Below are 144,179 nucleotides of genomic sequence, written 5' to 3' on the forward strand. Positions count from 1 at the left end.
GTAGTTGATCCGTGCATGCTATGCTATTGTTCTCGCCATGTCTAGCTTGTGTTTTGTGCCTTCTTTATGGGTGTATGCTTGTCTTGCCATGACTTGCACCGTGGTGAGTGCATCGAGCTCGTAAACATGCCTTTGTGAGTTATGTTTCTGCATGTCCCAGTTTTCACTAAGTCTGAAAACTGATTATGTTTTTGCTATGTTCGTGTGCTCGTTAGTATATTTTGTGATCCCTTTTGGCCCCAGGTCACTTAGGGTCTTTTGTTAAGCTTGTTGAGTAGCTCCATGCCATGTTCTTCTTTGCCATAATCAGGTCCTGTAGCATGTTGTTTTGTTGCTCCAAAGAGGGCTTCATGATCTGAAATTTCAGACAAGTGTTAATTTCACTAAGTCTGAAATTTGTTTTGCATTTGCGTTTTTGCCATGCTTGTTTGAACCTCGTAATGGATGAATTGGCCGTGGCTCAGTGCTAGTCTTTTGTTAAGCATCTTGAATGCTTCCTTGCCATGTATTTTTTTGCCATGTTTGGATGCTGTGGCATGTTCATTTCATTGCATTTAGATGCCTACTTGCTGTAAATCGCAGACCGGTGTCATATTTGAATCGCTTGCCATTTCCAAACCGTAACTCCGATTCCGGCGTTCTTTATATCGTTTTCAAGCGATTTCATCTCATCTTTCCAGTGGCACACTTGGATTCCAAGTTGAGGCCAGGATCATACATTTCTTGTCATATCTTGCATTTTGCATCCCGCATCGCATCCCGCATAGCATATCATCTTTGCATCTTGTTGTTTGAGTTTGCACGTGGTTGATTGTATCCTTGTTGCTTGTTTGTCTTGTTTGGGTAGAGCCGGGAGATGAGTTCGCTAACGAGGAGCCCGTTGAGTTTGCTCTTGAGGATCCAGTCAACTCCGACAACTATGCAGGCAAGATGATCATACCCTCGAAATCACTACTATCTTTGCTATGCTAGTTTGCTCGCTCTTTTGCTATGCCATTTATACGATGCCTACCACTTGCTTGCAAGCCTCCCAAATTTCCTTATCAAACCTCTAACCCACCCTTGTCCTAGCAAACCGTTGATTGGCTATGTTACCGCTTTGCTCAGCCCCTCTTATAGCGTTGCTAGTTGCAGGTGAAGATCGGAGGCCGTTCCTTGTTGGAACATCTTTTATTTACTTGTTGGGATATCATTATATTATCTCGCTATCTTAATGCATCTATATACTTGGTAAAGGGTGGAAGGCTCGGCCTCTCGCCTAGTGTTTTGTTCCACTCTTGCCGCCCTAGTTTCCGTCATATCGGTGTTATGTTCCCGGATTTTGTGTTCCTTACGCGGTTGGGTTATAATGGGAAACCCTTGATAGTTCGCCTTGATTAAAGCTTTTCCAGCAATGCCCAACCTTGGTCTTACCATTTGCCACCTAGCCTCTTTTTCCCTCGGGTTTCCGGAGCCCGCGGGTCATCTTATTTAAACCCCCCCGGGCCAGTGCTCCTCTGAGTGTTGGTCCAAACTAGAGTCCTATGCAGCGCCCCCTCGGGGAAACTCGAGGTTTGGTTTTAGTTGTATGGAGCGCTCATCTGAGTGTGCCCTGAGAAAGAGATATGTGCAGCTCCTATCGGGATTTGTCGGCACATTCAGGCGGTGTTGCTGGTCTTGTTTTAACCTGTCGAAGTGTCTTGAGTTATCGAGATACCGAGTCTGATCGGAACGTCTTGGGAGGAGGTCTATTCCTTCGTTGACCGTGAGAGCTTGTCATGGGCTAAGTTGGGACTCCCCTGTAGGGATTGAACTTTCGAAAGTCGTGCCCGCGGTTATGGGCAGATGGGAATTTTTTAATGTCCGGTTGTAGACAACTTGAACCTTAATTAATTAAAATGAATCAACTGAGTGTGTTACCGTGATGGCCACTTCTCGGCGGAGTCCGGGAGGTGGACGTGGTGTTGGAGTAATGTTTGCGCAGGTTGTTCTCTAGCCTCTCGCTCGTGCTTTGCCTCCTCTTCTCGCTCTCCTTTGCGAATAAGTTAGCCACCATACTTGCTAGTCGCTTGCTGCAGCTCCACTCATATTTTACCTTGCCATACCTATAAGCTTGAATAGTCTTGATCGCGAGGGTGCGAGATTGCTGAGTCCCTGTGGCTCACAGATTACTATTACACCAGATGCAGGGCCTGATGATTCCGCTCCAGGAGACGCGTATGAGCTCAAGTGGGAGTTTGACGAAGACTCTCAATGATACTATGTTTCCTTTCCCGATGATCAGTAGTGGTGCCCAGTTGGGGGTGAACGGGACAATGTCGCATGTTGGGTTCTCTTTTATTTTGGCGCCATAGTCGGGCCATGAGTGTTTGGATGATGTAATGTTATTATGTACTTGATTGACGTGGCGAGTGTAAGCCAACTATGTTATCTCCCTTTTATTATCATATTACATGGGATGTTGTGAAGATTGCCTAACTTGCGACATATGCCTTCAATGCGATTATGTCTCTAAGTCGTGCCTCGACACGTGGGAGCTATAGTCGCATCGAGGGTGTTACAAGTTGGTAATCAGAGCCTTCCCCGACCTTAGGAGCCCCATTGCTTGATCGTTTTTAGCGGCCGAGTTGTGTCTAGAAAAATGTTTTGAGTCATTTAGGAATTATGTATCGTTTTTTACTTCCCAGTCTCCTCATCGCTCTGGTAAGGCATCCTGACGTAGAGTTTTGACTCTTCTCTTCTCAAATTTCACTAAAAAAAATTTTAGGATCACGCGGGTATCTTGGAATCATTCCGATGGTTTTATGATGAGAACATTGTCTTGGTGCCTCCTGTCAGGGGTTTAGTGGAAGTGTCCCGGGGAGTTGAGCTCTGAGGTCTTGTCATCATAATTTTATCGTTGCAGTTCTGGAATACCTGAGTCTAGTACGCCGACATCGAAAATCTCTTTTATGCAGTTCGTTGGTGAGATAACCTCGACGCCACCCAGTACTGGGGCGGGAGTTCGGGAGTATCGCCATAACTTGTATAACATATGCTTTTCGAAGGTTGAGGTAGATGGTTTCCGAAGTTTTCTTGGTTATGTGTTGAAGGATGGATACAGCTGGATGTAGGATTTGCTAGTTTGGGTGAGATATTATGCTTCCCCTGTATCCCCAACACCTGATTGCATAACCGGAAAGGTTCGGGAGTTTCATAGGTGGGAATTCTAGTAGCTCTAGTGTTTCTTCCACAAATATTGGTTTGAGATTGGGATTTCTTACCGATTATTCGTTCTTGATCCATACCTTGTTGATTTATTTCTCTACCTTAATTCTATGTGGCTTCTCAATTTATGGATATGTGACCACTTCAAGAGGAATGCATACGTTCATTTTGTTCGGATGTGAAGACTATATGTTGCAATTTTCATTCCGTTGGATTCAGCTTCAATATTTTATCTGTCAATGTGCTAATGGTGGTCACCCTCTTCAGGATGGCTCCTCCAACGCGCACAACTCCGAATCCTGATCCGCCACCTCCTCCACCTCCTCCAGAGGCATGGCAAGTTGTGATGGCCGCAACCAATGCAAACACACAGCTGATCATGCAAATTCTTCAAGAGTGCAATCAAGGCAGTCAAGGGAATCAAGGCAGCAATCAGAGTCACTTTGCTACACTCAACCAGTTCCTTGCTAACTGGCCAAAGACTTTCAGCAATTGTGTTGAGGCAACCGATGCTGACGATTGGCTTGTGGATCTGTGTAAGCATTTTGAGTGCAGTAACGTCAGGCCTGAGGACTTTGTTAAGTTCGCTTCCTTCCAACTCAAAGATCAAGCTGCAGAATGGTTCCAGCAGTACAAGGACTCCAGAGGTGGACGTGTTATCACTTGGGATGATTTCCGTCGAGATTTCCGAGCTCATCATATTCCCTAGAGCGTGGTTGAAAGCAAGCGTGAGGAATTCCGCAATCTGAAGTAAGGCTCTTTGTCTGTCTATGACTACAACAAGTTGTTCCAGAAGCTTGCCCGCTTTGCCAAGCAGGACGTCCCTGATGAGAAGAGCATGATATATCAGTTCAGGGGTGGTCTCAGAGAAGAAATTCAGCTCGCTCTTGTCCTCTTTGAGCCCTTGAGATACGATGAGTTCTACAACATGGCACTGAAGCAAGAGGCTGCTCAGTTGAGGTGTGATGCTTCCAAGAAGCGAGTCAGAGATGTTACTCCTTCTTCCTCTACTCAAGTGGCCAAGCAGCAGAAGTTTTGGCTTCCTCCTCCTCCGTTCCGTCAGCCGTTTCAACAGAAGAGCAAAGGTGGCAGTGGTTCTTCCCACCCACCCAACCCTGGCTTTCAGAACAAGACTTCGTCTCAAGCTCCAAGATCGAGTGCTCCGTATCACCGTCCGCTTTCAGAGGTCACGTGCAACAAGTGCCAACAGAAGGGTCACTATGCCAACAAGTGTTTCAACTAGAGGCGTCTTCCTCCTCCTCCTGTGAGATCGGCAAGTACAGCTGTGGTCAAGCATAACCCCAAGTTCGCCAAGGTCAATATGGTGAATGCAGCTCAGGCAGAGGACTCGTCAGATGTCATCATGGGTAACCCTCCTGTTAATGATATTCCTGCAAAAGTTCTTTTTGACACGGGTGCATCACATTGCTTCATTTCCAAACCTTTTGCATCAAAGTATGAGTGTGATTATTAGTATCTGCAAAGTTCCTTGCAAATTGTGTCACCGGGCAAGCAGATGACAGCTAACACCTGCGTCCCTGAGGTTACTATCACATTGGGTGACTACAAGTTCCTTTCTTCCCCAATTGTTCTTGGTAACTCGGATATTGATCTTATTCTCGGAATGGATTGGCTTTCTAAGCACAAGGCACATCTTGATTGTGCAGCCAGGAAGATTCAATTGACTCATTCGTTTGAGGATGTAATTGTCTTTGCCGCTCGGGATAATACTATCCATCTGTTTTCTCTCAATGAGAAGGGTGAATTGGATGCCATCTCTCAAATTCCAGTCGTTTGCGAATATCAAGACGTCTTTCCAGAAGAGCTCCCAGGAATGCCTCTGCACCGGCCAGTTGAATTCGTTATTGAACTTGAGCCTGGCACGGAACCTGTGTGCAAACGTCCTTACAAGCTCGGACCTGAAGAGTTGAAGGAGCTGAAGAAGCAACTCGATATGCAAGAGAAAATGGGTCTTATCCGGCCTAGTTCTTCTCCGTGGGGTTGTGGTGTTCTTTTTGTGAAGAAGAAGGATGGAACGAACCGACTTTGTGTTGATTACCGTCCAGTGAACAAGAAGACCATCAAGAACAAATACCCACTTCCCAACATCAATGAGCTGTTCGAACAACTCAAAGGTGCCCAAGTATTCTCCAAGCTTGATCTCCGTATGGGTTATCACCAGATTCGCATTCGTGAAGAAGATATTCCCAAGACAGCATTTAGAACAAGCTTTGGTTCATATGAATACACTGTCATGTCTTTTGGCCTCGCCAACGCTCCTCCGACGTTCTCTCGCATGATGAACTTCATCTTCAACGCCTACACCAATGACTTTGTTTTGGTCTATCTTGACGACATTCTGGTTTTCTCCAAGAACAAGGAAGATCATGCCAAGCACTTGCGTTTGGTTCTTGATAAGCTCAGGGAACATCAGTTCTACGCCAAGTTCTCCAAGTGTGAATTTTGGCTTGATGAGGTTCTTTATCTTGGTCATATCATCTCTGCCAAGGGCATTGCCGTGAATCCCGAGAAGGTGTCTGCAATTGTGAATTGGGAACCTCCTCAGAACGTGTAGCAACTCCGCAGTTTTCTCGGTCTCACAAGCTATTGCCGAAAATTCGTTGAAAACTTCTCCAAGATTGCGAAGCCTCTCTCTAATATTCTCCAGAAGCACGTCAAGTACGTTTGGTCTCCGGAGTGTGATATTGCTTTCAACACTTTGAAAGAGAAGTTATCACTGCTCCAGTTCTGACTCCACCTGATGAATCCAAGCCGTACGAGGTCTTTTGTGATGCCTCTCTCCAAGGTCTTGGCGTAGTATTGATGCAAGAGAAGAAAGTTGTTGCTTATACATCTCGCTAGTTGAAGCCTAATGAGAAGAACTTCCCCACTCATGATCTCGAGTTGGCGGCAGTTGTGCATGCTCTTTTGACTTGGAGACATCTTCTATTGGGAAGAAAAGTGGACATTTTCACTGATCACAAGAGTCTCAAGTACATCTTCACTCAGCCTAATCTCAACCTCAGGCAAACTCGATGGGTCGAAATGATTCAAGAGTATAATCCGAGTATCGAGTATACTCCAGGCAAGGCCAATGTGATTGCTGACGCTTTGAGCAGGAAGGCTTACTGCAACAGTCTGATTCTCAAGCCATATCAACCCGAGCTTTGTGAAGCTTTCCGCAAACTTAATCTGCAAGTTGTTCCTCAAGGTTTCCTCGCTAACCTTCAAGTCTCTCCTACCTTAGAAGACCAGATTCGCCAAGCCCAGCTTCTTGATGCTATGGTGAAAAAGGTGAAGATTGGGATTGCCAAGAGTCAGTCCAAGTACAAGTGCTACCGCCTTGATGACAAGGACACTCTCTTCTTCGAGGATCGAATTGTTGTACCCAAAGGTGACCTCCGTAAAGTGATCATGAACGAGGCTCACAATTCTCTCCTCTCCATCCACCCTGGGAGCACGAAGATGTATCAGGACCTTAAGCAAGCTTATTGGTGGACTCGAATGAAGCGCGAGATCGCTCAATTCGTGAATGAATGTGATGTCTGCAGAAGAGTGAAGGCAGAACACCAAAGGCCACCAGGTCTCCTCCAACCTCTTGCCATTCCAGAATGGAAGTTTGACCACATTGAAATGGACTTCGTGACTGGGTTTCCAAAGTCCAAGCGTGGCAATGATGCTATATTCGTTGTCATCGACAAACTCACCAAAGTGGCTCATTTCTGCCTATCAAAGAGTCGATCACTGCAGCTCAATTGGCGGAACTCTATACCTCTCGAATTGTCTCTCTGCACGGTATCCCTCAAGTGATCTCTTCAGACCGTGGCAGCATCTTTACCTCCAAGTTTTGGGATTCTTTTCAGAAGGCCATGGGCACTAACATCCGCTTCAGCACAACTTTCCATCCTCAAACAAGCGGTCAAGTCGAGCGTGTCAACCAGATTCTTGAAGATATGCTCAGGGCTTGTGTGATCTCCTTCGGCATGAAGTGGGAGGATTGTCTTCCTTATGCTGAATTCTCCTACAACAACAGTTTTCAAGCAAGTTCGGGCAAGGCCCCTTTTGAAATTCTGTATGGCAGGAAGTGCCGTACCCCTCTCAACTGGTCTGAAACCGGTGAACGTCAGCTGCTGGGTAATGACTTAATCACAGAAGCAGAAGAAATGTGCAAAGTCATTCGTGATAACCTCAAAGCAGCCCAATCCCGCCAGAAGAGCTACTATGATAGTAAGCACCGTGATTTGGCTTTCGAGATCGGAGATCATGTTTACCTCCGCGTCTCTCCTATGAAAGGTACTCGTCGCTTCGGTATCAAAGGGAAGCTTGCCCCTAGATACGTGGGACCTTTCAAGATTGTCAGCAAGAGAGGCGACCTCGCCTATCAACTCGAGCTTCCTTCAAACTTTGCAAATGTTCATGACGTGTTCCATGTCTCTCAGCTTCGAAAGTGCTTCAAGACTCCTGACCGCACCGTTAACTTCGAGGACATTGAGCTCCAAGAAGATCTCTCTTATCGTGAGCACCCAGTTGCTATTCTTGAAGAGACTGAACGCAAGACTCGCAACAAGTTGATCAAATTTCTCAAAGTCAAGTGGTCACACCATTCCGACCGTGAAGCTACCTGGGAACGCGAGGATCACCTCCGTTCTGAGTACCCAGCGTTCTTTCAGTCCTAGATCTCGGGACGAGATCCTTTCGTAGTGGTGGAGTGTTGTAACACCCCGGATATAACTTTCCCAATTTGTACTCCAACTCTTGCCGTTTCCGGCGTTAAGTTATATTTATTTCTCGGGTTCGGGTCTTTGTCTCCGTGTGTTGTTTTTCGTTGTCATGCATCTCATATCATGTCATCATGTGCATTGCATTTGCATACGTGTTCATCTCATGCATTCGAGCATTTTCCCCGTTGTCCGTTTTGCATTCCGGCGCTTCGTTCTCCTCCGGTGGTCAATTCTAGCTTTCTTTCGTGTGTGGGGATTAAACATTTCCGGATTGGACCGAGATTTGTCATGCGGCCTTGGTTTACTACTGGTAGACCGCCTGTCAAGTTTCGTATCATTTGGACTTCGTTTGATACTCCAACGGTTAACCGAGGGACCGAAAAGGCCTCGTGTGTGTTGCAGTCCAACACCCCTCCAATTTGGCCCAAAACCCACCAAACTCTGCTCCATCTCCTAGAGCGTTCGATCACGATCGCGTGGCCGAAAACCGCACCTCATTTGGACTCTCCTAGCTCCACTTATGCCTATAAATAGACCCCCCCCGAAATTCGGATCTCTCCCCCTCTCCGAAACCCTAGATCCATTCCCCACGCCGCCGCCGGACAAAATTTGCCGGGCCGGACGTGTCCGACCCGACCTCCGCCGCCGCCCGCAGCCAGTGGCGAGCCGCCACGTGGCCGCCGCGTCCCTCACCCGCCGCCGGCCCGGGAGGCCCAGGAGGGGCCCCCGCGAGCCCATCCACGCGCCGCCGCCCGAGGCTGCCATCCCCGCCGCCTCTTCCAACTCCGGCGGCCGGAGCCGCCATCGCCGCCATCGCCGCCGCCTGCCGCCGCCGCCTTGCCGGCCGCCGCGGCCCGCTGCCACCGCGCCACCGCGGGCGACCACGCCGCCCCGCCGCCTCCACGCCGCTCCTCTCCGGCGACCGGTGCCGGATCCGGCCGCCTCTTCCTTGCATCTCCGGCGAGCGCTCTGACTCCGGTGAACAGGGACCCCGGCGATCCTCGTAAAGCGTGCAGATCTGAGATCTGTTTTTTTCGGTTGACTTTTGTCTCTTTAACCCTAATTTTTTGTGCATACTTTGACCTGCCATTTCTCCGCATCCGTATTTCCGATTTGGACATATATTATATCAAAATGTTCGTCTCGACGAGTACATCATTTCATTCCATTGCATCATTTTCATTTGAGTTCATCTTGATGCCCGAAATGCTGCTAGAAGGAGGCTTCGTGAGTTAATTGTCAGATCTGCTAGTTCATCTTAGACTTTTGTCGTTTTTGCCATGATTATTGTGTGCATGATATGCCTGTGAGTCCTTCATATGTTTTGTTAAGCATCTTGTTATCTTTCCAGAGGTGCAACCCATGCATTTTTAGGATGTGTGTGGTGACTTGTGCAAGCTTGCAAAGTGAGGCACCCGGTAAATCTGTTTTCAGGGACTTAGTAGTTTTCACTAAGTCTGGGATTATTTAGTTCATGATGCCATATGTTCATGCTATTTCCTAGTGATCCGTACCTCTCTTGAGGATGATCAGTAAGGGAGTTTCGTTAATCTTGTAGTGCTATATCCATCCATGTCTTTGTTTGCAATTATGGAGCACCCTAGCTTGAGTCAATCGAGCTCTACTTTTGCTTCATTGCGAATCTGGGCAGATCGTCAACTCGTTTGCGATTTTGCCGATGTTATTGTAGTTGATCCGTGCATGATATGCCATTGTTCTTGCCATGTCTAGCTTGCATTTTGTGCCTTCTTAACGGATATATGCTTGCCTTGCCATGACTTGCACCGTAGTGAGTGCATCGAGCTTGTTTACATGCCTTCGTGAGTTATATTTCAGCATGTCTCAGTTTTCACTAAGTCTGAAAACTGATTATGTTTTTGCTATGTTCGTGTGCTCGTTAGTATATTTTGTGATCCCTTTTGGCCCCAGGTCACTTAGGGTCTTTTGTTAAGCTTGTTGAGTAGCTCCATGCCATGTTCTTCTTTGCCATAATCAGGTCCTGTAGCATGTTGTTTTGTTGCTCCGAAGAGGGCTTCATGATCTGAAATTTCAGACAAGTGTTAATTTCACTAAGTCTGAAATCTGTTTTGCATTTGCGTTTTTGCCATGCTTGTTTGAACCTCGTAATGGATGAATTGGCCGTGGCTCAGTGCTAGTCTTTTGTTAAGCATCTTGAATGCTTCCCTGCCATGTATTTTGTTGCCATGTTTGGATGCTGTGGCATGTTCATTTCATTGCATTTAGATGCCTACTTGCTGTAAATCGCAGACCAGTGTCATATTTGAATCGCTTGCCATTTCCAAACCGTAACTCCGATTCCGGCGTTCTTTATATCGTTTTCAAGCGATTTCATCTCATCTTTCTAGTGGCACACTTGGATTCCAAGTTGAGTCCAGGATCATGCAGTTCCTGTCATATCTTGCATTTTGCATCCCGCATCGCATCCCGCATAGCATACCATCATTGTATCTTATTGCTTGAGTTTTGCACGTGGTTGATTGTGTCTTTGTTGCTTGTTTGTCTTGTTTGGGTAGAGCCGGGAGACGAGTTCGCTAACGAGGAGCCCGTTGAGTTTGCTTTGAGGATCCAGTCAACTCTGACAACTGTGCAGGCAAGATGATCATACCCTCGAAATCACTACTATCTTTGCTATGCTAGTTTGCTCGCTCTTTTGCTATGCCATTGCTACGATGCCTACCACTTGCTTGCAAGCCTCCCAAATTTCCATGTCAAACCTCTAACCCACCATTGTCCTAGCAAACCGTTGATTGGCTATGTTACCGCTTTGCTCAGCCCCTCTTATAGCGTTGCTAGTTGCAGGTGAAGATCGGAGGCCGTTCCTTGTTGGAACATCTTTTATTTACTTGTTGGGATATCATTATATTATCTGGCTATCTTAATGCATCTATATACTTGGTAAAGGGTGGAAGGCTCGGCCTCTCGCCTCGTGTTTTGTTCCACTCTTGCCGCCCTAGTTTCCGTCATATCGGTGTTATGTTCCTGGATTTTGCGTTCCTTACGCGGTTGGGTAATAATGGGAACCCCTTGATAGTTCGCCTTGATTAAAGCTTTTCCAGCAATGCCCAACCTTGGTCTTACCATTTGCCACCTAGGCTCTTTTTCCCTCGGGTTTCCGGAGCCCGCGGGTCATCTTATTTAAACCCCCCCGGGCCAGTGCTCCTCTGAGTGTTGGTCCAAACTAGAGTCCTATGCAGCGCCCCCTCAGGGAAACTCGAGGTTTGGTTTTAGTTGTATGGAGCGCTCATCTGAGTGTGCCCTGAGAAAGAGATATGTGCAGCTCCTATCGGGATTTGTCGGCACATTCGGGCGGTGTTGCTGGTCTTGTTTTAACCTGTCGAAGTGTCTTGAGTTACCGAGATACCGAGTCTGATCGGAACATCTTGGGAGGAGGTCTATTCCTTCGTTGACCGTGAGAGCTTGTCATGGGCTAAGTTGGGATTCCCCTGTAGGGATTGAACTTTGAAAGCCGTGCCCGCGGTTATGGGCAGATGGGAATTTGTTAATGTCCGGTTGTAGACAACTTGAACCTTAATTAATTAAAATGAATCAACTGAGTGTGTTACCGTGATGGCCTCTTCTCGGCGGAGTCCGGGAGGTGGACACGGTGTTGGAGTAATGTTTGCGCAGGTTGTTCTATAGCCTCTCGCTCGTGCTTTGCCTCCTCTTCTTGCTCTCCTTTGCGAATAAGTTAGCCACCATACTTGCTAGTCGCTTGCTGGAGCTCCACTCATATTTTACCTTGCCATACCTATAAGCTTGAATAGTCTTGATTGCGAGGGTGCGAGATTGCTGAGTCCCTGTGGCTCACAGATTACTATTACACCAGATGCAGGGCCTGATGATTCCGCTCTAGGAGACGCGTATGAGCTCAAGTGGGAGTTCGACGAAGACTCTCAACGATACTATGTTTCCTTTCCCGATGATCAGTAGTGGTGCCCAGTTGGGGGTGAACGGGACCATGTCGCATGTTGGGTTCTCTTTTATTTTGGCGCCGTAGTCGGGCCATGAGTGTTTGGATGATGTAATGTTATTATGTACTTGATTGACGTGGCGAGTGTAAGCCAACTATGTTATCTCTCTTTTATTATCATATTACATGGGATGTTGTGAAGATTGCCTAACTTGCGACATATGCCTTCAATGCGATTATGTCTCTAAGTCGTGCCTCGACACGTGGGAGCTGTAGTCGCATCGAGGGTGTTACACTTTCAAGCTCAAGGGGTCGTTGGGCTACTTCGTCGGCTCATCGCCCGCCTACCTCTGGTCCTCCCAGAGCCTCTATCATTGTCGCGCAACTCATGGTGGCACTCATTTGCAGGTGGGCACCGCTAGCTAGGAGACATCTTTGAGTTAATCGAGCCCTACTTGAAAATCAATTGTGTCCTTGGCCTAAGCTCCACCACTACTAGAAGAAAACTCATGCAGAGGAGGTCGATGAGAGGCATCATCGTGCTCCCTACATTGGTCGTTTGATTCATAGGATAATTCTATAAGATTTTTTCCCTATGTAATCATGTGTTAATTGGCAATCTAGCATCCACCCAATTTTTTTTCACTTCCTTTGTTTTTCCTGTGTCAAACACTCTGGGTTTTTTAGGGGAACACTGTGTTAATGCTATGGGATTCAAGTGGACATGTCACTCTAATCCTTTATTTTTCGTTACGAAGAGAGTACTTGCTGCCGCAAGAGCACTGTGTTAATGATGTGCCGCTGCAAGAGCCGCCTATATTAATTAACCATGCTCTAAAAAGGTGGACCAGCTTTGGCTATACTAGTATACTAGTAGTACTAGGTTAGTAGGTGACCTTGTGCTTGGCTCTTCTCCTCTTCCGGAAGTCGAACAGTAATGATGGTACTACTGTAGTACTTCTGGCAATCTGACACCAAATAAACTGTTGCACATCCACCGCTTGTAAGCAAAAGTTTCTCCTCATGTTGCGAGCCACCGTGAACGCGTTGGCGAGGGAGAAGGCGTAGTAAGCAAGCTTTTCATTGTTCTGCGAGTTGACGGGACACATCAAAGTTATTTAGTACTCTCTCTAAAAAGGACTGACTATGTCCATGGCTACTATCCCGTGCTCCGTCATTGAGTACATGCACTATTCACGTGCCACTGAGGAGAAAAATATTGCGTAGTACTAGGTGCCATCGAAGTGCACGACTCACTTACGCACTGCTCATCTCCATTTTCTTGCATGACACGTGCACCTTGATGCTAGATGTCCCGCGTGTTGGCAAAAGGATGAACAAAGCTCATCTAAAAAAGAGTGGAAGAACATAGGGCCTTTTTGGTTCCCAGGCTAAGGTTGCCACGTCTAACCTTAGTCATGACACAACATCTTAGACATGTGTTTGGTTCATTGCCACACTTGTGGCTTGCCATACTTCTCTAATTATATGGTCTGCATGTCATAGGCTCATTTTTTTGCCAAATCTTGCCACACTTGTGGTGGCCATAGACAAACTTTTTATGGCAGCCACACTTTGCCTAAGGTTAGTTGTGGTAAAGGGGCTGTTTGGTTCTAGGCCTAGCATTGCCACACTTTGCCACACATTTTTGCCAAGCTTGCCTAAGGTTAGTTCATCAAAATGAGAGACACAAGTTGGCAAGTGTCGGTGTCAAAACCGGCGGATCTTGGGTAGGGGGTCCCGAACTGTGTGTCTAGGATTGATGGCAACAGGAGACGGGGGACACAATGTTTACCCAGGTTCGGGCCCTCTCTATGGAGGTAATGCCCTACTTCCTGCTTGATTGATCTTGATGAATATGAGTATTACAAGAGTTGATCTACCATGAGATCGTAATGACTAAACCCTAAAAGTCTATCTGGCTATGATATAAGGATTCGGCCTATCTATGGACCTAGCTCTCCGGTTTATATAGACAAGGGAGGGATCTAGGGTTATACAAGGTCAGTTACAGAGAATGGAATCTTCATAGTTGGTCGCCAAGCTTGCCTTCCACGCCAAGGAGAGTCCTATCCGGACACGGGTAGAGTCTTCGGTCTTTGTATCCTTACGGCCCATCAGTCCGACCCATATCCAATAGATCGAACACCCGAGGACCCCTTAGTCCAGGACTCCCTCAGTAGCCCCTGAACTAGGCTTCAATGATGATGTGTCCGGCGCGCAGATTGTCTTCGGCATTGCAAGGCGGGTACCACTTCCCGAATACTCCAAGATAGTCTTCGGATAAAACAAAGGTGTCCAGATCTGCAACACTAGTACCAGACACAATCGCAGGGAATATAATATTTCACGAGTCCCATCTGCTGACAACTTTTTGCAAGATGACATCACGCCCATCTAGTCACTATATCAAACTGTTTTTGTCCGCCGTTCCGCGCTTCGAGATGCGTTTTCCATTGGCACGTCTTGCAAAGCAGAGATCGTGTCCACTTATTGCGGGATTTTCATCAAGACGGGCGTGGGTAACCCAACCGTGTCATTTACACAGACCTTGGGAATAGGCGAGTTTTAGGGAGAGTTGGGAGGCGTTCGATATTCACTGCCTTTATAAGGGGATAAGGATTCCACCTTCTTCTCCCACGCCTTCTCTCTTCCTCTGCCCTTCCACTCTTGAGCTCCAGCGCCCAAGTTCTCATCTTCTTCCCACTCAAGCAAGCACTCAACCATGTCCGGATCCGGAGGTCAAGGCAAGTGGATGGCCTCCTCCGTCAAGGAAAGGGACATTACTGAGCTTCGGGTGGCCGGGTACCTGGCAAAGGAAATCGCCCACCGTCTTCCAGCCTAGGGGCAAGTCGTCCCCACACCGAAGCCCAACGAGAGGGTGGTATTCATCCCGCATTTCCTCCGCGTGCTAGGGTTTCCACTCCACCCATTCGTCCACGGGCTGATGTACTATTATGGGCGGGCTAATGTACTATTATGAGATAGACTTCCATGGTCTATCCCCGAACTCTTTCCTCAACATGTCGGAGTTCATCGTCGTGTGTGAGGCCTTCCTCCGCATCCAACCCCACTTCGGGCTGTGGCTCAAGGTCTTCAACATGAAGCCGAAGGTGGTGGATGGCCAGCACATGGAGTGCAGAGGTGCCATGGTGAGTAAGCTGACCAATGTCTCCTGGCCGAAAGGCACTTTCATGGAGACTGTCAAGGAATGGCAGAAACAGTGATTCTACATCACTGAACCCTGCGACGCCAACTGGGCCGTAGCTGCCGAATTCAACTCCGGCGCTCCAACGAGGCTCACCTCCTTGGTTGAGAAGAGCCCGAATTGGTCTTCGTCAGACGAGCTGATAGCGCTGCAGACGCACGTTCAGAGCATGGTGGATAAATATATCAAGCTCGTTGACGTAATCCAGGTGACGCTAGTTCGCTGGATTCTTCCGTGCCAAAGCCGAAGTCGCCCTTTATGGAGTTCAGTACGAAGAAGCACCACGCCCTGAAGAGGCTCTTTGAAAACACCCACGAAGATGCCTAGAAGTTGCTATTCAAGGGCAACGAGACACCGCTGGCCATAGATTCGGACCGTGGGCACGACATTACCCACCCTGCCAACGAGGTAAGCCTTTAACACACCCTCTACTTGCTTACTTCAAGGAGGATATCTGAACTTTTATTGTTTCAGGTATGGACGGAGAGAGCGGAGCGGATTCAGCGTTCGGCTCCGCTGCCCAAGGAACCAGTCATCCCGCGCCTGGCGAAGATGCTGGTACCGGCGCCCTATATGGTGCCGGAGAAGAAGGCAAAGAAGAAGGTCAAGGGGGTCCGGAGTGGCCTCCGCCACAAGGTCACTTCGGACGTGACGTCTGAAGACAAGACCCGCTCCTCCGCCGCCGAAGACGACAACAAGGAGGAGGAGGAGGGAAACTCTCCCCCTGATGGGGGGAGGAAGAAGAGGGTGGCCTCCACAAATCTGGAGGCGGAGGCGCCCAAGAAGGGGAAAGGCCCTCTCGCGGACAACTCCGCATGGGATGTTGACAGCAGTCCAGAGCGGCGCCCCCGGAACAAGCCCGTGGCTGCATCATGAGTACTGGGAACCCGCACACATCCATTTATCCAGCCTCTCCACCTTATGGTATTTTATATGACTGATCATGTTATTGTAGTCCGGCCCACGACAGCTCCCAGCGATCCTCATCAAGAGGCTCGTTGGATTCGAAAGCAATGGCCAGCGAATCACCGCCGGTCGCTTACTCTCCCAAGGCCAAGGGAGACGACGAGGTGCTATCCCAAAGGACCTTCCCGGGCCAGGGAGAGGTTCAGGAGGCCGTCATGGTGGCGCCGGGGGGCAACACATCGGCCGCCAGACACATGGGGGAACATACCCCCATGGAGACTGGCGATGGGGGCCATGCTCAGTTCGGCCCTCATCCGAGCATGGATCCGGAGATCCATGCGGCTCCGGAATCCGACAGGCAGCCTCCTTCCAGAGAGGGGGGCATCCCTGTCCCACCGGTGACCTCTGTCCATTCAGAGGTGTCGGATAATCTACTGGAAGCACTACGAGGCGCTTCCATTGTGGAAGAACACCATATCCTCATGGGTACGGTGATTGAGAAGGTTTAGTCCGTCAAGAGCGGACTGACCGAAGCCTGCAGTGGCCTGCTGATAGGTTTTGAGGTAAGCGACGCCAAAGGGAAAATCCCTATATATATAGACAGTAGCCCCTGAGACACTGTCCGGTGTTCAGAAAGAAAAGCAGGACAAAGGATCACTACTAGGAAAAGGGCTATAGATGGAAATGACACTAATGGCGCACCAGACATGTGGTGCGCCATTACTATATACTAATGGCGCACCATCTGTTGGTGCGCCATTAGTGTGGAAGACACTAATGGCGCACCAGGCACACGGTGCGCCACTAGTAACAAAATGTTTTTTTTCATTTTTTCAAACATACTAATGGCGCATCCGGGCAGAGTGCACCACTACTGTATTTTTTTTACTTTTTTGCAAAACTACTAATGGCGCACCGTTGCATAGTGCGCCATTACTAATTTAAACTAGTAATGGCGCACTGTGCCACGGTGCGCCATTAGTATAATTATTTTTTTTACTTTTTTGCAAAACTACTAAAGGCGCATGTCTGTTTGGTGCGCCATTAGTATGTTGGGTTACTAATGGCGCATGTCTCTGTGGTGCGCCATTAGTAACCTGGGACCAGCTAGATATTTTTGGACAGCCACACCTATGCACTCACTTTCCCCACTTCATTCCCCCACCTCCTTCTCTAAGCTTGTCGGCTGCCTCCTCCTCCTCACCTCATTTGCACCATAGATTCATCAAAATTAAGTGTTGAAATTATGTTTTTTGATAGGTAAGTAAGGGGAAAGCTATCTTCATGTTGTAGATCTACTTTTTTTCTCCCTAGCTCTCTCCAACAACGTGCACATGCACTTTTTGTGGCCTAGCTAGATCTATGTATGTTTGTGGTGTTGCATATGTTTGTGGTGTTGCATATATGTTTGTGTTTGCAGGTACCGGTATTTGAAATGCGATAGTTGCCAATATTTTGCCGGAATGTTGATTCATTTCCGTTTCGGCGAGAATTTTGGCACTATACATTCTTTTTGGTCCTATTTTTAGGGAAAGTCATGCCAAATTTTTTCTTGGTTCTAAAATATCGTTTTGCTCTACCCCACAGGCGACCATGGTTCGCACGATGATCGAAGGCATCGTGAATAGGTTTTTGAGCTCCGCAAAGGCCGAGATGCTTCAAAAGAATGAGACGGAGATAAGATGTCCGTGTCGAAGATGCAAGCTGAAGAGCCTTATTGCGGACCCGGATTCCGGGCAGGTGCGGGACCACCTGCTCTTGCGCGGTTTCATGGATGGCTATCGGTGGCAAGGTGGTGAAGATGACTATGAAGTCGTCCATGGGGGCCGGGCAAGAAATGAGGAAGGGCAGCAAGACAACCACCGCGACTCGGGAGGGCGAGAAGACAAAGAATCTCCAGGACATGATCATGACGGTGATGCTGTACACAGTCATCATGTAGAAGATACCGGACATGATGATGAGGAAGATGCCGGAGCAGACGAAGGGCATGATCATGAAGATCTAGATGCCGGAGGAGCAGACAACGATGGACCATCGATGGGCTGGGTGCAGGACCCTCATATTCAAGAGCTGCTTGTCAAGCAGATGGATAACGCAAGAGCTGCCGCCTGAGAGAAAGCCAAGCTGGATCAACTGGAGATAGACGCGGTTACTCCATCGTATGAAGGATGCAGACCCGAGGATACCCGCTTGAAAGTAACGCTCATGGCTTTGGAGATGAAGGTAAAACACAAAATGACCGACGCATGCTTCGACAAGAACATGTCATTCTGGCACGAACATCTTCCCAAGGGGAACAAGTGCCCGACCAGTTTCGAGGAGGCGAAGAAAGTCGTGTGTCCTCTAGATTTAATGCACGTGAAATACCATGTGTGCATGAACAATTGCATCATTTATCGGGGCGAGCACGCGGAGTCTACCATATGTCCGGTGTGCAGCGTCACTCGATACAAGAAGAGGAAGAAAGCTCCTCGAAAAGTGGTGTGGTACTTTCTGACACTCCTCGTCTGTAGCGGTATTTTGTGGACCCTAAGGTAGCAAAGCTCATGCGTTGGCACGCGGATAGGGAGGAGAAGAAGCGAGAAGATGACGCAAATGATCCAGAGATAAATAAAAAAGACAAGATGCCGAGTCACCCTAAGGATGGGAGCCGGTGGCAAGCGTTGAACTTTGAACACCCAGAATTTGGGAAGGATCCAAGGAACATCGTGCTGGGCGCGAGCACCGATGGAGTCAATCCGTTTGGCAGCCAGAGAAGCACACATAGCACCTGGTCTGTGTTTGTGTGGATGTACAACCTTCCCCCCTGGTTGTGCATGAAGAGGAAGTACATTCACATGAGTATGCTAATTGAAGGGCCGAAACAACCAGGGAACGACATCAATCTGTATCTGGGGCTGCTGAAAGAGGAGCTAGACACGTTGTGGAAAACGCCAGCCAATACGTGGGACGCCGCAGAGAAAGAATATTTCCCTACGAGAGACGCACTGCTCACGACGGTGCACGACTATCTCGGTTACGGATATCTCGCGGGGCAGGTGGTCCACGGATTTTCTGGATGCGTCAGGTGCATGGATGACACAACGTATCGCCAGCTAGATAGAGATCCCGGGTCTTCGAAAAGCGTGTTCATGGGACATCGAAGGTGGCTTTGCGACGATGACCCGTGGAGGAAACGCAAGGATCTGTTCGATGGTGAAACCAAACTCCGAAGACGCCCGCGTACGAGGAGCGGCGAGGAAATAGACGGGCTATTGAAAATTTGGAAAGATTGCCCACTGCCGGGAAAGAAGCAAAAGGCGCCAGAGCCGGGAAAGAAGCGAAAGGCGCCAGAGCCGCTGCTGAAGGTATGGAAAACGAGGTCTGTTTTCTGGGACTTGCCATACTGGAAGATCCACCGTGTGCCTCACAGCCTTGATGCCATGCATATCACGAAGAACGTGTGCGAGAGTATGCTTGGTACCCTGCTCAACATGCCAGAGAGGACCAAAGATGGGCCGAAAGCAAGGTCAGACTTGAAATCAATGGGCATCAGGCAGGAGCTTCACACTAATGATGATGATGATGAGGCGAAGCAGGACACAGAAAGTCGTCGCAAAGGCATAAAGGCCAAGAAGACCGGAAATGACTACCCTCCCGCGTGCTTCACTCTAAGTCAGGAGAAGATCGAGCAGTTTTTCACCTACCTCGTAGGAGTAAAACTTCCTTACTGTCGTGGAATTGTCACGGCAGATGTCCTAGTGTAAGGACTTAGTCGTGAGGCCAACGCATCTATGTGGTAGCTTGAAGGGGTTGAGCGGAATCGAGAGATGCAACACACAAGACGAGGATTTAGACAGCTTCGGGCCCCGGGAAACATCATCCGGTAATAACCCTACGTGTTGTTTGTGGTTAGGTCTCATTATGATCATGAGGGAGTCGCCGTAAGCCGGTTCTCCTCTTTGTGTCTAGCCCTAGATATTGTTTCTTGTTGCTTGTCCCTCTTTGGGGAGCCCTGCCCCTCCTTATATAAGTTGAAGGGGCGGCTTACATGTAGAGTCCTATTAGGATTAGAACTAACTTATTCTCTATTACAATTTGGATACAAGTACGGGTCTTGCTTCCTTGTAAAGGAAATATTCCTCATGCCTTCTGTCTTAAGCCGGCCCACCATAATATGAGCCAGCCTACTGGGCCTTGGGCCTAGTCTTCTATGTGACCCGCCGTCGGGGTCATCTGTGAGTCGTCTGACCAGTGAGCCGCCAGACCCATGAGTCGCCAGTCCTCCGGCGGGTCATCGGTGAAGCGCCAAGTCCGGCCGAGTCATACTTCCGGCCTGGTCATACCGCGGGTACATCCCCGACATTAGCCCCCAGTTTAATTTGGATTTATCCATGTTAAACTGATCCTGTAAAACAAACACAAGAACAAATTTGACAGATTGTGTTCCGGGTTAAAAATTCTTGTACGCCGACACCTGATCATCCTTAATTCCTTGTGCTCCGGATTAAATATTCTCCTGAGACGGGACCTGATTATCCTTAAGTCCAATTGTCATTTCCTTCATCTAGAAAATGTGGGTCAAATAAGCTAGCTTCATACTCAATCTGCTAATGTTGGTTTCTCACAGAAAAATATTGTGAAGAATAATCCACTTGAGTCAGCTTCCAAGGCACCGGGTCAAATAATTTTGGTCTTCAAATACTTTTCTGATATTCAGCCGGCTTGAAGATGTAAAACTTGCCGATTTATCATTACCAAAAAACTTCCGGATTATAGAACAGACGATGTCGGGTCATAATTGTTGTTGACACCGGTTTATGTAATTGATCCTCCTGATTTGCTCAAAACTAATAATTTGAAGATTTTTCTCCCTTATATCCATATTACCTGTAGCCCCCAAGTCTTGAGCAGAACAAAGTGATGGTTTAAGACTTGCTCCAATAAATGTTGCAACCTTGAATATTCCACACATGTAGCCCCCAAGTGCCGGGTTGTCATGCTTGCAGCAACCTGGGACTTGTAATTGCTTTATGCTCATGAAAACTTCAACCAGTGTAGCCCCCAAGGGCCGGGTCATTATGCAATAATGAGCAGGGACTTTGTAGACATAAGCATGTAAATTTGAACAACAATGTGTAGCCCCCAAGGGCCGGCTTAATAAGATAATACTGAGTTGGGACTTTGTATATAATTGATAATAACATCATATAATATAGTATCCACCATGGGGCTTGAACCCACGTCCACAAGGTTAAGAGCTTTGTACTCCACCAACTGAATAGTGGACCGTTCAATATAATGGATTAATGCTTGTGTACCTTGATATTTTGACAGGAGCAATTGGTAGCCCCCAAGGGCCAACTCATTTAGAATGTGATGAGTCGGGTCTTCAATAAATTGAGCAAAGATGACTTTGCATTAGCCCCCAAGTGCCATGGTGCATGCTGGCAGTGACATGGGACTTGCATATTTGATATAATCCCAATCTGAATAATGTAGCCCCCAAGTGCCAGGTCGCAAGCTTGCAGCGACTTGGGACTATTCCTTCCATTGTAGAATAAATCATATCCATTGATAAAAATAATAGCCGTTGCGCTAAAGCGACTTTGAAAACCTCAATCATAACACTGGTTATTGATAATCACAATAGAAATCCAGCCATGTTGTCTATTCAAGATTTGAATAATATAACCCGATATGAAAACCTCAATCATTCAATGTCATCATGAAAATCCAGCCAGTTTTGGCTATTTAAAGATTTGAATACCTCATCGGTTGACAAGTAAATCCGGAGTTTAAATACCTGGCGGCTCTTGGCCGATGACGACTTAATGCGCATTCATTGTAATCCGGAATTTTTGTAACCCGGTGGCCTATAGCCCTTGAGAAAAATCAATAATTGATAACCCTTTTGAGACACCAATTTCAATGATGAGCTTGGAGTGAAGCATTTATATAAGTCATAATTCTGCAAATCCTGCACAGAGTTTAAACAACATATGCCCTGGCGACTTAACGTCAAGAGCCAGGGCGGGTAACGACCCAAATGTAGTCTTACCCTGCACACAAGTAGATCACAAGAACCCTTGGCGGTTTGTCGCAGGGCGGGTCATAATACCTCACATATAACCACTGTGATATTGAATTTGTACTGTCGGTTTACATGACCTGTGCGGTAAGGGTGATAACCCAATCCTTAGAAGCCAATGCTTCCACATAGATGATGATTGTTATAAGCTGGCGACTTATAGTCAAAAGTCAAGCCGGGTTAAGCATAAAACACTTATATATATTTGAGATATAATCCCAAAAAGGTCTCAAGTTAAGTAATTGTGGCTGCAATAAACGTTACCAAAGATAGAATAAAACTTTTTGAGGCTTCTGATTCGGATACGATCAGTAAACCGTTCCAAAGGGGTTAAGCTAAGATTCGAATACGATCATATAGCCCCCAGTGGCTTTGGCGATGTCGATCAAGAGGGTATCGACAGCTATGTTCTCTTTGGTTTGAATACGACCTATGTTTGAACAGGAAGCCCCCAAATGACCTTGAGAGTTGTTTAACGATGCTGATTCGAATATGATCCACGTCGATTCCCAAAGGGGTTGAGCTATGATTCGGATACGATCAAGAAGCCCCCAAGTAGGTTCGGCAGTTTGCCAATCAAAAGGGTATCGACAGCTATGTTCTCTTTGGTTCGAATACGACCTATGTTTGAACAGGAAGCCCCCAAGTGACCATATAAATTTTGGCATTGCGCCGATCAAGAGGGTATTGATAGCTATGCTCGATGAGCGGGAAGCCCCCAAGTGATCATAATAAGATAAGCCGTAAGGCAGGATATCCAAGTTTGAACCGCGCATCATGGTAGCAAGTTCTTTTGGCAACCTTTAATTTTTCCGAGAACTCGAACTTGCGAGAGATTTAAATCTTTTTGAACCGGAACTTTAAACCGGATTTAAAAGCTTCAGAACTTTGTGAGAGACAAATTTACCTTGAGCCGGATTTTGAACCGGATTTGATAGCTTCAAAGCTTTGCGGGAGAGAGATGTCTCTTGAGCTATATTTTAAACCGGAATCTTCATTTTGAGCCGGAATTTTTTCTGACGGCCTTTAAATATTCGCCAATAAAGAGTAGCCTCTGGGGCCGGGTTATCTTCCCTTCAATGACCCAGAGTTCTTGAATTCATTGAAGCCGGCTAATTTTGCCGAGCCATACCATTGTAGCCCTCGAGTCTCAAGATGACTCAAAGAGTTGGCTTGAGATTCTCCATGTTTGACCATAGAAGAAGGTGTATATCATTAGCGTTGATAACGCGATGTGAATCCATAGAAGGTTGAGGTGACTGCGGCGGGTTATAAATGATCCCGTATGAGCCGCGTCAGCAACTCGGCCAATGGTTCCTTCCAACTAGTTGTTTTGAAGCTTAACCAAACTGTAGTGGCGGCGATTGGTGCGCCTGCCCATTGAGCCATCCAGTGCAAACGGCGGCTGATAATACATGATAATTTGCCTCCAATTTGTTGGAAGAAAACCGGCTTCCCAAGTAGTGACTTGCTCATACTCAATAAACAGCTCATGCAGACAGGTGCGGCCCGGTGTGTTGATGTAGACCAGGCCGCGAGAGACGGACGGTAAAGACGACCGTAACATCAGAGGCGGCATAGACAGATGAACCGACCGTGCCGTTCTAAGCCGGTGCAGACGGACAAGTTGTCCTCCTTGTTGTAAGCCGGCGTGGTCGTGAGAGACGGCCACGACATTGTAAGCCGGTGCGAGAGTCCGTTGAGTAACGACGACCACCTGTGCCAAAAGATGTTGGCGTGCCTCCATCTCCGCGGTATAATATCACTTTTTGTCATAAATAATTGCCCTGCATAAACAATATTGCAGACCAAGGCAAAGATAAACTTGTTTTTTTAACAAAAACAACATGTGCTAATAAAATAAACTTAGATGGATATCACCTATTTTGTTCGGATGATGGATGATCCATTCAACGTGACAGGGGTGGCTCAGGCAGACTAGCGACTCATAGTTCCGACGGCTCAGGTAGACCGGTGACTTAATATAACCCCAGCGGCTCAAAGCGGCAAGGGTGGCTCAACGCGGCTCCGGCGGGTTGATGTAGATTAAACTACACGGGCGACGACTTGCGCACACATGTTCCATCAGTAATCGAGCACAGACGCCGGTGCATGATGGTGCTGACGTACACTTCATAGACACAACATGGCACCACCTTTGCTGCACATAAAAATATATAGACCAAAGTAATTGTTCTTTGATGAAAACAATATGTTTAATAAAATAAACTTGAACGGATAGATATCACCTGGTTTATCCGCATAATGGATGATCCGGATGAAGCGCCGGGTAGCTCGATAGGGCGGCTCTTCAGCGGCGATTCTCCGCGAGTCGGCCACGGACGGCAACTTAGGCGGACGTAGGGGCTGTGGCAACCGAGCGAGTGAGGTCGGGGCACAACGGCCTTTAGCAGGAGCAAAACTGGCAAGGCGCGGTGCGGCCCGAGGAAGAAACGAGTCAACCCGAAGGCAAACGGCGGCTCGCAGGAGAAACAGTCTGCAGCTTGCAGCAAGTCGGGGGTCCATGCTGGTGGTTTAGAGACGGAAATCGGCGGGAGTGGCAACTCGCAGCGAGGCAGCACTGCAGCCAGGACAGCTTGAGGCGGCGGTAGCGAATCAAGGCAGCACGCGGAGTAAAGCAGAGGCGTGAGCCGGGGCAGTTGCGTGCGGAGTGGAGAAGAGGCGGCAAAGCGCGGCTGAGGCCTCAGCGAGTTGGAGAGGTGCCGGTTCAGCGGGGCCACTTGGACGGGCGGCCGTCAGAGACGCGCCCAGCTATGGCGGCTCAGAGATGAAAACGGAAGCCGAGCCTAAGTCCGCGGCCTCGTCCAAGCTTGGCGTTGACTTGTCAAATCAATCAGGCGTTGGAATCTGTATGTTTATGTAAGGCAAATCATGCTATTTTCCTTACGCGACTAGCACTTGGATTCGTTGAAGCCAGCTGGGTTCAGATTGTTGTATATGTTGAAGGAAATAACACGTAGATGCTCTGAATAGTACGCCTAATTAGATTTCAACAGAAACTGACGGTTTCAGCGACTTGGTGATTGGACGGCTTGATGGATTGCTGCTGGCTCACGCTCAAAACTTTTATTGATCGGATTTCCTCGAATCGTACGAAGACTGGTGTCGGCGGCTCAGGGTCAACCCTATTTTTCTTCTTCGACTTCAATCTCGTGGATTATAAAATCTTTATCTAAAAAAAATTGCAAAACTCCTCTTGATGTTTTTGTCAGTATACACAGCCAATAATCCACCATGGAATCTCTTGGTTTTAGATAAAACAGTACTTGGCGAATCCCTGATCTTTAAGCGAGTCGGCAGATTCATCGAGCCGCTCTCTTAGTAAGTCACTGCAAAAACTTGATCCCTGTTGGTTTCAGCGGCTCAAAAAACTTCTTCAGATGAACCTCAAGAAGATGGTGGCAGGCGGCTTGCAACTCTAATTTCTCTTTCACATATCATAAATCTTGAGGCTGATCTTTTCAAACCGGTTCTTCTTCATCCGGAAAATTGCAAACTTCTCGAAACCCTAGAAAAGATCCCTCCAAGAACTCAACACCACCGTGCGCAGGCCCCACGGTGGGCGCCAACTGTCGTGGAATTGTCACGGCAGATGTCCTAGTGTAAGGACTTAGTCGCGAGGCCAATGCATCTATGTGGTAGCTTGAAGGGGTTGAGCGGAATCGAGAGACATAACACACAAGACGAGGATTTAGACAGCTTCGGGCCCCGGGAAACATCATCCGGTAATAACCCTACGTGTTGTTTGTGGTTAGGTCTCATTATGATCATGAGGGAGTCGCCGTAAGCCGGTTCTCCTCTTTGTGTCTAGCCCTAGATACTGTTTCTTGTTGCTTGTCCCTCTTTGGGGAGCCCTGCCCCTCCTTATATAAGTTGAAGGGGCGGCTTACATGTAGAGTCCTACTAGGATTAGAACTAACTTATTCTCTATTAGAAGTCGGATACAAGTACGGGTCTTGCTTCCTTGTAAAGGAAATATTCCTCATGCCTTCTGTCTTAAGCTGACCCACCATAATATGAGCCGGCCTACTGGCCTTGGGCCTAGTCTTCTATGTGACCCGCCGTCGGGGTCATCTGTGAGTCATCTGACCAGTGAGCCGCCAGACCCGTGAGTCGCCAGTTCTCCGGCGGGTCATCGGTGAAGAGCCAAGTCCGGCCGGGTCATACTTCCGGCCTGGTCATACCGTGGGGTACATCCCCGACACTTACGGTTACGCGGGGAAGATAAGCAGATACCTAGACCCAGCGAAGCAGAAGTTCAGCGGGATGACGTCTCATGACTGTCACGTGCTGATGACGCAGATACTTCCAGTTGCAATCCGTGGGATCATGGACACGCACGTCCGTGAAACGCTATTTGGCCTATGCAACTTTTTCGACGTCATCTCTCGGAAGTCGGTTGGCGTGAGGCAACTCAGAAGGCTACAGGAAGAGATCGTGCTGATGCGAGCTTGAGATGTACTTCCCGCCCGCATTCTTCGATGTTATGGTGCATCTGATGGTCCATATCATGGAGGATATCATCCAACTCGGGTCGACGTTCCTGCACAGCATGATGCCATTCGAAAGGATGAATGGTGTCATCAAAGGATACGTTCGCAACATGTCACGTCCAGAGGGAAGTATAGCCAGGGGCTTTCTGACCGAAGAGTGCATCTCCTACTGCATGAATTATCTAGGCATCGAGAACCCCGTTGGTCTGCCCGTCAAAAGGCACCTCGGCAGGCTCGCTAGATGGGGTCACCGTGAGGGTCTCCGTGAAATGCATGTCGACTTCGAGTGTCGACTCGCCGACTTTGAAAGAGCAAACCTAGTCGCGCTACAACACATAGACGTGATCGATCCTTGGGTGGTAGAGCACAAAACCTTTATTGAGAAGACGTATAATGACCGAGGCCAACAGAGGACGGACGGAGATATAATCAAAGAGCACAACTCATGTTTCACGCGTTGGTTCAAGCAGAAGCTTCTGTCGTACCCTTTACATGAGGATTCTTCAGCGGAAGAACAACTCATATTCGCCTTGTCACAGGGCGCCGAGCACAACCTGATGACCTATGAGGCGTACGATATCAACGGCTACACATTCTACACCAAGGACAAGGACATGAAGAGCGATGGTTATCAGAACTCCGAGGTAACGATGGAATCCTACACTGGTAACGACAAGGACAGATACTACGAAAGGATCGAGGAGATCTGGGAGCTGAGCTACGCTGGAGAGAAGGTCCCGATGTTCCGTGTCAGATGGGCCAAGATCGTCCTAAAATAAGACTGGTATTTCACCACCATGGTTATACCCGAAGCCAAATCCAAGACCGCGGGCGCAAACGTCACTGCGAAAAATGAGCCATTGGTACTGGCTTCCCAAGTGGACCAATGCTTCTTCATTACCGACCCGTCAAAGCCCAGTCGTGTTATCGTGAGGAGAGGCAAAAGGAAGATCATCAGAATGGATGGAGTAGCCAATGAGCAAGACTTCGACAAGTACGGCGACCCGAAGATCGAACATGACAACAACGATGAAGTAGCAACATACACCACAAGAAGAAGCAGGACCACCCTACCTAAAGGACGTCTATTCCACAGAAGAACTCCATTTGCGAAAAAGAAGGGCAAGAAGATTATGAACAGATAGCTAGCTAAGATCGACTGTATTTAAATCGTATTCTTCATTTCTCGGTTGTATTTCATGGGCCCTTTTTGATATCATGAATATTTTTAAATTTCATAGGCCCTTTTTGAATTCATGAATATTTTTTCAAATTTGATGATATTTTTTTCATATTCAATATGATAAAATATTGAATATTCATGAGGACACTCGATCTCGATCCCCCTCCATCTCGATCTCGATTCCCCCTCCATCTCGATATTGATCCCACCCGCACCCTCCCCCACTAGCTCCACCCCCGCCGACGACCCACCGCACCCTCCCCCGCTCCACCACCGCCGCCGACGACCCCCCGCACCCTCCCCCGCCCCACCACCGCTGACGAGCACCCCCTGCACCCTCCCTCGCTCCACCACCGCCAACGAGCACCCCCCCGCACCCTCCCCCGCTCCCCGGTGAGCTCCGGCGCCTCCTCTCCCCTCTTCATTTAAAAAAAATAATAATAATAAGTGTAGACTGCAATTGTTTATAAACAACAATTATTACTTTTTTTATAAAAAATATTACTGTTTCATATTCATATTCATTTTCTAAAAAATTATTACATGCAACAAAAAAATTACTTATGGCGCACATCTGGCTGGTGCGCCATTGCTATATATAAAAAAAGATTACTAATGGCGCACCTCTGCCTGGTGCGCCATTGCTATGTAAAAAAAAGATTACTAATGGCGCACCTCTGCCTGGTGCGCCATTGCTATGTAAAAAAAGATTACTAATGGCACACCGACCGCAGGTGCGCCATTAGTAAGATTCCCCCTAGCTAATTCCCTCCCTCTCGCCAGATCCCCTTCGTCCCTCTCCCTCGCCCCCTAGCTAATTCCCCCGCTGCCCCGACCCACGCCACCGCCGCCCCCGCGCCTCCGTCTCCATCATCGCCCCCACGCCGCCGCCGCCCCCACGCCTCCGTCTCCGTCACCGCCCCCGCGCCTCCTCGAGCCGAGTGCCGCCTCCCTCGCCGTCCCCCCTCTGCCCGCGCCCGCGCCCTTGACGTCCTCCCGCCCAAGCGCCCCCTCCCCCCGTGGCCCCGCCTGTGTCAACCTCGCTCTTGCCATCCAACACCGCGCGGCCTGCCCAGGAGGACCGCCGTTGTCTTCCTCTTCGACTACGAGGACCCGGACGAGCTCGGACGCCCTTCGACGCCCGCGGATTTCCTCCGCCTCAGCCACCATCGCCACCGCTCGACACTGAATTCGCGCCGCCTCGACTAGGTCCGGCTACCCCGAGTCGCCCTCGACCTCCCCAGTGAGCACCCGAGACGCTTCCCCCTCTTCCCCCTCTTGATTTCCTTCTGATGTGTTCTAGGGTTAGGGGTTGGAGAATTTTGGACAAGAAAAGGGGTTGGAGAATTAAGTAGCTAGGGTTGGGGAGTTAAGTAGCTAAGGAGATTATGTTTAGAGCATCAATGATGGGTGTTGATATACCTATGGATAATTTTGATTTTATTCATGTTCTCAAGGAATTGGAATTATCCAGGGAACAAATTAGTAAGAAATTTGTACAGTAGCAACCAGGGGAGGTCGAGGGCAGCAACCAGGGGAGGAGAGGAGGAGCAGACCAACAGCAGCAGCAACCATGGGATGAGGGGAGGAGCGGACCAGTAGCAGCAACCAGAGGAGGAGGGGAGGAGCAGACCAGCAACATCAGCAACCAGGGGAGGAGCAGCAAGCCAGCAACCATGGGCGGCGGCGGCGGCTGCCTAGGAGAGGGTTGGGTCGGGGGGAGGGGAACATGTTCGATCTAGGTTTCCAGGGGGTGGTTTGATACAGTAAAAAACATATGATAGATGGGGCCCAAAAAATTGAGTTGCTCAACCCAGAAAACACGACTAGTCGTGACTAGTCGAGACTAGTCACTCGACAGTCGCCAGGCTGAGTCGACCCTGCCAGTGCAACTCGATGACTAGTTGCAACTAGTCGAGCAACTCGAAAATAGAGGCGAACATAGAATCCTGCATGCGCATTTTGAAGCAAGACTCCTGTGATGATTTATACTGAACTTTATTTGTGTTTTATCTTGAAATTCAAACTTACTGTATCCTGAAATTCAAGCTTACTATACCCTGATTTAATTGGAGTACAATGTTGTAGCTTCACTTGTCTTCGAGTGAAATACTCCTGAATAATCATAATCAATTGTTGCATATGGCGCTATATTAGTTCTACCAAGTTGAGGGTTTCGTTAAGTAGACCTAACTTGATCATAATCAATTTTTAAGGGCCTATATTAGTTCTACCAAGTTGGGGGTTTCGTTAAGTTGCATGTACCCTGAATTCAAGTAAATTAAGTTGCCTGTACCAAGTTGAGTACTCCAGTTTTCTGTTTTCTGTTTTTTTTAAGTTGGAGTAACAGTTTTATTGCCTGTTACTGCACCTGTACTGCACATTACAAAGTCTCCTAGTACTTAAACCACCCAAGCTATGAGGCAAAAATTTCATTTAACTGTTATGGACAATTGTCAATTTTCTGTAATGATGATGGAACATTATAAAGCATTGTGCTCCAGTGTATATGAAGGATACAAAAAATTTAACAACTTCTTTGATTTTATAAAGTTGTTCTTATATGGGTGAAACTTCACTTGTTTTTAGGCTAGCGCAGGGTGTTGCTTTATTCTGTCATCATTTGTAACTATGTCACAAATAAATTGTTCCTTCTTCTGTATTTGAAATAATGACTGTTCATAAGCTGAGGCATGGATTAAGCTGTTTCTTTGCTGTACCATTATATCTGGATGATTTTTTGTTTGGTGACCTATTATATCTGGAATGGAAGCTCACATAAGTTGAGCTGATTTTTTTCCATATGAAAGCAGAGGACCATATGGTCTGTGGCTGGGTTTTGTCTCCGACCATTGTGTCATGATGAATTTGCAGGTATCCCGAGAGGCCCTTGAGTTTGCCAGAATGTTGATTAACTTCCGTTCCGGCAAATTCCGGTACTCCATATGTCCTATTTTCAGCAAAGGTCATGCTGAAATTTTCCGTGAATTTTGGCATGACTTTGCTAAAAATAGGACATATGGGGTACTTGCGACTAATGCATTGGCCGGGGTATCTTAGTACTTAGTTAAGTAGGATCAACTGTCCCGCCATTCTTGCTGCATTAAACCATAGGTGGCAATAGAGCCAAGTGATTAGGCCCAACTTAGAATTCTCGTTAGCATCGATAAACCCTAGATGATAAACCCAACATAGGTGGCAATAGAGCCAAGTGATTAGTGCCAAGTGGTTAGGCCCAACCTAGGGTGCCTCGGCATCGATAAACCCTAAATGATGAAAACTTAACTTGGCTTCTATAGGGTGCCTCAGTGTCGATGAGAACCTAAATGATGTACGCTTAGGCTTTTAGGGTGCCTCGGCGTCGACAAACCCTAAATGATGAAAGCTTAGGCTTTTAGGGTGCCTCGACGTCGACAAACCCTAAATGATAAAACCTTGGCTTTTAGGGTGCCTCAGTGTCGATAAGAACCTAAATGATGAAAGCTTAGGCTTTTAGGGTGCCTCAGCATCGACAAACCCTAAATGATAAAAGCTTAGCTTTTAGGATGCCTCGGTGTCGACAAACCCTAAATGATGTAGTTTTGAATTATGAACGTAGGATATGTCGTCATCATCATCGGACGACGAAAGTCTCCCGGCGGAGTGCGACTGGTGCCATGACGATCGAGGTCTATGCGACATGCCTCACCTGGACGATGATCGGCGCTTCAGCATTAAGCTCGAGGAGACCTTCGAAGTTGAAATGGTACACAACGATGACAAGTGTTATTTTAATAATTAATCATGACTTCAACTATTTCAACATGTAATTTTCATCTTTTACAATTCGAGTATAGCTTATCCCATGCCATGCAAGACGCTATGTCTTGGAGAGGATGGATTTTGAAGACCATGAAATTTCTGAAACAAAGAAAATTCACCCAAGGACTCATCACGATGTGGACTTTGAAGTAAATCTATATAATTCTGAGAGCGTAACCCATTTTGGTTGCAAAAATTGGGAAGCATTTTGCAAGATGTATGGTTTTGATGAGGGTATGCTTATCACCATGGATCTTGGTAATCCTGACATCAACCAAGACAATATGGACATTTGGGTCCTTGTTGATACGCCTCCAGTTCTACCGCTATGTGAGTTTCTCAAACATAGTTATTAGCTAATTTATATTGTTTATTTCAAAATAGTTGACAGCTTATTTCCATTGACAGCTTATTTTTATTGTTCAAAGAATGTGCGGGAGATGGTAGACAAGACCCACTACACCGATGGCTCCGAATTAAAAACTTACAAGGAGAAAAATCATCTGGTCGGATTTTGTACTGACATTGAGAATTACATTATCCACAATCAAACTCCTCAACATTATGGTAAATACGTGCCACTAGTGCATGTGTTCAACTACGGTAACTACCATGGAGATACCCTGGTAAGATTTTTACTATTACGACATCCGTGCATCTTTTGCATACATCTAAAACTAGTACATCATTGCTAACTATGAAATTATTACTATGTTTTTCAACAGATAATCCCAGAGAATTGTGTGCCTCATATGATTTATCAGAAAGGTAGTCTTAATGTTTTGAACATACAGCTAGGTCGTCCTACGAATCTCAATTGTCCATACGAGATTTCTAAAAGAAGAGGAGACATGAAAATCAAAGGATGGAAAAAATGTATGGACCGTCGTAAGGAGCTTCTTGCAAGCAAAAGGAAGCAAAGCGCAAGAATTGGAGACAGGATGTTCTCCATTCTCCATAATGGAGAGTCAGGGTATATATTGTTTTATGCAATTTTAGCTTAAATAGGGTATTTAGGTCCTGCCTAATACTGATGATCATGTGCTAAGAACAATTAAGTAGGGTTGGTTCGATGACTATCAAGATGATGATCGTATGACTTGTTATGAATGACGAGTAGAAGTTGTATGATGATGATTAGTAGGACTTGTTAGGATTAGTATTACTTCCGACAAACTCGATACTCGTGGTCTCGAGACTTGTAATGTTTATCTTTGTTCGGTCTTTTGAATTCGGAGACTAATATGATGAATTGTATTCGGAGACTAATCTTCTATTGTATTCGATGAATCTGCTGTTGCTGTGTGCTACTGTCTATATTCTGTCAAATAATATATTTTGTAACCTGTGCAAAAATCAGAAAAGTAAAAAAGACCTAATATTCATACTAATGGCGCATCACTACAGAGTGCGCCATTAGTATGCCAAGTATACTGATGGCGCATCCATCCGCAGTGCGCCATTAGTGTGCCAAAGCACATGGTTAAATATGGCCCTGGGAGGCATACTAATGGCGCATGGTGTTATATACTAATGGCGCACTGGGTGGTGCGCCATTAGTATACCAGATACTAATGGCGCACCAGTGGTGTGCCATTAGTAAAAAATACTAGCGGCGTGATACTAATGGCGCACCATTGATGCGCCATTAGTAGGCAAAACTGGTGCGCCATTAGTAGGCCTTTTCCTAGTAGTGGATCACTTAAATTTTGTAGGGAACTAACTAAATGCGTCTCATGTGAATAAGCAGGTGTCGTTGCTGGCCGTGACCTCACACACTACCGAAGTCTCCAGACTAAAGCAGAGACTGGAGCGGGCTGAAGAGGAGCTCGGTAAAGCGAGGAAGCAGCTGGAAGACCAGCAAGGTATGTAGTGACTCGCTATATATTCAGAAAGAATAAATGATGTATACTGATCGTAATGTCATGATATGTGTAGGGGCGACGACCGAGGTCGAGGCCCTGAAGAAGGCCCTGGCCGAAGCCAAGGGAAAAGCTATCAAGGAGCAGACTGCTCGTAAAAAGCTTAAGGCCGGGCTGAACGAGGTCCAGCAGGAGCTCCAAGATGCTTTCAAGAAGTATGAGGCCTTGGAGGGAGATGTTTTGGCTCGAGAGGCCGAACTCTCAAAGGCTCGCCAAAATGCGGAAGCGGCCCGGGTTGAAGCCCAGGGTGCCCTCCAGGAGATCCAGGAGGTCAAGAAGATCGCAGCGGGTAAGGCATTTAATATGCAAAGCAAGCATGTGAAGAAGAAATATTTCCTACTAACCCGGATTGGGAGTTATCTAGGGGCATTTGTAGATCTGTCACGCAGTGTGTCCGACGAGTGGGGAGTTCTTCCGAGCCGAAGAAGGGAGCTCAACGGAGAAACTATTCTGGTCGCAATACCTTGCGCCAGAACATCCAGTGCCCTTCACCGATCAACTAAAACAGCTGGTCGAGCTGCATAGGGTGGCCGAATTGGCCATGAAGGATTTGATAATCCGGCTGTGGCCTGCCGAAGTTATATGTAGCGACCCGACCCAAAATGGATCGAAGTCTCTGTGCTTAAGTGTCATACCTGGATCGGTATGCTGACACACACAGTACTCGAGGAATTATAACAGAGTTCAATCACACTTTATTACATCGAGGTTCTCAAAAGAGTATTTATTACTATAATATGGCCAAGGAGCATCTAAATAAAAATAACTGCAGAAGCTTCAAAGGTAAATGAGTCCATCCAACTCCACGGCAAACTGAGTGTAGAACAACGACCTATCGCACCTTTAATCTTCGTCGGAAAAGTCTGCAACATGAGACGTTGCTGCCATGTAGGTCAGCACATGGAATATGCTGGCAATTTCACACTGTAGAATAATAATGAAAAAAAACTATCTCTATATGCAAATTTAGCTGGTGGAGGCTCTAAGTTTAATTTTTGCATAAAGCAAATTTTACCCTACAACAATGGAATAATTTTTTTATTTCTACTAAGTTAAAATGCCATTACTGAGAAGGTTCCTCCAACTCAAACCCAAAATTCCCAAGTTATTAGTAACCCAATAATTTCATTAAATAGAGTGATGAGATCAACCAATAATTCACTTCTAGATACTCAAATTGTCCATAACCGGGGACACAACTGATCATGATTAGTTTGTACACTCTGCAGAGGTTTGCACACTTTTCCCCACAAGACTCGACTTCCTCCATGATCGGAAGATCGAGACATAGCCTTTCAGAAGTGTTTCTCCTTAACCCTGGGTAGACCGGTACACCTACTTTCCCCTACATCAGCTAGTCTACCACGGAAAGAGGTCACACAACTTACTCAACTATGCCAGAGCCCATAATGGCTTGTGGCTGCACACGGAAGTTTCTAGGCATGAAATATCTTATGATCCCTTTGAGCCTAGGTGGCAGACCTAGGGTAATCACACGGGTACTTCGGGATTCCCCTTGGGCAAGCACTGATTTCTCCAGGTGCCCCAAACAATCCACCCAGATGTGTATTAAAGTTGCCACCTTAGGTTATCCCAAAATTATTAACTCTCGCAGCTTGCATGGATCACACATACCAATCCCCATCTACGAGCATGGCTAAGCAATATATGATATAATGAATATTCCCGGGGTGATCAAAAGTCATAGGTTCCTACCACATGAACTACAAAGCATAACCACATGTTCCCAATCCTACTCATGCAATCTTTGAGGGTGAAACTAATGCATAGTAAAAACTGGGTATTGAAAAATATGATCAAAGTGTGAACTTGCCTTGCTAACATTCGCTGAACTGTAAAGATTCGTGGTAGCAAGCTTCGCACTCCGGAAGATCTAACGTAAGCAAGCAATAACATACATAAGCATACAAGCAAAGATCCAAAAAGAAAACAAATGAGAGACTTCAAAAAACTCCAAAACAACCAAATAAAGTTTCTGTACATAACATAATTTTACAGTAGCAAAAATATGTGTGTTTGGGTCTAACAGAAAGTACACGTTACGAGCTTCGATTTGCAAAAAGAATCACCTAAAACAGAGTTACGAAACTCAATTTATGGCCTAACGAAGTTTGAATTCAAATTTTAAAATTTTCAAAAAATATTTTTCGTTTGGTTCTCTGGATAGATGGGATTTCTATGAACTAGTAGGAAAAAGAATCAACTAAATCGGATCTATAGACTAAAAGATATACAAGAAAGAATATTTGGTAAAGAATCTGAATTTGTGAAAATTCCTGAAAAAGGAAAAAAATTCGGCCAGAGACAAGTGGCGCTCTATGATTCGCTGGCTGGGTGCTCACCGGACTTGTCGCTGGAGACGAAGAAGAAGGTGGCTCCGGTGTGCTTCGGCAAAGGACGCGTGCGGAACGATGTAGAGGAGGATGAGGTGAACCAGTTGAACAAGTTGTTGTTGGAAATATGCCCTAGAGGCAATAATAAAATGGTTATTATTGTATTTCCTTGTTCATGATAATTGTCTATTGTTCATGCTATAATTGTGTTATCCGGAAATCGTAATACATGTGTGAATACATAGACCACAACATGTCCCTAGTGAGCCTCTAGTTGACTAGCTCGTTGATCAATAGATGGTTACGGTTTACTGACCATGGACATTGGATGTCATTGATAACATGATCACATCATTAGGAGAATGATGTGATGGATAAGACCCAATCCTAAGCATAGCACAAGATCGTGTAGTTCGTCTGCTAGAGCTTTTCTAAGTGTCAAGTATCATTTCCTTAGACCATGAGATTGTGCAACTCCCGGATACCGTAGGAGTGCTTTGGGTGTACCAAACATCACAACGTAACTAGGTGGCTATAAAGGTACACTACAGGTATCTCCGAAAGTGTCTGTTGGGTTGGCATGAATCGAGACTGGGATTTGTCACTCCGTATGATGGAGAGGTATCTCTGGGCCCACTCGGTAATGCATCATCATAATGAGCTCAGTGTGACTAAGTAGTTGGTCACGGGATCATGCATTACGGAATGAGTAAAGTGACTTGCCGATAACGAGATTGAACGAGGTATTGGGATACCGACGATCGAATCTCGGGCAAGTAACATACTGATTGACAAAGGGAATTGTATACGGGGTTGCTTGAATCCTCGACATCGTGGTTCATCCGATGAGATCTTCGTGGAACATGTTGAACGCGGAGGTGCCGTCCGTTCGGTGCTATGATCACTACTAGGAAAAGGCCTACTAATGGCGCACCAGTTTTGCCTACTAATGGCGCATCACTGGTGCGCCATTAGTATCACGCCACTAGTATTTATTACTAATGGCGCACCACCTAGTGCGCCATTAGTATATAACACCATGCGCCATTAGTATGCCTCCCAGGGCCATATTTAACCATGTGCTTTGGCACACTAATGGCGCACTGCGGATGGATGCGCCATTAGTATACTTGGCATACTAATGGCGCACTCTGTAGTGATGCGCCATTAGTATGAATATTAGGTTTTTTTACTTTTCTGATTTTTGCACAGGTTACAAAATATATTATTTGACAGAATATAGATAGTAGCACACAGCAACAGCAGATTCATCGAATACAATAGAAGATTAGTATTCGAATACAATTCATTATATTAGTCTCCGAATTCAAAAGACCAAACAAAGATAAAACATTACAAGTCTCGAGACTGCGAGTATCAAGTTTGTCGGAAGTAATACTAATCCTAACAAGTCCTACTAATCATCATCATACAACTTCTACTCGTTATTCATAACAATTCATTGTTGGGGAACGTAGCAGAAATTCAAAAAATTTCCTACGAATCACCAAGATCTATCTATGGAGAGACCAGCAACGAGTAGAAAGAGAGTGCATCTACATACCCTTGTAGATCGCTAAGCGGAAGCGTTCAAGTGAACGGGGTTGATGGAGTCGTACTCGTCGTGATTCAGATCACCGATGATCCTAGTGCCGAACGGACGGCACCTCCGCGTTCAACACACGTACAGCTCGACGATGTCTCCCACGCCTTGATCCAGCAAGGAGAGAGGGAGAGGTTGAGGAAGACTCCATCCAGCAGCAGCACAACGGCGTGGTGGTGATGGAGGAGCGTGGCAATCCTGCAGGGCTTCGCCAAGCACCTACGGGAGAGGAGGAGGTGTCACGGGAGGGAGGGAGGCGCCAAGGGCTCAGGTATGGATGCCCTCCCTCCCCTCCACTATATATAGGGGCAGGGGAGAGGGGGGAGGCGCAGCCTTGCCCCCTCCTCCAAGGAAGGGGTGCGGCTAAGGAGGGGGGAGGAGTCCATCCTCCCCAAGGCACCTCGGAGGTGCCTTCCCCCTTTAGGACTCTCCCATTTTTCCTATATCTTGGCGCATGGGCCTCTAGGGGCTGGTTCCCTTGGCCCATGTAGGCCAAGGCGCACCCCCTACAGCCCATGTGGCCCCCGGGGCAGGTGGCCCCACCCGGTGGGCCCCCGGGACCCTTCCGGTGGTCCCGGTACAATACCGATGACCCCGAAACTTGTCCCGATGGCCGAAACAGGACTTCCTATATATAAATCTTTACCTCCGGACCATTCCGGAACTCCTCGTGACGTCCGGGATCTCATCCGGGACTCCGAACAACATTCGGTAACCACATACAAACTTCCTTTATAACCCTAGCGTCATCGAACCTTAAGTGTGTAGACCCTACGGGTTCGGGAGACATGCAGACATGACCGAGATGTTCTCCGGTCAATAACCAACAGCGGGATCTGGATACCCATGTTGGCTCCCACATGTTCCACGATGATCTCATCGGATGAACCACGATGTCAAGGACTCAATCGATCCCGTATACAATTCCCTTTGTCTAGCGGTATGGTACTTGCCCGAGATTCGATCGTCGGTATACCGATACCTTGTTCAATCTCATTACCGGCAAGTCTCTTTACTCGTTCCGTAACACATCATCCCGTGATCAACCCCTTGGTCACATTGTGCACATTATGATGATGTCCTACCGAGTGGGCCCAGAGATACCTCTCCGTTTACACGGAGTGACAAATCCCAATCTCGATTCGTGCCAACCCAACAGACACTTTCAGAGATACCCGTAGTGTACCTTTATAGCCACCCAGTTACGTTGTGACGTTTGGCACACCCAAAGCACTCCTACGGTATCCGGGAGTTGCACAATCTCATGGTCTAAGGAAATGATACTTGACATTAGAAAAGCTTTAGCATACGAACTACATGATCTTGTGCTAGGCTTAGGATTGGGTCTTGTCCATCACATCATTCTCCTAATGATGTGATCCCGTTATCAACGACATCCAATGTCCATGGTCAGGAAACCGTAACCATCTATTGATTAACGAGCTAGTCAACTAGAGGCTTACTAGGGACATGGTGTTGTCTATGTATCCACACATGTATCTGAGTTTCCTATCAATACAATTCTAGCATGGATAACAAACGATTATCATGAACAAGGAAATATAATAATAATCAATTTATTATTGCCTCTAGGGCATATTTCCAACAGTCTCCCACTTGCACTAGAGTCAATAATCTAGTTCACATCGATATGTGATTAACACTCAAGGTCACATCCCCATGTGACTAACACCCAAAGAGTTTACTAGAGTCAATAATCTAGTTCACATTACCATGTGATTAACACTCGATGAGTTCTGGGTTTGATCATGTTATGCTTGTGAGAGAGGTTATAGTCAACGGGTCTGAACATTTCAGATCCGTGTGTGCTTTACAAATCTCTATGTCATCTCCTAGATGCAACTACCACGTTCTATTTGGAGCTATTCCAAATAACTGTTCTACTTGGAGCTATTCTAAATTGTTGCTCCATTATACGTATCCGGTATCTCTACTCAGAGCTATCCGGATAGGTGTTAAGCTTGCATCGATGTAACCCTTTACGACGAACTCTTTTACCACCTCCATAATCGAGAAAATTCCTTAGTCCACTAGTTACTAAGGATAACTTTGACCGCTGTCCCGTGATCCATTCTTGGATCACTCTTGTACCCCTTGACTGACTCATGGCAAGGCACACTTCAGGTGCGGTACACAGCATAGCATACTGTAGAGCCTACGTCTTAAGCATAGGGGACGACCTTCGTCCTTTCTCTCTATTCTGCCGTGGTCGAGCTTTAAGTCTTAACTTCATACCTTACAACTCAGGCAAGAACTCCTTCTTTGACTGATCCATCTTGAACACCTTCAAGATCATGTCAAGGTATGTGCTCATTTGAAAGTACCATTAAGCGTTTTGATCTATCCTTATAGATCTTGATGCTCAATGTTCAAGTAGCTTAATCCAGGCTTTCCATTGAAAAACACCTTTCAAATAACCCTAAATGCTTTCCAGAAATTCTACATCATTTCTGATCAACAATATGTCAACAACATGTACTTATCAGAAATTCTATAGTGCTCCCACTCACTTCTTTGGAAATACAAGTTTCTCATAAACTTTGTATACACCCAAAATCTTTGATCATCATCAAAGCATACATTCCAACTCCGAGATGCTCACTCCAGTCCTCAGAAGGATTGCTGGAGGTTTGCATACTTATTAGCATATTTCAGGATAGACAAAACCTTCCGGTTGTATCACATACAACCTTTCCTCAAGAATCATCGAGGAAACAATGTTTTGACATCCTATCTGCAAGATTTCATAAATAATGCAGTAATCGCTAATATAATTCCAACAGACTCTTAGCATCGCTACGAGTGAGAAAGTCTCATCGTAGTCAACTCCTTGAACTTGTCGAAAAACATCTTAACGACAAGTCGAGCTTTCTCAATGGTGACACTTACCATCATTGTATGTCTTCCTTTCAAAATCCATATGTACCTAACAGCCTTATGACCATCAAGTAGTTCTTCCAAAGTCTACACTTTGTTTTCATACATGGATCCTCTCTCGGGTTTTATGGCCTTGAGCCATTTATCGGAATCCGGGCCCACCATCGCTTCTCCATAGCTCGTAGGTTCATTGTTGTCTAGCAACATGACTTCCAAGACAGGATTACTGTACCACTCTGAAGTAGTACGTATCCTTGTCACCCTACGAGGTTCGGTAGTGACTTGATCCGAAACTTCATGATCACTATCATAAGCTTCCACTTCAATTGGTGTAGGTGCCACAGGAACAACTTCCTGTGCCCTGCTACACACTTGTTGAAGTGACGGTTCAATAACCTCATCAAGTCTCCACCATCCTCCCACTCAATTCTTTCGAGAGAAACTTTTCCTCGAGAAAGGACCCGATTCTAGAAACAATCCATTATTGCTTTCGAATCTGAGATAGGAGGTATACCCAACTGTTTTGGGTGTCCTATGAAGATGCATTTATCCGCTTTGGGTTCGAGCTTATCATCCTGAAACCTTTCCACATAAGCATCGCAGCCCCAAACTTCTAAGAAATGACAGCTTAGGTTTCTCTAAACCATAATTGATACGATGTCATCTCAACGGAATTACGTGGTGCCCTATTTAAAGTGAATGTGGTTGTCTCTAATGCCTAACCCATAAACTATAGTTGTACTTCGATAAGAGACATCGTGGTATGCATCATATCCAATAGGGTGCAGTTATGATGTTCGGACACACCATCACACCATGGTGTTCCAGGCTGTATTAGTTGTGAAACTATTTCCACAATGTCTTAATTCTGTGCCAAACTCGTAATTCAGATATTCATCTCTATGATCATATCATAGATATTTTATCCTCTTGTCACGACGATCTTTCAACTTCACCCTGAAATTACTTGAACCTTTCAATAATTCAGACTCATGATTCATCAAGTAAATGTACTCAACATCCACTCAAATTATCTGTGAAGTAAGAACATAACAATATCCACTACATGCCTCAGCACTCATTGGACTGTACACATCAAAATGTATTACTTCCAACAAGTTGCTATCTTGTTCCATCTTACTGAAAACGAGGCTTTTCAGTCATCTTGCCCATGTGGTATGATTTGCATGTCCCAAGTGATTCAAAATCAAGTGAGTCAAAACGGTCCATTTGCATGGAGTTTCTTCATGCATATACACCAATAGACATGGTTCGCATGTCTCAAACTTTTCAAAAACGAGTGAGCCCAAAGATCCATCAATATGGAGCTTCTTCATGCGCTTTACACCGATATGACTTACGTGGCAGTGCCACAAGTAGGTGGTACTATCATTACTATCTTTTGGCATGAACATGTGTATCACTACGATCGAGATTTAATAAACCATTCATTTTAGGTGTAAGACCATTGAAGGTATTATTCAAATAAACAGAGTAACCATTATTCTCCTTAAATGAATAACCGTATTGCGATAGACGTAATCCAATCATGTCTATGCTCAACGCAAACACCAAATAACAATTATTTAGGTTTAACACCAATCTCTTTGGTAGAGGGAGCGTGCGATGCTTGATCATATCAAGCTTGGAAAAACTTCCAACACATATCGTCAGCTCACCTTTAGCTAGTCTCCGTTTATTCCGTAGCCTTTTGTTTCGAGTTACTAACACTTAGCAACCGAACCGGTATCTAATACCCTGGTGCTACTAGGAGTACTAGCAAAGTACACATTAACACAATGTATATCCAATATACTTCTATCGACCTTGCCAGCCTTCTTATCTACCAAGTATCTAGGGTAATTCTGCTCTAGTGGTTGTTCCCCTTATTACAGAAGCACTTAGTCTCGGGTTTGGGTTTTACCTTGGGTTTCTTCACTAGAGCAGCAGCTGATTTGCCGTTTCATGAAGTATCCCTTCTTGCCCTTGCCCTTCTTGAAACTAGTGGTTTCACCAACCATCAACAATTGATGCTCCTTCTTGATTTCTACTTTCGCGGTGTCAAACATCGCGAATACCTCAAGGATCATCATATCTATCCCTGATATGTTATAGTTCATCACGAAGCTCTAACAGCTTGGTGGCAATGACTTTGGAGAACCATCACTGTCTTATCTGGAAGATCAACTCCCACTCGATTCAAATGATCGTTGTACTCAGACAATCTGAGCACAAGCTCAACAATTGAGCTTTTCTCCTTAGTTTGCAGGTTAAGAAAGTCATCGGAGGTCTTATACCTCTTGACATGGGCACGAGCCTGAAATCCCAATTTCAGCCCTCAAAACATCTCATATGTTTCGCGATGTTTCAAAAACATCTTTGGTGCCTCAACTCTAAACCATTTAACTGAACTATCACGTAGTTATCAAAACGTGTATGTCAGATGTTCGCAACAACCACAGACAACGTTCGAGGTTCAGCACACTGAGCGGTGCATTAAGGACATAAGCTTTCTACTGTCCGCATAATCGCTACTATCAACTTTCAACTATATTTTCTCTAGGAACATATCTAAACAGTAGAACTATAGCGTGAGCTACGACATAATTTGCAAAAACCTTTTGACTATGTTCAGGATAATTAAGTTCATCTTATGAACTCCCACTCAGATAGACATCCCTCTAGTCATCTAAGTGATTACATGATCCGAGTCAAACTAGGCCGTGTCCGATCATCACGTGAGACGGACTAGTCATCATCGATGAACATCTTCATGTTGATCGTATCTTCTATACGACTCATGCTCGACCTTTCGGTCTCCGTGTTCCGAGGCCATGTCTGTACATGCTAGGCTCGTCAAGTTAACCCTAAGTGTTTCGCGTGTGTTCCGAGGCCATGTCTGTACATGCTAGGCTCGTCAACACCCGTTGTATTTGAACGTCTGAATAAAACACCCGATCATCACGTGATGTTTTGAAACAGCGAACTGTCGTAACGGTGCACAGTTAGGGGAGAACACTTCTTGAAATTGTTGTAAGGGATCATCTTATTTACTACCGTCGTTCTAAGCAAATAAGATGTATAAACATGATAAACATCACATGCAATCAAATAGTGACATGATATGGCCATCATCACTTTGCTCCTTTTGATCTCCATCTTCGGGGCTCCATGATCATCATCGTCACCGGCATGACACCATGATCTCCATCATCATGATCTCCATCATCGTGTCTTCATGAAGTTGCCTCGCCAACTATTACTTCTACTACTATGGCTAACGGTTAGCAATAAAGTAAAGTAATTACATGACGTTTAAGTTGACACGCAGGTCACAAATAAATAAAGACAACTCCTATGGCTCCTGCCGGTTGTCATACTCATCGACATGCAAGTCGTGATTCCTATTACAAGAACATGATCAATCTCATACATCACATATATCATTCATCACATCCTTTTGGCCATATCACATCACATAGCATACCCTGCAAAAACAAGTTAGACGTCCTCTAATTGTTGTTTGCATGTTTTACGTGGCTGCTATGGGTTTCTAGCAAGAACGTTTCTTACCTACGCATGAACCACAACGTGATATGCCAATTGCTATTTACCCTTCATAAGGACCCTTTTCATCGAATCCGATCCGACTAAAGTGGGAGAGACAGACACCCGCCAGCCACCTTATGCAACTAGTGCATGTTTGTCGGTGGAACCGGTCTCACGTAAGCGTACGTGTAAGGTTGGTCCGGGCCGCTTCATCCCACGATGCCGCCGAATCAAGATAAGACTAGTAACGGCAAGCATATTGAACAATATCGACGCCCACAACTACTTTGTGTTCTACTCGTGCAAAGAATCTACGCAATAGACCTAGCTCATGATGCCACTGTTGGGGAACGTAGCAGAAATTCAAAAATTTTCCTACGAATCACCAAGATCTATCTATGGAGAGACCAGCAACGAGTAGAAAGAGAGTGCATCTACATACCCTTGTAGATCGCTAAGCGGAAGCGTTCAAGTGAACGGGGTTGATGGAGTCGTACTCGTCGTGATTCAGATCACCGATGATCCTAGTGCCGAACGGACGGCACCTCCGCGTTCAACACACGTACAGCTCGACGATGTCTCCCACGCCTTGATCCAGCAAGGAGAGAGGGAGAGGTTGAGGAAGACTCCATCCAGCAGCAGCACAACGACGTGGTGGTGATGGAGGAGCGTGGCAATCCTGCAGGGCTTCGCCAAGCACCTACGGGAGAGGAGGAGGTGTCACGGGAGGGAGGGAGGCGCCAAGGGCTCAGGTATGGATGCCCTCCCTCCCCTCCACTATATATAGGGACAGGGGAGAGGGGGGAGGCGCAGCCTTGCCCCCTCCTCCAAGGAAGGGGTGCAGCTAAGGAGGGGGGAGGAGTCCATCCTCCCCAAGGCACCTCGGAGGTGCCTTCCCCCTTTAGGACTCTCCCCTTTTTCCTATATCTTGGCGCATGGGCCTCTAGGGGCTGGTGCCCTTGGCCCATGTAGGCCAAGGCGCACCCCCTACAGCCCATGTGGCCCCCGGGGCAGGTGGCCCCACCCGGTGGGCCCCCGGGACCCTTCTGGTGGTCCCGGTACAATACCGATGACCCCGAAACTTGTCCCGATGGCCGAAACAGGACTTCCTATATATAAATCTTTACCTCCGGACCATTCCGGAACTCCTCGTGACGTCCGGGATCTCATCCGGGACTCCGAACAACATTCGGTAACCACATACAAACTTCCTTTATAACCCTAGCGTCATCGAACCTTAAGTGTGTAGACCCTACGGGTTCGGGAGACATGCAGACATGACCGAGATGTTCTCCGGTCAATAACCAACAGCGGGATCTGGATACCCATGTTGGCTCCCACATGTTCCACGATGATCTCATCGGATGAACCACAATGTCAAGGACTCAATCGATCCCGTATACAATTACCTTTGTCTAGCGGTATGGTACTTGCCCGAGATTCGATCGTCGGTATACCGATACCTTGTTCAATCTCGTTACCGGCAAGTCTCTTTACTCGTTCCGTAACACATCATCCCGTGATCAACCCCTTGGTCACATTGTGCACATTATGATGATGTCCTACCGAGTGGGCCCAGAGATACCTCTCCGTTTACACGGAGTGACAAATCCCAATCTCGATTCGTGCCAACCCAACAGACACTTTCAGAGATACCCGTAGTGTACCTTTATAGCCACCCAGTTACGTTGTGACGTTTGGCACACCCAAAGCACTCCTACGGTATCCAGGAGTTGCACAATCTCATGGTCTAAGGAAATGATACTTGACATTAGAAAAGCTTTAGCATACGAACTACATGATCTTGTGCTAGGCTTAGGATTGGGTCTTGTCCATCACATCATTCTCCTAATGATGTGATCCCGTTATCAACAACATCCAATGTCCATGGTCAGGAAACCGTAACCATCTATTGATTAACGAGCTAGTCAACTAGAGGCTTACTAGGCACATGGTGTTGTCTATGTATCCACACATGTATCTGAGTTTCCTATCAATACAATTCTAGCATGGATAACAAACGATTATCATGAACAAGGAAATATAATAATAATCAATTTATTATTGCCTCTAGGGCATATTTCCAACATTCATATGATCATCATCTTGATAGTCATCGAACCAACCCTACTTAATTGTTCTTAGCACATGATCATCAGTATTAGGCAGGACCTAAATACCCTATTTAAGCTAAAATAGCATAAAACAATATAGACCCTGACTCTCCATTATGGAGAATGGAGAACATCCTGTCTCCAATTCTTGCGCTTCGCTTCCTTTTGCTTCCAAGAAGCTCCTTACGACTGTCCATACATTTTTTCCTTCCTTTGATTTTCATGTCTTCACTTCTTTTAGAAATCTCGTATGGACAGTTGAGATTCGTAGGACGACCTGGCTGTATGTTCAAAACATTAAGACTACCTTTCTGATACATCATATGAGGCACACAATTCTCTGGGATTATCTGTTGAAAAACATAGTAATAACTTCATAGTTAGCAATGATGTACTAGTTTTAGAAGTATGCAAAAGATGCACGGATGTCGCAATAGTAAAAATGTTACCAGGGTATCTCCATGGTAGTTACCGTAGTTGAACACATGCACTAGTGGCACGTATTTACCATAATGTTGAGGAGTTTGATTGTGGATAATGTAATTCTCAATGTCAGTACAAAATCCGACCAGATAATTTTTCTCCTTGTAAGTTGTTAATTCGGAGCCATCGGTGTAGTGGGTTTTGTCTACCATCTCCCGCACATTCTTTGAACAATAAAAATAAGCTGTCAATGGAAAGAAGCTGTCAACTATTTTGAAATAAACAATATAAATTAGCTAATAACTATGTTTGAGAAACTCACATAGCGGTAGAACTGGAGGCGTATCAACAAGGACCCAAATGTCCATATTGTCTTGGTTGATGTCAGGATTACCAAGATCCATGGTGATAAGCATACCCTCATCAAAACCATACATCTTGCAAAATGCTTCCCAATTTTTGCAACCAAAATGGGTTACGCTCTCAGAATTATATAGATTTACTTCAAAGTCCACATCGTGATGAGTCCTTAGGTGAATTTTCTTTGTTTCAGAAATTTCATGGTCTTCAAAATCCATCCTCTCCAAGACATAGCGTCTTGCATGGCATGGGATAAGCTATACTCGAATTGTAAAAGATGAAAATTACACGTTGAAATAGTTGAAGTCATGCTTAATTATTAAAATAACACTTGTCATCATTGTGTACCATTTCAACTTCGAAGGTCTCCTCGAGCTTAATGCTGAAGCGCCGATCATCGTCCAGGTGAGGCATGTCGCATAGACCTCGATCGTCATGGCACCAGTCGCACTCCGCCGGGAGACTTTCGTCGTCCGATGATGATGACGACATATCCTACGTTCATAATTCAAAACTACATCATTTAGGGTTTGTCGACACCGAGGCATCCTAAAAGCTAAGCTTTTATCATTTAGGGTTTGTCGATGCTGAGGCACCCTAAAAGCCTAAGCTTTCATCATTTAGGTTCTTATCGACACCGAGGCACCCTAAAAGCCAAGGTTTTATCATTTAGGGTTTGTCGACGTCGAGGCACCCTAAAAGCCTAAGCTTTCATCATTTAGGTTTTGTCGATGCCGAGGCACCCTAAAAGCCTAAGCATACATCATTTAGGTTCTCATCGACACCGAGGCACCCTATAGAAGCCAAGTTAAGTTTTCATCATTTAGGGTTTATCGATGCTGAGGCACCCTAGGTTGGGCCTAATCACTTGGCACTAATCACTTGGCTCTATTGCCACCTATGTTGGGTTTATCATCTAGGGTTTATCGATGCTAAGGAGAATTCTAAGTTGGGCCTAATCACTTGGCTCTATTGCCACCTATGGTTTAATGCAGCAAGAATGGCGGGGCAGTTGATCCTACTTAACTAAGTACAATGATACCCCGGCCCATGCATTAGTCGCAAGTACCCCATATGTCCTATTTTTAGCAAAGTCATGCTAAAATTCACGGAAAATTTCAGCATGACCTTTGCTGAAAATAGGACATATGGAGTGCCCGAATTTGCCGGAATGGAAGTTAATCGACATTCCGGTAGACTCAAGGGCCTCTCGGGGTACCTGCAAATTCATCATGACACAATGGTGGGAGACAAAACCCAGCCACAGACCATACGGTCCTCTGCTTTCATATGGAAAATAATCAGCTCAACTTATGTGAGCTTCCATTCCAGATATAATAGGTCACCAAACAAAAAATCATCCAGATATAATGGTACAGCAAAGAAACAACTTAATCCATGCCTCAGCTTATGAACAGTCATTACTTCAAATACAGAAGAAGGAACAATTTATTTGTGACATAGTTACAAATGATGACAGAATAAAGCAACACCCTGCACTAGCCTAAAAACAAGTGAAGTTTCACCCATATAAGAGCAACTTTATAAAATCAGAGAAGTTGCTAAATTTTTTGTATCCTTCATATACACTGGAGTACAATGCTTTATAATGTTCCATCATCATTACAGAAAATTGACAATTGTCCATAACAGTTAACTAAAATTTTGCCTCATAGCTTGGGTGGGTTAAGTACTAGGAGACTTTGTAATGTGCAGTACAGGTGCAGTAACAGGCTTCTGAGTTAAGAAAACATTTCTGTTTGATTTTCAAACCACACACTTACTTTCAACTATAAACAAAACTGACTTACTGTTAATGAAACTCATGGTGGAAGTAACTACTAGCAGCATGTCATTATCATGGCAGTCCACTATATATTTTTATGACAAAATACATCATTATCAGGACACATTATGGCCATTTTCTTACATGATGCTAACTGTACCTAACTGATTTTTGTGACAGCAGCTCAAGTTTTTGACAGTAGCTCCTAACTGTACCTAACTGAATTTTTTGACAGTAGCTCAAGTTTTTGACAGTAGCTCCTAACAGTAGCTCCTAACTGAATTTTCTGCTTAAAGGGAAGGCTGACTTAAGTGGCAAGATGATACAATTTGCATAACATAACAATATATGCATCTTAATATAACACCATCTCCTAATAGAAATAGTATCCAGATCTACTAGGGGGCAAAGTAGAACTGATATTCTTTTGCTGACCTCTAGTACAAGGTATAGAAGAGGAGGTAAGAGAAGAAATAGTGAAATTTCTCTTAGCAGGAGACTTTTTCTCTCTTCTAGAAACAACAGTAAATTTCTCCTCCTCTTCCACTACAGTATCATGCCAACTTAGACACAGGGAGGCGACATTTCCATTCGAGTCATGAATACCTAAACAGTGTTCAGTTTTCTTACTAATTTGTTCCCTGGATAATTCCAATTCCTTGAGAACATGAATAAAATCAAAATTATCCGGAGGTATATCAACACCCATCATTGATGCTCTAAACATAATCTCCTTAGCTACTTAATTCCCCAACCCTAGCTACTTAATTCTCCAACCCCTTTTCTTGTCCAAAATTCTCCAACCCCTAACCCTAGAACACATCAGAAGGAAATCAAGAGGGGGAAGAGGGCGAAGCGGCTCGGGTGCTCACTGGGGAGGTCGAGGGCGACTCGGGGTATCCCGAGCTAGTCGAGGCGGCACGAATTCGGCGTCGAGCGGTGGCGATGGTGGCCGAGGCGGAGGAAATCGGCGGGCGTCCGAGGGCGTCCGAGGAGGCACGGGGGCGGCGACGGAGACGGAGGCGCGGGGGCGGGGCGGCGGCGGCGATGGACAAGGAGGCGCGGGGGCGGCGGCGGCATGGGGGCGGCGACGGAGACGGAGGCGCGGGGGCGGTCGCGGCGTGGGGGCGGCGACGGAGACGGAGGCGCGGGGGCGGCGGCGGCGTGGGGGCGGCGACGGAGACGGAGGCGCGGGGGCGGCGACGGCGTGGGTCGGGGCAGTGGGGGGAGTTAGCTAGGGGGCGAGGGAGAGGGAGGAAGGGGATCTGGCGAGAGGGAGGGAATTAGCTAGGGGGAATCTTACTAATTGCGCACCCGCGGTCGGTGCGCCATTAGTAATCTTTTTTATATATATATAGCAATGGCGCACCAGCCAGATGTGCGCCATAAGTAATTTTTTTGTTGCATGTAATAATTTTTTAGAAAATGAATATGAATATGAAACAGTAATATTTTTTTATAAAACAGTAATAATTGTTGTTTAACAACAATTGTAATCTACACTTTTTATTATTATTTTTTTAAAATGAAGAGGGGAGAGGAGGCGGAGCTCACCGGGGAGCGGGGGAGGGTGCGGGGGGTGCTCGTCGGCGGTGGTGGAGCGGGGGAGGGTGCGGGGGGTGCTCATCGGCGGTGGTGGAGCGGGGAAGGGTGCGGGGGGTCGGCGGCGGCGGTGGTGGAGCGGGGGAGGGTGCGGTGGGTCGTCGGCGGCGGTGGAGCTAGCGGGGGAGGGTGCGGGTGGGATCGAGATCGAGATGGAGGGGGAATCGAGATCGAGATGGAGGGGGATCAAGATCGAGTGTCCTCATGAATATTCAATATTTTATCATATTGAATATGAAAAAATATCATCAAATTTGAAAAAGTATTCATGAATTCAAAAAGTGCCCATGAAATTTAAAAATATTCATGATGTCAAAAAGTGCCCATGAAATACAACCGAGAAATGAAGACTACGATTTAAATACAGTCGATCTTAGCTAGCTGTCTGTTCATAATCTTCTTGCCCTTCTTTTTCGCAAATGGAGTTCTTCTGTGGAATGGACGTCCTTTAGGTAGGGTGGTCCTGCTTCTTCTTGTGGTGTATGTTGCTACTTCATCATCGTCGTCTTGTTCGATCTTCGGGTCGCCGTACTTGTCGAAGTCTTGCTCATTGGCTACTCCATCCATTCTGATGATCTTCCTTCTGCCTCTCCTCACGACAACACGATTGGGCTTTGACGGGTTGGTAATGAAGAAGCATTGGTCCACTTGGGAAGCCAGTACCCATGGCTCATTTTTCGCGGTGACGTTTGCGCCCGTGGTCTTGGATTTGGCTTCGGGTATAACCATGATGGTGAAATACCGGTCTTCTTTTAGGACGATCTTGGCCCATCTGACACGGAACATCGGGACCTTCTCTCCAGCGTAGCTCAGCTTCCAGATCTCCTCGATCCTTCCGTAGTATCTGTCCTTGTCGTTACCGGTGTAGGATTCCATCGTTACCCTGGAGTTCTGATAACCATCGCTCTTCATGTCCTTGTCCTCGGTGTAGAATGTGTAGCCGTTGATATCGTACGCCTCATAGGTCATCAGGTTGTGCTCGGCGCCCTGTGACAAGGCAAATATGAGTTGTTCTTCCGCGGAAGAATCCTCATGTAAAGGGTACGACAGAAGCTTCTGCTTGAATTCGGATGTAACTTTTCGAGTAGATGATTTTTCATATAAAAAACTTTTTCATCCGAGTTCGTACGCAAAAGTTATGCCCATTTTACAAATTCTCGAGAGATTTCGCAAATAAAGTCGAAATTCATATTTGTAAATTTTCACAACAACTAGACCACATATCACATGGGAAACTTATTTTCTTTATTTTTTTGACATTTCCATCATTTTTGTTTATTTTTTTAAACTGAAAAGGCAGCCCACGGGGGGCGGGGGGGTGCATTCGGTGGAAGTGGTGGCCAAGTTACTAATGGCGCACCGTGGGAGTGGTGCGCCATTACTAGTTCAACTAGTAATGGCGCACCACTCCAACGGTGCGCCATTAGTAGTTTTGAAAAAAATTAAACTAGTAATGGCGCACCACTCCCACGGTGCGCCATTAGTAGTTTTGAATTTTTTTAAAAAAAGTTTTTTTACTAATGGCGCACCGTGGATGTGGTGCGCCATTAGTTTTTGGACACTAATGGCGCACCAACACATGGTGCGCCATTAGTATATAGTAATGGCGCACCACATGTCTGGTGCGCCATTAGTGTCAATTCCATCTATAGCCCTTTTCCTAGTAGTGGATCATCGGTGATTTGGATCACGACGAGTACGACTCCATCATCCCCGTTCTCTTGAACGCTTCCGCTCGCGATCTCCAAGGGTATGTAGATGCACTCCTCTTCCCCTCATTGCTAGACGACTCGATAGATTGATCTTGGTGATGCGTAGAAAATTTTAAATTTTTGCTACGATCCCCAACAGTGGCATCATGAGCTAGGTCTATGCGTAGTTTCTATGCACAAGTAGAACACAAGTTGTTGTGGGCGTCTACTTTGTCAATTTACTTGCTGTTACTAGTCTTATCTTGATTCGGCGGCATCATGGGATGAAGCGGCCCGGACCGACCTTACACGTACGCTTACGTGAGACTGGTTCCATTGACTGACATGCACTAGTTGCATAAGGTGGCTAGCGGGTGTCTGTCTCTCCCACTTTAGTCGGATCAGATTAGATGGAAAGGGTCCTTATGAAGGGTAAATAGAAATTTGCATATCACGTTGTGGCTTTGGCGTAGGTAAGAAATGTTCTTGCTAGAAACCTATAGCAGCCACGTAAAAACTTGCAACAACAATTAGAGGACGTCTAACTTGTTTTTGCAGCATATGCCGTGTGATGTGATATGGCCAAAAGGATGTGATGAATGATATATGTGATGTATGAGATTGATCATGTTCTTGTAATAGGAATCACGACTTGCATGTCGATGAGTATGACAATCGGCAGGAGCCATAGGAGTTGTCTTAATTTATTTATGGCCTGCGTGTCAACTTATACGTCATGTAATCACTTTACTTTATCGCTAACCGTTAGCCATGGTAGTAGAAGTAATAGTTGAAGAGACAACTTCATGAAGACACGATGATGGAGATCATGATGATGGAGATCATGGCGTCATGCCGGTGACGACGATGATCATGGCGCCTCGAAGACGGAGATCAAAAAGGAGCAAAATGATATTGGCCATATCATGTCACTATTTGATTGCATGTGATGTTTATCATGTTTTACATCTTATTTGCTTAGAATGATGGTAGCATAAATAAGATGATCCCTCACAATAATTTCAAGAAAGTGTTCTCCCTAACTGTGCACCGTTGCTAAGGTCCGTTGTTCCGAAGCACTACATGATGATCAGGTGTGATAGGTTCTAATGTTCGCATACAACGGGTGTAAGCCAGATTTACACACGCAAAACACTTAGGTTGACTTGACGAGCCTAGCATGTACAGACATGGCCTCGGAACACGGAAGACCGAAAGGTCGAACATGAGTCGTATAGAAGATACGATCAACATGAAGATGTTCACCGATGATGACTAGTCCGTCTCACGTGATGATCGGACATGGCCTAGTTGAATGGGTCATGTATCACTTAGATGACTAGAGGGATGTCTATCTGAGTGGGAGTTCATTAAATAATTTGATTAGATGAACTTAATTATCATGAACTTAGTCTAAAATCTTTACAATATGTCTTGTAGATCAAATGGCCCACGCTAATGTTGTCCTCAACTTCAACGCGTTCCTAGAGAAAACCAAGTTGAAAGACGATGGTAGCAACTATACGGATTGGGTCCGGAACTTGAGGATCATCCTCATAGCTGCCAAGAAAGCATATGTCCTTGAAGCACCGCTAGGTGAAGCACCAACCCTAGCAAACCAAGACATTATGAACGCTTGGTAGTCCTGTGCTGATGATTACTCCTTGGTTCAGTGTGGCATGGTTTACAGCTTAGAACCGGGGCTCCAGAAGCGTTTTGAGCAACACGGAGCATATGAGATGTTCCAAGAGCTGAAAATAGTTTTCCAAGATCATGCCCGGGTCGAGAGATATGAAGTCTCCGACAAGTTCTATAGTTGTAAGATGGAGGAGAATAGTTCTGTCAGTGAGCACATACTCAAAATGTCTAGGTTGCACAACCGCTTGTCTCAGCTGGGAGTTATTCTCCCGGATGATGCAGTCGTTGACAGAATCCTTCATCGCTCCCACCTAGCTACAAGAGCTTTGTGATGAACTTCAATATGGAGGGGATGGAAAAGATCATTCCTGAGGTATATTCAATGCTGAAATCAGCGGAGGTGGAAATCAAAAAGGAACATCAAGTGTTGATGGTGAATAAAACCACTAAGTTCAAGAAAGGCAAGGGTAAAAAGAACTTCAAGAAGGACGGCAAGGGAGTTGCCGCACCCGGTAAGCAAGCTGCCGGGAAGAAGCCAAAGAATGGACCCAAGCCCGAGACTGAGTGTTTTTATTGCAAGGGAAGTGGTCACTGGAAGCGGAACTGCCCCAAGTACTTAGCGGACAAGAAGGCCGGCAACACCAAAGGTATATGTGATATACATGTTATTGATGTGTACCTTACCAGTACTCGTAGTAGCTCCTGGGTATTTGATGCCGGTGCGGTTGCTCATATTTGTAACTCAAAACAGGAGCTACAGAATAAGCGGAGACTGGCGAAGGACGAGGTGACAATGCGCATCGGGAATGGTTCCAAGTTCGATGTGATCGCCGTCAGCACGCTACCTCTACATTTACCTACGGGATTAGTTTTAAACCTCAATAATTCTTATTTAGTGCCAGCTTTGAGCATGAACATTGTATCAGGATCTCGTTTAATACGAGATGGCTACTCATTTAAATCCGAGAATAATGTTTGTTCTATTTATATGAGAGATATGTTTTATGATCATGACCCGCTGGTCAATGGTTTATTCTTATTTAATCTCGAACATGATGTTACACATATTCATAGTGTGAATACCAAAAGATGTAAGGTTGATAATGATAGTCCCACATACTTGTGGCACTGCCGCCTTGGTCACATTGGTGTCAAACGCATGAAGAAACTCCATGCAAATGGACTTTTGGAGTCTCTTGATTATGAATCATTTGACACGTGCGAACCATGCCTCATGGGCAAAATGACCAAGACTCCGTTCTCCCGAACAATGGAGCGAGCAACCAACTTATTGGAAATCATACATACTGACGTGTGTGGTACAATGAGTGTTGAGGCTCCCGGTGTCTATCGTTGTGTTCTCACCCTCACTGATGACTTGCGTAGATATGGGTATGTCTACTTAATGAAACACAAGTCTGAGACCTTTGAAAAGTTCAAGGAATTTCAGAGTGAGGTTGAGAATCAACGTGACAGGAAAATCAAGTTCTTGCGATCAGATCGTGGGGGAGAATATTTGAGTCACGAATTTGGCACGCACTTAAGGAAATGTGGAATAATTTCACCACTCACGCCGCCTGGAACACCTCAGCGTAATGGTGTGTCCGAACATCGTAATCGAACTCTATTAGATATGGTGCGATCTATGATGTCTCTTACCGATCTACCGTTGTCATTTTGGGGCTATGCTTTAGAGACTGCCGCATTCACTTTAAATAGGGCTCCGTCGAAATCTGTTGAGACTACACCGTATGAATTATGGTTTGGGAAGAAACCTAAGCTGTCGTTTATAAAAGTTTGGGGATGCGATGCTTACGTGAAGAAACTTCAACCTGAAAAGCTCGAACCCAAATCGGAAAAATGCGTCTTCATAGGATACCCTAAAGAAACTATTGGGTATACCTTCTACCCCAGATACGAAGGCAAGATCTTTGTTGCCAAGAATGGATCCTTTCTAGAGAAAGAGTTTCTCTCGAAAGAAGTAAGTGGGAGGAAAGTAGAACTTGATGAAGTATTGCCTCTTGAACCAGAGAGTGGCGCATCTCAGGAAAATGTTCCTGAGGTGCCTGCACCGACTAGAGAGGAAGTTAATGATGATGATCATGAAACTTCAGATCAAGTTGCTACTTAACTTCGTAGGTCCACAAGGAGATATTCCGCACCAGGGTGGTATGGCAACCCTGTCCTGGAAATCATGTTGTTGGACAATGGTGAACCTTCAAACTATGAAGAAGCGATGGCGGGCCCAGATTCCGACAAATGGCTGGAAGCCATGAAATCCGAGATAGGATCCATGTATGAAAATGAAGTATGGACTTTGACTGACTTGCCCGATGATCGGCGAGCCATAGAAAATAAATGGATCTTTAAGAAGAAGACAGACACGGATGGTAATGTGACCATCTATAAGGCTCGGCTTGTCGCTAAGGGTTATCGACAAGTTCAAGGGGTTGACTATGATGAGACTTTCTCACCCATAGCGAAGTTGAAGTCCGTCCGAATCATGCTAGCAATTGCCGCATTCTATGATTATGAGATATGGCAAATGGACGTTAAAACTGCATTCCTTAATGGTTTCCTTAAGGAAGAATTGTATATGATGCAGTCAAAAGGTTTTGTCGATCCTAAGAATGCTGACAAGGTGTGCAAGCTCCAACGCTCAATCTATGGGCTGGTGCAAGCATCTCGGAGTTGGAACATTCAATTTGATGAGATGATCAAAGCGTTTGGGTTTACGCAGACTTATGGAGAAGCCTGTGTTTACAAGAAAGTGAGTGGGAGCTCTATACCATTTATCATATTATATGTGGATGACATACTATTGATGGGAAATGATATAGAATTCTTGGAAATCATAAAGGCCTACTTGAACAAGTGTTTTTCAATGAAGGATCTTGGAGAAGCTGCTTATATATTAGGCATCAAGATCTATAGAGATAGATCGAGATGCCTCATTGGTCTTTCACAGAGTACGTACCTTGACAAGTTATTGAAGAAGTTCAATATGGATCAGTCCAAGAAGGGGTTCTTGCCTGTGTTGCAAGGTACGAGGTTGAGCACGGCTCAATGCCCGACCACGGTAGAAGATAGAGAAAAGATGAGTGTCGTCCCCTATGCCTCGGCCATAGGGTCTATTATGTATGCCATGTTGTGTACCAGACCTGATGTAAACCTTGCCATAAGTTAGGTAGGAAGGTACCAAAGTAATCCCGGTATAGAACACTGGACAGCGGTCAAGAATATCCTGAAGTACCTGAAAAGGACTAAGGATATGTTTCTCGTTTATGGAGGTGACGAAGAGCTCGTCGTAAAGGGTTACATCGATGCTAGCTTCGACACAGGTCTAGATGACTCCAAGTCACAAACCGGATACGTGTATATTTTGAATGGTGGGGCAGTCAGCTGTTGCAGTTGCAAGCAAAGCGTCGTGGCAGGATCTACTTGTGAAGCGGAGTACATGGCAGCCTCGGAGGCAGCACGAGAAGCAATCTGGGTGAAGGAGTTCATTACCGACCTAGGAGTTATTCCCAATGCGTCGGGCCCGATGACTCTCTTCTGTGACAACACTGGAGCTATTGCCCTTGCCAAGGAGCCCAGGTTTCACAGGAAGACCAGGCATATCAAGCGTCGCTTCAACTCCATTCGTGAAAATGTTCAAAATGGAGACATAGATATTTGTAAAGTGCATACGAACCTGAATGTCGCAGATCCGTTGACTAAACCTCTTCCTCGAGCAAAACATGATCAACACCAGAACTCTATGGGTGTTCGATTCATCACAATGTAACTAGATTATTGACTCTAGTGCAAGTGGGATACTGTTGGAAATATGCCCTAGAGGCAATAATAAAATGGTTTTTATTATATTTCCTTGTTCATGATAATTGTCTATTGTTCATGCTATAATTGTGTTATCCGGAAATCGTAATACATGTGTGAATACATAGACCACAACATCTCCCTAGTGAGCCTCTAGTTGACTAGCTCGTTGATCAATAGATGGTTACGGTTTCCTGACCATGGACATTGGATGTCATTGATAACGGGATCACATCATTAGGAGAATGATGTGATGGATAAGACCCAATCCTAAGCATAGCACAAGATCGTGTAGTTCGTCTGCTAGAGCTTTTCTAAGTGTCAAGTATCATTTCCTTAGACCATGAGATTGTGCAACTCCTAGATACCGTAGGAGTGCTTTGGGTGTACCAAACGTCACAATGTAACCGGGTGGCTATAAAGGTACACTACAGGTATCTCCGAAAGTTTCTGTTGGGTTGGCATGAATCGATACTAGGATTTGTCACTCCGTATGACGGAGAGGTATCTCTGGGCCCACTCGGTAATGCATCATCATAATGAGCTCAGTGTGACTAAGTAGTTGGTCACGGGATCATGCATTACGGAACGAGTAAAGTGACTTGCCGATAACAAGATTGAACGAGGTATTGGGATACTGACGATCGAATCTCGGGCAAGTAACGTACCGATTGACAAAGGGAATTGTATACGGGGTTGCTTGAATCCTCGACGTCGTGGTTCATCCGATGAGATCTTCGTGGAACATATGAGAGCCAACATGGGTATCCAGATCCCGCTGTTGGTTATTGGCCGGAGAGTTGTCTCGGTCATGTCTGCATGGTTCCTGAACTCGTAGGGTCTACACACTTAAGGTTCGATGACGCTAGGGTTATTAGGAAGACTTGTATGTGATTATCGAATGTTGTTCAGAGTCCCGGATGAGATCCCAGACGTCACGAGGAGTTCTGGAATGGTCCGGAGGTGAAGATTTATATGTATGAAGTTGTCATACGGTCACCGGAAAGGTTTGGGGGCATATCGGTATTGTACCGGGGCCACCGGAGGGGTTCCGGGGGTACACCCGGAGGGGCCACCTCTCTCGGGAGGCCTAATGGGCCGTAGAGGAAAGGGAACCAGCCCTACATGGGCTGGGCGCATCCCCCTTTAGGCCCATGCGCCTAGGGTTGGGGGGAAATCCTAAGGGAGGCGCCCCCCTTGCTTGGGGGAAAGCCCCCTCCCCTTGGCCGCCGCCCCCCTCTAGATCTCATCTAGAGGGGCCGGCCCCCTTCCTCCTTCCCCTATAAATAGAGGGGCAAGGGGAGGGCTGCACACCACATCCAAGGCGCAGCCCCTCTCCTCCTCCGCAAGAGCTTGGTGAAGCCCTGCCGGAGTACAGCTGCTCCACCACCACCACGCCGTCGTGCTGCTGTTGGAACCCTCTTCCTCAACCTCTCCCTCCTCCTTGCTGGATCAAGGCGCGGGTGACGTCCTTGCTCCATACGTGTGTTGAATGCGGAGGTGCCGTCCGTTTGGCGCTAGGATCATTCGTGATTTGGATCACGACGAGTACGACTCCATCATCCCCGTTCTCTTGAATGCTTCCGCTCGCGATCTACAAGGGTATGTAGATGCACTCCTCTTCCCCTTGTTGCTAGATGACTCCATAGATTGATCTTGGTGATGCGTAAATTTTTTTAAATTTCTGCTATGATCCCCAACAGTTGTGGTGGTAGATTGCTTCCTGTACGCACGGTGAGAGGTCGCCGGAATTCACGAACTCCGGCGAGCAATTGGCGAGGTTAGGGAGGGGCAAAAACTCCAGAAGGAGATGGCTTCGGACGAGGGTTGAGAGGGGCTCCCAGGGGTGCTTTATATAGGGCAGGGGAGGTCCAGAGTTGGGTGGGGCGAGATGTGTTAATGGCTGCAGTTTCAAGCGCTCATGATGGCCATTATGGTTGTCTTTGAGGCGCACCGGGGGATGGGAGGGGTCGAGGGAGGCGAGGGGGTTCCGTTTAGAGGCGTTTTGGAGCGGGGGAGAGGAAGATGGGGGGAGAAAGAGGTAGAGGCGCCATGGATAAACGTTCTCTAGTGTTCACGTACAGAGATGAGGAAGAAGGAGATAGCGCCTGGGCCTGGGCCTGCTGGGCTGCATTTTTTTAAACGTTTTTTCAGAAGCAATGAAACACCGAAAATACAAATAAATATAAGTCTAGAAATGCCAGAAAAAAAATCACATAATTATATGGTCTTATATATGACCTAGTGTACTTTTATCTGGCCTCAAATGTAAGTTTCAAAAATAAACCTTTTGCTATGCTAATAAAATAAATTGCAAATAGAACTCAAAAAATATATATATTGGTTCCAAATTCAATTTCCAATATTTTCTTTTCTGATTTTGAAGAAGTCGTTTTATCTTCTCTCTTTATTTTATTTTTGATATAATGGAAATGAATTTTTGGTGAAATCCAATTTGATCCATATCCCAAGTTTGAAATTTCAAAAGTGGGTTTTGGGGAAACTTCCAACTCTCTCTTTTGGTCCTTGAGTTGCTCAAAGTTCCTTGGATCAAAAATCAAATAAAACAAATGGGGCAAAAATGCATAAATCATGGATGCATATGAATGATCTATTATAAACATCCAAATTGAAAATTGGGATGTTACAAACCTACTCCCTTAAGATGAATCTCGCCCTCGAGATTCGGGTTGGCTAGCAAAAAGGTGTGGGTGGTCCTGTCGGAGGTCTTCTTCTCGTTCCCAGGTGGCTTCTTCCTCAGTATGATGACTCCACTGAACCTTGCAAAACTTGATGACCTTGCTGCGGGTAACCCTGCTTACAGTCTCGAGAATCTTGATGGGCTTCTCCTCATAGGTCAGATCACTAATCCAACTGTATGGCCTCCAGTGGCACTGTATATCTCAAAGGAATATCGGCCATCTCTGGATGGCACTTCTTTAACTGGGAAACGTGAAACACATCATGAACTCCTGACAAGGCTACTGGTAATTCCAACTTGTAGGCAACTTCACCCATGCGTTCTAAAACTCTGTACGGTCCCGCAAACCGTGGTGCTAACTTTCCTTTGACTCCAAATTGTTTAACTCCTCGAAGTGGCGACACACGTAGATATGCTCTATCTCCGACTTCATAGGTTACCTCCTTGCATTTAGTATCAACATAACTCTTATGTATGGATTGGGCTACCTTCACTCTGTCGCGGATCAGCTTGACTTTCTCCTCTGAATCTCTAATTAAATCTGGTCCGAATAATTTACGGTCTCCAACTTCATCCCACATCAATGGTGTCCTGCACCTCCTTCTGTGCAAAGCTTTGAAAGGGGCCATTTTCAAACTAGCTTGATAGCTGTTGTTATATGAGAATTCTGCGTAAGGCAAATTATCATCCCAACTAGATCCATAATCTAGCACACAAGCTCTCAACATGTCCTCCAGAATCTGATTGACTCTCTCGGTCTGCCCATCTGTCTGCGGATGAAAAGCTGTACTGAACTCCAGCCTGGTGCCCAAAGTTTCATGTAACTGATGCCAAAACTTTGAGGTAAATTGTGTTCCTCTATCTGATACGATGGTCCCTCGGAACTCCATGCAGACATACGATCCTGGTCATGTATATCTTGGCTAACATAGCACTTGTATATGTGGTTTTCACGGGGATGAAGTGAGCTACCTTAGTGAAGCGACCAACCACTACCCAAATAGAATCATAGCCTGATCGGGTCCTGGGTAATCCTGTAATGAAGCCCATGGCAAGCTTGTCCCACTTCCAATCTGGTATCGGCAAAGGCTGAAGTAATCCTGCTGGTTTCTGGTGCTCTGCCTTAACTCTCTGACATGTGTTGCATACTGCTACATACTCGGCAATATCCTTCTTCATACCAGTCCACCAGAAACTTTCCTTCAAGTCTAAATACATCTTGGTGTTGCCCAAGTGTATTGAATAAGGCGAATCATGAGCCTCCTGAAGAATCAATTTCCTGATCTCTGGGTCATTTGGCATGTAAATACGCTGCTCAAACCATAAGGTGCCATGTTCATCCTCACGAAATCCTTCTACCTTTCCTTGGTTCATCCTTCCCTTTATCTCCGCAATACCTTTGTCTAACTTCTGGGCTTCTCGGATCTTTCCCAACAAAGTGGATTGAATTTCCATTGCGGCAACAAAACCTCGTGGTACTATCTCCAATCGAAGATCTCTGAGATCATCAATTAACTCCTGAGGTAATCCTCCTGCTGTGAGGGTATTAACATAACTCTTGTGGCTCAATGCATCTGCCACAACATTGGCCTTTCCTGGGTGATAGTGCAATTTCATGTCATAATCCTTTATGAGCTCCAACCATCTTCTCTGTCTGAGGTTCAACTCCTTCCGCGTGAAGATGTATTTCAAACTCTTATGATCAGTGTAAACATCACAACGATTTCCGATAAGAAAATGTCTCCAGGTCTTGAGTGCGTGCACTACGGCTGCTAACTCCAAATCATGTGTGGCATAATTCCGCTCATGAGGTCGAAGCTGACGTGAGGAATATGAAACAACTCTTCCTTCTTGCATAAGAACACCTCCAAGTCCCTGACGATAAGCGTCGCAATATACTTGGAAATACTTGCGTATATTCGGAAGAATTAGCACTGGGGCTATAACCAAACGTTTCTTTAGCTCCTGGAAACTGGCCTCACATTCGTTGGTCCAAACAAACTTAGTATCTTTCTTCAATAACTCTGTCATGGGTTTCGCGATCTTGGAGAAATTCTCAATAAACCTCTGATAATATCCTGTGAGCCAAGAAAATTGCGAATCTCTCCGACTGAGGTGGGTGCCTTCCATTCGGTGACGGCTTCAACCTTGCAGGGGTCTACTGCTATTCCTTCTCCTGATATAACATGTCCAAGAAATCCGACTTCCTTCGACCAAAATTCGCACTTGTTGAACTTGGCGTATAACTGATGTTCCCTGATCTTCTGAAGAACCAAGCGCAAATGTTCCTTGTGTTCTTGTTCATTCTTAGAGTAAATCAATATGTCATCAATGAATACCACAACAAACTTATCCAAGAACTCCATGAATACCTTGTTCATCATACTCATAAAATAGGCAGGGGCATTTTTCAAACCAAAAGACATGACCGTGTATTCATAAAGTCCATATCTCGTGGTAAAGGCTGTCTTGGGTATATCCTGTTCTCGAATCTTCAGCTGGTGATATCCTGATCGAAGATCGATATTTGAGAAAACTTTTTCTCCTTGTAGCTGGTCAAACAGATCATTGATCATCGGCAGAGGGTACTTGTTCTTGATTGTCACCTCATTCAACGCACGATAATCTACAACCATTCTCAAGGATACATCCTTCTTCTCAACTAGAAGTACGGGGGCTCCCCAAGGTGATGAACTCGGTCGAATATAACCTTTCTCCAATAATTCCTTAATCCGCTTCTTAATTTCCTCCATGTCATTTGCGGGCATCTGGTACGGTCTCTTGGATATTGGTCTGGTGCCTGGTAACAATTCGATCAAAAACTCTATGTCCCGATCCGGTGGCATGCCGGGCAATTCCTCGGGGAATACATCGGGATAATCCATCACAACTGGTACTTCCTCCTGAACAATTCCCGAAAGAGAATTCACTTGAGTCCTCCTTGGCGTATGCCTCGACACATACTTGATCCGTTTCCCCTCTGGGGTGGTGAGAAGAATCGACTTACGACCACAATCAATATTCCCTTCATACTTGGATAGCCAGTCCATGCCTAGAATTACGTCCAATCCTTGTGATTCTAGGATGATGAGGTCTGTGGGGAAAATGTGTCTGCCTATGGTCAATGGCAACTGAAAACATCCCCGACTAGTCATAGACTCTGCTCCTGGGGAACTCACTAACATTGGTGTTTTAAGGGCTACGTTCGGCAACTTAAACTTATCCACAAATCTCCTTGATATGAATGAATGTGATGCACCTGTGTCAAAAAGAACAAGGGTTGTAAATGAATTAATCAAGAACTTACCAACAACGATGTCAGGCTGGTCATAAACTTTCTCCACATTGACATGGTTCACCTGACCACTAGTGAAGGGATTGGGCTTCTTTCCTCCAGAGCTTCCATTACCGTTCCCGTTCTTTGCCTCGGGACACTCAGTGGCGTAGTGTCCGGTCTTCCCACACTTGAAACAGGTAATGTGGCTCAGATCCTTCTTTGCCGGTGTAGCGGGGTTGGACTGATGCTGATTATCGTTTCCTCCGTTCCCATTGCCATTCCTATGGCCATTATGGTTGTGTCCATTCCCTCCATGATGTGAATGTGCTCCATGGTTATGGTGAGTGTCTCCACTATACTTGCCAGATACTAGTCCATTATTTCCCGAGTACAGGGTATAGCGGGGCTTCTGCTGAACACCAGAGTTGTACTTTCCCTGTCCGTACTTCCTCTTGCGATTCTCCACCTGCTGTCACTTGCCTTCCGGAATGGGAGCCTTGTCGACCAACTCTTGATAATTGTTAAAGGTAGCCACAGTCAACTGAAGTCCCAGATCATCATTTAGTCCCTCCAGAAATTTCTCCTGCTTAGCGGCATCTTCAGCCACGTCTCTGAGAGCATACCTGGATAACTTGTTGAATTCCTCCACGTAATCACCAACAGAATGATCTCCCTGGCGTAAGTTGCGGAACTCACGCTTCTTCAGACTCATAGCTCCGGCTGAAACATGTGCGGTACGGAACTCCTGCTGGAACTGATCCCAAGTAACATTGGCTATGGGAAATGTGGTGGTGTAATTCTCCCACCACGAGGTTGCTGGTCCATCCAGTTGATGTGCGGCAAAGCGCACCTTCTCAGCGTCAGTGCATCCTGCGGTGGTCAGCTCTCTTCCGATCTTGCGAAGCCAGTCATCTGCAATGATCGGCTCCGTGCTGCTAGAGAACACTGGTGGGTTCAACCTCAGGAAACGGGTAAAGTTGTCGACCGGGGGTGGTGGCGGTGGGCTGTTGTTGTTCTGGTTCTGATTCTGGATGAGTAGCTGCATGAGGGCATTCTGGTTCTGGATCAACTGGGTAAGTTCCGGTGGGAATTCTGGGTCACGTCATGGAGGCATCTGTTAGGTTTAGAGTGGATGAGAAATTAGAATAAGGGTTTAATGAGAGAAATCACTACCCATATGCTTATGATAGCAAGAAAATTTCAAATCAAGCAATTCACACAGATCACACCACACAAGCAAAAACCTACATGTAAGGTTATATCCACAAGAGATATGATCTCTTCATACTACCTCAATCATTCATTGGACTAAACTTGGTAGTGGTGGTCTGAACTAAATCTCCTCAAATCAATGTCAACTCTAGCTTCTTCTTCTTCGTCGTCAATGATGCCTTCATAGGTCATGGTCTCATCGGGCTGAGCAACTTGGTGATGGGGTTCAACAACTATTTTATTGAACTGGAGAAGAGATAGAAATGAATAGAGAAGAGTATAGACCAACGGATATTTAAGGAAGTCATAAAATAAAGTTGTCTTCCTATGGCTTTCCATTTCCTAGTGGTCGCGTCCTACAGTCAGCGTGTGCTCTGATACCATCTTGTAGTGACCCGACCCAAAATGGATCGAAGTCTCTGTGCTTAAGTGTCATCCCTGGATCGGTATGCTGACACACACAGTACTCGAGGAATTATAACAGAGTTCAATCACACTTTATTACATTGAGGTTCTCAAAAGAGTATTTATTACAATAATATGGCCAAGGACCATCTAAATAAAAATAACTACGGAAGCTTCAAAGGTAAATGAGTCCATCCAACTCCACGGCAAACTGAGTGTAGAACAACGACCTATCACACCTTTAATCTTCGTCGAAAAAGTCTGCAACATGAGACGTTGCAGCCATGTAGGTCAGCACATGGAATATGCTGGCAATTTCACACTGTAGAATAATAATGAAAAAAACTATCTCTATATGCAAATTTAGCTGGTGGAGGCTCTAAGTTTAATTTTTGCATAAAGCAAATTTTACCCTACAACAAAGGAATAATTTTTTTTATTACTACTAAGTTAAAATTCCATTAGTGAGAAGGTTCCTCCAACTCAAACCCAAAATTCCCAAGTTATTAGTAACCCAATAACTTCATTAAATAGAGTGATGAGATCAACCAATAATTCACTTCTAGATACTAAAATTGTCCATAACCGGGGACACGGCTAATCATGATTAGTTTGTACACTCTGCAGAGGTTTGCGCACTTTTCCCCACAAGACTCGACCGCCTCCATGATCGGAAGATCGAGACATAGCCTTTTGGAAGCGTTTCCCCTTAACCCTGGGTAGACCGGTACACCTACTTTCCCCTACATCAGCTAGTCTACCACGGAAAGAGGTCACACAACTTACTCAACTATGCCAGAGCCCATAATGGCTTGTGGCTGCACAAGGAAGTTCTAGGCATGAAATATCTTATGATCCCATTGAGCCTGGTTGGCGGACCTAGGGTAATCACACGGGTACTCCGAGATTCCCCTTGGGCAAGCAATGGTTTCTCCAGGTGCCCCAAACAATCCACCCAGATGTGTATTAAAGTTGCCACCTTAGGTTATCCCCAAATTATTAACTCTCGCAACTTGCATGGATCACACATACCAATCCCCGTCTACAAGCATGGCTAAGCAATATATGATATAACGAATATTACCGGGGTAATCAAAAGTCATAGGTTCCTACCACATGAACTACAAAGCATAACCACATGTTCCCAATCCTACTCATGCAATCTTTGAGGGTGAAACTAATGCATAGTAAAAACTAGGTATTGAAAAATATGATCAAAGTGTGAACTTGCCTTGCTGACGTTCGCTGAACTGTAAAGATTCGTGGTAGCAAGCTTTGCACTCCGGATGATCTAACGCAAGCAAGCAATAACATACATAAGCATACAAGCAAAGATCCAAAAAGAAAACAAATGAGAGACTTCGAAAAACTCCAAAACAACCAAATAAAGTTTCTGTACATAACATAAATTTTACAGTAGCAAAAATATGTGTGTTTGGGCCTAACAGAAAGTACACGTTACGAGCTTCGATTTGCAAAAAGAATCACCTAAAACAGAGTTACGAAACTCAATTTATGGCCTAACGAAGTTTGAATTCAAAATTTAAAATTTTCAAAAAATATTTTTCGTTTGGTTCTCTGGATAGATGGGATTTCTATGAACTAGTAGGAAAAAGAATCAACTAAATCGGATCTATAGACTAAAAGATATACAAGAAAGAAGATTTGGTAAACAATCTGAATTTGGAAAAATTCCTGAAAAAGAAAAAAAATCCGGCCAGAGACAAGTGGCGCTCTGTGATTCGCTGGCTGGGTGCTCACCGGACTTGTCATCGGAGACGAGGAAGAAGGTTGCTCTGGTGTGCTTCGGCAAAGGACGCGTCCAGAATGATGTAGAGGAGGATGAGGTGAACCACTTGAAAAAGTTGTGCTGGTAGATTGCTTCCTGTACGCACGGTGAGAGGTCGCCGGAATTCACAAACTCCGGCGAGCAATTGATGAGGTTAGGGAGGGGCAAAAACTCCAGAAGGAGAGGGCTTCGAACGAGGGTTGAGAGGGGCTCCCAGGGGTGCTTTATATATGGCAGGGGAGGTCCAGAGTTGGGTGGGGCGAGATGTGTTAATGGCTGCAGTTTCAAGCGCTCATGATGGCCATTATGGTTGTCTTTGAGGCGCACCAGGGGATGGGAGGGGTCGAGGGAGGCGAGGGGGTTTCGTTCAGATGTGTTTTGGAGCGGGGGAGAGGAAGATGAGGGGAGGAAGAGGTAGAGGCGGCATGGATGAACGTTCTGTCAGTGTTCACGTACAGAGAGGAGGAAGAAGGAGATAGCGCCTGGGCCTGGGCCTGCTGGGCTGCATTTTTTAAACGTTTTTTTCAGAAGCAATGAAACACCAAAAATATAAATAAATATAAGTCTAGAAATGCCAGAAAAATTCACATAATTATATGGTCTTATATATGACCTAGTGAACTTTTATCTGGCCTAAAATGTAAGTTTCAAAAATAAACTTTTTGCTATGCTAATAAAATAAATTGCAAATAAAAATCAAAAAAATATTTTGGTTCCAAATTCAATTTCCAATATTTTCTTTTCTGATTTTGAAGAAGTCATTTTATCTTCTCTCTTTATTTTATTTTTGATATAATGGAAATGAATTTTTGGTGAAATCCAATTTGATCCATATCCCAACTTTGAAATTTCAATAGTGGGTTTGGGGGAAACTTCCAACTCTCCCTTTTGGTCCTTGAGTTGCTCAAAGTTCCTTGGATAAAAAAATCAAATAAAACAAATGGGGAAAAAATGCATAAATCATGGATGCATATCAATGATCTATTATAAACATCCAAATTGAAAATTGGGATGTTACATTATACCCAGCAGCTACTTCGGACTCATGAAGCGGCTGGTTGGTGCCTGCCCTCGGCTGGACATCGTCAAGAGGTCGAACTGCATCGAGGGCGCGCGCATGGTCTTCACCCATGTCAAGGTGTGGTGGGCGAAGATGGATGCCGTCAAGATTGTGACCGAGGGGCCACCTGAAGGAAAGGAGCACCGCACGCCGGAGCGGTATTTTGAAGATGTCCTGGAGGGGTCCCGCATTGTGGCGATGCATTGTGCGCAAGACATTATATTCGAATGAATATATTCATGTTGTCTCTGCCTTGTATGATGAAACAAATTTTGTTATGTAATATAATGTTTGTTATGTTTTAAAGTTTACCTCCTGTGCGGCCGTGTTATATGAAATCTGAGGGTTGGCCAGTTGTCGGCTTCTGCCCCCACGTAGGTAGCATGGAGGTGTTCGGGATGGAACCTAAATAATCTTGATCCAATTATATGGTCCTTGAAGGAGTTGTTTAGCGCAACAAACCAGGCAATCAGACTATGCGGCTTTAACGCCCTCACTTAGACATAGGAGTTCGACAATAAAAACATGGGCGCAATCCCTAGTATCCGAACCAGAGTGCTATAAGCGTTTGATCGGGAAGTACCGATCCTTCGCGTAATGCGTAAGAAATCTCCAATGATTTGCAACCTCCAAAGAGCTGACCGGCTCTCACCGCATCATGACAGTCAGTTTTCGGCTTTCTCTACTGTGGTGCTCCTTTGGATAAACCAAGGCACAATCGCAGTAGTTCTCCCTTTACTACCTTAGCCGATATAGCCGAACGTAAGGTAGCAAGCACAGGAGCCGAGAAACCCAACTATTGACCAAAGACATGATTCGGAGCCAATGCATATAGTGCTAAATTCGGGGTGCCGAACTATACTACAAAAAGTGTTCGGACTTTTGTTGCCGTAGTGTGGGGTGCTATGCAGCCCCTGGCAAACATCAAATGTACCAAAGTGTACGGGTGCTACCTGATAGGGTTACCCATAGGGGAGAAGAAGAAAAAAAAGAAAAAAAGAAAAAGGGTGCAAAGGTGATAAGCTGGGGCCCCAAAGGTCCAGCCTCGAACTATTTTCATTGTAATTTGATTAATACGTCGAGGCGCATTGATACAAGTAGTGCGATAAGCAACATGCTATTTAACATGCCAAAAACCAAGGGAGAGCTGCATGTGGGTCCTAAAAACAGGTAGAGTGATTGTTAATGAAACCACCTTGAAAATCCCCCGTACATCTGCGTTTCTCGCCATCTTGGTGTGTTTATACTTCAAGAGGGCTGGTGATCAGGCCATCAGATGGGGCCTGCGGGATGGAAACCTGAAAAGGAAACGAACAAAAGTGAAAGTATGTGTGTATCCGGTGTCGGCTGAGCCCTGTGGATCACAAACTAGCTATGCCTCTGTCGATGCCCATGGAATTTTGAGTGCGTAGTTATGTATGCATGGTGCGAATGCCACTACTTGACCAGGACTAAGACGGAGGCCGAATTGCTAGTCTAGATCCTGACAAGCCGAGCTGTCCTGCTGCAGGGTAGTTCGGACCCTCTTGACGGTGTCCATGGGCTCGGCAGCCGAATTAAGGTTCCGCTTGAGAAGGCCGCTCTGTACTTCTGCTGCTAAGGCAGCTGTGTGCTCTTCTGTACGAAGGGAGCATTCCATATTTCCATTGAATGTTATGACGCCACTGGACCAGGCATCTTGAGCTTGAGACAAGCATAGTGTGGCACTGCGTTGAATTGGGTAAATGCAGTCCGTCTGAGTAGTGCGTGATAGCCGCTGCAAAAGGGGACTATGTAGAAGATTAACTCCTTGCTTCAGAAATTGTCCGGAGATCCAAAGACAACCTTGAGCGTGATTGAGCCCATACAGCGGGCCTCTACACCTGGTATGACTCCTTTGAAGGTAGTCTTTGTGGGTTTGATCTGTGATGGATTAATGCCCATTTTGCGCACTGTGTCCTGATAGAGCAGATTGAGGCTGCTACCCCCGTCCATATGGACGCACGTCAGGTAAAATCCGTCAATGATAGGGTCGAGGACTAGTGCGGATGAGCCACCATGACGGATACTAGTCGGATGATCCCGACGATCAAAGGTGATCGGAAATGACGATCATGGGTTGAATTTTGGGGCGACTGGCTCTATCGCATAGACGTCCCTTAGTGCGCGCTTGCGCTCCCTTTTGGGGATGTGTGTAGCATATATCATGTTCACCGTTTTGACTTGAGGGGGAAACTTCTTCTATCCCCCCGTGTTCGGTTGCCGGGGCTCCTCGTCGTCGTCCTTGCTTTGTGAACCCTTTTCCATGTTCTTGGCGTTTAATTTGCCGGCCTGTTTGAAAACCCACAATCTCTGTTGGTATGATTGGCTGGTTTGTCTGGGGTGCCATGTATCTGGCACGGGCGGTCGAGTATGCGTTCCAGGCTGGATGGTCCCTGATTGTTTCTTTTGTATGGTTTCTTTCACTGGCTGGACTTGGAGCCGCTGAATCCGGCGTTGACTGTAGTGTCATCGGTATTATCACCATTGCTTCGGCGTTTGTGTTTGTTACGTCGGGGCTTGCCATTGCTGTTTTTGACCTCGGAGGGGCCTACCTCGCTGGCTGTGTTTTTTCTACGAGCCAGCCAACTATCCTCACACGCACAAAAGCGGGTCATGAGTGCCGTAAGGTCTGCCATAGATTTTGGCTTTTGTTGGCCGAGGTGGCGGGCGAACCATTCATCGCGGATGCTATGTTTATAGGCCACTAGGGCTTCGGCATCCGGAAAATCGATGATCTGGTTCTTTTTGGTTAGGAACCTAGTCCAGGATTTCCTGGCTGACTCTCTAGGTTGTTGAACTATGTGGCTTAAGTCATCGGCGTCTGGTGGCCGGACATATGTACTTTGGAAGTTGTCGAGGAAGGCTTCTTCCAAGTCCTCCCAGCTGCCGATAGAATTCTCAGGCAGGCTGTTTAACCAGTGCCGAGCTAGTCCTTTAAGCTTTAGTGGGAGGTATTTGATAGCATGGAGGTCATCTCCGCGGGCCATGTGGATGTGGAGGATAAAATCCTTGATCCATACCGCGGGATCAGTTGTCCCGCCATATGAATCAATATTCACGGGTTTGAACCCTTCGGGGAATTCGTGATCCATTACTTCATCGGTGAAGCAAAGAGGGTGTGCGGCACCTCTATACCTGGCCGCATCGCGACATAGCTCTGATGGAGTACGTCTGCGGTTGTTGGTTTGGGCGTGACTAGGTTTGTCACGTCCGAATAGGTAGCCATCACCGCATGTCGAGGAACATCCTCGCGATCCATAAATCGATCGGGTATATCCTGCTCTACTATCCAGGGTCTATTGGAGGTCGTATGTATGACCCCGAATTGTTTTGTCTCTATCTTTACGTGGCGGTGGGGCAGGCTCCTGTTCGGCCTGAGTTGCTGCTCTATCCCGACCACGTGGTGGTCGGTCTGCCGCACTGCCCCGACCGCGTAGTGGTCGATCGGCTGCATTACGCGAGGGGGGTATGAGCTCCGGCGCCTCTTCATCGAACTGAGGTAGCAACCTTTGCTTCGGGTAACTCTTGGCTGGGCGTCTGAGGCCGTATTCTTCGGCTGCCAAAACATCAGTCCACCTGTCGACGAGCAGATCTTGGTCAGCTTGAAGCTACTGCTGCTTCTTTTTCAGGCTCCTTGCGGTGGCTATTAGCTGGCGCTTGAAGAACTCCTGCTCGAGAGGCTCCTCAGGCATGATGAAATCTTCATTGCTGAGGCTTTCCTCATCCTCGGAGAGCGGACGATAACTACCGTCCTCCGAGTCGTTGGGCCTGGCCTGTTCGTCGGGGCTGACTTGCCCGTTTTCTTTCTCCTCCTGTTCGGATGTTACCTCAGCAAGGTCTTCATTGTTTTCGGCGTCGTCCGGAGTATTATTTTCTCCGATGCCAGCATTGTTGTCTTCTGAAAGACGTGACTTAGAGCGGCGCCGAGGACGCCGACGCTTTTGCTGTGTCTCAGGAGGTTTATTCTCGACTGGATTTTCTTTGTCATAGTCGTTAGTTGTTTTAGGTGTGTCCATCATGTACACATCGTACGAAGAAGTGGACGTCCAATGTCCAGTCAATGGTGGATTTTGGTTTTTCTCCTCATCAGCATCATCGTCCATACCGTGGATGTCTTCGGAGCCGTAACCGAGCGTGTCGGTTAAATCCTCGACCGTGGCTATGAAGTGGGTGGCAGGTGGGAAGCAAAATTCCCTGTCATCAGCTTCTAGTTTGAACCGGATATAGTTCGGCTGTGAATCCCCCACTAAGGATAGATTTTTTAATGAATTCAGCACATCGCCCAAGGGTGAGTGCCGGAAGATCTCCGCGGCGCTGAATTCAGCGATCGATGACCGATCATGCTCGACATGTGCGGATGCACATAGTTCGGAACTTTTAACCGAAAACGAGCCCAAGGTTCCGGTGACACAGGCATTACTAGAGGTTAGGTCTGTGTGCGGCTCCAACACTGTGGAGTCTGCGGCTTCCGTGGCGGGGTTAAGCTTCCTGTCCTCGGATGGCGCGACCTGCTCTGGATCTAAGGCCAGAGCGGTTACAGGTGCAATTTCCTGGGTATGGCCCGATGACAGATCTAAGTCATGTTCATCGAGGTGGCGGGGAGAAATTGTCATGGTATCAAATCCGACGAAGATCAAGTCTCCACGGATATCCGCGACGTAGTTCAAGCTCCCGGATCTGACCTGACGGCCAGGGACGTAGCTGTCAATCTGCTCCAGATGGCCAAGCGAGTTGGCCCGCAATGCGAAGCCGCTGAACACGAAGATCTGTCCGGGGAGAAAGACCTCCCCTTGGACAACGTCGTTGTGGATGATTGAAGGAGCCATCAAACCTTTTGAGGACGGCATAGTGGAACTCTCAATGATAGCACCAATGTCGGTGTCAATACCGACGGATCTCGGGTAGGGGGTCCCGAACTGTGCGTCTAGGATTGATGGTAACAGGAGACGGGGGACACAATGTTTACCCAGGTTTGGGCCCTCTCTATGGAGGTAATACCGTACTTCCTACTTGATTGATCTTGATGAATATGAGTATTACAAGAGTTGATCTACCACGAGATCGTAATGACTAAACCCTAAAAGTCTAGTCTGGCTATGATTATAAGGATTCGGCCTATCTACGGACCTAGCCCTCCGATTTATATAGACACTGGGGGGATCTAGGGTTACACAAGGTCGGTTACAGAGAAAGGAATCTTCATAGTTGGTCACCAAGCTTGCCTTCCACGCCAAGGAGAGTCATATCCGGACACGGGTAGAGTCTTCGGTCTTTGTATCCATACGGCCCATCAGTCCGGCCCATATCCAATAGATCGGACACCCGAGGACCCCTTAGTCCAGGACTCCCTCACCGAGCCTAAGGGAATCTTGCCATATTTTTTGTGTGTATGCCATGTGGGGTCCAAGTGTGGCTTGAACCAAACACTACATGGTGTGGCCATGAACCAAACATCCTCATAGATTCTCGACGACCAAGAAGGAGCAAGGAACCTCGCGGTAGAGCGTCTGCACTCATAATATTTTATATTATTCAATGATATAAAATCAACCAAATCTCTCGTCTAGCTGGTTTGCGTGTTTCCCCCTATTTTTTGCCGCCTGCCCACCTACAGAACCGCCGCGCCAATTCCTCTCCAAACACCTATGGAGGCAGTCGAACCGAACAAGTCTAACTTGTTTTTAGTGGGTAGATTGACGTGGCATCGAAAGGGTGTGATAGCTGACTCTGGCAATATAATTGACTACCACGTTGGCATACATCGATCAGCATGGGGCCCACTTGTCAGCGTGATGGACGGAGGAAGGAATGCAAGACAAAATGGAGCGCGGAAGGGTGCGAATCGATTGGCTCACGTGTGATGAGCACTGGAGCAATCCACTTTGCTTGTACTATGTTAAAAAATCCATGCAAACACAACCGGTTATACTATGAGTAGGTGACTGTGCGCTTGGCTCTTCGCCTCTTCCAGAAGTCGAATAGTATAGATACTTCTGGCAATCTGACACCGAATGAACTGTTGCACGTCCACCGCTTGTACACTATCATAAAGCAAAAGCTTCTCCTCGTCCTCCGTCATTCAGTGTGTGCACGATTCATGTTCCATTGAGAAAATAATGTTGCATACGTGCCATCGAATAGAATAACTTCATTTATAAAAAATGCGCCACCGTGTCATGATCGAACTCTGATTCGTCTATGCATGGTTCCCATGAACAACTATGTACTACACTCGCCAAATTATCTGGTGAGCTTCCTCTTCGCAGAGAAATGAGCTCAGCGTGTACCCGCGCGTGAGTATTAGGGAAAGAGGCACAGAGTACCTGCGTCGGTGCCTGCACCTCTTCTCTTTGTACCTGTATTCCTTTTTTCGAGTGATTCGTGCACGTACTCCACCTATGTTCGTGACTGTTGGTGAGTATCTCCTACTATACTTAACTCCATTTTCTTGCATGACATGTGGACCTGGATGCTGGATGTCCCACGTGTCGGCAAAACTTAGAAGAATGCATTCCGACAATGGAGAAGGAGCAAGAAACCTCGCGGTGGAGAGTCTGGACTCTTTATTATTCGGCGATATAAAATCTACCCAATCTTCTCCACAGTAGACCGGAAGAGTCAGAAACACGACAACCCAGTGCAGTTACATCATACATGGCCAACCCACACTATCACCATATTTCTTGGCCTCCGTGCGACACCTAGCTCTAGTAATCCACCAGCCTGTATCGTTTATCGCTCCTCGTCTCTCTCAAAGTGCGGCGGGATGGCGATTTTGCCATCTATTGATGTCGGTTAACTCATCACATGTTAGGGACATGCCAAGAGCATTCTAAAAAAATTACTATACTCTATTGTTATGCCAAGAAGAGGAAGCACTTTGACCGACAGACCAAACGAGACAGGCGTGTCATGCTATGCCGTGAGTGGTCCAGTTTCTCATTTTGAACTTGTTTGGTGTAGTAGTAACACTTGGTTTTGACTATTGATGAGTAAGATTTTATATACGGCCTAATGTATTCTTCGAGGTTGCCATTGACTATTGATAAGATTTTACATAATTTGAAAATTATATCATTCGAAGATCCTTTCATGTTTCGTTTAAAAAAGATACTTTCACGTACGAATTTGATGGTATGCTTTGAGCAACTTGCATGTCCTATACTGCTCCTGTTTGGATACTTTAACTTAGCTAGAGGTTACACTTGTTGGGAACGTAGCATGCAATTTCAAAAAAAATCCTATGATCACACAAGATCTATCTAGGAGATGGATAACGACGAGAGGGGTAGAGTGTGTCCACGTACCCTCGTAGACCGAAAGCGGAAGCGTTAGGTTAACACGGTTGACGTAGTCGAACGTCTTCGCGATCCAACCGATCTTAGTGCCGAACGTACGGCACCTCCGAGTTCAGCACACATTCAGCTCAATGACGTCCCTCGAACTCTTGATCCAGCAGAGGGTCGAGGGAGAGTTTCGTTAGCACAACGGCGTGGTGACGGTGATGGTGATGTGATCCACGCAGGGCTTCGCCTAAGCACTACGACGCTATGACCGGAGGAGTAAACTATGGAGGGGGGCACTGCACACGGCTAAGAGAACTATTGGTATGCCTTTGGGGTGCCCCCGTCCTCGTATATAAAGGAGGGGAGGAGGAGGCGGCCGGCTAGGAGGGGGTGCGCCATGGGGGGAGTCCTACTAGGACTCCACTCCTAGTAGGATTCGGCCCTCCCCTTTTCCTTTCTTCCATTGGAGGGGACAGGAAGGAGAGGGAGAGGGAGAGGAAAGGGGGCCCGTGATCGCTCTCTGACTATAGCGCCAGAAAAGCTCCTGTCTGCCAGGACTACGTTGATATTTCCCCAAAGAGGAAGGGATAATGCAGCACAACGACAATAGGTATTTCCCTCAGCGAAGAAACCAAGGTTATCAAACCAGTAGGAGAACCAAGCAACACAACGTAAACAACACCTGCACACAAATAACAACAGCTCGCAACCCGACGTGCTAAAGGGGTTGTCAGTCCCCTTCGGGTAACGATGCCAGAAAATTGTAGTAGATTGGAATAATAGGTCTCAAATAAAATAAATTGCAGCAAAGTATTTTTGTATTTTGGTTTAATAGATCTGAATAAAAATGCAAAGGAAAAGTAGATCGCACGCAAATATATGAGAAAGAAGACCCGGGGCCGTAGGTTTCACTAGTGGCTTCTCTTGAGAAAGATAGCAAATTACTGTTGGGCAATTGATAGAACCTCAAATAATTATGACGATATCCAAGCAATGATCATTACATAGGCATCAGACCAACTCCTAACTCCATCTACTACTATTACTCCACACATCGACCGCTATCCAGCATGCATCTAGTGTATTAAGTCCATGGAAAAATGGAGTAATGCAATAAGAACGATGACATGATGTAGACAAGATCCGTTATATATTGCGTAGATATAGTTCTCGTCTTTTTATCCTTAATTAGTAGCAATGATACATACGTGTCGGTTCCCTTTCTGTCACTAGGATCGAGCACCGTAAGATCGAACCCACTACCGGGAACCTCTTCCCATTGCAAGATAAATAGATCAAGTTATCCAAAGAAAACCCAAATATCAAAGAAGAAATACGAGGCTATAAGAGATCAAAGAAACTCAAATAACTTTCATGGATGTAAAAAGATATGACTGATGATAAACTCAAAGTTCATTAGATCCCAACAAACACACCACAAAAAGAGTTACATCATATGGATCTCCAAGAGACCATTGTATTGAGAATCAAGAGAGAGAGATGAAGCCATCTAGCTACTAACTACGGACCCGAAGGTCTACAAAGAACTACTCACGCATCATCGGAGAGGCACCAATGGAGGTGGTGAACCCCATCCGAGATGGTGTCTAGATTGGATCTGGTGGTTCTGGACTCTGCGGCGGCTGGATGAATATTTCGTCGACTCCCCTAGGGTTTTTGGGAATATTTGGGTATTTATAGAGCAAAGAGGCGGTCCGGGGGCACTCGAGGTGGGCAGAACCCACAAGGGCGCGCCTGGGCCTCCTAACGCTCCCTGGTGGGTTGTGCCCCCCTCGGGGCACCCTCCAGGCGCAACCAGGGCACGTTGTGTTCCTTCTGGCCCATAAAATATCTCCGCAAAGTTTCATGGCAGTTGGACTCCGTCTGATATTGGTTTTCTATGATGTAAAAAATAGGAACTGGCACTTGGCACTATGTCAATAGGTTAGTACCAAAAAATGATATAAAATTATTATAAAACATCCAAGATTAATAATATAACAGCATGGAACACTCAGAAATTATAGATACGTTGGAGACAAATCAGCATCCCCAAGCTTAACTCCTACTCGTCCTCGAGTAGGTAAGTGATAAAAGCAGAATTTTTGATGAGGAGTGTTGTTTAACATGCCATATCATATTCTTTTCTTTATAGCATGGACAATTGTACTTTTTATGTGATTCAAAGCGATAGTCTAGTGTTGACATAATAATTTAGATACTCAAGCATATCAACAAGCAACCATGCCTTTCAAAATATCAATGCTAAAATAAGTTATCCCTGCAAAATCATATAGTCATATCATGCTCTGTCTTGTTAACTCAAAGTATTTATCATGCACAACCCCGATGACAAGCCGAGCAATTGGTTCGTACTTTTTAATGCGCTTCAGACTTTTCAACTCTTACGCAATACATGAGCACAAGCCATGGATATAGCACTACGCGTGGAATAGAGTATGATGATAGGGGTAAATATAGAGAAGACAAAAAAGTACGAAAGTCTCACATCGATGCGGCTAACCAATGGGCTATGGAGATGCCCATCAATCGATATCAACGTGAGGAGTAGGGATTGCCATGCAATGAATGCACTAAGAGCTTTAAGTGTATGAAAGCTCAATATGACAACTAAGTGGGTGTGCATCTAATCCTATAATGAAAAATTCCCACTAGTATATGAAACTGACAACATAGGAGACTCTCCATATGAAAAACATGGTGCTACTTTAAAGCACAAGTGTGGTAAAGGATACTAGCAATCCCCTTCTCTCATTTTTTATTTTTTTTCTTTTTATTTTTTATTTCTTCTTTCTTTTTCCTTTTTTTCTTTTTCTTTTTCTTTTTCTCTCATTGTCCGGAGCCTCATCCCAACTTGTGGGGGAATCATAGTCTCCATCATCCTTTCCTCACTGGGGCACTGCTCTAAAAATGAATAATGATGATCATCACACTTCTATTTACTTATAACTCATAAGAAATAAAAATTACAACTCAATACCTATGACAAAATATGACTCTATATGAATGCCTCTAGCAATGATCTAGCTTAACATGTATGAAAAATGATGAACGGTGGCTGAGCCACAAAAACTATGTCAGCTATATGATCATGCAAAGCAATATGACAATAAATGCTCAAGTCATCAAACGGAAGCGGTGGAAGTTGCATGGCAATATATCTTGGAATGGCCATGGAAAAGCCATAATAGGTAGGTATGATGGCTGTTTTGAGGAAGATATAATGAGGCTTATGTGTGATAGAGCGCATCATATCACGGGGTTTGGATGCACCTGCGAAGTTTGCACCACGTCTCAGTGTGAGAAAGGGCAATGCACGGTACTGTAGAGGCTAGCAAATTGCGAAAAGGTAAGAGTACGTATAATCCATGGACTCACATTAGTCATAAAGAACTCATATACTTATTGCAAAAGTTTATTAGCCCTCGAAGCAAAGTACTACTACGCATGCCCCTAGGGGGATAGATTGGTAGGAAAAGACCATCGCTCATCCCTGACCGCCACTCATAAAGAAGACAATCAAAAATAAATCATGCTCCAACATGATAGCACAACGAGAGACTATACTTGCATGCTTCAGGGAATCACAAACCTTAACACCAATATTCCTACTAGAGCATAATTACTCATCAACATAACTCACATATCACATCATCATATCTCAAAACTATTACTAAGAATCAAGTTTATTTTTTCCAATGATCCTCATGACATTTTTCTTTTCTTTATTGTTCTTGGATATCTATCACTTTGGGACTAATTTTCATGTGTTGCTTTTCATAAGCTCCAACAAATATAAGTGAAGATCATGAGCATAACAATTTTCTTTCTCTCAAAATAATTTAAGTGAAGCAAGAGAGAATTTTCTTCAAAATTTTACTAACTCTCAAATAAATCTAAGTGAAGCAAGAGAGCATTTCTTCAAAAATCTAAGCACACCGTGCTCAAAAAGATATAAGTGAAGCACTAGAGCAAGTCCTAGCTCATAAAAGATTTAAGTGAAGCATAGAGAGCAATTCTAACAAGTCATGACATAATTTTGGCTCTCTCAAATAGGTGTGTCCAGCAAGGATTGATGACTTAAAACAAAAAATAAAACAAGCAAAGACTCATATCATACAAGACGCTCCAAGCAAAACACATATTATGTGACAAATAAAAATATAGTCTCAAGTAAAATACCGATAGTTCTTGGAAGAAAGCGGGGATGCCACTCGGGGGCATCCCAAAGCTTAGTTGGTTGCTCATTCTTGGATAATAGCTTGGGATGCCGGGGCATCTCCAAGCTTAGGCTCTTCTATCCTTCCTTCGTCCATCGTAAGATAACCCAAAACATGAAAACTTCAATCACACAAAACTCAACAAAACCTTCGTGAGATCCATTAGTATAAGAATAATAAACCACTACTATAAGTGATGTATCAAAACAATTCATATTTTGTTTTTGTATTATATCTACTGTATTCCAACTTTTCTATGGCAAAAACTCATCAAAGAAAACCATAGAGCCATCAAAATAAGCACACAACACAAAGAAAACACAATCTGTCAAAACAGAACAGTCTGTAGCAATCTGACTATTTCGAATACTTCTGTAACTCCAAAAATTCTGAAAAATTAGGATGGCCTGAGAAATTTATATCATGACTGCAGGTGGAATGGGTATTTTATCGCTCTCTGGTAAAAAATGAAAATTAATTTCGTGAGCGTAAGAGTTTCTGTTTTTTCAGCAAGATCAAACAACTATCACCCAAGAAGATCCCAAAGGCTTTACTTGGCACAAACACTAACTAAAACATAAAAAAACACAATCATAACAGTAGAATAATTGTGCTAACAAACACAAACAAGAAGCAAAAAGAAAAAATAAATTTTATTCATTGGGTTGCCTCCCAACAAGCGCTATAGTTTTACGCCCTTAGCTAGGCATAAAGCAAGGATCTAAGTTTGTCATCTTTGGTTCGAGATCCATAAGATGCCCTCATGATTGATTCATAGGGTGGATTAATTCTAGTTCTAGGAAAGTGTTCCATACCCATCCTCAAAGGAAATTGTAACTTAATATTGCCTTCTTTCATATCAATCACGGCACCGATAGTGCGTAAAAACGCTCTACCAAGAATAATTGGACAAGACGGATTGCAATCAATATCAAGAACAATAAAATCTATGGGCACATAATTCCTATTTGCAGAATAAGAACATCATTAATTCTTCCCATATGCTTTTTAATAGTAGAATCCGCCAAGTGCAAATTTAAAGACCACGATTCAATATCGGTAAGACCAAGCACATCACATAAAGATTTCAGAATTGTAGAAACACTACAACCCAAGTCAAACAAAGCAAAACACTCATAATTTTTAATCTTGACATTGATAGTAGGTTCCCATTCTTCATGCAATTTTCTAGGAATTGAAACTTCTAATTCCAATTTTTCTTCAAGAGCTTTCATCATAGCATCAACAATATGTTTAGTAAAAGCTTTATTTTGTTCATAAGCATGGGTGAATTTATAATGTATTGCAACAAAGAAATACAATCAATCAAAGAGAAACTATCATAATTAAAGTCTTTGTAATCCAAAAGAGTGGGTACATCACCGGCTAAAGTTTTCACCTCTTCAAACCCACTTTCATCAATTTTTGCAACAAGATTTTCACCCTTCGAAATATTGGGACGCCTTCTACCTAAAGTTGACTCTTCTCCAGTCCCTTTTCCATCAATATTAAATTTATTAAACAATGAATCAATAGAATAAACACCAATCATTTTAAGATCTTCATCACTTTTACGTAAGAAATCACTAGAAAATGTTTTTTCTAAGAATTCTCTTTTAGCTCTAAGAATAGCGGTTCTTTTCTTACTTTCATCCATAGAAACATAAAGAGATTTAATTGATTCATCTACAATAGGCACAAAAATTTTCATCTTGATATTTTCCACATCATGAGCAATTCTATCAACACTTCTAGACAAATCATCGATCTTATTCAACTTTCTTCTATGGAAGTGTTGAAAACTTTTTGGCGTGTTGATAAATTCTTTAATATTATTCTCAAGATCAGAGGTGTTCCTATTATTATTATAAGATTGATTTCCATAGGAATTACCATAATTATTAGAGTAATTACTAGGAAAAGGCCTAGGATTAAAATTACCTCTATAAGCATTGTTGTTGAAATTATTTCTAGAAATGAAATTCACATCGATGGCATCACTATTTTGCTCAATCAAAGTAGACAAAGGCATATCATTAAGATCAATAGGAGAACTTCTACTAGAACAATTTCACAAGAGCATCAATTTTTCACTCAAAGAAGAAATTTCTTCAACCGAATTAACTTTTTACTAATAGGAGCCCTTTCGGTATGCCATTGCGAATAATTTGCCATGATATTATCAAGCAATTTGGTGGCTTCACGCAAAGTAATTTCCATAAAAGTACCACCCGCGACAGAATTAAAAGATTACGAGAAACAAAATTCAACCCGCATAAAATTTTGTATGATCATCCAAAGATTTTAACGCCATGAGTTGGGCAATTCCTTAGCATCATTTTCATCCTTTCCCAAGATTGTGCAACATGATCATGTTCAAGTTGCTTGAAATTCATGATCTGGGTTCTAGGGAAATAATTTTTGCGGGAGGAAAATACTTAGTGATAAAGCATCTTTGCAACTTATTCCCAAGAATCTGATACTATTGTGAGGCAAAGAAGAGAACCAAATTTTGCAGAATCATGCAAGGAAAATGGAAATAATTTCATCTTGACCACATCAATTGTCCACATCTTTTTATTTTGCATATCACATAATTCCACAAAGGTATTAAGATGGGACACGACATCCTCATTAGGAGTACCCGGAAAATTGGTCTTTCATAACAAGATTCAGGCAAAGTAGTATTAACATCACAAGTCTCCGCACTAGTGGCGGGAGGAGCAAGTGGGAGTGCCGATAAAATCATTGTTTGTTGGTAATTTCAGAAATCACATAACTTGGTGTTCTCTTGAGTCATGATGACCACACAACAAGATTGCACTCAAAAACAGATCCGGCAAGAAAACGGCGAATCGGAAAAAGAGAGGCGAATAAAACGGTAAATTTTTGTGAAGTGGGGGAGAGGAAAATGAGAGGCAAAATAGCAAATAATGTAAATTGCCAAGGATATGAGATTTGTGATTAGGAACCTGGTTATGAAGAAGATCCTCCCCCAACGGTGCCAGAATTACTTTTGATTCGCTCTCTGACTTATAGCCGAGAAAAGCTCATGTCTGCTAGGAACTACGTCGGTATTCCCCAAAGAGGAAGGGATGATGCAGCACAGCGACGGTAGGTATTTCCCTCAGTGAAGAAACCAAGGTTATCGAACCAGTAGGAAAACCAAGCAACACAACATAAACAACACCTGCACATAAATAACAACACCTCGCAACCCGACGTGTTAAGGGGTTGTCAATCCCCTTTCGGGTAACGATGCCAGAAAATTGTAGTAGATTGAATAATAGATCTCAAATAAAATAAATGTGCAGCAAAGTATTTTTGTATTTTGGTTAATAGATCTGAATAAAATGCAAAGGAAAAGTAGATCGCAAGAAATATATGAGAAGAAGACCCGGGGCCATAGGTTTCACTAGTGGCTTCTCTCGAGAAGATAGCGAAATGTGGTATAACGAATTACTGTTGGGCAATTGATAGAACCTCAATAATAAGACGATATACCAGCAATGATCATTACATAGGCATCACGTCCAATATTAGTAGACCGACTCCTTCCTGGCATCTACTACTATTACTCCACACATCGACCGCTATCCAGCAATGCATCTAGTGTATTAAGTTCATGGAAAAAATGGAGTAATGCAATAAAGAATGATGGCATGATGTAGACAAGATCCTTATCTATTGCGTTAGATATAGATCCCCATCTTTTTATCCTTATAGCAACGATACATACGTGTCGGTTCCCTTTTCTGTCACTGGGATCGAGCACCGTAAGATCGATACCCACTACCGGCACCTCTTCCCATTGCAAGATAAATAGATCAAGTTGGCCAAAAAAACCAAATATCAGAGAAGAAATAATGAGGCTATAAGAGATCATGCATATAAGAGATCCATAAGAGACTCAAGGATTCAAAACTTTCAGGATATAAAAAGATATGACTGATCATTAAACTCAAGTTCATTAGATCCCAACAAACACACTACAAAAAGAGTTACATCATATGGATCTCCAAGAGACCATTGTATTGAGAATCAAGAGAGAGAGATGAAGCCATCTAGCTACTAACTACGGACACGAAGGTCTACAAAGAACTACTCACGCATCATCGGAGAGGCGCCAATGGAGGTGGTGAACCCCATCCGAGATGGTGTCTAGATTGGATATGGTGGTTTCTGACTCTGCGGCGGCTGGATGAATATTTCCTCGACTCCCCTAGGGTTTTGGGAATATTTGGGTATTTATAGAGCAAAGAGGCGGTTCGGGGGCACCCGAGGTGGGCACAACCCACCAGGGCATGCATGCGCCTCCTGGCGCGCCCTGGTGAGTTGTGCCCCCCTCGGGGCACCCCCTAGTTGCAGCCAGGGCCCGTTGTGTTCCTTCTGGCCCATAAAAAATCTCCGTAAAGTTTCGTGGCATTTGGACTCCGTCTGATATTGATTTTCTGTGATGTAAAAAACACGAAAAAAATAGGAACTGGCACTTGGCACTATGTCAATAGGTTAGTAACCCAAAAATGATATAAATGATTTATAAATGATTATAAAACATCCAAGATTAACAATATAACAGCATGGAAGAATCAAAAATTATAGATACGTTGGAGACGTATCAGGCCGTGCCCCCTCCTCCTTGTCCTATTCGGACTCCCTAGGAGGGGGGCGCCCCCCCCCTGCGGGCTTCCCTCTCTCTCCCTTAGGCCCATGTAGGCCGAACACTTCCCCGGAGGGTTCCGGCAACCCCTCGATACTCCGGAAAAATACCCGAATCACTCAGAACCACTCCGATGTCCGAATACTACCTTTCTATATATGAATCTTTACCTCTCGACCATTTCGAGTCTCCTCGTCATGTCCGTGATCTCATCCGGGACTCCGAACAAACTTTGGTCACCAAAACACATAACTCATAATACAAATCATCATCGAACGTTAAGCGCGCGGACCCTACGGGTTCGAGAACTATGTAGGCATGATCGAGACACATCTCCGGTCAATAACCAATAGCGGAACCTGGATGCTCATATTGGTTCCTATATATTCTATGAAGATCTTTATCGGCCAAACCGCAATAACAACATATGTTATTCCCTTTGTCATCGGTATCTTACTTGCCCGAGATTCGATCATCGGTATCATCATACCTAGTTCAATCTCATTATTGGCAAGTCTCTTTACTCGTTCTGTAATACATCATCCTGCAACTAACTCATTAGTCACACTGCTTGCAAGGCTTATAGTGTTGCGCATTACCGAGAGGGCCTAGAGATACCTCTCCGATACTCGGAGTGACAAATCCTAATCTTGATCTATGCCAACCCAAGAAAAACACCTTTGGAGACATGTGTAGAGCATATTTATAATCACCCAATTACGTTGTGATGTTTGATAGCACACAAGGTGTTCCTCCGATATTCGGGAGTTGCATAATCTCATAGTCAGAGGAATATGTATAAGTCATGAAGAAAGCAATAGCAATAAAACTTAATGATCATTATGCTAAGCTAATGGATGGGTCTTGTACATCACATCATTCTCTAATGATGTGATCATGTTCATCAAATGACAACACATGTCTATGGTTAGGAAACTTAACCATCTTTGATTAACGAGCTAGTCAAGTAGAGGCATACTAGGGACACTATGTTTTGTCTATGTATTCACACATGTACTAAGTTTACGGTTAATACAATTCTAGCATGAATAATAAACATTTATCGTGATATAAGGAAATATAAATAACAACTTTATTATTGCATCTAGGGCATATTTCCTTTAGTCTCCCACTTGCACTAGAGTCAATAATCTAGATTACATAGTAATTATTCTAACACCCATGGACTCTTGGTGATGATCATGTTTTGCTCGTGGAAGAGGCTTAGTCAACGGGTCTGCAACATTTAGATCCGTATGTATCTTGCAAATCTCTATGTCTCCCTCCTTGACATGATCGCGGAAGGAATTGAAGCGTCTCTTGATGTGCTTGGTTCTCTTGTGAAATCTGGATTCCTTCGCCAAGGCCATTGCTCCAGTATTGTCACAAAAGATTTTCATTGGACCCGATGCACTAGGTATTACACCTAGATCGGCTATGAACTCATTCATCCAGACTCCTTCATTTGCTGCTTCCGAAGCAGCTATGTACTCCGCTTCACACGTAGATACCGCCACGACGCTTTGCTTGGAACTGCACCAACTTATAGTTCCACCATTCAATATAAAAATGTATCCGTTTTGCGACTTAGAGTCATCCGGGTCAGTGTCAAAGCTTGCATCGAAGTAACCATTTACACTAGCTCTTTGTCACCTCCATAAACGAGAAACATATCCTTAGCCTTTTCAGGTACTTCAGGATGTTCTTGACCGGTGTCCAGTGATCCACACCTGGATTACTTTGGTACCTCCCTGCTAAACTTATAGCAAGACACACATCAGGTCTGGTACACAACATTGCATACATGATAGAACCTATGGCTGAGGCATAGGGAATGACTTTCATTTTCTCTCTATCTTCTACCAGTGGTTGGGCATTTGAGTCTGACTCCAACTTCACACCTTGTAAACCAGGCAAGAACCCTTTCTTTGACTGATCCATTTTGAACGTCTTTAAAACTTTATCAAGGTATATGCTTTGTGACAGTCCAATTAAGCGTCTTGATCTATCTCTATAGATCTTGTTGTCCAATATATAAGCAGCTTCACCGAGGTCTTTCATTGAAAAATTCTTATTCAAGTATCCTTTTATGCTATCCAGAAATTCTGTACAATTTCCAATCAACAAATATGTCATCCACATATAATATTAGAAATGCTACAGAGCTCCCACTCACTTTGTTGTAAATACAGGCTTCTCCAAAAGTATGTATAAAACCATTTGATTTGATCACTATCGAAATGTATATTCCAACTCCGAGATGCTTGCACCAGTCCATAAATGGATCGCCGGAGCTTGCACACTTTGTTAGCACCTTTAGGATCGACAAAACCTGCTGGTTGCATCATATACAACTCTTCTTTAAGAAATCCATTAAGGAATGCAGTTTTGACATCCATTTGCCAAATTTCATAATCATAAAATGCGCCAATTGCTAACATGATTCGGACAGACTTAAGCATTGCTACGGGTGAGACGGTCTCATCATAGTCAACTCCTTGAACTTGTCAAAAACCTTTTGCAACAACTCGAGCTTTGTAGACAGTAACTTTACTATTAGCGTCAGTCTTCTTCTTGAAGATCCATTTATTCTCTGTGGCTTGCCGATCATCGGGCAAGTCAACCAAAGTCCACACTTTGTTCTCATACATGGATCCCATCTCTGATTTCATGGCCTCAAGCCATTTCACGGAATTTGGGCTCATCATCACTTCCTGATAGTTCGTAGGTTCGTCATGGCCAAGTAACATGACCTCCAGAACAGGATTACCGTACCACTCTGGTGCGGACCATACTCTGGTTGACCTACAAGGTTCGGTAGTAACTTGATCTGAAGTTTCATGATCATCATCATTAGCTTCCTCACTAATTGGTGTAGGAATAACTGGAACTAATTTCTGTGATGAACTACTTTCCAATTAGGGAGAAGGTATAATTACCTCATCAAGTTCTACTTTCCTCCCACTCCACTTCTTTCGAGAGAAACTCTTTCTCTAGAAGGATCCATTCTTAGCAACGAATATCTTGCCTTTGGATCTGTGATAGAAGGTGTTACCCAACAATTTCCTTTGGGTATCATATGAAGACACATTTCTTCGATTTGGGTGCGAGCTTATCAGGTTGAAGCTTCTTCACATAAGCATCACAGTCCCAAACTTTAAGAAACGACAACTTAGGTCTTGCTAAACCATAGTTCAGATGGTGTTGTCTCAATGGATTTAGATGGTGCCCTATTTAACGTGAATGCAGCTATCTCTAAAGCATAACCCCAAAACGATAGTGGTAAATCAGTAAGAGACATCATAGATCGCACCATAAATCTAATAAAGTACGGTTACGACGTTCGGGCACACCATTACCTGTGGGTGTTCTAGTGGCGTGAGTTGCGAAACTATTCCACATTGTTTCCAAATGAAGACCAAACTCATAACTCAAATATTTACCTCCACGATTAGATCGTAGACACTTTATTTTCTTGTTACGATGATTTTCCACTTATCTATGAATTTTTTTGAACTTTTCAAATCTTTTAGACTTGTGTTTCATTAAGTAGATATACCCATATTTGCTCAAATCATCTCTGAAGGTCAGAAAATAACGAAACCCTCTGCGAGCCTCAACACTCATCGAACCACATACATCAGTATGTATTATTTCCAATAAGTCAGTGGCTCGCTCCATTGTTCCGGACAACGGAGTCTTAGTCATCTTGCCCATGAGGCCTGGTTCGCAAGTATCAAGTGATTCCAAAAGCCCATCAGCATGGAGTTTCTTCATGCACTTTACACCAATATGACCTAAACGGTAGTGCCACAAATAATTTGCACTATCATTATTAACTTTGCATCTTTTGGCTTCAAAATTATGAATATGTGTATCACTACGATCGAGATTCAACAAAAATAGACCACTTATCAAGGGTGCATGACCATAAAAGATATTACTCATATAAATAGAACAACCATTATTCTCTAATTTAAATGAACAACCGTCTCGCATCAAACAAGATCTAGACATAATGTTCATGCTCAACGCTGGCACCAAATAACAATTATTCAGGTCTAAAACCTTGGAACCATTTCCGACGCGCATTGTCACCTCGTGCTTAACCAATCTTTGTTTAATCCGTAGCCCCTGTTTCGAGTTGCAAATATGACTAACAGAACCAGTATCAAATACCCAGGCGCTACTACGAACATTAGTAAGGTACACATCAATAACATGTATATCAAATATACCTTTCACTTTGCCATCCTTCTTATCCGCCAAATACTTGGGCAGTTCCGCTCCCAGTGACCAGTCCCTTTGAAGTAAAAGCACCCAGTTTCAGGCTTAGGTCCAGACTTGGGCTTCTTCCCTTGAGAAGCAACTTGCTTGCTATTCTTCTTGAAGTTCCCCTTCTTCCCTTTTCCCTTTTTCTTGAAACTAGTGGTCTTGTTAACCATCAACACTTGATGCTCCTTCTTGATTTCTACCTCCGCAATCTTTAGCATTGCGAAGAGCTCGGGAATTGTCTTTTCCATCCCTTGCATATTATAGTTCATCACGAAGCCTTTATAGCTTGGTGGCAGTGATTGAAGAACTCTGTCAATGACACTATCATCAGGAAGATTAACTCCCAGCTGAGTCAAGTGGTTATGGTACCTAGACATTTTGAGTATGTGTTCACTGACAGAACTACTCTCCTCCATTTTGCAGTTGTAGAACTTGTTGGAGACTTCATATCTCTCAACTCGGGCATTTGCTTAAAATATTAACTTCAACTCCTGGAACATCTCATATGCTCCATGACGTTCAAAACGTCTTTGAAGTCCCGATTCTAAGCCGTAAAGCATGGCAAACTGAACTATCGAGTAGTCATCAGCTTTGCTCTGCCACACGTTCATAATGTCCAGAGTTGCTCCTGTAGCAGGTCTTGCACCTAGCGGTGGTTCTAGGACGTAATTCTTCTATGCAGCAATGAGGATACTCCTCAAGTTACGGACCCTGTCCGTGTAGTTGCTACCATCATCTTTCAACTTAGCTTTCTCTAGGAATGCATTAAAATTTAAAGGAACAGTAGCACGGGCCATTGATCTACAACAACATAGATATGCAAAAACTATCAAGACTAAGTTCATGATAAATTAAAGTTCAATTAATCATATTACTTAAGAACTCCCACTTAGATAGACATCCCTCTAGTCATCTAAATGATCACATGATCCATATCAACTAAACCATGTCCGATCATCACGTGAGATGGAGTAGTTTTCAATGGTGAACATCACTATGTTGATCATATCTACTATATGATTCACGTTTGACACTTCGGTCTCAGTGTTCCGAGGACATATCTACATATGCTAGGCTCGTCAAGTTTAACCCCAGTATTCTGCACATGCAAAACTGGCTTGCACAAATTGTATGTGAACATAGAGCTTATCACACCCGATCATCACGTGGTGTCTCGGCATGACTAACTGTAGTAACGGTGCATACTCTGGAGAACACTTATACCTTGAAATTTAGTGATGGGTCATCTTATAATGCTACCGCCGTACTAAGCAAAATAACATGCATAAAAAGATAAACGTCACATACAATCAAAATATGTGACATGTGTAACGCCCTCGATGCGGCTATATCTCCTACGTGTCGAAGCACGACTTAGAGGCATAACCGCATTGAAAGCAATGTCGCAAGTGAGGTAATCTTCACAACAACCCATGTAAATAAATAAAGGGGAAAGGTACATAGTTGGCTTACACTCGCCACGTCACACAAATACATAAGTAATTCATTACATTCATCCAATACACTCAGGGTCCGACTATGGTACCAAAATGAAGAACAACCCCCAAATGCGACAAATTCCCCGATCGCCCCAACTGGGCACCACTACTGATCATCTGGGAAAGACACATAGTAACGATGAGAGTCTTCATCGAACTCCCACTTGAGCTCAAGCGCATCATCTAGAACGGTATCATCGGTCCCTGCATCTGGTTTGGAAGTAATATGTGAGTCACGGGGACTCAGCAATCTCGCACCCTCGCGATCAAGACTATTTAAGCTTATAGGTAAGGTAAAGGTATGATGTGGAGATGCAGCAAGCGACTAGCATATATGGTGGCTAACATATTCGCAAAAGAGAGCGAGAAGAGAAGGAAAAAGCACGGTCGAACAACTATGATCAAGAAGTGATCCTAGAACAACCTACGTCAAGCATTACTCCAACACCGTGTTCACTTCCCGGACTCCGCTAAGAAGAGACCATCACGGTTACACATGCGGTTGGTGCATTTTAATTAATTTAAGTTTCATGTTATCTACAACCGGACATTAACAAATTCCCATCTGCCCATAACCGCGGGCACGGCTTTCGAAAGTTCAAATCCCTGCAGGGGAGTCCCAACTTAGCCCATCACAAGCTCTCACGGTCAACGAAGGATATTCCTTCTCCCAAGACAATCCGATCAGACTCGGCATCCCCAGTTACACAGACATCCTCGACAATGGTAAAACAAGTCCAGCAACACCGCTCGAATGTGCCGACAATCCCGATAGGAGCTGCACATATCTCGTTCTCAAGGGCACACTCAGATAGGTCAAGCTACGAGTAAAACCAACCCTCGAGTTTCCCCGAGGTGGCCCCGCAGGCTGCCCAGTTCGGACCACACTCAGAGGAGCACTGGCCCAGGGGGGTTTAAATAAGATGACCCTCGGGCTCCGGAAACCCAAGGGAAAAAGAGGCTAGGTGGCAAATGGTAAAACCAAGGTTGGGCATTGCTGGAGGAGTTTTATTCAAGGCGAACTGTCAACGGGTTCTCATTATAACCCAACCGTGTAAGGAACGCAAAATCCGGGAACATAACACCGATATGACGGAAACTAGGGCGGCAAGAGTGGAACAAAACACTAGGCATAAGGCCGAGCCTTCCACCCTTTACCAAGTATATAGGTGCATTAAGATAAACAAGATAATATTGTGATATCCCAACAATAAACATGTTCCAACAAGGAACGATCTCCAAACTTCACCTACAACTAGCAACGCTATTAGAGGGGCTGAGCAAAGCGGTAACATAGCCAAACAACGGTTTGCTAGGACATGGTCGGTTAGAGGTTTGACATGGAAATTTTGGAGGCATGATGAGCAAGTGGTAGGTATCGTAGCATAGGCATAGCAAAAGAGCGAGCATCTAGCAAGCAAAGATAGAAGTGATTTCGAGGGTATGGTCATCTTGCCTGCAAAGTACTCAGAGTTGCCTTGATCCTCATAAGCGAACTCAATGGACTCCTCATTCACGAACTCGTCTCCCGGCTCTACCCAAACAAGAACAAAAAGCAAAAGGGAGAACAATCAACCACGTGCAATGCTCAAGCAACATGATGCAAACATGGTATGATATGCGGGATGCGGTATGTGATGCATATGCGAGATTTGGAAAGGAATGAATGAACCTGGCCTCAACTTGGAAATCCAAGACTTCCACTGGAAAGGTGAGGTGATTTCGATTGAAATCGATATAAAGATCACCGGAATCGGATGCACGGTTTCGAAATGGCAAGCAAAACAAATATGGCACCGGTCTGCGATAATCAGCAAGTAGCCATCTAAATGCATCAAGATAAATATGCTATAACACTCAAACATGACAACAAAATACATGGGAGGGATCCACTCATGAATCTTGGCAAAAGATGAACACTGAGCTACGACTAATTCATCCATTAACAGGTTCAAACAAGCATGGCAAAAATGCAAATGATGATAGGTTTCAGACTTAGTGAAATTAACACAGTCTGGAATTTATCATCAGGAAGCAATCTTTAGAGCATGAAAACTACCTGCTAAAGGAACACATCATGGCAAAGAAAGGCATGTCATGAAGCTACTCTAAGCATATAACAAAAGTCCCTTAGTGACCTTGAGCCAAAAGGGATCAGAAAATACAATTGCAAGCATGTGAACATAGCAAAAACACAAACAGATTCAGACTTAGTGAAAAACTAGAGCATGCAAAACAGTTAACGGGTCGGCATGTTTACGAGCTCGATGCACTCACTATAGAGCATGGCATGACAATCTGAGCATACAACCATGAAGAATACATGGCATAGAGGCTAGGCATGGCAAGAACAACAACATAGCATGCACGGGTCAACAACAACGAGCTCGGCAAAATCGCTAAACATGTTAACAATCTGCTAGGAACATTTTATAGAAAAAGTAGAGCTCGATTGACTCAAGCTAGGGTGCTCCATAAATGCAAACAAAGATATGGATGGATAGAGCACAACAATATTAACAAAATATCCTTACTGATCATCCTCAAAAGAGGTACGGATCACTAGGAAACAACATGAACTTATGGGATAAAGATGAAAACAGGACAAGGACTTAGTGAAATTCTAAGTCCCTGAAATCAGCATCAACGATTACGCTACTTTGCATGCTTGTGCTAGTCACCACAAATATCACAAAAATACATGGCATACACCCCTGTAAAGATGGCATGGCACTTAACAAAACACATGTAGAGCTCAGGATCATAGCATGCACACATTAATCATGGCGAAAATGACAAAAGGCCATTTGCTGAAACAGATCTGACAAATTCATCACATAGCCCTCTTCCAAAAGAATTTCGGGTATCAAGATGAGCTCAAATGAAAATGATGCAATGAGATGAAATGATGTACTCGTCGAGATGAACATTTTGATATGCTACACGCACGAATCGGAGCTACGGATGCAGAGTTATGGCAGGTCAAAGTTTGCAAAAAAAATACTGAGAGGGGGAGAAGTCAACCGAAATCTAGGATTCTTCGGCACATGAACCGATGCAGCGGCGGATCTCGCCGGAGTTTGACCCGGAGATCGCCGGAGTGGACGGAGGTGGTAGATCCGGCCGGATCCCGCCGGATTCGGGCCGATCCGGGCGCGGGGCGGCGTAGGGAGGACGGCGGCGACCTCTGCGGTGTCCGGCGACCCAAGGCAACGGCGGCGGCTCTCCGTCGTCGAGGGGGCATGGTGGCGGCGCGGGCACCGGCGAGCGGGGTGGCGCGCGGGGCGCCGGGCGCCGGTCGGCGGGAAGAAAGGCGGCGAGGCCTGAGGCGGCGCGGGACGCGCGCAGGCTCTCGGGGGCCCGACGTGGGCTTGCGGCGGGCCGCGGTGGGAGGCGCCGGCGGTTGCCACGTGGCAGCCTCCGGTTGGCGGCGGCGGTGATGTCCGGCATGCCCGGACGTTGTCCGGCGCGCTGCGGGGAAAAGGCTAGGGTTAGGGGGGTAGGAGACCCGGGATTTCGGAGGAGAGGCTATTTATAGAGGTAGAGAGAGTTAGGGAGCTCCAAATTGAGCACGGTTTTCGGCCACGCGATCGTGATCGAACGCTCTAGACGATGGAGGGGTTTTTGGTTGGTTTTGGGCCAAATTGGAAGGGTGTTGGGCTGCAACACACACGAGGCCTTTTCGGTCCCTCGGTTAACCGTTGGAGTATCAAACGAAGTCCAAATGGTACGAAACTTGACAGGCGGTCTACCGGTAGTAAACCAAGGCCGCATGACAAGTCTTGGTCCAATTCAGAAATGTTGAACACCCGCACACGAAAAGAGGTAGAGAGGGACACCGGGTGACATAGGAGCGCCGGAATGCAAAACGGACAACGGGGAAAATGCTCGGATGCATGAGACGAACACGTATGCAAATGCAATGCACATGATGACATGATATGAGATGCATGACAAAGACAACAAAACACGGAGACAAAAACCCGACAATGGAGAAAATAAAATAACTTAGTGCCAGAAACGGCAAGAGTTGGGATACAGATAAGGTAAATTACATCCGGGGTGTTACAACATGATATGGCCATCATCATCTTGTGCCTTTGATCTCCATCTCCAAAGCACCATCATGATCTCCATCGTCACCGGCTTGACACCTTGATCTCCATCGTAGCGTCGTTGTCGTCTCGCCAACTATTGCTTCTATGACTATCGCTACCGCTTAGTGAAAAAGTAAAGCAATCACATGGCGATTGCATTTCATACAATAAAGTGTCGGTGCAACAAACCCTAGGTCTGTTGCCCAGACTATGCACAGGCACAAGATCAAGATTGAAACACCAACCCAAATCAATGATGGAAGGACCAAGAGATTTGAAGAATCAACACGCAGGCCAGAGAGACCAAGATCGAGCCAGAAGAGCGATATATCGGCAAGAGAAGGGCCTCCCTTGCCGGGCAGGCGAGCCCGGCAAGGGGCTAGGCCACCACAAGAAGCAAGGAACCGATGCACAAGGCAAGGTCTGGCGGGGCTCGCGGGGGCAGAACCACCCTACCAACCACTCAAACGTGACCCACGTCGTCAATCATTGCGGTGTCAAGTCGCGAGATGATTAAGTGGCAGCCATTCGCCACATGGCAGCCGATTCCTACAGAAGAAGCCTACAGATGACACCCGTTCTGCGACATGTCAAGGAAACAGGCACGAAGCTGGCAAGATAGCCCGGCAAGTCTTGCTGGACGACCAGTGATGTGACACTAAGTGATGCATTTAATGCACCCTATCAGCCCGTAGAGTTAGGTATGATAGCACTGTTTGCTATCATATTAGTGGATGATGACTACTTTGCCGTTGTGGTGACCCCTTAATCTATAAAAGGAGGCCCATGGCACTCGTAGGAGGGGTTGGAAAGTTGATGAACCCAAGCCACCATACGCGCGTATTCCACCATCAACCCACCAAAGAAGGAGTAGGGTCTTATGCCTCACAGCGGCCCGAACCTGGGTAAATTGCTTGTGTGCTCTCCACCGCGCTGACATACGCTGATGTGCTCTTTGTGCGCGACGTCCCCCTGCCGAACCAGCAAGGGGCCACCCGGTCCCATAGGTGGCCGCGGATATCCCGCAACATCTTTGGCGCTCCAGGTAGGGGGCTCGCTTGCGCGAACCTGAAAGTGTACGCAGCGCGTCATCTTCATCGCCATCTTCATCCCAGACAACGCTATCAACCATGGCGCCTAAGAAGAAATCTGGTACCTCGGCCCATCCATCCACCTCGAAAAGCTCCACCGCCCGCGGCCTCTAATGCCGCGGGGGACACGAAGGTGTGTGAGGATGTGGACGCTGCTGGGGACGTGGTTTGAGAAGGTGGCTCCATTACCACCTCCCACATGGTCGACACGGGGGCCAGAGCTACTGAAAGAGAACAGCATCAGCAACGTCTCGACGGTCAGGCTTTACAAGGTGCGGGTGAGGGGGTCACTCCGTCTGCGCCCCCTCCTCTCACCGACGAGCACAGCCGCAATAACGGCGCTCGGTCCGGGGCGAGCCATCACCCTCCGATCGCCCCCATCGTGGGAGCGACCACGACACATGCGCCTCCTCCCGGGCGAGCCAACCAAACCGCTGTGCTCAATGAAGCCACTGATCTTCGAGCGCCACCGCTGCAACGACCCCCGCCAGACCGACGGGTGCAACGGCCTCAACATCGATGAGCCCGTGCTCGGTGTTGGCGGGTACCTGCCTTTCGAGGTCGGCTGCCCTACCTTTACACGAGAGTTGCGGCAAGTCTGTTGGCCGTCCGTTCTCATGTTCAAGCTAGAGATACCTGAGAAGTACGATGGGAGGCTGAACCCGGCAGAGTTCCTGAGCATCTACACCATCGCTGTTCAGGCTATCGGGGGAAGAGATGAGAAGGTGTTCGCCAACTACTTCCCTTTGGCCCTCAAGTGCAATGTGAGGTCTTGGCTAATGCACCTGCCAGAGAACTCCATCTCGTCATGGGAAGACCTGTGCCACGAGTTCATTAGTGCCTTCACCAGTGGCCACCAAGAGCTCGGCAGGCCCAACGACCTGCAGCTTCTCCAGCAGAAGGAAGGAGAAACCCTCCGTAAGTACTTGCAGAGATTTAGTAAAGTTCATAGAAATATTCCGAATATCCATCTGGCAGCCGTTATAGCAACTTTCCAGTCCAATGTGTGCAACCGCCGTATTTGTTCCAAAATGAACATGCGGTTGCCCAAGACTGTGAAAGAACTATATATGCTGGTGGATAAATGTGCCTGGATGGAAGAATGAAGGAAGTTGCCTAGAGAAGAAGATTGCATTAATGTTGATTCAGAAGATGAGGATGAATCAACCAGCCAGAAGAAGGGCAAGAAGTGCAATAAGAAGCCAAGGGATAAGGTAGTGATGATTGTGGAAGGATCGGGCACGCCTAGTACCGGAAAGAAGGCCAAGGTTGGGCCCACCAGCAAGGAAGCTGCCGCATGCACTGCCTGCCTGGAAGCCGCTGCCGCTGAAAAAGTTGGGAAAGGCGATGGGCCGTACTGCAAGATCCACCAGACCAAAGGCCACGACCTTCGGGAGTGTTATCAGGTTGAGCAGCTCGTCAAGAAGCAAAGGGCGGAGTATGATAAGCGCGATAAGGAGAAAGGTCAGAATGCTACTGGCGGTAAGGGTCGGGGTGATGAAGCAAATCGCCCCGGTAGACCCTTTCGGAACTAAGGAAAGCCTGCCAGGGGCCAAGAGAAGGAAACCTGTGATGATGCCAGTGATGGAGGGGATGAAGAGGAAAATAGTGAGCAGGAATTCCAGAAGGCCATTGACGCCCTATGCATTGATGGGTGTGCATCTTTGCACACCTCTCATCGCCAACTCAAGCGATGGGCACGAGAGGTCAATGAAGTGGAACCAATGCCAGAGGCCCGGAAACTGCTCAAATGGTCCCGCACACCCATCATCTTTGACGAAGAGGATCACCCTGATCGCACCACTGCGGTAGGGTGTTTGCCATTGTTGGTCTCCCTGACAATTCGCAACCTCAAGGTCACAAAGATGCTAGTGGACGGTGGGGCCGGGTTGAATCTGATTTCCCAGCGGTTATCAGCAAGCTTCATATAGGAGAAGAAGGGCTAGAGGTCACAGGCACATTTCAAGGAGTTAATCTCGACACGAGTCATCCTAAGGGGAAGATTATGTTGCCGGTGACGTTTGGGGGAGAACTGAACTATCGGACTAAGAAGAGTGTTTTGATGTGGTTGATCTCCCCATGCCGTACAATGGGATTCTTGGACGACCAGCCCTGGCCAAGTTCATGGAAGCATCCCACTATGCTTACAACACCATGAAAATGCCTGGTCCACTGGGAGTCCTCACTATCCCATCTGATGAGAAGGATGCAATTTTCTGTGTGGACAAGATGTATCAAGACCCAGTTGCAGCGGAAACAGCAGCGACAACAGTTCCCGCCAAGGAAAGCAAAGGAAAGAAGAGGGCTTGTAGGGCCTCCGGCAAGGAGTCCGGAGAGCGTGCCCCCTCCGAGTGCACGGCACCCATTGACGACGTGTCGAAGTGTTCCAACAGCAGGATATCCAAGGTTATTGCACCCTAAGTGAAGAAGGTCCCGGCAGGGCTGGCTGGTGTTGATGGTACTTTCACTATTAGCGCCACCCTTGATGACAAATAGGAAAGCGCGCTTGTTGCCTTCCTGCGGGCGAATATCGATGTGTTTGCTTGGCAACCATCTGATATCCTCGGTGTTCCCAGGGAGGTAATTGAGCACCACCTTGCTGTATGCTGATGTCTCTTGAAGCTACATCGGTATCTCCCCAAAGAGGAAGGGATGATGCAGCACATCAGCGGTAGATTTTCCCTCGGATGTGAAACCAAGGTTATTGAACCGGTAGGAGAACCAAGCAACACAACGTAAATAGCACCTGCACACAAATAACAACTTCTGGGGTACGGCGCCTCAAGATAGGCAAACGAACATGAGGTAAATTTGTAGTAGATTGATAGATCGAACACCGAATAAATAAATAAGAATAAATTGCAGCAAAGTATTTTTGGGTTTTTGGTTTAGTAGATCTAAAAATAAACGCAAAGGAACATAGATCGCAAAGGAAAATGATATGAGAAAGAGACTGGGGGGCGTAGGTTTCACTAGTGGCTTCTCTCGAGAAAAATAGCAAACGGTGGGTGAACAAATTACTGTTGGGCAATTGATAGAACTTCAAATACTCATGACAATATCCAGGAAATGATCATTATATAGGCATCATGTCCAAGATTAGTAGACCGACTCCTGCCTACATCTACTACTATTACTCCACACATCGACCGCTATCCAGCATGCATCTAGTGTATTAAGTTCATGGAGAAACGGAGTAATGCAATAAGAACGATGACATGATGTAGACGAGACCTATCTATGTAGTGATAGACCCCATTGTTTTACCCTTAGTAGCAATGATACATACGTGTCGATTCCCTTTCTGTCACTGGGATCAAGCATTGTAAGATCGAACCCACTACAAAGCACGTCTTCCCATTGCAAGATAAATAGATCAAGTTGGCCAAACAAAACCCAAATAACGGAGAAGAAATATGAGGCTATAAGAGATCATTCATAAAAGAGATCAAAGAAACTCAAATACTTTCATGGATATAAAAAGATAGATCTAATCATAAACTCAAAGTTCATCGATCCCAACAAACACACCGCAAAAAGAGTTACATCATATGGATCTCCAAGAGACCATTGTATTGAGAGTCAAGAGAGAGAGAGAGAGAGATGAATCCATCTAGCTACTAACTACGGACCTAAAGGTCTACAAAGAACTACTCACGCATCATCGGAGAGGCACCAATGGAGGTGGTGAACCCCATCCGAGATGGTGTCTAGATTGGGTCTGGTGGTTCTGGACTCTGCGGCGGCTGGATGAATATTTCGTCGACTCCCCTATGGTTCTGGAAATATTGGGGTATTTATACAGCAAAGAGGCAGTCCGGGGGCACCTGAGGTGGGCACAACCCACCAGGGCGTGCCTGGGCCTCCTGGCGCACCCTGGTGGGTTGTCCCTCCCTCTGGGCAACCCCCAGGCGTAGCCAGGGCCCGTTGTGTTCCCTTTGGCCCATAAAAATTCTCTGTAAAGTTTCGTGGCATTTGGACTCCATTTGTTATTGATTTTCTGCAATGTAAAAAACATGGAAAAACAGCAACTCGCACTTGGCACTATGTCAATAGGTTAGTACCAAAAAACGATATAAAATGGTTATAAAACATCCAAGATTGATAATAAATCAGCATGGAACAATCAAAATTATAGATGCATTGGAGACGTATCAGCATCCCCAAGCTTAACTCATACTCGTCCTCGAGTAGGGAAGTGATAAAAATAGAATTTTTGATGTGGAATGCTTCCTAACATGTCATATCATAGTTGAGAATATTCTTTGGCTCCCCTTGTGTCGAATCAATAAATATGGGTTGAATACTCTACCCTCAAAAACTGTTGCGATCCCCTATACTTGTGGGTTATCAAGACTATTTTCTGGCGCCGTTGCCGGGGAGCATAGCTCTATTCTTTGACTCACTTGGGATTTATATCAGTTGATCACTATGAGGAACTTGAAAGATGAAAGAACCAAGATTTTTCCCTCAACTACGAGGGGAGGTAAGGAACTGCCGTTTAGCTGTGCACTTGATTCACCTTCTGTTTTGAGTAAACTTGCGACACCTACTCTTGCTATTCATTCTGATATGTCGCATGTTATTGATGATGTCACTTCTACTATGCATGATGCTCATGATGAAACTACTTCTATGCTTGATAATACTATGCCATTAGGTGAATTTCTTGATGAACAACTTGCTAGGGTTAGAGAGAATGAAATTATTGAAACTGATAATATTGATGAAGGTGATGATGAAAATTCTCCCCCTAGATATGAATTGCCTGTTGTTCCTGAGGATTATGTTATGGATGAATAAACTGCTAGAGATCTTTTAGCTTGCAAATATAGATATGATCTTAAGAAACTGTTAGCTAAGCTGAAAGAAAAATCTTTGAACGCTAGACTGAAATATGACCCTGCTTTTGCTACTTCACCTATCTGTATTTCTGATAAGGATTATGATTTCTCTGTCGATCCTGAGATAATTACTTTGGTTGAATCTAATCCTTTTTATGGATATGAATCTGAAACTATTGTGGCACATCTTACTAAATTGAACGATATAGCGACCATATTCACTAATGAGGAAAAAATCCGTTACTACTATATCTTTAAGCTATTTCCGTTCTCATTAAAGGTTGATGCTAAAACATGGTTTAATTCTCTTGATCCTGGTTGCGTGCGTAGTCCCCAGGATATGATTTATTACTTCTCTGCTAAATATTTCCCCGCTCATAAGAAACAAGCTGCCTTAAGGGAAATATATAATTTTGTGCAAATTGAAGAAGAGAGTCTCCCACAAGCTTGGGGGAGGCTTCTCCGATTACTTAATGCTTTGCCTAATCATCCTCTCAATAAAAATGAAATACTGGATATCTTTTATAATGGACTAACTGATGCTTCCAGAGACCACTTGGATAGTTGTGTTGGTTGTGTTTTTAGGGAAAGAACTGTTGATCAATCTGAATTGCTATTGAATAATATGTTGAGTAATGAAAATGATTGGACACTTCCTAAACCAACTCCTAAGCCAACTTCGAAGAAAAATGGTATTCTATTTCTCAGTCCTGAAGATATGCAAGAGGCAAAGAAATCTATGAAAGAAAAAGGTATTAAAGCTGAAGATGTTAAGAATTTACCACCTATTGAAGAGATACATGGTCTTGATAACCTGACACAGTTAGTAAAGGTAAATGCTCTCTATAGATTTGATAAGGGTGAAATCCCATCTACTAAGTTCGCTAGCCAACGCTTAGATGAGTTTGATAATTTTATTGTTAAACAAGAAGACTTCAATGCTTATGTTGGTAGACAATTGAAACGTAATGCTTATATGATTGAACACTTGAGTGATTATATGTCTAGAGTTAAAGGTGAATTTAAACTTATTAGTAAACATGCTTCTATGGTTACCACTCAAGTAGAACAAGTGCTTAAAGCTCAGAATGATTTGCTCAATGAATTAAATAATAAGAAAAATGATAATGTTGTTAGAGTTGTGACTAGGGGGGTAAAATGACTCAGGAACCATTGTATCCTGAAGGCCACCCTAAGAGAATTGAGCAATATTCTCAGAGAACTAATGTTGGTGCACCAATTCTTCTAAGAAGAAGAAAAAGAAAAATGATAGGACTTTGCGTGCTTCTAGTGAACCTGTTGTTGACACACCTGAGAATCCCAATGATATTTCTATTTCTGATGCTGAAACATAATCTGGTAATGAACATGAACCTAGTGATAATGTTAATGATGATGTTCATGTTGATGCTCAACCTAGCAATAACAATGATGTAGAGATTGAACCTGTTGTTGATCTTGATAACCCACAATCAAAGAATCAATGTTATGATAAGAGAGACTTTGTTGCTAGGAAGCATGGTAAAGAAAGAGAACCATGGGTTTCAGAAACCCATGCCTTTTCCTCCTAAACCATCCAAGAAAAAGGATGATGAGGATTTTGAGCGCTTTGCTGAAATGATTAGACCTATCTTTTTGCGTATGCGTTTGACTGATATGCTTAAAATGAATCCTTATGCTAAGTATATGAAAGATATTGTTACAAATAAAAGAAAGATACCGGAAGCTGAAATCTCCACCATGCTTGCCAATTATACTTTTAAAGGTGGAATACCTAAGAAACTAGGAGATCTAGGAGTACCAACTATACCATGCTCCATTGAAAGAAACTATGTTAAAACTGCTTTATGTGATCTTGGAGCCAGTGTTAGTGTTATGCCTCTTTCTTTATATCGTAGACCTGATTTGAATAAGTTGACACCTACTGAAATATCTTTGCAAATGACTGATAAATCAACTGCTATACCTGCCGGTATTTGTGAGGATGTGCCTGTTGTGGTTTTCAAACGTTACTATTTTAATGGACTTTGTTATTCTTGATATTCCCAAGGACAATAGTATGTCTATTATTCTTGGTAGACCCTTTTTGAATACTACAGGGGCTGTTATTGATTGCAACAAAGGCAATGTCACTTTTCATGTTAATGGTAATGAGCATACGGTACACTTTCTGAGGAAACAACCTCAAGTCCATAGTATCAATTCTATTGGAAAAACTTCACCAATAATTATTGGAGGTTTTGAATTTCCTCTTTCCTACTGCCAAGAAGAAATATGATATTCTTATTGTTGGGGACATGCATATCCCCGTTGAGGTAACCTAGTGTTATTCGAAAATTCTCCGGTTTCATGTCATTCGAAATGAGTTTGTTAACAAGACTTGGTCAACCTTGTTAGTGGATTCCTTTTGATGAGCATGAGATGGATGAAGTTAGAAAGCACAACTCTCTGTACCCTCGTTTTACTTTCTCTTATTTAGATTAAATAAAGCAAAAATAGTATTTTCTGTCTGTTTTCTGAACTATCCTTGCAATAAAAATACCCCTAAAATAAAAGTTCTCCAAATGTCCTGAAAATTTTATATGATTTTTTCTAGAATATTTAAGAATATTTGGCACTGAGAACACACCTGGGTGACACACCACCTGGCCATGAGGGTCCAGGGCGCGCCCACCCCCTGGGGCGCGCCCCCTGCCTCGTGGACCCCACGTGGGCCTCCTCCACTTATTCCAGCACCCACACACTTCGTCTTCCTCTAGAAAAAAAATCCTCCCACAGCTCAAACCCGATTCCTAGCACATCTTGCTGCCATTTTCGATCTCCTTGCTCAAAGCTCCATTCAAAAAATGCTTTGGGGGATTGTTCTTCGGTATGTGACTCCTCCAATGGTCCAATTAGTTTTTGTTCTAGTGCTTTACTTATTGCAATTTTTTGCCGCTTAGGTGGCCCTGTTCTTGAGCTTGCATGTTGCTATCTCTTGAGCACTGCGTTGGTTTCCCTTGAAGAGGATAGGGTGATGCAGTAAAGCAGCGTAAGTATTTCCCTTAGTTTTTGAGAACCAAGGTATCAATCCAGTAGGAGACCACGCGCGAGTCACCTCGTACCTACACACACAAATAAGAACCTCGCAACCAACGCGATAAAGGGGTTGTCAATCCCTTCACGGCCACTTGCAAGAGTGATCTGATAGAGATAATAATAATAAGATAAATATTTTTGGTATTTTATGATATAGATTGAAAGTAAAGATTGCAAAATAAAATAGATTAAAAACTTGTATGATGGAGAATAGGCCGGGGGCCATAGGTTTCACTAGTGGCTTCTCTCAAGATAGCATAAGTATTAAGGTAGGTGAATAAATTACTATCGAGCAATTGATAGAAAAACAAATAATTATGAGAATATCTAGGCATGATCATGTATATAGGCATCACGTCCATGACAAGTAGACCGACTCCTACCGGCATCTACTACTATTAATCCACACATCGACCGCTATCCAGCATGCATCTAGAGTATTAAGTTCGTAAGAATAGAGTAACGCCTTAAGCAAGATGACATGATGTAGAGGGATAAACTCATGCAATATGATGTAAACCCCATCTTTTTATCCTCGATGGCAACAATACAATACGTGTCGTTTCCCTTTCTGTCACTGGGATCGAGCACCGCAAGATTGAACCCAAAGCTAAGCACTTCTCCCATTGCAAGAAAGATCAATCTAGTAGGCCAAACCAAACTGATAATTCAAAGAGACTTGCAAAGATAAACCAATCATACATAAAATAATTCAGAGGAGATTCAAATATTGTTCATAGATAAACTTGATCATAAACCCACAATTCATCGGATCTCGACAAACACACCGCAAAAGAAGATTACATCGAATAGATCTCCAAGAGAATCGAGGAGAACTTTGTATTGAGATCCAGAGAGAGAGAGAGAATAAGCCATCTAGCTACTAGCTATGGACCCGAAGGTCTGAAGTAAACTACTCACACATCATCGGAGAGCGCCATGGAGTTGATGTAGAGGCCCTCCGTGATCAATGCCCCCTCCGGCGGAGCTCCGGAAAAGGCCCCAAGATGGGATATCTTGGGTACAGAAGGTTGCGGCGGTGGAAATAGGGTTTTGTGGTGCTCCTGGATGTTCTCGGGGTATATGGATATATATAGGAGGAAGAAGTACGTCGGTGGAGCAACGAGGGGCCCACGAGGGTGGAGGGCACGCCCAGGGGGTGGGCACGCCCCCTGCCTCGTGGCCTCCTCGATTGTTTCTTGATGTACACTCCAAGTCTCCTGGATCACGTTTGTTCCAAAAATAACGCTCCCGAAGGTTTCATTCTGTTTGGACTCCGTTTGATATTCGTTTTCGGCAAAACTCTAAAATAGGCAAAAAAACAACAATTTGAGCTGGGCCTCCTGTTAATAGGTTAGTCCCAAAATTAATATAAAAGTGTAAAAATAAGCCCATTAACATCCAAAATAGATAATATAATAGCATGGAGTAATCAAAAATTATAGATACGTTGGAGACGTATCAAGCATCCCCAAGCTTAATTCCTGCTCGTCCTCGAGTAGGTAAATGATAAAAACAGAATTTTTGATGTGGAATGCTTCCTAACATATTTCTCAATGTAATTTTTCTTTAGTGTGGCATGAATGTTTAGATCCAAAAGATTCAAGATAAAAGTTTAATATTGACACAGAAATAATAATACTTCAAGCATACTAACTAAGCAATCATGTCTTCTCAAAATAACATGGCCAATGAAAGTTATCCCTACAAAATCATATAGTCTACCTATGCTCTATCTTCATCACACAAAATATTAAATCATGCACAACCCCATGACAAGCCAAGCAATTGTTTCATACTTTTGATGTTCTCAAACTTTTTCAATCTTCACGCAATATATGAGCGTGAGCCATGGATATAGCACTATGGTGGAATAGAATGGTGGTTGTGGAGATGACAAAAAGGAGAAGATAGTCTCACATCAACTAGGCGTATCAACGGGCTATGGAGATGCCCATCAATAGATATCAATGTGAGTGAGTAGGGATTGCCATGCAACGGATGCACTAGAGATATAAGTGTATGAAAGCTCAACAAATGAAACTAAGTGGGTGTGCATCCAACTTGCTTTCTCACGAAGACCTGGGGCAATTTGAGGAAGCCCATCATTGGAATAATCAAGCCAAGTTCTATAATGTAAAATTCCTACTAGTTTATGAAAGTAACAACATAGGAGACCCTCTATCATGAAGATCATGGTGCTACTTTGAAGCACAAGTGTGGAAAAATGATAGTAACATTGTCCCTTCTCTCCTTTTCTCTCATTTTTTATTTGTTTGGGCCTTCTTTTTTTTTCTTTTGGCCTCTTTTCTTTTTTTTTTAATTTTATTTTCGTCCGGAGTGTCATCCCGACTTGTGTGGGAATCATAGTCTCCATCATCCTTTCCTCACTGGGACAATGCTCTAATAATGATGATCATCACACTTCTTTTTACTTACAACTCAAGAATTACAACTCAATACTGAGAACAAAATATGACTCTATGTGAATGCCTCCGGCGGTGTACCGGGATATGCAATGAATCAAGAGTGAGATGTATGAAAGAATTATGATCGGTGGCTTTGCCACAAATACGATGTCAACTACATGATCATGCAAAGCAATATGACAATAATGAAGCGTGTCATAGCAAACGGAACAGTGGAAAGTTGCATGGCAATATATCTCGGAATGGCTATGGAAATGCCATGATAGGTAGGTATGGTGGCTGTTTTGAGGTAGGTATATGGTGGGTTTATGGTACCGACGAAAGTTGTGCGGTACTAGAGAGGCTAGCAATGGTGGAAGAGTGAGGGTGCGTATAATCCATGGACTCAACATTAGTCATAAAGAACTCACATACTTATTGCAAAAATTTATTAGTTATCGAAACAAAGTACTATGCGCATGCTCCTAGGGGGATAGATTGGTAGGGAAAGATGATCGCTCGTCCCCGACCGCCACTCATAAGGAAGGCAATCAATAAATAAATCATACTCCGACTTCATCACATAATGGTTCACCATACGTGCATGCTACGGGAATCACAAACTTCAACACAAGTATTTCTCAAATTCACAACTACTCAACTAGCATGACTCTAATATCACCATCTCCATATCTCCAAACAATCATCAAGTATCAAACTTCTCTTAGTATTTGCACTTATATGAAAGTTTTTATTATGCCTAAAAGCAAATTTCCATGTTGTTCTAAATGACTCTCAAAATAATATAAGTTAAGCATGAGAGATCAATTATTTCTATAAAATAGAACCACCGCCGTGCTTTAAAAGATATAAGTGAAGCACTAGAGCAAAAACTATATAGCTCAAAAGATATATGTGAAGCACATAGAGTATTCTAATAAATTCAATTCATGTGTGTCTCTCTCAAAAGGTGTGTACATCAAGGATGATTGTGGTAAACTAAAAAGCAAAGACTCAAATCATACAAGACGCTCCAAGCAAAACACATATCATGTGGTGAATAAAAATATAGCTCCAAGTAAAGTTACCGATGAACGAAGACAAAAGAGGGGATGCCTTCCGGGGCATCCCCAAGCTTATGATTTTTGGTGTCCTTGAATTTTACCTTGGGGTGCCATGGGCATCCCCAATATTAGGCTCTTGCCACTCCTTATTCCATAATCCATCAAATCTTTACCCAAAACTTGAAAACTTCACAACACAAAACTTAACAAGAAAAACTCGTGAGCTCTGTTAGCGAAAGAGAACAAAACACCACTTAAAGGTACTGTAATGAACTCATTCTTTATTTGTATTGGTGTTAAACCTACTTTATTCCAACTTCTATATGGTTTATAAACTCTTTTACTAGCCATAGATTCATCAAAATAAGCAAACAACACACGAAAAACAGAATCTGTCAAAAACAGAACAATCTGTAGTAGTCTGTAACTAACGCAAACTTCTGGAATCCCAAAAATTATAAAATAAATTGCTGGACGTGAGGAATTTATCTATTAATCATATTCAAAAATAATTAACTAAATATATCTCTCCAATAAAAAATGGAAGCAATTCTTGTGAGCGCTAAAGTTTCTGTTTTTTACAGCAAGATCAAAAAGACTTTCCCCAAGTCTTCCCAACGGTTCTACTTGGCACAAACACTAATTAAACACAAAAAATACAACCAAAACAGAGGCTAGATAAATTATTTATTACTAAACAGGATCAAAAATCAAGGAATAAAAATAAATTTGGGTTGCCTCCCAACAAGCGCTGTCGTTTAACGCCCCTAGCTAGGCATAAAAGCGAAGATAGATCTAGGTATTGCCATCTTTGGTAGGCAATCCATAGGTGGCTCTCATAATAGATTCATATGGTAATTTAATTTTCTTTCTAGGGAAGTGTTCCATGCCTTTCCTTAACGGAAATTGGAATCTAATATTCCCTTCCTTCATATCAATAATTGCACAAGTCGTTCTAAGGAAAGGTCTATCAAGAATAATAGGACATGAAGGATTGCAATCTATATCAAGAACAATGAAATCTACAGCACATAATTCCTATTTGCAACAATAAGAACATCACTAATCTTTACCATAGGTTTCTTAATAGTGGAATCCGCAAGGTGCAAGTTTAAATAACAATCATCAAATTCACGAAAACCTAGCAAATCACACAAAGTTTTTGGGATCGTGGAAACACTAGCGCCCAAATCACACAAAGCATAGCATTCATGATCTTTAATTTTAATTTTAATTGTAGGTTCCCACGCATCATAAAGTTTTCTAGGGATATAAACTTCCAACTCAAGTTTTTCTTCATAAGATTGCATCAAAGCATCAACGATATGTTTAGTAAAAGCTTTATTTTGACTATAAGCATGAGGACAATTTAGCACGGATTGCAACAAGGAGATACAATCTATCAAAGAGCAATTATCATAATTAAATTCCTTGAAATCCAAGATAGTGGGTTCGTTGCTATTTAAAGTTTTGAACTCTGCAATCCCACTTTTAACAATTTTTGCATCAAGATCTAAAAACTCCGAATTATTGGGACGCCTTCTAACTAAAGTTGACTCATCTCCAGTCCCATCATTATCAAGATTCATATTGCGAAAAAAATATTTAATAGGGGAAACATCAATCACTTTTAGATCTTCATCCTTATTATCATGAAAACTAGAAGAACATGCTTTCACAAAGCAATCTCTCTTAGCACGCATCCTAGTAGTTCTTTCTTTGCACTCATCAATGGAAATTCTCATGGCTTCGAGAGACTCATTGATATCATGCTTAGGTGGAATAGATCTAAGTTTCAAAGAATCAACATCAAGAGAAATTCTATCCATGTTCCTAGCCAACTCATCAATCTTGAGCAATTTTTCTTCAATCAAACCATTGAAACTCTTTTGCGAACTAATAAATTCTTTAATATTATATTCAAAATCAGAGGGCATCTTATTATAATTTCCATAAGAATTGTTGTAGGAATTACCATAATTATTAGATGAATTACTAGGAAACGGCCTAAGATTAAAATTACCTCTATACGCGTTGTTACCAAAATTGTTCCTACCAACAAAATTCACATCCATAGATTCATTATTATTCTCAATCAAAGTAGACAAAGGAATATCATTAGGATCAATAGGAGCACTCTTATTAGCAAACAATTTCATAAGTTCATCCATCTTTTTTACTAGTAGATCTTTCCATGTGCCATTGAGAATAATTAACCATAATATTATCTAGGAGTTTGGTAGCTTATCCTAAAGTGATTTCCATAAAAGTGCCTCCCGCGACTGAATCTAAAAGATTTCTGGAAGCAAAGTTCAATCCGGCATAAATTTTTTGTATAATCATCCAAAGATTCAAACCATGTATAGGGCAATTACGTATCATTAATTTCATCCTCTCCCAAGCTTGTGCAACATGCTCATGATCAAGTTGCTTAAAATTCATAATATCATTTCTAAGAGAGATGATCTTAGCAGGAGGAAAATACTTAGAGATAAAAGCATCTTTGCACTTATTCCATGAATCAATACTATTTTTAGACAAAGACGAAAACCAAGCTTTAGCACGATCTCTAAGCGAAAACGGAAATAGTTTAAGCTTAACAATATCATTATCCACATCTTTCTTCTTTTGCATATCACACAAATCAACAAAGTTGTTTTGATGCGTAGCGGCATCTTCACTAGGAAGGCCAGAAAACGGATCTTTCATGACAAGATTCAGCAAAGCAGTATTAATTTCACAAGATTCAGCATCGGTAAGAGGAGCAATCGAAGTGCTAATAAAATCATTATTGTTGGTATTGGCAAAGTCACACAATTTAGTATTATCTTGAGCCATCGTGACAAGCAAACAAGAAACGGGCAAAAGAGGCAAATTGGAAAAGAGAAGGGGAATGGAAAGAGAGGGCAAATAAAACGGCAAGGGTGAAGTGGGGGAGAGGAAAACGAGAGGCAAATGGAAAATAATGTAATGTGAAGGATAAGAGTTGTGATGGGTACTTGGTATGTCTTTACTTGGCGTAGATCTCCCCGGCAACGGCGCCAGAAATCCTTCTTGCTACCTCTTGAGCACTGCGTTGGTTTTACCTTGAAGAGAAAAGGGTGATGCAGTAAAGCAGCGTAAGTATTTCCCTCAGTTTTTGAGAACCAAGGTATCAATCCAGTAGGAGACCATGCGTGAGTCACCTCGTACCTACACACACAAATAAGAACCTCGCAACCAACGTGATAAAGGGGTTGCCAATCCCTTCACGACCACTTGCAAGAGTGAGATCCGATAGAGATAATAATAATAACATAAATATTTTTGGTATTTTTATAATATAGATTGAAAGTAAAGATTGCAAAATAAAATAGATTGAAAACTTGTATGATGGAGAATAGCCCCGGGGGCCATAGGTTTCACTAGTGGCTTCTCTCAAGATAGCATAAGTATTAAGGTGGGTGAATAAATTACTGTCGAGCAATTGATAGAAAAGAGAATAATTATGAGAATATCTAGGCATGATCATGTATATAGGCATCACGTTCGTGACAAGTAGACCGACTCCTGCCTGCATCTACTACTATTACTCCACACATCGACCGCTATCCAGCATGCATCTAGAGTATTAAGTTCATAAGAACAGAGTAATGCCTTAAGCAAGATGACATGATGTAGAGGGATAAACTCATGCAATATGATGTAAACCCCATCTTTTTATCCTCGATGGAAACAAGACAATACGTGTCGTTTCCCTTTCTATCACTAGGATCGAGCACCGCAAGATTGAACCCAAAGCTAAGCACTTCTCCCATTGCAAGAAAGATCAATCTAGTAGGCCAAACCAAACTGATAATTCAAAGAGACTTGCAAAGATAAACCAATCATACATAAAAGAATTCAGAGGAGATTCAAATATTGTTCATAGATAAACTTGATCATAAACCCACAATTCATCGGATCTCGACAAACACACCCTAAAAGAAGATTACATCGAATAGATCTCCAAGAGAATCAAGGAGAACTTTGTATTGAGATCCAAAGAGAGAGAAGAAGCCATCTAGCTACTAGCTATGGACCCGAAGGTCTGAAGTAAACTACTCACACATCATCGGAGAGGCCATGGAGTTGATGTAGAGGCCCTCTGTGATCAATGCCCCCTCCGGCGGAGCTCCGGAAAAGGCCCCAAGATGGGATATCTTGGGTACAGAAGGTTGCGGCGGTGGAAATAGGGTTTCGTGGTGTTCCTGGATGTTCTCGTGGTATATGGATATACATAGGAGGAGGAAGTACGTCGGTGGAGCAACGAGGGGCCCACGAGGGTGGAGGGCGCGCCCAGGGGGTGGGCGCGCCCCTGCCTCGTGGCCTCCTCGATTGTTTCTTAACGTCCACTCCAAGTCTCCTGGATCACGTTTGTTCCAAAAATAACGCTCCCGGAGGTTTCATTCCGTTTGGACTCCGTTTGGTATTCCTTTTCGGCGAAACTCTAAAATAGGCAAAAAAAACAGCAATTTGGGTTGGGCCTCCGGTTAATAGGTTAGTCCCAAAATTAATATAAAAGTGTAAAAAATAAGCCCATTAACATCCAAAATATATAATATAATAGCATGGAGCAATCAAAAAATATAGATACGTTGGAGACGTATCACATGTCAAATTGATGTGGTCAAAAGTAGTTTCAATGCATGATATAGCCTATGGGCACTTGTGGGAGTAGTTGCTATCAATCTTGTTAAGTTTGGTTCACTTTTATTTTGAGTCACTAAAAATTTCAGAAATTTTTTAGAGGAAGAAAAATGTGTAGAAAAATGTACCAAGGTGGTTCCTCAAGGAAGCAAGGCCCAAGGCTCGCAATACGTACAGTTGAGTTGTCAATTCAACTGCACCTGAAAGACTTAATATCTGCAGCAAAGTATTTAGTAGCAAAGTAATATGGAAGTAACGGTAACAGTGGCAAAAGTAACAGTATTGGTTTTTGTAGTGATTGTAACAGTGGCAACGGAAAAGTAACTAAGCAAAGATCAATATGTGAAAAGCTTGTAGGCATTGGATCAGTGATGGATAATTATGTCGGATGCGATTCCTCATGCAACAGTTATAACATAGGGTGACACAGAACTAGCTCCAGTTCATCAATGTAATGTAGGCATGTATTCCGAATATAGTCATACGTACTTATGGAAAAGAACTTGCATGACATCTTTTGTCCTACCCTCCCATGGCAGCGGGGTCCTACTGGAAACTAAGGGATATTAAGGCCTCCTTTTAATAGAGTACCGGAACAAAGCATTAACACTTAGTGAATACATGAACTCCTCAAACTACGGTCATCACCGGGAGTGGTCCCGATTATTGTCACTTCGGGGTTAATGGGTCATAACACATAGTAGGTGACTATTGACTTGCAAAATAGGATCAAGAACTCACATATATTCATGGAAACATAATAGGTTCAGATCTGAAATCATGGCACTCGGGCCCTAGTGACAAGCATTAAGCATAGTAAAGTCATAGCAACATCAATCTCAGAACATAATGGATACTAGGGATCAAACCCTAACAAAACTAACTCCATTACATGATAAATCTCATCCAACCCTTCACCGTCCAGCAAGCCTACGATGGAATTACTCATGCACGGCGATGAGCATCATAAAATTGGTGATGGAGGAAGGTTGATGATGACGACGGCTACGGATTCCCCTCTCCGGAGCTCCGAACGGACTTGAGATCAGCCCTCCCGAGAAAGATTAGGGCTTGGCCGCAGCTTTGTATCATAAAACGCGATGAATCCTTCTCCCTGATTTTTTTTCTCCCCGAACATGAATATATAGAGTTGGAGTTGAGGTCGGTGGAGCCTCAGGGGGCCCACGAGACAGGGGGGCGCGCCCCCCACCCTCGTGGACAGGGTGTGGGCCCCTGGTGTTGATTCTTTCGCCAGTATTTTTTATAAATTCCAAAAATATTCTCCGTGAAATTTCAGGTCATTTCGAGAATTTTTATTTCAGCACAAAAATAACACCATGGCAATTCTGCTGAAAACAGCGTCAGTCCAGGTTAGTTCCATTCAAATCATGCAAGTTAGAGTCCAAAATAAGGTCAAAAGTGTTTGGAAAAGTAGATACGATGGAGACATATCAGTGATTCTATGGTGGGGATCCTTCTCCCTTAGGAGGCCTTGATATCCACTAGAGGGATCTTCTCCAACAGGAGGTCTTGATTCTCCAAGGAGAAGGGTAGATGAGCAAAGCTCCCTCTAATGATCTCATATACTTTCCTAACATTAGAAATGGGGAGGAAGAGGTCTATTTATAGTGCCAGAGCGAAGGGGCCAGAGAGGGGAGGTTACATGGCTCTTGGCCCGTAGCTGCACAGAGGCACCGGATGTCCGGGCGGGACGCCGGATGTCGGGCCCGACTTGGGGCATCGGATGTCTGGCCTGGAGGTAGGCCGATTCTTCCCTTCTCTAGATTGTAGGGGCCGGATATTCGGGCTAGCACCGGATGTCCAGATGTTCACCGGGTGCCGGATGTCCAGGGGTCGTCCGGATGTCCGGCCCCTGTAGAGTCGCTTGGCGTACGTTTCTCTCTGGTCTTCCTCTGCTTGCTGGCGCCGAATGTCTGGGTTCCTGCCGGATGTCCGTCCGCTGTAGCTCCGCGGTGACCCCACTTGACGCACTTGACGCTCCACTTCCACGTGGACTTGTCCTATGGTTCGAGCTCCTCCATGGTTGTCTCCTCGGTTCCTGAGCACATGTAGTGTCTTTGCATTAGGTATCAACCATGTCTCACGTGAATGGAAAGGGGAAGCATTTAGGAGCGGGTTCACCTTGTGTCCAATGACATATGCTCGAGCTATAGTCGTATGTCCACTTGGGGCTTGGGGAGTAGTTGTAGCGTATAGGATGCTCCGCATTAGAACATTTATTTCAATTCTTGAACATTTTTTTGTAGACATGATTTTTTTTGAATTTGTGAACAAATTGTAAAAACGAGAATTGTTTCTGAAATTCTGAACAATTTTTGGAAAAGAAGAACATTTTTTAAAACCTGAAACATGTTTAAAAAATGCGAACATTAATTGAATTTATTAACAAAAAATCAGAAAGGAACAATTTTTGTTGAAATTTTGAACATAGAAAATCATGAACATTTTTCGATAAGTGCAAACATTTTTCTAGTTAGTGAACAAAATATGAAAACAGAAACATTTTTTGAATTTTACAAAATTTTAAAAAAGCATACAAATAGAAAAGAAACATAAGATGAAAAAACCAGAAAACCTAGTAGAAGAAAACATAAAAACCGGTTCTAGAACCTTCTAGAAGATTCCCAAAACCGACCAGGAAACTCTGAAAGGTTCAGAAACCGGTCCGGTATACTATGTTTGAGTTGTACAAATTGGTCGGCCCATAACACGTTCGCTTGCTTGACCCCTGTGCGGCAAATAGGTAGACGCGAGCAGACTGTCTTTCCACTTCCACAGCGCCACACTTATGGGCTTGCCTATTACCACATAGTTTTTTTGGTTTGTCGTTCAACTATTAAATAGTTCCATATCGCTTTCTTACACCTCACCCCATCAATTTATATACATTTATGATTTCAAATTACTCCGGTGTGCCTTAGGGAGGAAAAGAAATTGGAAGAAGGAATAAATGCCTCTAGAAGAAAAAGAAATTAAAAGAAGGATAAACTTCATTGTGCCAATGAAAATAAGGAATAAATACCTTGGGAGGGAAAGGTATTAAAAAAAATAAAGTTCACACTTCACCGGTTAAAAGGGGAAATTAAAAGAAGGATAAACTCTTCTGTGCCAATTAAAAGAAGGAATAAATGTCTCAGGAAGGAAATGAACTAAAAAAAATGATAAACTCCGTTTTTTTTGCGGCAAAAATGATAAACTCCGGTGTGCCCATTAAAAAGAAGGAATGCATGGCTAACTTAAGAATAATATTTGTTAGCACCTGATCAGTTGCTACACTCCCAATCCTATTAGTACGTGTTTTCCTGAAATATAATTTTTCGTGTTATTCAAAACGTGTTGGTGCCTTTTGAAAAATATTAAGTATTTTTGATATCGTATGTGCATTTTAGACTATATGTGTAGTTTTAAGAGAAGTATTCACATATTAAAATAATGTTCATATAGTTTTAAATAATTCACCCTTTTCTTAAAAACATTTCATGCAATTCTGTTCACATGCTAAAAAATGTTTGTAATTTTAAAAATATTCATGCTCTTTAAAACAAATAGTCCATGTGATTTAGAAAGTGTTTATGTGTTTTAAAACAATGTTGATGCATTTTGACAAACAAATATACAACTTAAAAGTGAGTGCGGGTATGAGTGATGGTGATGGACTAGGTGTAGGCCGTAGCTTGGGAAGGGCGGTAGTCATCCCAGCTCAACGAGATTGCTTTTAAAACTATTGGACATTCACTTGCGAGCATGGTTCAATTGTGGGTGTAGGTGTGATGGCTGAGATCATCACCTTTGAGTTAGATCACATTTGAACGCATTGTGTTTTTTCCCACTGCAATGCACGGATATATTTGCTAGTCTATATAATCTAAAATTGCACATTGCCTGGTTATTGTAGTCCGTGGATTTATATCACTATATATGGATATAACATTGTGTGCATATGTGCGTCATACAGCACTGATCGATCCTTACATATGATCGCCAACCAACCCACCCACTCACGCACGCATGCATGCGCCAATTAAAAGTGCATACGTGTAGGCATATATATGACCGATCGAATGGACAGGCATGTCCCATAGAATTAACTAGCCGACAGCATATATCCCTACCAAATGTAGAGTATAATTAATTACGTAGCAACTGGGCGGGCTTCATCATGAGCTGCTCATGCAGGTTGTCTCGGACGTCGTCGCCTGGCGGTAGCACCGGCAGCATCCCTTTCTCCTGGAGGCTCTTCACCGTCTCGTATATGCTCTGCAGCACCGGCACGAACTCCATCCCCAGGTCCTTGAGCCTCTGGTTCGTGAATTTGTACCCTTTCACCGGTGGGTTCACCTCGTCCTTGCACCTACACACCAAACGCGCATGTGTTAATGATCAAATCAACCGAAAATACCTCGGTAGAACCAGCTAGCGGTGATATATTTTTCCAGTCTGCATGCGACGGACATACTTGGTGGGTACGGGGTACTCGGGGAAGAGCTTGCAGAGGACGCGGCAGAGCTCGCCGCGGTGGAGCGTGGTGCCCTCGGCGCAGATGTAGCGGCCGTGCGCGCCGGGCGCCTCGTAGACGCGGACGTGCGCCTCGGCGACATCCTTGACGTGCACGTACGCCTGCGCCGCGTTCACGTACGTCTTGGCCGACCCCGTCAGGTACTTCATCACGTGCTCCGTGCTCGCGTTCACCGTCGGCTGCAGCAGCGGGCCCAGCACCAGCACCGGGTTCACCACGATCAGCTCGATGCCGCGCTGCCGGGCCGTCTCCAGCGCGTCCTGCTCGGCCACCGTCTTCGCGTAGCAGTACCAGTTCTGCACGCGCGTGACATGGATATCATCATGCATGCTATGATTTAAATATTGCAAAAAAGAAGATGATGATTCTTCTTATCTTTCTTCAAAGAAATGATGAACTTCCACTCAAAAAGTGGATGACCGACCGTGTCCCCAACTGCCGAGCTAGCTACATATATTTTATTCTAGCCGATTTTGGTCTCAACAACAAAAGGAGCGCAAAGGATAGGATCCCAGCCGAGTATATGTGCGGCAGTAGGTAGAGCTAGCAAAAGGTGTTTGGAGTGGCTAAAAATGGCCGCAAGCTAGAATGGTCTTGCAGCTGGTGCAGTGCTTGACGCACTGGCCAAGGAACAATACCTCATTGGCCTCGGTAGGTAAGAAATCAACGTCGCCCTTTCTATACGTATTCCAGCTTTGCATCCACGTTTGGTGAACCTCGACATTTGTGTACCATCATTGACAGTAATCATACGTATAGTACTACTCCCTCCTTTCCAAATTACTTGTCGTGGTTTTAGTTCAAATTTGAATTAAAACCACGACAAGTAATTTGAAACGGAGGGAGTATTCACAGTAAACATATATTACCGGGTTTCCGAGTTTCAAAGATAAGTAGCAATGGATTATTGTGTCACTGTATGTGAACAAAACAAACAATTACCACGTACCGCTGTCTTTTTGCAGTATTCAAGGTCGCTCCAGCAGGTGTCGTCGACGGGCTTGCTGGGGTCCCTGTTGGGGTTCATGTACACCGTGCCGATGGTGGACGTGAACACTACACGCTTGATGCCCATGTCCGCGGCTGCAGTGATCACATACTTGGTCCCCCGGATCGCCGGCTCGATCATCTTCTCCTGGTAGCCATCGGTCAGAAGTTTAGTTTCCAAGCAGGTTAGCAATTCATCGTGTGGCATCAATGGTACGTACAGGGTCGTCGGTGACCGGGGAAGCGGCGTGGAAGATGCCCTCACAGCCCGTGAACGCCTCGACGAGGGTTTCGGGCTCCATAAGGTCGGCGCGGAGGAGGACGAGGCGGTCGGCGGCGCCGTCGAAGGCTCTCAGGTGGTCATTCTTCGGATCAACTGCCAGAAGTCACGCGAACGATCGTGTTAGCAGATAATAAGACGAGTGTCTTGCAAGATGAACTCGAGTGTGCTACTATATCACACGTACCAGGGTTGCGAACGGTGCCCCGCACGTTGTAGCCCTTCTGTAGGAGGCGCTTGACGAGCCACGAGGCGATGAAGCCGCCGGCGCCGGTGACGCACACCGTCCGGCCGTGGCCGGGAAGCTCGGCCGGCACGTTGTCTGCCGCCTCGATCGGCATCTCTCTCTTCCTCTCGACTTACTTCCGGATTGGCACGACGTATCCGGGGATGTTGCGAGCAGCTGGTGCCTAGCAAGGTATCGACAGGTCCCAAAGTACGCTGTGTACTCGGAACGGTTCTTCCCTGCTACTTACTACAGTACCGCACAACACTGCGCAGGTAGTAAGTAGAGCTAGGCAGCTGCTGGATATGAGATGAGATAGGGCACTACGCATCGTGGCTATACTTATAGAGGCAGCGAAAGAGAGAGCTGGAGTGGTTCGAGACGGTTGGAAAACCGTGTGGCCCGCATCGACAGGACGGTCGTCGCTCGCTTTGGCGCCGGAGTTGGTGGGAAACTTTCTTTATTTGCCACGGCCAGACTTGGCACCTCGATTTAAGCGTTGCGCATGATTCACAGTAGTACTACATGCGTGCCAGAGCTCATTTGTTTAACGGAGATTAAGCTCCGTGTCATGCTCATAACCAGCCGTTTGCCGGGTCGTACCTACGAACTTAGGCCAGCAGCTTCGTTCATTTGGGGGTTGGTGGTCAGCTACCGACTATAGGAATCGTGATTCGTGAGGCGCGTGTGAGAGCCGAAGAAAAGTATTCTCTACGGCGTACTCGTCGTCTGTATGTTGTCATATGTACGTATTTCGTACATGTGCTTTATGTGGGGATCATCGAGGGTCAGTATTCGGTTTCAACTGTCAAGAATGGCCGCCCTAGGTAACGTCATGGTATTTCTCGTCATCGATCAAGCCCATCATGCATATGCATGGACGACGCCATACTCCGTATTTTCCACAAGATAATACTTGGAATTAGAAGATATTCACATTGTAGCTCCCTGATTTCACATTTTAGCCCACTTCAATGACGGTCATATATGTATATATTTTCTGAACCAGGGACAAACCTCTTTTCATTATAAAGAATAGTAAAAAGGCACGTGCGTTGCAACGGGAGAAAAAATACTACACACTCTTAATTTACAAACAATGTTCTATAATCTAAGAATTTGTAACTATTTATTAAATACATGAAGAGTTAAAAAGTTTGTTAAAAAGATACAGGATTTTGAATAACGAAAAGAGTTTTTTTGTCTGAAAAAGAACATTTTTGTATGGCCTCTTGTTGACGTAGGTACTTACGCCCCTATTTCATCACTATTTCTTGCCATACATGTCATACGTATTGGTCCTATTTCATCACTATTTATATCTTATCAAACTTGTCCTTTTTTGTCATGCATGCCTCATTTTTACTTTTTTCATGCATGTCCTCTTTTTTTTCTTATATATAAGAGAATAGCACGACATCTCATATTTATCGGATCTCCTTTGTATTTTCTCTTTTATTTATTTTATAGCAGACATCCCATCTTTATTGAGTCTTTTTATTTCTTGTCATACATGACCTTATTTATTGGGTGTCTCTAACAAATTTATCTTCAATTTCATGTCCAATCCTGATTTTGCTGAGGTGTTCATCTCCAATCTGAATTAGTACCGATATGAAAAAAGATGGCTAATGCATTGTTGATTAACGTTGCAGCCTAGATAGTATTTTTTTTGAATTATTAATAGGTAAAATAACATCATATTCAAATTCTACATAGTTTTCTAATCAAATTTCATATATAACATGTTAAATTTGGAGTTATGGTTTAGAAGATATGACTATTTTAAAAAACACTTGATATGTATTGCGGGTTTAATGTCAGAAACATCTGGGGGGTTTCTACAAAATAACATGACGGACTAAAAATACCTATTTCTTTTATTAGTAGGTATAGATAATGAAAATAGAACTTGTCCAAAACCAGCAAGAGATATATCAAATGGGAAAAGGGAAAAGCGAGTTCAAAGCACTATACTGCAATCAACACACACATCATAGGGCGAAAACTTGATAGCAAAGCAAAAACTATCCTACTAGAGATACAACAAGTATCACAAGTCTAGCAAACACGATTAAAGACAGCATCAGTCGCTCAACATAACAAAAGCCTTCAACCAAATCCACGTGCAAAAGTACCCTTGGTTAGCCTCAATGCCTTCTTGCATCGACGCACAAATCCTCAACATAACATTACTCCTGAGAAGAGTACCTCCATATCTCAACGAGTTTGAGTCCCCAGCCTTCTCTAAACCTACCCAAGACGTCGGAGTAGCACAAGATGCAAAAACAATTTCAAACGGAGACCGAGGTAAGTTGAATTCGAAGGTTGCTCTGTTGCGACAATTCCAAATGCTCCATTAAATGTCGGCCCGCTAAATCGAGAGCGTAAAACTTAGCAAATGGCCACAAAATACTCGAATGTGTAAAATCCCCCCCCCCCCCTCCATCAGGAAAGTAAGTATAGCACCAAGCGAAGAACTACCAAATATTGTTTGGACATAAATCGGTCCCAAAAACTGAGCCCACAGTACACCACATCACTCTAGCAACTTGACATAGAAAGAATAGATTTTGTGAGCTTTCTCTCCCCACAGAACGAACATTTTGGATTACTAGGCCAATTCCTTCCTTTCATTACATACCTAGTCAAAACTGTGTCTTGGAATAGGTGCTAAAGAAATAGCTCTCCAAATCCATCAGTAGTCACAATCTGTGTTGATCGGTGAGCGTCAATATCAGAGATCGCAGGGATCCCCTATTAGTAATTCGGCTAGGGGCCAAACGCTTGAGATCACTACAGATATGGAGGCTTGATTATCCAGGTGTAGGCCACCGAGGAGGCGTAATACCCTACGTCATGCCTGTGTTCTTGCTTAGATGTGTTTAGAAATGTGTTACAAGCCTTTTTCTCCCCTCCCTCTTGGCTCCGGTTCCATATATTAAGGGGCCAACCACAATTCCTTCTTCTCAACACGCGTGACGTGCCTGGAATCATGTTGGACCCCCCAACACGACCTGCCCGGGTCCTATTAGCCTACACACCGACGTAGTGACACTAGTAGAAAAAGGGGCTTTCGTTCGGGCTTGGCCAGCCCATTAGTCTTGGTTCTGCCACGAACCGGGACCAATGGAGGCATTTGTCCCGGTTCCTGAGCCCAGGGGGCCGGCCGGGGCCTCGTGGGCATCGGTCCCGGTTCGTCTGGGCCCATTTGTCCCGGTTCTTGGCATGAACCGCGACCAATGGGCCTCGCTCCTGGCCCACAACCATTGGTCCCGATTCGTGGCAGGAACTGGGATAGAAGGATGTCCTTTAGTCCCGGTTCCAGCCACGAACCGGGACCAATGAGTTGCCTATATATACCCCATCGCTGGCGAGCAGAGCACTCCACAGTGCTCTGTTTTTTGCTGGCCGGTGAGGGGGAGGGCATTGGGTGCTCTAGCTCACCTCCTATGCACATGAGGTGTTCGATGAAATGCCCGAGCCACATTAGTTAAGCTTTCTCCTCTCGAAGCTCGACCTCCGAGCTCCATTTTTTCGAGATTTGTCTAGGTTTAGCGGTCCGTCACGCCCCATCCTCGTCTTCACCGCCGTCGATCGCCCACGCCGATCTCGTCGCCGGCACCACCGTGGTGAGCCTCTTGTTCTTATCTTCTTTCTGAAAGAAAAAAAAAATCTTATTTTAGATACATACTTGTCTAATTTTCTTACTTTTGACACACATAGTTATATATAATGCACGCAGATGAACCGGCAATGGATGTACGGTGATAGACACACCTCTGAGTACATTAAGGGCCTGCATAATTTTCTCGAAGTGGCTGAGGCAAACAAGCAGAATGGTTTTATGTGTTGTCCATGCCCTAATTGTGGGAATACGAGGTCTTACTCTGACAAGAAAATCCTTCACACCCACCTGCTTTATAAGGGTTTCATGCCACACTATAATGTTTGGACGAAGCACGGAGAAATAGGGGTTATGATGGAAGACAACGAAGAAGAGGAGGACGATGACAACCATGTGCCCCCTGAATACGGTGATGCTGCAACGGGGGAAGCTGAAGATCAAGAGGAAGCTGAAGGTCAAGAGGAACCAGACGATGTGCCCGATGATGATCTCCGTTGGGTCATTGTTGATGCAAGGGAAAAGTGCGAAAGTGAAAAGGAGAAGTTGAAGTTCGATCGCATGTTAGAGGATCACAAAAAATGGTTATACCCCAATTGCGAAGATGGCAACACAAAGCTCGGTACCGTACTGGAATTGCTGCAGTGGAAGGCAGAGAATGCTGTGCCTGACAAAGGATTTGAGAAGCTACTGAAAATATTGAAGAAGAAGCTTCCAAAGGATAACGAATTGCCCGACAGTACGTACGCAGCAAAGAAGGTCGTATGCCCTCTAGGATTGGAGGTGGAGAATGTACATGCATGCCCTAATGACTGCATCCTCTACCGCGGTGCGTACAAGGATTTGAACACATGCCCGGTATGAGGTGCATTGCGGTATAAGACCAGACGAGATGACCGTGGTGACGTTGAGGGTGAGCCCCGCAGAAGAGGGTTCCTGCGAAGGTGATGTGGTATGCTCCTATAATACCACGGTTGAAACGACTGTTCAGAAACAAAGAGCATGCCAAGTTGATGCGATGGCACAGTGAGGACCATAAGAAAGACGAGAAGTTGAGAGCACCCGCTGACGGGTCGTAGTGGAGAAAAATCGAGAGAAAGTTCTGGGCTGAGTTTGCAAGTGACCCAAGGAACGTATGGTTTGCTTTAAGCGTGGATGGCATTAATCCTTTCGTGGAGTAGAGCAGCAATCACAACACCTGGCCCATGACTCTATGTATGTATAACCTTCCTCCTTGGATGCGCATGAAGTGGAAGTTCATTATGATGCCAATTCTCATCCAAGGCCCTAAGCAACCCGGCAACGACATTGATGTGTACCTAAGGCCATTAGTTGAAGAACTCTTACTGCTGTGGAATGGAACAGGTGTACGTGCGTGGGATGAGCACATGGGGGAAGAATTTGACCTAAAGGCGTTGCTATTCGTGACCATCAATGATTGGCCCGCTCTCAGTAACCTTTCAGGACAGACAAACAAGGGATACCACGCATGCACGCACTGTTTAGCTGACACCGAAAGTATATACCTGGACAGATGCAGGAAGAATGTGTACCTGGGCCATCGTCGATTTCTCCCGACCAACCATCAATGTCGAAAGAAAGGCAAGCATTTCAAAGGCGAGGCAGATCACCGGAAGAAGCCCGCCATGCGTACCGGTGATCATGTACTTGTTGGGGAACGTAGTAATTTCAAAAAAATTCCTACGCACACGCAAGGTCATGGTGATGCACAGCAACGAGAGGGGAGAGTGTTGTCTACATACCCTCGTAGACCGGAAGCGGAAGCGTTATAACAACGCGGTTGATGTAGTCGTACGTCTTCACGGCCTGACCGATCAAGCACCGAAACTATGGCACCTCCGAGTTTTTGCGCACGTTCAGCTCGATGACGATCCCCGGACTCTGATCCAGCAAATTGTCGGGGATGAGTTCCGTCAGCACGATGGCGTGGTGACGATCTTGATGTTCTACCGTCGCAGGGCTTCGCCTAAGCACGGCTACAATATTATCGAGGATTATGGTGGAGGGGGGCACCGCACACGGCTAAGAGATCAATGATCAATTGTTGTGTCTCTGGGGTGCCCCCTGCCCCCGTATATAAAGGAGTGGAGGAGGGGGCCGGCCAAGGAGGGTGGCGCGCCCAAGGGGGGGGAGTCCAACTCCCACCGGGAGTAGGACTCCCCTTTTTCCTATTAGGAGTAGGAGAGGGAAGGAAGAGGAAGGAGGGAGGAAGGAAAGGGGGGCCGGCCCCCTCCCAATTCGGATTGGGCTTGGGGGGGGCGCCCCTCCCTTGCTCCTTTCCCCTCCTTTCCACTAAGGCCCAATAAGGCCCATATACCTCCCGGGGGGTTCCGATAACCTCCCGGTGATCCGGTATTGTCCCAATCTTACCCGGAACCTTTCCGGTGTCCAAATATAGTCGTCCAATATATCGATCTTTATGTCTCGACCATTTCGAGACTCCTCGTCAAGTCCGTGATCACATCCGGGACTCGAACAACCTTCGGTACATCAAAATATATAAACTCATAATGAAACTGTCATCGTAACGTTAAGCGTGCGGACCCTACGGGTTCGAGAACAATGTAGACATGACCGAGACACGTCTCCGGTCAATAACCAATAGCGGAACCTGGATGCTCATATTGGCTCCTACATATTCTACGAAGATCTTTATCGGTCAGACCGCATAACAACATACGTTGTTCCCTTTGTCATCGGTATGTTACTTGCCCGAGATTCGATCGTCGGTATCTCAATACCTAGTTCAATCTCGTTACCGGCAAGTCTCTTTACTCGTTCCGTAATACATCATCTTGCAACTAACTTATTAGTTGCATTGCTTGCAAGGCTTAAGTGATGTGTATTACCGAGAGGGCCCAGAGATACCTCTCCGACAATCGGAGCGACAAATCCTAATCTCGAAATACGCCAACCCAACATGTACCTTTGGAGACACCTGTAGAGCACCTTTATAATCACCCAGTTACGTTGTGACGTTTGGTAGCACACAAAGTGTTCCTCCGGTAAACGGGAGTTGCATAATCTCATAGTCATAGGAACATGTATAAGTCATGAAGAAAGCAATAGCAACATACTAAACGATCGGGTGCTAAGCTAATGGAATGGGTCATGTCAATCACATCATTCTCCTAATGATGTGATCCCGTTAATCAAATGACAACTCATGTCTATGGTTAGGAAACATAACCATCTTCGATTAACGAGCTAGTCAAGTAGAGGCATACTAGTGACACTTTGTTTGTCTATGTATTCACACAAGTATTACGTTTCCGGTTAATACAATTCTAGCATGAATAATAAACATTTATCATGATATAAGGAAATAAATAATAACTTTATTATTGCCTCTAGGGCATATTTCCTTCAGTCTCCCACTTGCACTAGAGTCAATAATCTAGATTACACAGTAATGATTCTAACACCCATGGAGCCTTGGTGCTGATCATGTTTTGCTCGTGGAAGAGGCTTAGTCAATGGGTCTGCTACATTCAGATCCGTATGTATCTTGCAAATCTCTATGTCTCCCACCTGGACTAGATCCCGGATGGAATTGAAGCGTCTCTTGATGTGCTTGGTTCTCTTGTGAAATCTGGATTCCTTTGCCAAGGCAATTGCACCAGTATTGTCACAAAAGATTTTCATTGGACCCGATGCACTAGGTATGACACCTAGATCGGATATGAACTCCTTCATCCAGACTCCTTCGTTTGCTGCTTCCGAAGCAGCTATGTACTCCGCTTCACATGTAGATCCCGCCACGACGCTTTGTTTAGAACTGCACCAACTGACAGCTCCACCGTTTAATGTAAATACGTATCCGGTTTGCGATTTAGAATCGTCCGGATCAGTGTCAAAGCTTGCATCAACGTAACCATTTACGATGAGCTCTTTGTCACCTCCATATACGAGAAACATATCCTTAGTCCTTTTCAGGTATTTCAGGATGTTCTTGACCGCTGTCCAGTGATCCACTCCTGGATTACTTTGGTACCTCCCTGCTAGACTTATAGCAAGGCACACATCAGGTCTGGTACACAGCATTGCATACATGATAGAGCCTATGGCTGAAGCATAGGGAACATCTTTCATTTTCTCTCTATCTTCTGCAGTGGTCGGGCATTGAGTCTTACTCAACTTCACACCTTGTAACACAGGCAAGAATCCTTTCTTTGCTTGATCCATTTTGAACTTCTTCAAAACTTTGTCAAGGTATGTGCTTTGTGAAAGTCCAATTAAGCGTCTTGATCTATCTCTATAGATCTTAATGCCCAATATGTAAGCAGCTTCACCGAGGTCTTTCATTGAAAAACTCTTATTCAAGTATCCCTTTATGCTATCCAGAAATTCTATATCATTTCTGATTAGAAATATGTCATCCACATATAATATCAGAAATGCTACAGAGCTCCCACTCACTTTCTTGTAAATACAGGCTTCTCCAAAAGTCTGTACAAAACCAAATGCTTTGATCACACTATCAAAGCGTTTATTCCAACTCCGAGATGCTTGCACCAGTCCATAAATGGATCGCTGGAGCTTGCACACTTTGTTAGCTCCTTTTGGATCGACAAAACCTTCCGGCTGCATCATATACAACTCTTCTTCCAGAAATCCATTCAGGAATGCAGTTTTGACATCCATCTGCCAAATTTCATAATCATAAAATGCGGCAATTGCTAACATGATTCGGACAGACTTAAGCATCGCTACGGGTGAGAAGGTCTCATCGTAGTCAATTCCTTGAACTTGTCGAAAACCTTTTGCGACAAGTCGAGCTTTGTAGACAGTAACATTACCGTCAGCGTCAGTCTTCTTCTTGAAGATCCATTTATTTTCAATTGCTTGCCGATCATTGGGCAAGTCAACCAAAGTCCACACTTTGTTCTCATACATGGATCCCATCTCAGATTTCATGGCTTCAAGCCATTTTGCGGAATCTGGGCTCACCATTGCTTCTTCATAGTTCGTAGGTTCATCATGATCTAGTAGCATGACTTCCAGAACAGGATTACCGTACCACTCTGGTGCGGATCTTACTCTGGTTGATCTACGAGGTTCAGTAGTAACTTGTTCTGAAGTTTCATGATCATCATCATTAGCTTCCTCACTAATTGGTGTAGGTGTCACAGAAACCGGTTTCTGTGATGTACTACTTTCCAATAAGGGAGCAGGTACAGTTACCTCATCAAGTTCTACTTTCCTCCCACTCACTTCTTTCGAGAGAAACTCCTTCTCTAGAAAGGATCCATTCTTAGCAACAAATGTCTTGCCTTCGGATCTGTGATAGAAGGTGTACCCAACAGTCTCCTTCGGGTATCCTATGAAGACACATTTCTCCGATTTGGGTTCGAGCTTATCAGGTTGAAGCTTTTTCACATAAGCATCGCAGCCCCAAACTTTCAGAAACGACAACTTTGGTTTCTTGCCAAACCATAGTTCATAAGGCGTCGTCTCAACGGATTTTGATGGTGCCCTATTTAACGTGAATGCGGCCGTCTCTAAAGCATAACCCCAAAACGATAGCGGTAAATCTGTAAGAGACATCATAGATCGCACCATATCAAGTAAAGTACGATTACGACGTTCGGACACACCATTACGCTGTGGTGTTCCGGGTGGCGTGAGTTGCGAAACTATTCCGCATTGTTTCAAATGTAAACCAAACTCGTAACTCAAATATTCTCCTCCACGATCAGATCGTAGAAACTTTATTTTCTTGTTACGATGATTTTCAACTTCACTCTGAAATTCTTTGAACTTTTCAAATGTTTCAGACTTATGTTTCATTAAGTAGATATACCCATATCTGCTTAAATCATCTGTGAAGGTGAGAAAATAACGATATCCGCCACGAGCTTCAACATTCATTGGACCACATACATCTGTATGTATGATTTCCAACAAATCTGTTGCTCTCTCCATAGTACCGGAGAACGGCGTTTTAGTCATCTTGCCCATGAGGCACGGTTCGCAAGTACCAAGTGATTCATAATCAAGTGGTTCCAAAAGTCCATCAGTATGGAGTTTCTTCATGCGCTTTACACCGATATGACCTAAACGGCAGTGCCACAAATAAGTTGCACTATCATTATCAACTCTGCATCTTTTGGCTTCAACATTATGAATATGTGTATCACTACTATCGAGATTCATCAAAAATAGACCACTCTTCAAGGGTGCATGACCATAAAAGATATTACTCATATAAATAGAACAACCATTATTCTCTGATTTAAATGAATAACCGTCTCGCATCAAACAAGATCCAGATATAATGTTCATGCTCAACGCTGGCACCAAATAACAATTATTTAGGTCTAATACTAATCCCGATGGTAGATGTAGAGGTAGCGTGCCGACCGCGATCACATCGACTTTGGAACCATTTCCCACGCGCATCGTCACCTCGTCCTTCGCCAGTGTTCGCTTAATCCGTAGTCCCTGTTTCGAGTTGCAAATATTAGCAACAGAACCAGTATCAAATACCCAGGTGCTACTGCGAGCTCTAGTAAGGTACACATCAATAACATGTATATCACATATACCTTTGTTCACCTTGCCATCCTTCTTATCCGCCAAATACTTGGGGCAGTTCCGCTTCCAGTGACCAGTCTGCTTGCAGTAGAAGCACTCAGTTTCAGGCTTAGGTCCAGACTTGGGTTTCTTCTCCTGAGCAGCAACTTGCTTGCTGTTCTTCTTGAAGTTCCCCTTCTTCTTCCCCTTGCCCTTTTTCTTGAAACTAGTGGTCTTGTTGACCATCAACACTTGATGCTCCTTCTTGATTTCTACCTCCGCAGCTTTTAGCATTGCGAAGAGCTCGGGAATTGTCTTATCCATCCCTTGCATATTATAGTTCATCACGAAGCTCTTGTAGCTAGGTGGAAGTGATTGGAGAATTCTGTCAATGACGCAATCATCCGGAAGATTAACTCCCAGTTGAATCAAGTGATTATTATACCCAGACATTTTGAGTATATGCTCACTGACAGAACTGTTCTCCTCCATCTTGCAGCTATAGAACTTATTGGAGACTTCATATCTCTCAATCCGGGCATTTGCTTGAAATATTAGCTTCAACTCCTGGAACATCTCATATGCTCCATGACGTTCAAAACGTCGTTGAAGACCCGGTTCTAAGCCGTAAAGCATGGCACATTGAACTATCGAGTAGTCATCAGCTTTGCTCTGCCAGACGTTCTTAACGTCGTCAGTTGCATCAGCAGCAGGCCTGGCACCCAGCGGTGCTTCCAGGACGTAATTCTTCTGTGCAGCAATGAGGATAATCCTCAAGTTACGGACCCAGTCCGTATAATTGCTACCATCATCTTTCAACTTTGCTTTCTCAAGGAACGCATTAAAATTCAACGGAACAACAGCACGGGCCATCTATCTACAATCAAACATAAACAAGCAAGATACTATCAGGTACTAAGTTCATGATAAATTTAAGTTCAATTAATCATATTACTTAAGAACTCCCACTTAGAAAGACATCCCTCTAATCTTCTAAGTGATCACGTGATCCAAATCAACTAAACCATAACCGATCATCACGTGAAATGGAGTAGTTTTCAATGGTGAACATCACTATGTTGATCATATCTACTATATGATTCACGCTCGACCTTTCGGTCTCAGTGTTCCGAGGCCATATCTGCATATGCTAGGCTCGTCAAGTTTAACCTGAGTATTCTGCGTGTGCAAAACTGGCTTGCACCCGTTGTAGATGGACGTAGAGCTTATCACACCCGATCATCACGTGGTGTCTGGGCACGACGAACTTTGGCAACGGTGCATACTCAGGGAGAACACTTTTATCTTGAAATTTAGTGAGAGATCATCTTATAATGCTACCGTCAATCAAAGCAAGATAAGATGCATAAAAGATAAACATCACATGCAATCAATATAAGTGATATGATATGGCCATCATCATCTTGTGCTTGTGATCTCCATCTCCGAAGCATCGTCATGATCACCATCGTCACCGGCGCGACACCTTGATCTCCATCGTAGCATCGTTGTCGTCTCGCCAATCTTATGCTTCTACGACTATCGCTACCGCTTAGTGATAAAGTAAAGCATTACAGGGCGATTGCATTGCATACAATAAAGCGACAACCATATGGCTCCTGCCAGTTGCCGATAACTTGGTTACAAAACATGATCATCTCATACAATAAAATTTAGCATCATGCCTTGACCATATCACATCACAACATGCCCTGCAAAAACAAGTTAGACGTCCTCTACTTTGTTTGTTGCAAGTTTTACGTGGCTGCTACGGGCTTAGCAAGAACCAATCTTACCTACGCATCAAAAACCACAACGATAGTTTGTCAAGTTGGTGCTGTTTTAACCTTCGCAAGGACCGGGCGTAGCCACACTCGGTTCAACTAAAGTTGGAGAAACTGACACCCGCCAGCCACCTGTGTGCAAAGCACGTCGGTAGAACCAGTCTCGCATAAGCGTACGCGTAATGTCGGTCCGGGCCGCTTCATCCAACAATACCGCCGAACCAAAGTATGACATGTGGTAAGCAGTATGACTTATATCGCCCACAACTCACTTGTGTTCTACTCGTGCATATAACATCAACACATAAAACCTAGGCTCGGATGCCACTGTTGGGGAACGTAGTAATTTCAAAAAAATTCCTACGCACACGCAAGATCATGGTGATGCACAGCAACGAGAGGGGAGAGTGTTGTCTACGTACCCTCATAGACCGGAAGCGGAAGCGTTATAACAACGCGGTTAATGTAGTCGTACGTCTTCACGGCCCGACCGATCAAGCACCGAAACTACGGCACCTCCGAGTTTTTGCACATGTTCAGCTCGATGATGATCCCCGGACTCCGATCCAGCAAAGTGTCGGGGATGAGTTCCGTCAGCACGACGGCGTGGTGACGATCTTGATATTCTACCGTCGCAGGGCTTCACCTAAGCACCGCTACAATATTATCGAGGATTATGGTGGAGGGTGGCACCGCACACAGCTAAGAGATCAATGATCAATTGTTGTGTCTCCGAGGTGCCCCCCTGCCCCCGTATATAAAGGAGTGGAGGAGGGGGCCGGCCAAGGAGGGTGGCGCGCCCAAGGGGGGAGTCCAACTCCCACCGGGAGTAGGACTCCCCTTTTTCCTATTAGGAGTAGGAGAGGGAAGGAAGAGGAAGGAGGGAGGAAGGAAAGGGGGGCCGGCCCCCCTCCCAATTCGGATTGGGCTTGGGGGGGGGCGCCCCCTCCCTTGCTCCTTTCCCCTCCTTTCCACTAAGGCCCAATAAGGCCCATATACCTCTTGGGGGGTTTCGATAACCTCTCGGTGATCCGGTATTGTCCCAATCTCACCCGGAACCTTTCCGGTGTCCAAATATAGTCGTCCAATATATCGATCTTTATGTCTCGACCATTTCGAGACTCCTCGTCAAGTCCGTGATCACATCCGGGACTTCGAACAACCTTCGGTACATCAAAATATATAAACTCATAATGAAACTGTCATCGTAACGTTAAGCGTGCGGACCCTACGGGTTCGAGAACAATGTAGACATGACCGAGACACGTCTCTGGTCAATAACCAATAGTGGAAACTGGATGCTCATATTGGCTCCTACATATTCTACGAAGATCTTTATCGGCCAGACCGCATAACAACATACGTTATTCCCTTTGTCATCGGTATGTTACTTGCCCGAGATTCGATCGTCGGTATCTCAATACCTAGTTCAATCTCGTTACTGGCAAGTCTCTTTACTCATTCCGTAATACATCATCTTGCAACTAACTTATTAGTTGCATTGCTTGCAAGGCTTAAGTGATGTGTGTTACCGAGAGGGCCCAGAGATACCTCTCCGACAATCGAAGCGACAAATCCTAATCTCGAAATACGCCAACCCAACATGTACCTTTGGAGACACCTCTAGAGCACCTTTATAATCACCCAGTTACGTTGTGACGTTTGGTAGCACACAAAGTGTTCCTCCGGTAAATGGGAGTTGCATAATCTCATAGTCATAGGAACATGTATAAGTCATGAAGAAAGCAATAGCAACATACTAAACGATCGGGTGCTAAGCTAATGGAATGGGTCATGTCAATCACATCATTCTCCTAATGATGTGATCCCGTTAATCAAATGACAACTCATGTCTATGGTTAGGAAACATAACCATCTTCGATTAACGAGCTAGTCAAGTAGAGGCATACTAGTGACACTTCGTTTGTCTATGTATTCACACAAGTATTACATTTCTGGTTAATACAATTCTAGATTATTGCCTCTAGGGCATATTTCCTTCAGCACTTGCTATGGTCTCTCATTTAGACGTAATATTTGGAAAGAGTCCCGGCGGACTAGCTGTTCCGAATGACGCTGAGGGACTCGCACCCATGTGGATGAAGAAATCTATATTTCAGGACCTACCCTACTGGAAAGAGCTAGAGGCACGCTCTTCAATCGACGTGATGCACGTGACGAAGAACCTTTGTGTGAACCTGTTAGGCTTCTTGGGCGTGTATGGGAAGAAAAAAATACACCTGAGGCACGGGAGGACCTGCAACGTTTTCATGAAAAAGAGGGCATTCCTCCAAAGCAGTATGAAGGTCCTGCTAGCTACGCTCTTACCAAAGAAGAGAAGGAAATCTTTTTTGAATGCCTGCTCAGTATGATGGTCCCGACTGGCGGGTGGTGCCACGACGATCGAGGTTTGTGCGACAGGCCTCACCTGGACGATGATCGGCGCTTCAGTAAGCTCGAGGAGACCTTCGATGTTGAAACGGTACGCAACGGCGACAAGTGTTCTTTCATAATTAAGCATGACTTCAACTATTTCAACGAGTAATTTTCATCTATTACAATTCGAGTATAGCTTATCCCATGCCATGCAAAACGCTATGTCTTGGAGAGGATGGATTTTGAAGACCATGAAAATTTTGAAACGAAGAAAATTCACCTAAGGACCCATCATGATGTGGATTTTGAAGTAAATATGTATAATGCTGAGAGCGTAACCCATTTTGGTTGCAAAAATTGGGAAGCATTTTGCAAGATGTATGGTTTTGATAAGGGTATGCTTATCACCATGGATCTTGGTGATCCTAAAATCGAGCAAGACAATATGGACATTTGGGCCATTGTTGATACGCCTCCAGTTCTACCGCTATGTGAGTTTCTTAAACATAGTTATTAGCTAATTTATATTGTTTATTTCAAAATAGTTGACAGCTTATTTCCATTGACAGCTTATTTTGATTGTTCAAACAATGTGCGGAACATGGTAGACAAAACCCACTACACCGATGGCTCCGAATTAACTTACCAGGAGAAAAATCATCTGGTCGGATTTTGTACTGATATTGAGAATTACAATATCTACAATCAAACTTCTCAACATTATGGTCAATACGTGCCACTAGTGCACGTGTTGAACTATGGTAACTACCATGGAGATACCCTGGTAAGATATTTTACTATTACGACATCCATGCATCTTTTGCATACTTCTAAAACTAGTACATCATTGCTAACTATGAAGTTATTACTATGTTTTTCAACAGAGAATCCCAGAGGATTGTGTGCCTCATTTGATGTATCAGAATGGCAGCCTTCGTGTTTTGAACATATATCCAGGTCATCTTACGAATCTCAACTGTCCATACCGGATTTCTCAAAGAAGTGGAGACATGCTAATCAGTAAATGGAAAAAATGTATGGACAGTCGTAAAGAGGTTCTTGGAAGCAAAACGATGCAAAGCGCAAGAATTGGAGACATGATGATCTTCATTCTCCATAATGGAGAGTCAGGGTCCATATTGTTTTATGCTATTTTACCTTAAAGAGGGTATTCAGGTCCTACCTAATACTGATGGTCATGTGCTAAGAAAAAAGTAGGGTTGGTTCGATGACTATTAGGATGATGATCGTATGACTTGTTATTAATAACGAGTAGAAGTTGTATGATGATGATTAGTAGGACTTGTTATTATGATGATGCATGATGCGAGCATGAAGAGTTATTATATATCTGTGGATGAAATGAACATGGATTGGATTGAAGTGAAAGCAACATGCATGTGGTGCATGTCGAAAGTAGTACAATCAAAACTTGATCAAGTTAGGATTAGTATTACTTTCGACATGCACCATATGTTGCCTCACTTCAATCTAAGTCATGTTTAGGCATAGCAATAGCAGTAGCACGGAGATAAGAGAGGACACATCTCTCTATTAGCTACCTATACGAATCTAAATTAACCCCCAAACCCCTAAACCACCTTCTTTAAGAAAAAACAGCCGCTGAAATGCTGACGCGTGGAAGCTTATTGGTCCCGGTTGATGCTATCAACCGAGACCAAAGGTCCTCCTGCCTGGGCTCGGGGGAGCGGCCACGTGAAGGCCCATCTGTCCCGGTTTGTATAAAAACCGGGACTAAAGGCTTAGGGCATTAGTAACGGCCTTTTAATCTCGGTTCCCCAACCAGGATGAATGGGCCTTATGAACCGGGACAAATAAGTCTTTTCTACTAGTGTGACCAAAGGTTGGTAGCACTGCCCTATAGTGACGCAAAACCATGCTTCCAACTATTCCGCCGAATCCGATCGTCCCATCCTCCTTAGGAGTGCCAAAAGTCAAATGGGCATGTTAGGCCCTTCTGACCTGTCAGACGCCAAGTCCAATGGATGGGGCGCCACTAGTGATCACGTGTTGGTTATGATGACCATTAGATGGTGTGGGACACTGCATGAGGGGTGGGCTCCACCAACAGTTGTACCGGTTGCCCAGTGAGCTCCTACCCATGTGCACGAAGATTGGTCGACCATCCCTCCTCGCGAACTGAGGGGAGGGCACCTGAGAGGTATGAATTCTTCCCGGGTTTCAACACGCCAGTCAACACACACTCTTTGGGTTGGCATGACACAGGGGTCGACCCATGTTAACAGACGTAGGGGACCCTGTCGCCCATGACGCTGGCAACTAGCAAACGTACTTTCCAATAGTTCATAGACATATTTGGTAGTACAAAATCTTCTTAACTTCAAATTTCCAAGAAATAACATCAGGTTCCTTGGAAGATAGGAAGCCAACACTTTTCGTTTAAATATAGTTTCATTGGTCAATGGCTCAGGACTAAGCCTTCTCCTAAAGAAATCAAAGACATTTTCCCCAACACTCTCCTTGATAAGTGCAATCAGGGTATTGTAAATGCCAGACTTTTGGGGGAATTTATCACATAAAGGAATATTATCATCCCGAGGTTCTTTCTATGTTCTTTCCAAAGCCTAGCCACATCCAGAGGCTTAAAAGCCACCTCTCTACCCAAACATATAAATGTTTTTGGCCCTACGTATGCCCTTCTGAACATGGACATATGATAAGAAGATATCCAGAGGCTTAAAAGTCACCTCCCTATCCAAGAAGAAGTTCCTTTTATGTTTGTCATGTTTGCCAACAAATGTCATGTTCATTAAGAACATGGACATATGATAATAAGATATACTGGGTAAGCTGGAATTTAGAAGAGTAGTTCTACCAACCATGGAAGAATTATTACCCAACCAAGTGTCACATTTCTTAATATATGTAGTCTCAATACAATCCCAATCAGAAATGCGCACGGCAGCAAAACCCACATGTACACCTAGGTAATTCATTTCATAGGAAAATGTCCAGTATCACAACCAAACAACTCAGCATAAAAATCAACGATGCTATCATCACCTCAAATACAAAACATGATACAGTGCCTGGCTAATTCACAGCCCGAACGCTAACTTTCACACCTACAACCATGATTCGGATGACCAAAAGAGTCCAAGGGTGGTCCACTTTCTGGCCCACAGTCTATTGAAAATTGCGTACGTAGGTATCTGCCGGTCGAGACTAAGCATGAGTGAGGAAGTGAGTTTGAGTTGTTCGCTTCAACGATTAGGTGAGCTAGCTAAGTTGGTACCTGTTCTGCTGTTCACGACAGGAGAATATATGTACTACTGTATTACCATGCAGAGGGTACTGCGCAAAAAAAAAAAAACGTACATAGACATCACTGTACGTGATAGTAGCTTTTCACTTGATTAATATACGTAACTGCTGAGCCGATGAAGGAAAGGCTTCTAGAAAAGCTGACGGCGGGAGGATGAGTAAGTCGAGCTTCCTTGACAATCGATCGCGTATGGGTTATGTGAACGTGCCGTTGGAGCTTCAGATGCCTTGGCCTTTACTACTACTAGTAGCTTACATTTTCCTTCCCTCGTGGACGTCTTTTTGAAAATATCGTGCGCGCCCTTCGGCACGCGATCAGCACTCGGCTGACTATAGGAAGAAAGCAAAGGCAGACTTGCATGGAAGCATTAATTCCAGGGGATAATAAAGCGATTAAAGCCGCCAAGCACGAGACCGACCTCACAGAGACGCAGGCCAATTAAATAAAACTGTTTAAATAACCGCCTGCATATTGCATGCTAGGACCAGCTAGATATATGTCGCGCACCATATAATCGACCGACCGCACTGCGCGCACGGTACAAGGAAATCACTCCCCCGATGTCTGATGGTGACGAGAATCTCTAGCAGTCTAGCTGAGGACAACCGCAAGTTTGCGACACTTCAGGAAAACCGTCTCATCAGCCTCCTTTCCCGCGCCTGCTTTAGGCATCCTTTTAGAGCCACTGCGGTCAAATTTCAATAGATTGACACCTTTAACTAGTGCGTAAATATTTGAAAATTGTACTAGCATACCATCTATTATAAGTGGTTGTCCTCAAGTAGCCATCTATTAATAGGCTACTCAAATCTTTACGACGGCAAAAGTATCTTGTTTCATTGGTTCCATATATGAAAAGTTGCACATGATATAATCAATATAATATCCCATATACTTGTGAATATTATTGCAACAAAGATAGTCTTTTGTTTTTGCTGCGTGTGCTTATTTCAAACCGAAAAAACAGATTGCTCACACCACATAATTAAGCGCTAGGTTAATTATCAGGGCTACACCGTTTTTAATTAAAAAATTCAAAAAACTTAGGCTGTTGTGTAACAGATTGCACTGGTTGTGTGATTTGCTCGTTTTAACACGTTTTCTGACCACTCTGGCTCACCTGTCAGGTCGATAGTCCGTGCGCACGGGGGCGCTGACGGCGCACTTCCGCCATGGTTTGTAGGGGGGATGGATTTAGGTTTTGGTTTTATTTGGGCATTTAGGATTTGAGCTACATTCGCTCAGATTTTTTGTGTGTTCTTGATTTGTTAGAACCCCACCGGTCATTTTAGTTTCAGCCTCCTAGGTTCACTCACCGGCTATAAATAGCCACCCACCTTCAACCATTTGCGGCTAGCTGCTCTGAGTGATTTGACAAGTGTTCTCGGAGCAACTCGTCCTCCCAAAGATGTGAGAGAAATTCCAACTTAGGAAATACCTCAAAGCCTAAAACTTCTAAGTGATCGAGTATCACTGAGGAATTTGATCAAAGCTGAACCAAGACTTCTTACTCTTGAGGACTGCGCACCCTCTAGATGGTTAGAAGTGTGGATTCGCCGAAGAATTAGTCTGTGAAGGTTCCAATATCATCTCAAGATCTACCCCGGGTGACTAGGTGAGTTCCAAGAAACTTAGCTCAGGGATAACAAGGCAAAGGCATTCGCTTATTAGAGTCGTGGCTCAGCCTATCCAACCAGACTGAGCCACGGGTTAGCACAATGCAATGTGCTAACCCAGTTCATGTTACTGGCATAATTCCAGTTTGGGTTGAGACTGCTGTTGGGGAACGTTGCAGAAAATTAAAATTTTTCCTACGGTTTCACCAAGATCCATCTATGAGTTCATCTAAGCAACGAGTCAGGGGAGTGAGTTTGCATCTACATACCACTTGTAGATCGAGTGCGGAAGCGTTCAAGGGGTTGGTGATGATGGAGTCGTACTCGACGTGATTCGGATCACTGATGACCAAGTGCTGAACGGACAACACCTCCGCGTTCAACACACGTACGGTACGGGCGACGTCTCCTCCGTCTTGATCCAGCAAGGAGGAAGGAGAGGTTGAGGAAGGCAGCTCCAACGGCAGCACGACGGCGTGGTGTAGTTGGTGCAGAAGTGCTCCGACAGGGCTTCGCCAAGCACGTACGGAGGAGGAGAGGTGTTGGGAAGGGGAGGGGCTGCGCCTTGGCTTGTCTTCAGCAGCCCTCCCCTCACCCCTCTATATATAGGAGGAGAGGGGCAAGGGGGCCGGCCCTCTAGGGGAAACCCTAGAGGGGGGCGGCGGCCAAAGGGAGAGGGAAAAGGGTGGCTTGCCCCCCAAGCTAGGGGGGCGCCCCCTTTAGGGTTTCCCCTCCCCTTGCCCTAGCCGCATGGGCCTAGGTGGGAAGGCGCGCCCAGCCCACTAGGGGCTGGCTCCCTCTCCCACACAGCCCATGTGGCCCCCCGGGAGGGGTGGCCCCACCCGGTGGACCCCCGGAACCCTTCCGGTGGCCCCGGTACAATACCGGTATGCCACCGAAACTTTCCGGTGTCCGTTTAACCACTTTCCTTATATAAATCTTTACCTCCGGACCATTCCGGAACTCCTCGTGACGTCCGGGATCTCATCCGGGACTCCGAACAACATTCGGTAATCACATACTTGTCTTCCTGATAACCCTAGCGTCACCGAACCTTAAGTGTGTAGACCCTACGGGTTCGGGAGACATGCAGACATGACCGAGACGACCTCAGGTCAATAACCAACAGCGGGATCTGGATACCCATGTTGGCTCCCACATGCTCCTCGATGTTGTCATCGGATGAACCACGATGTCGAGGATTCGATCAAACCCCGTATGCAATTCCCTTTGTCAATCGGTACGTTACATGCCCGAGACTCGATCGTCGGTATCCCAATACCTCGTTCAGTCTCGTTACCGGCAAGTCACTTTACTCGTACCGCAATGCATGATCCCGTGATCAAACACTTGGTCACTTTGAGCTCATTGTGATGATGCATTACCGAGTGGGCCCAGAGATACCTCTCCGTCATACGGAGTGACAAATCCCAGTCTCGATCCGTGTCAACCCAACAGACACTTTCGGAGATACCTGTAATGCACCTTTATAGTCACCCAGTTACGTTGTGACGTTTGGTACACCCAAAGCACTCCTACGGTATCCGGGAGTTACACGATCTCATGGTCTAAGGAAGAGATACTTGACATTGGAAAAGCTCTAGCAAACGAACTAACCGACCTTTGTGCTATGCTTAGGATTGGGTCTTGTCCATCACATCATTCTCCTAATGATGTGATCCCGTTATCAACGACATCCAATGTCCATAGCCAGGAAACCATGACTATCTGTTGATCACAACGAGCTAGTCAACTAGAGGCTCACTAGGGACATATTGTGGTGTATGTATTCACACGTGTATTACGATTTCCGGATAATACAGTTATAGCATGAATAAAAGACTATTATCGTGAACAAAGAAATATAATAATAACACTTTTATTATTGCCTCTAGGGCATATTTCCAACAGTCTCCCACTTGCACTAGAGTGAATAATCTAGTTACATTGTGATGAATCGAATACCCATAGAGTTCTGGTGTTGATCATGTTTCGCTCGCGAGAGAGGTTTAGTCAACGGATCTGCGACATTCAGATCCGTATGTACTTTGCAAATTTCTATGTCTCCATCTTGAACATTCTCACGGATGGAGTTGAAACGACGCTTGATGTGCCTGGTCTTCTTGTGAAATCTGGGCTCCTTCGCAAGGGCAATAGCTCCAGTATTGTCACAGAAAAGTTTGATCGGCCCCGACGCATTGGGTATGACTCCTAGGTTGGTGATGAACTCCTTCACCCAAATAGCTTCATGCGCTGCCTCCGAGGCTGCCATGTACTCCGCTTCACATGTAGATCCCGCCACGACGCTCTGCTTGCAGCTGCACCGGCTTACTGCTCCACCATTCAACATATACACGTATCCGGTTTGTGACTTAGAGTCATCCAGATCTGTGTCAAAGCTAGCGTCGACGTAACCCTTTACGACGAGCTCTTCGTCACCTCCATAAACAAGAAACATGTCCTTTGTCCTTTTCAGGTACTTCAGGATATTCTTGACCGGGATTACTTTGGTACCTTCCTACCAAACTTACGGCAAGGTTTACATCAGGTCTGGTACACAGCATGGCATACATAATAGATCCTATGGCTGAAGCATAGGGGATGACACTCATCTCTTCTATATCTTTTGCCGTGGTCGGGCATTGAGCTGAGCTCAATCTCACACCTTGCAATACAGGCAAGAACCCCTTCTTGGACTGATCCATTTTGAACTTCTTCAAAATTTTATCAAGGTATGTGCTTTGTGAAAGACCTATGAGGCGTCTCAATCTATTTCTATAGATCTTGATGCCTAATATGTAAGCAGCTTCTCCAAGGTCCTTCATTGAAAAACACTTATTCAAGTAGGCCTTAATGCTGTCCAAAAGTTCCATATCATTTCCCATCAAGAGTATGTCATCTACATATAATATGAGAAATGCTACAGAGCTCCCACTCACTTTCTTGTAAACGCAGGCTTCTCCATAAGTCTGCATAAACCCAAACGCTTTGATCATCTCATCAAAGCGAATATTCCAACTCCGAGATGCTTGCACCAGCCCATAAATGGATCGCTGGAGCTTGCATACTTTGTTAGCGTTCTTAGGATCGACAAAACCTTCTGGCTGCATCATATACAGTTCTTCCTTAAGATAGCCGTTAAGGAATGCCATTTTGACGTCCATCTGCCATATCTCATAATCATAGTATGCGGCAATTGCTAACATGATTTGGACGGACTTAAGCTTCGCTACGGGAGAGAAAGTCTCATCGTAGTCAATCCCTTGAACTTGCCGATAACCCTTAGCGACAAGTCGAGCTTTATAGATGGTGACATTACCATCCGCGTTCGTCTTCTTCTTAAAGATCCATTTGTTTTCTATCGCTCGCCGATCATCGGGCAAGTCAGTCAAAGTCCATACTTTGTTTTCATACATGGATTCTATCTCGGATTTCATGGCTTCTAGCCATTTGTTGGAATCTGGGCCTGCCATCGCTTCTTCATAGTTCGAAGGTTCACCGTTGTCTAACAACATGATTTCCAGGACAGGGTTGCCGTACCACTCTGGTGCGGAACGTGTCCTTGTGGACCTACGAAGTTCAGTAGCAACTTGATCCGAAGTACCTTGATCATCATCATTATTTTCCTCTTCAGTTGGTGTAGGCATCACAGGAACATTTTCTTGAGCTGCACTACTTTCCCGTTCAAGAGGTAGTACTTCATCGAGTTCTACTTTCCTCCCACTTACTTCTTTCGAGAGAAACTCTTTTTCCAGAAAGGATCCGTTCTTGGCAACAAAGATCTTGCCCTCGGATCTTAAGTAGAAGGTATACCCAATGGTTTCTTTAGGGTATCCTATGAAGACGCATTTTTCCGACTTGGGTTTGAGCTTTTCAGGTTGAAGTTTCTTGACATAAGCATCGCATCCCCAAACTTTTAGAAACGACAGCTTAGGTTTCTTCCCAAACCACAATTCATACGGTGTCGTCTCAACGGATTTAGACGGTGCCCTATTTAAAGTGAATGTAGCTGTCTCTAGAGCGTATCCCCAAAATGATAGTGGTAAATCGGTAAGAGACATCATAGATCGCACCATATCTAATAGAGTGCGATTACGACGTTCGGACACACCGTTACGCTGAGGTGTTCCAGGCGGCGTTAGTTGTGAAACGATTCCACATTTCCTTAAGTGTGTACCAAATTCGTGACTTAAGTATTCTCCTCCACGATCTGATCGTAGGAATTTTATCTTTCGGTCACGTTGATTCTCTACCTCATTCTGAAATTCCTTGAACTTTTCAAAGGTCTCAGACTTGTGTTTCATTAAGTAGACATACCCATATCTACTCAAGTCATCAGTGAGAGTGAGAACATAACGATATCCTCCGCGAGCCTCAACGCTCATTGGACCGCACACATCGGTATGTATGATTTCCAACAAGTTGGTTGCTCGCTCCATTGTTCCGGAGAACGGAGTCTTGGTCATTTTGCCCATGAGGCATGGTTCGCATGTGTCAAACGATTCATAATCGAGAGCCTCCAAAAGTCCATCAGCATGGAGTTTCTTCATGCGCTTGACACCAATGTGACCAAGGCGGCAGTGCCACAAGTATGTGGGACTATCGTTATCAACTTTACATCTTTTGGTATTCACACTATGAATATGTGTAACATTACGCTCGAGATTCATTATGAATAAACCATTGACCATAGGGGCATGACCATAAAACATATCTCTCATATAAATAGAACAACCATTATTCTCAGATTTAAATGAGTAGCCATCTCGTATCAAACGAGACCCAGATACAATGTTCATGCTCAAACTTGGCACCAAATAACAATTATTAAGGTTCAAAACTAATCCCGTAGGTAAATGTAGAGGTAGCGTGCCGACGGTGATCACATCGACTCTGGAACCATTCCCGACGCGCATCGTCACCTCGTCCTTCGCCAGTCTCCGCTTATTCCGCAGCTCCTGCTGTGAGTTACAAATATGAGCAACGGCACCGGTATCAAATACCCAGGAGTTACTACGAGTACTGGTAAGGTACACATCAATTACATGTATATCGAATATACCTTTAGTGTTGCCGGCCTTCTTATCCGCTAAGTATTTGGGGCAGTTCCGCTTCCAGTGACCCTTCCCCTTGCAATAAAAGCACTCAGTCTCAGGCTTGGGTCCATTCTTTGACTTCTTCCCGGCAACTGGCTTACCGGGCGCGGCAACCTCCTTGCCGTCCTTCTTGAAGTTCTTCTTACCCTTGCCCTTCTTGAACTTAGTGGTCTTATTGACCATCAACACTTGATGTTCTTTCTTGATTTCAACCTCTGCTGACTTCAGCATAGAAAATACTTCAGGAATGGTCTTTACCATCCCCTGCATATTGTAGTTCATCACAAAGCTCTTGTAGCTTGGTGGGAGCGACTGAAGGATTCTGTCAATGACTGCCTCATCAGGGAGGTTAATATTCAGCTGGGTCATACGGTTGTGCAACCCAGACATCTTGAGTATGTGCTCACTGACAGAACTATTTTCCTCCATCTTACAACTATAGAACTTGTCGGAGATGTCATATCTCTTGACCCGGGCGTGAGCTTGGAAAACTAGTTTCAGCTCTTCGAACATCTCATATGCTCCGTGATGCTCAAAACGCTTTTGGAGCCCCGGTTCTAAGCTGTAAAGCATGCCGCACTGAACGAGGGAGTAATCATCAGCACGAGACTGCCAAGCATTCATAATGTCTTGGTTCTCTGGGACGGGAGCGTCACCTAGCGGTCCTTCTAGGACATATTGTTTCCTGGCAGCTATGAGGATGATCCTCAGGTTCCGGACCCAGTCCGTATAGTTGTTGCCATCATCTTTCAGCTTGGTTTTCTCTAGGAACGCGTTGAAGTTCAAGTTGACATGAGCGTTGGCCATTTGATCTACAAGACATATTTGCAAAAGGTTTTAGACTAAGTTCATGATAATTGAGTTCATCTAATCAAATTATTGAATGAACTCCCACTCAGATTTGACATCCCTCTAGTCATCTAAGTGTTACACGATCCGAGTCGACTAGGCCGTGTCCGATCATCACGTGAGACGGACTAGTCATCGTTGGTGAACATTCTCATGTTGATCGTATCTTCCATACGACTCGTGTTCGACCTTTCGGTCTCCGTGTTCCGAGGCCATGTCTGTACATGCTAGGCTCGTCAAGTTAGCCCTAAGTGTTTTGCATGTGTAAAACTGTCTTACACCCGTTGTATGTGAACGTAAGGATCTATCACACCCGATCATCACGTGGTGCTTCGAAACGACGAACTTTAGCAACGGTGCACAGTTAGGGGAGAACACTTCTTGAAATTGTTGTAAGGGATCATCTTATTTACTACCGTCATTCTAAGTAAACAAGATGCATAAAACATAATAAACATCACATGCAATTATATAAAGTAGTGACATGATATGGCCAATATCATATAGCTCCTTTGATCTTCATCTTCGGGGCTCCATGATCATCTTGTCACCGGCATGACACCATGATCTCCATCATCGTGTCTTCATGAAGTTGTCATGCCAACGACTACTTCTACTTCTATGACTAACGCGTTTAGCAATAAAGTAAAGTAGTTTACATGGCGTTCTTCAATGACACGCAGGTCATACAAAAAATAAAGACAACTCCTATGGCTCCTGCCGGTTGTCATACTCATCGACATGCAAGTCGTGATTCCTATTACAAGAACATGATCTCATACATCACAATATATCACTCATCATTCATCACAACTTCTGGGCCATATCACATCACATGACAATTGCTGCAAAAACAAGTTAGACGTCCTCTAATTGTTGTTGCATCTTTTACGTGGCTGCAATTGGGTTCTAGCAAGAACGTTTTCTTACCTACGAATAACCACAACGTGATCTTGTCAACTTCTATTTACCCTTCATAAGGACCCTTTTCATCGAATCCACTTCAACTAAAGTGGGAGAGACAGACACCCGCCAGCCACCTTATGCAACTAGTGCATGTTAGTCGGTGGAACCGGTCTCACGTAAGCGTACGTGTAAGGTTGGTCCGGGCCGCTTCATCCCACAATACCTCTGAAGCAAGATAAGACTAGTAGCGGCAAGCAAGTTGACAAGATCTACGCCCACAACAAAATTGTGTTCTACTCGTGCAAAGAGAACTACGCATAGACCTAGCTCATGATGCCACTGTTGGGGAACGTTGCAGAAAATTAAAAATTTTCCTACGGTTTCACCAAGATCCATCTATGAGTTCATCTAAGCAACGAGTCAAGGGAGTGAGTTTGCATCTACATAACACTTGTAGATGTGTGGAAGCGTTCAAGGGGTTGGTGATGATGGAGTCGTACTCGACGTGATTCGGATCACTAATGACCAAGTGCTGAACGGACAGCACCTCCGCGTTCAACACACGTACGGTATGGGCGACGTCTCCTCCGTCTTGATCTAGCAAGGAGGAAGGAGAGATTGAGGAAGGCAGCTCCAATGGCAGCACGACGGCGTGGTGTAGTTGGTTCAGAAGTGCTCCGACAGGGCTTCGCCAAGCACGTACGGAGGAGGAGAGGTGTTGGGGAGGGGAGGGGCTGCGCCTTGGCTTGTCTTCAGCAGCCCTCCCCTCACCGCTCTATATATAGGAGGAGAGGGGCAAGGGGGCCGGCCCTCTAGGGGAAACCCTAGAGGGGGGCGGCGGCCAAAGGGAGAGGGAAAAGGGTGGCTTGCCCCCCAAGCTAGGGGGGCGCCCCCTTTAGGGTTTCCCCTTCCCTTGCCCTAGCCGCATGGGCCTAGGTGGGGAGGCGCGCCCAGCCCACTAGGGGCTGGCTCCCTCTCCCACACAGCCCATGTGGCCCCCCCGGGAGGGGTGGCCCCACCCGGTGGCCCCGGTACAATACCGGTATGCCACCAAAACTTTCCGGTGTCCGTTTAACCACTTTCCTTATATAAATC

General features: G+C 44.7%; 1 protein-coding gene across 1 annotated transcript; it reads right to left on the reverse strand.

Moving 5' to 3' along the window:
- Positions 1-114,865: 114,865 nt before the first annotated feature.
- On the reverse strand, positions 114,866-117,311 carry LOC123103319 (cinnamoyl-CoA reductase 1). Its single transcript, XM_044524855.1, has 5 exons — positions 116,950-117,311; positions 116,704-116,858; positions 116,445-116,630; positions 115,436-115,791; positions 114,866-115,330 (listed from the first exon to the last, which is right to left on the reverse strand). The coding sequence occupies exons 1-5, from the start codon at positions 117,101-117,103 to the stop codon at positions 115,108-115,110; spliced, it is 1,074 nt and encodes a 357-aa protein (XP_044380790.1). The 5' UTR covers positions 117,104-117,311; the 3' UTR covers positions 114,866-115,107.
- Positions 117,312-144,179: the final 26,868 nt, after the last annotated feature.

This window comes from Triticum aestivum, chromosome 5A (assembly GCF_018294505.1).
Source record: "Triticum aestivum cultivar Chinese Spring chromosome 5A, IWGSC CS RefSeq v2.1, whole genome shotgun sequence".
Lineage (NCBI taxonomy): Eukaryota > Viridiplantae > Streptophyta > Magnoliopsida > Poales > Poaceae > Triticum > Triticum aestivum.

Bases quoted from the DNA above. Each gene is read 5' to 3' on its own strand.
- LOC123103319 (XM_044524855.1), bottom strand. From the start codon at position 117,103: ATGCCGATCGAGGCGGCAGACAACGTGCCGGCCGAGCTTCCCGGCCAC. The intron at 116,859-116,949 runs GTACGTGTGATA...GACTTCTGGCAG, and splicing joins GGGCACCGTTCGCAACCCTG to TTGATCCGAAGAATGACCAC. The intron at 115,331-115,435 runs GTATGTCCGTCG...TTTGGTGTGTAG, and splicing joins GAGTACCCCGTACCCACCAA to GTGCAAGGACGAGGTGAACC.